This window comes from Acipenser ruthenus, chromosome 3 (genome assembly GCF_902713425.1).
Source record: "Acipenser ruthenus chromosome 3, fAciRut3.2 maternal haplotype, whole genome shotgun sequence".
In the NCBI taxonomy this organism is placed as follows: Eukaryota; Metazoa; Chordata; class Actinopteri; order Acipenseriformes; family Acipenseridae; genus Acipenser; species Acipenser ruthenus.
In genome coordinates, this window is record NC_081191.1 from 31,225,103 (window position 1) to 31,362,628 (window position 137,526).

The window sequence follows — 137,526 nt, forward strand, 5'->3', positions numbered from 1 at the left end:
CAATTAACCTCATTATTACAGTGGTTGTCAAGGCAAGGGCACAGTTCTTGAGGGTATCAAAATGTAGGTCACGGTGGACCACTTTTAGATAAGTTCCTTAAACACTGACATCTGATTTAGAGGGAATAACGTTTTGCTGAAGGTATGTTTTTGTAAAGCATTTCCTTTGATACTCGGTTCTACATGCTGTGGATGTAGATCATGGTGATGCTGGCACTGGTCACATCTGATTTATATAAATGGCAGGGACATGTATGTCACTGACATTTTATAATAGCAAATGGCTTGTTTCAGGGATGTGGGGGGAAGGGAGATACAAAAACCGTCTTTATGCAAGCACATGTATTATTAGCTTTTAAAAACACCACTTCACAGTCCCTGTTGTCTTGGATTAACATTTAAGCCTTTCTCAAAGTAGTTGTTTATAGTGTGTCAGTGCTGGATTGAGCTGAGATGTGACCTGGTATAAACTATGCACCAATTTCCACTTCTGTTGCCATGGTGTTTGTTAGTGTTGAAGGTGATTCCTGTAGATCAGGCTTCACAAACATGGTGTAGATAAGATATTTCCTGTAGATTGCCATGAGACACATGCTTGTCTGTCAATCCGTCCATTTTTCAAACACCTTAATTGCATTATAATCCTTGAAACAGACACATTGGTTGTTGGTTCTGTAGATGAACTGTAACCTCCTAATGCCAATGGTGCTGAAGACCAGTATTTCAACCTATTGATGAGGTCATCTGAGGAATGTGTTTTATAAGCCCCCCCTCTGGCAGCAGCAGGAGAAACTGTTGTCTGACACAAGACACTGCTGCAGTGCCTCTGCACTTGGATTGATAAATAACTCCAGCATTGCGTGGTTGCAGTGGAGAGCTGGCATCTTGGTTGGTGTCTTTGTACCTTAAAGACGTTTTATCATCACTTAAGGCTGTAAAAATCATTATAACACCATGTAACTAGTAATCCTAGCGCCAGGTTTAATAAAAACAAGATCAAAACAAAGCTCAAAATAAAAGTTTACCACACAAATAGCAAGAGCTAGTCCCACTAAAAGGCACGTCCCGTTCCAGGAACCTACTTCTCTATGCAAAATTTCTCTATACTGTTTGGGATGAACATCCCCTAAACTGACCTACTTCTGAGCTCCCGGAGTGCTAGCATTCTCACGGTGACGCCTGCCTCTTCAAACGGCCTCGGCTGAGCAATGCCTTCACGTGCACCGTCTTGAAGTAGAAGGGTTTCGTGTAGCAGACGCTCTCTTCCATGTAAACACAGCATGGCGATGCAGTCACCCCGAGCTGTGGCGCAGACGCCTTTTGAGCTCTCCTCAGCCTCCCCGGGCACATCCCCCAGCCAATCAGGACCTCCCGATCAACTCTGCACCAGACGAGCCTACATGCCCAATTAGTTGCTTAGCAACGCGTCTCCTGTTGCGTGTCCCAGATGCTTTCATAAAGGCACACATTCACTCGAGAACCAGCAAAAGGGTCTCCCTGTCACATATCCTCCCTCTCAGAATGGCACCAACTGTCTATTCGATACCTCCGGCTGGTTCCTCTTGTGTTTGGGGTTGGGTTCACGGTCATCTTTGGCGCTACCTCAAAGGGCCAGAGAAATGACGACATGGGACCCGGGCGATTATTTTAAATGTAGGCCCTATATATATTGTGCGAGACTTTATTCCCATGGATCTGCCTGCTTGAATGAGCTGCGCTGCAAAACAATTTACGCAGTAAATGTTTAGGACGAGCAAGTGTACTAAGTTAGTCTTATCTTCAGTACTCGGTTAATCCACTTGAACAGGATTGTCATGAATCTGATTTAGTATGCTGCGATCAGGATCTTGTTTAGTCTGATTTAACAGATGATCTACCTGTGATGATTAACTTCTGGTACGCTGCAATCAGGATTAGAAGGTGTACTAACTTTAGTCTAATCAAGTGGACTAAATCTGCTTAATCCACTAGTTAGACACATCAATTGGACTAAATTTGGTATGCTGCAATTGACCCCTGGTTTTTAGTCCTGTGCGAATCCTGGTTAAATATGAGTCTGGTCAACTGAGAATCTTGCTTTTGTAATGTCAGGCTATACTGCAATGTGGCTGTACTGTAGCTACCTACATGCCATTAAATGACCCTGATAGTTTAGTTGTGCTATTTTCCACACAGGCTGCAGGCAAAAGTCTTATCAGTTTTAACTACAGCATAGTAGAATTGATGTGGATTCCGCAGTAAGATGAATATAAAATGTGAGGTTGGTAAAAAAAATAAATAAATAAAAACAACTTACAAAGAAAGACATAATCAGAGCAGGACTTCTCCCTTGTGGCTGCAAGCTTTCTTCACTCTTGTAATGTTTTTATGTTACCACACATATACCCTCTATTTAAAACATTGCAGTGAACTAATGCTATGCTTTCCCAGTGGATTATTTATACCTATCCATGACTCTTTGGAATCCATTAAAGTACATAATAGGGGGGCTCCCAGGTGGCGCATCCAGTAAAAGCACTCGCTAGACTGCAGGATGCGCTCTATAGTCTGGACGTCGCGAGTTCGAGTCCAGGCTATTCCACAGCCGACCGTGGACGGGAGCTCCGAGGGGGCGGCGCGCAATTGGCCGAGCGTCGCCCGGGGGGAGGGAGGGTTAGGTCGACCAGGGTGTCCTTGGCTCACCGCGCACCACCGACCCCTGTAGTCTGGCCGGGCGCCTGCGGGCTTGCCTGTAAGCTGCCCAGAGCTGCGTTGTCCTCCGACGCTGTAGCTCTGAGGTGGCTGCACAGTGAGTTCGCAGTGTGTAAAGAAGCGGGCGGCTGACGGCACACGCTTCGGAGGACAGCATGTGTTCATCTTCGCCCCTCCCGAGTCAGCGCAGGGGTGGTAGCGGTGAGCTGAGCATAATAAAATAATTGGGCATTTCAAATTGGGGAGAAAATAATAAAAACGAATTGGCAAAGACTAAATTTATAAAAAAAAAAAAAAAAAAAGTACATAATAGGAAAAATGCTTCACTGGAAAATTCTTCTATATTTATTCATGTGATATTTATTTATTTATTTATGTATGTATGTATGTATGTATGTGTTTTATTAACATCTGGACATTAACATTATAAAACACCTGCCACCTGTTGCACACGCTTTTGTCTAAATGGGTCGTCTTGTGCCTGCAGTGGTATTCCTAACTGATAATATCTCTGAATCTCCCCGCAAAGGGTCAGTTTCTATTATGATGAACAAGGCAGTTGATCTGAAAAGACGGTACAAATTAAAGATGTTAATGGGTATTTTAATGGTGTTTCTCATTTTGTGTTGTCTAACTCCTGTAAATTGTTGATTGCAGGTTAAACAAAATATACCTAACATAAATGAAGATTTGCATATACAGTTGCAGACAAAAGTATTGGCATTCTATACTTAATAATAAAATAATTCAAGAAAGCATGTTAAATACAAGCATTTAGTGAACATTAGCCACTAATGTAATATGACAAAGATCAAAGTACACAATTTCTGGTAGTTAAACAAAAACATCTTTATACTTAAGCAATTTCAAATATTTGTTCATGACAAAAGTATTGGCACCTTTACATTAAAAGTCTGTACAAATGGAATATAACTAATTTAAAAATACATTAACTGATTGAAAACCTACAAAGTAATTAAGCTGCTTTATTACGTCAATAGCCAGAAAAAAGGTAATTGTTTCCAACATCTGTTGAAGAAGGAGATGATGGACTACACAGGAGATGATGTTTAAGACAAAGGACTTGGAATCGTGTTTGAAAATAGCCCTCGTAGCCAACTACAACAAAGGAAGTGGCTGAAGAACAGTGTCTGATAAATATAGAATACCAAAATCCACAATCAGAGCAGTGATGTACAAAAGAAGTACACAGCACAAATTCAGCTGAAACGGTTGAAAGAAATTGACGTCCAAAGAAAATGACTGGTTTAGCAGGTAGAAGAATGGGGTCTGAGCAGCTAAAATTAAGATTAACAGCTAAGTACTTACAGAAAGATTTAGAAATGTCAGGCATAATAGTGCATGAAATAACTACAAAGGCACGTGAACACAGGCATTGTTTATTATTAGTTTATTTAGCAGATGCCTTTATCCAAGGCGACTTACAGAGACTAGGGTGTGTGAACTATGCATCAGCTGCAGAGTCACTTACAATTACGTCTCACCCGAAAGACTGAGCACAAGGAGGTTAAGTGACTTGCTCAGGGTCACACAATGAGTGGGCTGAGGTGGGATTTGAACCGGGGACCTCCTCGTTACAAGCCCTTTTCTTTAACCACTGGACCACACAGCCTCCTACATTTTGTGTGCATGTAGACCTCACTGCAAACCTCTTTTAAAGACAATTCATAAAACAAACCGTCTAAGTTGCCAGGACAATTCTGTGGTCCAGAGACTAAAACAGAACTTTTCCCCAAAAATGGACCACAGTTTGTTTGGAGAAAATAAGGGAAAGCCTTCAATGAAGAAAACGTTGTACCTACAGTTAAACATGGAGGTGGTTTGATCATCATATGGTTGTTTTAGTAGTTCAGGGACTGGAGACATTCGTGTGATTGAAGATGTACAAAGTACAATGGTACCATCTGCTCGTAGGCTGATTGACAGACAGTTTATCTGCCAACACGATAAAGACCCAAATCATATCAACTGTGGAATTCTTGAAGAAAACGAAGATAAGTTCTGGAAAGGCTTTCGCAATCACCAGATCTCAATCCAATAGAAATGCTTTGGACTGATCTGAAGAAAAGACAGAATGGTCCCAGATTTCACCAACAAGCTGTAACATGCTGGTTAAAAGTTCTCATAAACATCTGAAACCTGTAATACAAGCAAAAGGAGGACACACGAAGCAGGGGTGCCAGTACTTTTGTCATGAACGAATACTTTAAAGGAAATAAGTGTGTTTATTTTATAAAAAAAATATGTGTAAAATTACTAGAAGTTGTGTATTTTGCATTTTTGTTTTTATTAAAAAAATGGTTAAAATGTACTAAATGCTTACTCTGTTACTGTGAATTATGGTATAATAAGCGTGGGGTGCCAATATTTTTGTCTGCGACTGTATGACGTCCAAAGAATCCTGACAATAACCAAAACAAACAAACAAAATATTTGCACAATATCTACATAAGTAGTTTTCATGACAAAAACGTTTAATCATATGCTGTTATAGATTTAAGAAGTATGCTTAAATACAACAAAATAGCAAGTTTGTCGGTAACATACACACTCACATACTATCAGTAGGATGAAGCAGGTGATCACTATATCAGCAGTATATACAGAATCATGTGGCACGTAGTGTAGCAATGACATACTTAATCACAATTTGACAAGTGATTCTACAGATATATGTAACAATGTAAGTGTGACATGCAGACAAGTGGAAATCCCAGAGTACCAGGGTCAACGCCATGTCAAAAGCAGACCATTTAGCAGATTTGCCACTAGATGGCACTGTCTTCATAAGCTGGCATGATGGTTGTAAGATTCTAAAGCTACCCTAAACCTTCCAGCTTTATAACAGCTTGTCTAGAAACAGTGGGGGGATACATACTGTAAAATATTGCAATAGCCTGGATAATAGCATTATATCTATTCACAATATAGTATTGTTTCCAATAATAAGCATGTGTTGCAGACTTTGTTGAGGAAAGCAAAGCAAGAATACTAGGGACACTGTATAATCCGATTTGAGATACTGAACTGTAGTTATACTGTACAGTAACATGAAGTTTATCAGCATGCAACCATATTGACTGTTTTTGAGGATTCCAGTAATTGCCTGGTGGTTAAAGGATGCTTTATCGCTGACCTTCCTTTTATGATGAGTTTCTTTTTTTATGTTAATTCAGCATATGCAAATATTTCAAATACAATACTTAAACTGCTGTATCCTGGTACCTGTACTGTAGCACCCAAAAGAAAAAAAATGAAAAAAAAACAGAAATGAATTATCTGTAATGACTAATGTACGTTGAACATATTTTATTCTTTTTAGATCATTATTGGTCCTAGGCTTTGCTTCCTGCCATTGCTGAGGAATAAGTAATAACAATAATTACTAGAAACCTGCTGCCTTAGAGATTTGTTTATATTGGAGGTTGACCTACTGCACACTAATTTAAGGATCCTTAAGCCCACCTACTTTGATTGTTACTAGTTTTACAATATTACTATAGTAAATTTGTTTTAATAACACTGTAAGAACATCTGCATGCATTACATTACTTCCACCATACTGTATTATTATTATTATTATTTATTTCTTAACAGACGCCCTTATCCAGGGCGACTTACAATTGTTACAAGATATCACATTATTTTTACATACAATTACCCATTTATACAGGTGGGTTTTTACTGGAGCAATCTAGGTAAAGTACCTTGCTCAATGGTACAGCAGCAATGTCCCCCACCTGGGATTGAACCAACAACCCTCTGGTCAAGAGTCCAGAGCCCTAACCACTACTCCACACTGCTGTGTGCATATACACACCTTCAGGGAATCCAAATTTTGTAATACTGTACGATAGAAGACCAGCTTTTACAGTCCAGTTCTAGCAGCGGGGTACTCTATATAGTCATTCTGCTCATTGGATAAAGGGTAGTTTGTGTTATTTGGAGGTATGAGTGCTTTCTAAAGAGGCCTTTCTTGTTATGACAGTGAGGCAGCTCTAGAAACAATATGCTGCAGTATTTCAGGCGGTGAGACAGGGATTCATAATGCCACTTTCTCATGCTGCCTGCCCTGCTCTAAAGTATGGTTTTCCATGCCTGATGGTTTTACAGTGGGAGATAAATTATTGAAGAGGCTTTTACGTTCCATTCAGTAACCCTAGCGTTTTGAAAGTGCCACAGTTTGTAAGCTTATCTGACTCGTGCATTTGAAAATGAAATAAGGTCCATCGATCTGCAGCACCACATCAGTGCATTTTGAATGCAGCTGACACCTTAGCCTTTTTTTTGTTATTTCATTTAATTTTTCTGCTCTTGTAAACAGCAGTTAAATGCCCCGGGTTGTTGGACAGTGAGATTAAACTAACCATGCAGTGCACCCTTATGATTACATGAAATTACTTTTGCTGGGAAAATTCCAATTTAAAACATGGATTGAAATGAGCTTCTACTAAATGTGTGTGTGTGTGTATATATATATATATATATATATATATATATATATATATATATATATATATTATACATTATCCAAAAACCACACTGAAAACTAAACAAAAAAAAAAACACAGAATTGTGAAACATTAATTGCAATGCAGAAACTTTTGTTTGGTTTTGCCATGGACAAGCACCTTAAATGCTTTTTTTATTATAAATGTTTAATATAACAATATAAAAGTCTAAAAATAAATAAATGATAGGAGTAGGTGAATTGACATTATCTATCTATCTCTATCGATCTGTATATCTAGCCCTTTCTTTATTGTTGTGGACTTGTACTCATAGTTAAACAACACTACAAAAGTACAAAAGCTAATAAAGGGTAGGAAGGTAACTATCTACAGTATGTCTAATGTAACTAAGTTAATTTTTTTTTTTTTTTTTTTCCACGAGTCTGTGGTCTGGATTCAGTCAATAACCTGGGAGGAAGGACAGTTTGCATTCACCAGTTTAGAGCCGATATTGCTGGCACTTCATTATTTTACTAACAAATCTCAAGGTAGTTGTGTAAAACAGGGCTGATTGCAGGGTACTGTACATGTCCAACTCGTATAAAGTAGTATAAACTGTTTTATTTCATTATGAACATATTGAGCACTTGAAATGCGTGTTTATGGCTGGCGAATAAGCAACTAGATTACTGATGCTCAGCACCATCTTAGTCCCCCTCAACCTAACCTACCAATTTACCTAGCTGAATTGTTAGAAGGTAAATCTATATAATAAATACAATATTCCAGTTTGGAGAGAGTCGGGATGCTATATATTGCTATAGCAAGGCAATCAATAAGGAATACAATAGTATTGTTTCTTTAGAAATATATAATATGTGCATGCAGGTCTTTTGTTAAGCATTGAAAAAAAAAAAATCTATGATCTATTTCTGTGTTTTTCCTTCACAGCCGTATTGTTTCTGGTCAATACGGACGTCGGTTTTTGCTGATTTATACCCAGTTTTTGTCTATTATTCAATATTTTCCCAGTACTATTTTCTAGGAAATACACAATATTTTGATTAAAATGCTGTTATTTTGACTCTGACATTGTAATAAGCAGCTCTACATTGTATATCCCAGGATACAGCAGACGTTTACATCAGATGATCAAATAACGTTCTCTGTCACTTCACAAACAGATTATCACCTGATTATGTTGGCCAATCAAAGTCTGATTATTGTGGCAATTGCTGGGTGTAGTAACTAGCTTGATCAAAAACTAAACTGAAATACTTACACGAAAATATAATATTTTTAGTGGATGAGGAATGGAGAGAAAATGTAAATCAGTTAATGAATATTCAAAAGAAAACAAATGTTTCAAACTATACAAAAAGCAAAAATAGCAGAAGTGGGTCAGATGAGGCAGAGGATGCATAGCGCTGCAAATACTGCTGCATTGAGGTACATGTTCGTGCTGACAATAAAAGAACATACAGAAGAACAAGCTACACATTAAACTAAAACAAGAAAGTGAACTGAGAGACAAGCAATCCATGTATGCTGCTTTTACACACACTTTAATAAAAAAAAGAAAGCACAGAATGACTGTGTTAATGAGTTTGTCAGAGCGCTGTGCTTTGCTGGACAGCCACTGTTTATTGCAGAGGTGTATGTATTGGTGACTTTGTGCGACAGTACTGTCTGTAGTAAAACACAGCCTAACACCGACAATCTTAATTGTAAATATTTGACAGAAAATGGTGATGCTTTTAATTTTCTTTTTCTTTTTGATTTCAAGGTGAATAAACCTGGCTTGTTCTGTGCTGATGTCATGTTCATACCTTTTGTAGATACTATTTCCATCAGCACAGCGATTGCCCAAACGTTCGCAAAGTACCAGCTAACTTGGGAAAATTTGGCTTCGACTTGCACAGATTCTGCTTCATCATACATGCCAGGGACATTATTAATCAGAAACCAGAACTGCTACTCATTATATTCCACATTTAAAGTGTGTATACTAAGATTTTTTCCCCTGATTTTTACCGATGTTTCATTTAAAAACAAATTTTTACCGATTTTATCCCTATTTTAATATATGTAAAATAAACTCAGAAAAATTCCCAGAATTTTTTTTTAAAGATAAAAACCAAAAACGTGGAACACTACCCATAAGTTAGTATTAAAGTATGTACAATATTTATTGAAAGAGTAAATTACTCAATGACCAAAAACCTTATCTGAAGCGCTGTGTGTGTGTGTGCATGTTTATAGATATAATTAGAATATGGTATTAAATGTAACCCTATGGGCTTATAAATTAACAAGCACTGTTTGTTTTGTTTTGTTTTTGTCTTTAATGGTCAGATATGAGACAAAAGCTATGGCATCACTACAGGAGAAGGAAGGGACCTTTTATTCTTTGCTTTGTGACGGGTGTGGTCACACCCAGCTCCCCTTGTATAGCAAGGCCCTGGCGTCAGTGACCACCCAGAATGCACAGAAAGTATTTTTCAGAGATTTTTACAGCATGCTTCATAAATTACTTAATGAACACGCCTAAAGCAAATATTGCAGCTTGTGTTGTTTTAAGTGGGGAATGACATCTCACGTTACAGCTTTTTATTTATTTTTTGTCCCAGATGTAAACCTGGAAAATCCTGCTAAAACCAGAATACAAAAGCCTGATGGGTTATCATCTCAAGCATTAGCCCCCCATGCCGATTCCAATTCGTGTCCCTGGAGTGCAGAAAATCAACACAGTATGGCACAGTGCTGGAGTGCAGTTGTTATTAATTGTAGTAAATGGAAACTGCAGCATTACATCTATAAACACTTTTTCAATTTCAAAAGCAGAAGGAAAAAAATATATATACTGGGCACAAAAAAAGACAGATTATTCAATGCCATCCGCAGTTTGAGAACTCGAGAGAATTGCTTTTAATAAAACAATTATTCGATTATGATGGTATGGTACATAGTCCTGGTATCTTCTCTGTGCCATGCACTAATAAATTAATAATGTATGAGTTTGTTAGCATCACAGTAGCTTACGTTCTAGGATCACTACTGTACAATACTTTATAAACCTGAGCAGTTTTATATAAAACACAAATATACACCAAACAGGACCTGTTAATTCTATAAGATGCAAGCGGACTGCCTGTTGCTAAAAGCGGATTGCCTTAGCTAAAAGAGCCTGGCAAGCGAGAGATGTCCTCGCGTTCTTTTCAACCTGCTTTTATCACAGTCCTCCTGCTTCTAGGCTGTGAGGTGAGCTAAAGGGAAGCATGTCTTGCTGGTGCAACTTACACAGCCCGGGCCAGCAGACTCAGAGGGGAGAGAGAAGACGCGACAGAGAGTAGGCAAGCGAGAGATGTCCTTGTGTTCATTTCAACCTGCGGGTTCCCTCGGGGAAGGGAGTAAAGGGGGGGAAGGCCACAGGGATGGAGTCTCGGCAAATCATTCTGTGAGCAACGTTGACCTCTGAGGATCTGACAAATTGAGGTGAAGCAGCTGATACACAAGGACACAATGACAACCGAGCATGCTCAGAGCGTGCAAGAGAGGTGAAGCAGCATAAAGAGGGGGGCCCTAGGTGCTCCGGTACACTGTCAACACACGACACAAGGGAGACTGGGAGTGAGATCTTGAGACGAAGGCTTGCCTTTCTCTCAGGAAGACTTGAATGTATTTTGGTGGCGCTGTGCAAGGAGCAAGGTTGCTCTTTCATTGTTCAGGCAGCCAGTGCAGTAAATCAGAGTGGCAGTGTACTGTGTATGTATGTAGTGTAAGCTTCAAGAGATTGCAGACCAGACCGGGAGCAGATGCTGTTGATTAATATGCTGTTCTGGTGAGTGTTTATTGTCATTTTTGGCTTCCTGCAGTGTGCAGCACATATGGTTTGGGGGAGATTCTGTTTTCATTGCCTCGTTTTATATTATTTGTACCTCTGAAATCGATATTGGGGACTGAAGAGATACATAAACAAAACTTTTGGAAAGGGCAAAGTTATAATCGTGTGGCTGTTCTTGGGTGTGTGAATCAGGGTTTACAGTAGTTGGCTTGAGTTTTTTATTAAAACGTGGAATATTAATGACAGAATTGGAAACATTTATAGTAAAAAGCTCTCACAGTGAACAATGGTTTTATACATGCATGGATTTTAAATGGTTCTTAAATAAGGTGTTAAAAATAATGTGTTTAAATCTAGAGCCATGCAGACCTCATTCAGAATAAGCATTTTCTTATTATTTTTTTTTATTTTTTACTACAGGTTTCGGTAAAAAAATAATAAACTGCAGGGATGTGCATTTTGGTACATATGTATGAACGTTTAAGTATATCATAGTTTAAACAATCTCTGTCTTCGTATAGCTATACATATGAATACAGACACACTTTTCTAAATTCAATGCTGAGAAGCAACAACTCTCAAAATCGTTCCTAAACTCACCATTGAGAGCTAATGACGCGCAGCGTTGACTCAACGCTGACTCAATGAACTCACCGACTCTCAAAACTCTTATTTTCTCTTTCAACAGAAAGATGACACCCACAACCGCGGTCAAGCTGCTATATAAAAATTATGAATGGGATTTCAATGTAGATACTGATACCGTAATCCGCCTTCAAAACGGCAATTGTTAATATACACACATTTTGATATAAATATATATATATATATATATATATATATATATATATATATATATATATATATATAAATAGTTATGTTTTTATGTATTGTATAACAAATAAAACGCAGCAAATATGACAACCTAACTACAACCTATATATATATATATATATATATATATATAGATATATATATATATATATATATATATATATATATATATATATATATATATATAGATATATATATATATATATATATATATATATTGTGACAACTCTGGCAATGTTGGACAGACTGTCAGTCTAATTCGGGACTTTTAGCCCTGTCCTGTAGTGTAAAAAAATTGATGTCAATCTCAGTATTGTCGTTTAAACAGGTCGGTGCCTTTTTATTCACAAAAAGTTTAACAAAACAACAAACAAAACAAAACAAAAGCCTAGCTCTTGTCTTGGAGTTACTAACTAAACGTTTCACTGTCTAACGACCGGGCAGCTAAGCTGCTTACCGGCTTCTTTAAAAACAAAACAAATTCTTATATGGATTTGTTAAATATAATGGTTACCTTATATACAGTTCCAGGAGGTCCTTTCAACACCTCAGCTTTTGTCTAGCACCCAACGAGTGAGACCTGAACAATATATATATATATATATATATATATATATATATATATATATATATATATATATATATATATATATATATATATTTATTTATACACACAGTGCCTTGCAAAAGTATTCAGACCCCTGACAAATTCTCTCATATTACTGATTTACAAATGGTACATTGAAATTTCATTCTGTTTGATATTTTATTTTAAAACACTGAAACTCAAAATCAATTATTGTAAGGTGACATTGGTTTTATTTTGGGAAATATTTTTAAGAAAAATAAAAAACTGAAATATCTTGCTTGCATAAGTATTCAACCCCTGTGCTGTGGAAGCTCCTAGTTTACACCGATGAAAGAAATTGCCCTAATGAGGACACAATTACTTTACCATTGGCCTCCACCTGTGAACCATTAAGGTTGGTGTCACATTTTCTGGATAAAAACCCCACTGTTGAAGTATCATTGGTCAGGCTGTGAATCTGAAGGAAAATGAAGACCAAAGAGCATTCTACAGAAGTTAGAGATAAAGTAATACAAATGCATAGATTAGGGAAAGGGTACAAAATAATATCCAAGTGTTTGGATATCCCAGTGAGCACAGTTGGATCAATAATCAGGAAGTGGAAGCTGCATCACACCACCCAGGCATTGCCAAGAAAAGGCCATCCCTCAAAACTCAGCGCTCAAACAAGAAGGAGACTTGTGAGAGAAGCCACAGAGAGGCCAACAATCACTTTGAAGGAGCTACAGAGTTCAGTGGCTGGGAGTGGAGTAATGGTGCACCAGTCAACCATATGAAACACTGGCCTGTATGGGAGGGTGGCAAGAAAGAAGCCTTTACTCAAAAAGTACCATCTGAAAGCACGTCTGGAGTTGCCAGAAAGCATGAGAGTGACCCAGCTGCGATGTGGGAAAAGGTTTTGTGGTCAGATGAGACCAAGATAGAGCTTTTTGGCCAAAACTCAAAGCGCTATGTGTGGCGCAAACCTAACACTGCCCATGCCTCAAGACACACCATCCCTACAGTGAAGTATGGTGGTGACAGCATCATGCTGTGGGGATGCTTCTCATCAGCAGGGACTGGGCATCTTGTTAAAACTGAAGGTAGCATGGATGGAGCAAAATACAGAGAAATACTGCAAGAGAACCTGCTTCAGTCCGCTAAAAAACTGAAGCTTGGGAGGAAATTCACCTTTCAGCAGGACAATGATCCCAAGCACAAGGCCAAAGCAACATTGGAGTGGCTCAAGAACAAAAAGGTGAATGTCCTACAGTGGCCCAGTCAAAGTCCTGATCTCAATCCCATTGAGAATCTGTGGCACTATTTGAAAATTGCGGTCCACAAGCGTCGTCCAACCAACCTGAACAACCTGGAGCAAATCTGCCAAGAAGAATGGGCCAAAATCACTCCGACCAAATATTGATTTGATGTAGATTTTTCTTCTGTTCACTCACTTTGCATTTTGTTAATTGATAAATATAAACTATTAACATGTCTATTTTTGAAGGCATTCTTACTTTACAGTATTTTTTCACACCTGCCTAAAACTTTTGCACAGTACTATATATATATATATATATATATATATATATATATATATATATATATATATATATATAAAATTAGGGCTGTCAAGCAATTAAAAAAATTTATCTTAGTTACTCTCGGTTTTAATCGCTTATTAAATTGTTACAATTACTACATCCATTGAATTTAAGTTTGTAATAATCGAAAAAAATGAAAAACAAAAAACTGCAGTAACCTGTTCTACCTGCGTCCTGGAGGCGCTGCGATCCCACGCAGGACACCACATGTGACAGGGTGGCTGAGTGGTGACGCCACGGCAGAAGCAGGCACGAAAACAAACACCAGGGACGTACTGCCGGTAAAGGCGCTTGCGCCGTTTTTATTAAACAAAATAACAAAAATAAATAAAAGGTTTTAACAAAAACACTGCTCACAGAGCAAAAGAAAATATTTAAACAAAAACAATTCTCGAACACAAAATAAATGCAACACAGGTCAGGCTGGGCAGATTGTCTTCACTGTGCCTATGTTCAATTTCTTTATCTTGTTTCTCCGTCACTCCTCTCGCTCACTCTCTCCTTCTGACACCCACCCTGAGTTGGAGAGCTGCAGGCTTTTTATAACAGGTGACCATCTCCCGATTAGCAACAAAATTAATCACTTAACCAATTCGGGAGATGGCAACCTTCTGCACGAGTTTAACCGCAGGCGCCTTGTCGGCCACAGGGGTCGCTGGTGCGTGGTGAAAAGTGGATTCCCCTGCCGAACTAAGCCTTTCCTACCCAGCCGGCGCTCTGCCAATTGTGCGCCGCCCCCTGTGAACCCCCGGTCACGGTCGGCAGTGGCATAGCCTGGATTCGAACCTGCAATCTCTAGGCTATAGGGCGCATCCTGCACTCCACACGGAGTGCCTTTACTGGATGCGCCATTCAGGAGCCCCATGAGCCAGCTTTACTAATTCCTCGTTTTTAAGTAGTGGTGTTCAGAATCTTTTGATATGGTTCAAATACATTTATATACTGTAGCCTCAGAATGTACAGAGAATGACTGTCCTCAGGATGGATAGTACATTGGTATGCGAGCATTGGCCTGTGATTGTTCTGTTAATATGTATGTGAAATACATTGCCTCTTTTGGCAAACATGTTAAGGTTTAGAAATATAAATTAAAACCTTTATTGAAACGTCTTTTTTGGGATCCTTGACTAAATTGCTGTGTGACCTTGAGCAAAATAGCCACAGTCAAATCTTGCTGTAAGATTGGATAGCAGACTTCACTAAAAAATAAGTTTTTATCAAGGTTAGGCCAAGCAAATGATCATTTAATTTCCTATAAAGTGTTATATAAGGTGCTGCAAAATATATGCAGATATACACCCCATGCCTGCTTTCTAGTCGCTCTAGTCGCTCTGACTTTGGGGTGAAAATCAGCTTGTCTTCTAGTCTTCTATATATTTTTAAAGTATAGCTAATCTTGATGTGAAATAATTTCCATCTGATACAAAATACCAGATTTTAATATATATATATATATATATATATATATATATATATATATATATATATATATATATATATATATATATATATATTCTAAAACTGTATGCCATTGTACTTCCAAAACAACTAAAATACTAAAATTGAGGCCAGGTTTACTAAGCTTGTGGTCCAAAAAGGAGTAAACTATAATGATATAGTTGCATGTAACATTCAAGATATATATATTTTTTTCAGAAAATGTCTTCTCTCTTTCTGTTCTGTAGGCGTCTGTAGCTTTGAAAATGAAAGCCCATCCCCTGGTGTTTGCCGTTTATCTGCTGTGATGCGAGGGTCCAGCTGCAGGATGAACATTGCTGCTGTGTTGAATGGGCTGCTGGTGTCCGTTCTGGCGGCAGTGCTGTGGAAGTATGCCAAGCTGCGAGAGCATGCCTATTCAGTGGAGGAGGAGCTGCTCCTGACACAGCAGTCCCAGGAGCTGTCTCAGGTCCGCATTGACTACCACACCGCCCTGCAGTCCCTCCAGGAGGAGGGAACCCGCATGGTGTGCACGGGCAAGATGCACACTGACCGTATCTGCCGCTTCAACTACCTCTGCTACTCCAACGAGGCTGAAGAGTTTGTCTTTTTCCACAGCAACTCCTCGGTCATGCTTCCCAACCTGGGATCCAGAAGGTTCCAGCCTGCCCTCCTCGACCTCTCCTCTGTAGAGGACCACAACACCCAATACTTTAACTTCCTGGAGCTGCCTGCGGCTGCCCTCAAGTTCATGCCCAAGCCCGTGTTTGTACCCGATGTGACTCTCATCCTGAACCGATTCAACCCAGACAACCTTATGCATATCTTTCATGATGACCTTCTCCCTATTTACTACACCATGCTGCAGTACCCCGATCTGGACCAGGATGCCCGCTTGGTCTTCATGGAAGGCTGGAATGAGGGTTTGCACTTTGACCTCTACCGTTTAATGAGCAACAAGCAGCCCCTCCTGAAAGAGCAACTGAAGAACTTTGGCAAGCTCCTGTGCTTCACCAAATCATATGTGGGGTTATCTAAAATGACCACCTGGTACCAGTATGGTTTTGTTCAACCCCAGGGCGCCAAAGCCAACATATTGGTGTCGAGTATGGAAATCAGACAGTTCACCAGGTTCCTGATGGAGAAACTCAACGTGAGTATGGAAGAAAGTTCTAGTGGTGATGAGTACATTGTAGTTTTCAGTCGTACAATAAATAGGCTGATTCTTAATGAAGCAGAGCTTATTTTAGCCCTAGCACAAGAGTTCCAGATGAAGACAGTCACTGTTTCTTTGGATGACCATTCCTTTGCAGATATCGTGCAGATCATCAGCAGGGCGTCAATGTTAGTCAGCATGCACGGGGCCCAACTTGTTACATCAGTCTTCCTGCCTAGAGGAGCTCTAGTTGTTGAGATTTTCCCATACGCTGTTAACCCAGACCACTACACCCCATACAAAACTCTGGCCTCTTTGCCTGGCATTGACCTGCAGTACGTGGCCTGGCAGAACACCAATGAGGAGAATACGATGGCCTTCCCGGATAGACCCTGGGATCAAGGTGGCATAGCCCATCTGGAGAAAGCAGAGCAGGAGCACATTATGAAAAGCAAGGAGGTCCCTCAGCACCTGTGTTGCCGCAACCCAGAATGGCTTTTCCGCATTTATCAGGACACAAAAGTGGACATCCCCTCGCTCATCGATGCCATTAGACAGACTGTTAAGACCAAGCCGAACCTGAAGAAAGCGAAGCCTGGAATTATCGTCCACCCTGGAAAAGTGAGGGATCCCAAATGCCAGGCATCCATCCAGGGCACCAATGAAGCCAGACTGACTGTTTCCTGGCAGATTCCCTGGAACCTGAAGTACCTGAAGGTCCGGGAAGTGAAATACGAGGTGTGGATACAAGAGCAAGGGGAGAACACATACATGCCTTATATCCTGCCACATCAGAACTACACCTTTTCAGAGAACATCAAGCCTTTCACCACGTACCTAGTATGGATACGTTGCTTTTTCAACAAAACCCTTCTGGGACCCTTTGCAGACGTGTTGGTCTGCAGAACGTAACTTTAATTACAGCTGCGGTCATGTAAGGGTTATATCGTGACTTGGTCCAGACAGCCATTACCTCGGAAAGGTTTGGAAGGGACTTGATTGAAAGCTATTTATGATTACTAAAGTATTGTAATTGGTCTCAAACCATTTGTTTTATGGATCAGACACCCCAGTACACATCGGACAGCTATCTGGTCGTTCACATCTGAACACCAGCAAGCAACATAGACAAAGATAAAAGTCAAATAAAGAATATAGTTATTGATATATATATATATATATATATATATATATATATATATATATATATATATATATATATATATATGATTTCTGTTTTCTGGTGCCCCTGTGATATGTTCATTAAGTGATACCAAGAAAAACATTCTAGAAAGAAAACAAATTGGACATGGTGTATGATTTGGTAGTTTTTCTCGTGAAAGTGCTACCAAATTGATCCTGAAGTATAAGTAAAAGATGATGTTTCATAAATATGATTTTCCTTCCTGGAAAGGGGTGTACAGTAATTCATATTTTAAAAATGCAAAGACGTGTATGTATGTTTGAATGGGTGTATGTTTGTAGGTGTAGGTGACTTGATTTACTATGTAACTATACTATAACCGTAACTATAAATTATATTTTGTAAAGCAGTTTGCAGTGCAGTAGGATTGTATATTTGGATTATAATGGGATTATGATTGTGTAGTGATTTATGTGTATGATTTTCTCATCATGGTGCCAACCCACAAACATATACTGTAAAGAGAAGGTGGGGGAACAAAATTAAAGAATGTAATGGAATTGTGTAATTTGTCTACCTTCTTTTGTTTCAGCAAATCATCTCTCGTCAGGTTTTAATACTACAGTAACCCAGTGTCCAGTATATTTGACATTGAGAAAATAGGCATTGAATAGGTATGGGAACATACCCAGGGCAGGAAAGGGTTAAAAGGCAAAACGGTAGAAGAAAACCCAGAAGTGTGTTCTTGAAAGCAGCAACAACTTGAGAAGTTAAGCAATACTCCTGCTTTACGCAGAATTCACTGCAGAGCAGGTGTTTCTGCAAACCTTGCTATTGTTATTCTAAAGAAAACAAACATGTGGTTGCGTCTTATTACAGAGTTGAGTGATGCTATTGTCTTTGACTACTACACTGAAGTTGAGAACATATCCTGGGAATTCTTAGAAAGATGCACAGTAGGCGTACTCACTCCTGTTATAAAAGCCTTGGTAGTGCTCACTGAAAATAGACTCTAGATTCAGAGAGTGCAGCACGTGTGAGCACACAAAGCAATGAGCAGCACACACCTTAAACCAGACACTTCTTTTGGTGGGTGCAATACAGATCCTGATAAAATCAGGGATACGATCTGGAGAGAGTAGAACATTGTACTTCAGCAAATGAAAGCTGATAAATGGCTTTTGAATAGCACTGCTTAAGTCATGAAGGTTCCCCTTATCATTTTGTTACAAGTTGAAATGGATAGTTTACACCTGTCTGTGAATATCCAGTTAGTTATTTATCCTGGCTCACCACTGCAACCCCCGAACTAACTCAGGAGAGACGAGGATCAGAACAGCCATATCAGAACTTACGGAGTCGGAGGACCATGCAGTTCACCGGTGTGCAGTGAACAAAGGACTCCCCTGCTGACCTAACCCCTACCCCGCCTGGGCACCGCTTGGCCAATTGTGCGCCGCCCCCTGGGAACTCCTGTCCACGGTCAGCGGCGGTGGCATAGATTGCCAAGATATAGGGTGCATCCTGCAGTCCGGGCGGAGTGCCTTTACCGGATGCCCACCCCCATGCTAAGTTAAGTTCCATTTTTACAATAACATTGCAAATATTTGAATAAATAACTTTGATGGTTCATTTAGGGATTTCAAAGGTATAGCAGATACGACCAAATGTCTACCCCCAAACTGAATTTTTTAAATTATTATTTAACCCCAAAATTGATGAAGAAATATACTGTAGCTATATAATTGTTGTATTTAAAATGAAACAATTTTCAAAAAACTGTACGTCCATCAAAAAAACTAAAAAAAAACAAAAAACTGTTATCAGGACTCTTACTTTGAATAAGGTATGGCATCCCAGTGTTTTAACTCTGGTTACAAACAGAATAGTTTGAGCATGTATACTTAGTATGCATTTCAGGGAAGAACTTTTTTTTTTTTTTAAATAAAGGAAGCAGATCATAATGTAATGAGCAATGTTGTGTGATGCACTGCTGTTGCAGATTCTGAGGTTGTAAAGCTCTACAATTAGGAATGTGGATGAGCCCAGCATGGTGATTTAAGATGCTTGCTTGTGGTGTGTAGGGTTCCCGGTTCATGCCCAACCTCTGCCCAGTTACATCAAAGATACGTCTCTTTTTGTACTTTATTTTTCTAACAATGCAACAGGAAACAGCAGCAGGGGACTATATCTGAATGTATCGCGCTAGTTCATGTTAGTTGTAATCAAATGGTTTTTAACCCTACCCTTTTAAAAACCCATTGCAGCTAAATGATCCTCTACCCTGGAAGAAAAAGCAGCTGTTCACAGCTAACATGCAGCAAAGGCTTGTCACACTTCATTAGCTGCACTGTCAAGCTATAGAGGACATGATGGCCAGTCTGACCATGAAACATTAAAGCCTGTCTTTGTAGGTTAATTCACAATGATGTCCATTGTAATCATCATCAACGTCATTAGCTGAAACACTATTCATAGTTTACTTCAGTATACTATTTGCAATACTATTGTAAACTTAAACATTTTGGCCACTTAACTCTTCTCCTGCACAGGTAAAATACATATCACAGAATTTTTTATACAGTAATTTTATTTGATGGTTTTGTCAATTTATGCAAACCAAGTAGCCAGGCCTGTGGTGATAAATTCACAAAATACACAATGTTCACAGTTCAATGTGTCTGTTGCCTGGTTACCAGCTTTCAGTGTGGTTTTTAAAAAGACTCTACATATGTAATTGCAAGGAGTCATGTAGATAAGTAAGTCTACCTGCAAGGAGTCATGGGCTTGAATGCATTTCTTTTTTAATGCAAGGCAATCTCTTTGCATTTTGCAAAGCAAGGTCGTCAAAAAAAATACACAAAACAAATCGTGGAGAGTGTAGAAGGAAGAAAGCACGACCAGCTTGAGACCTTCTCAGGTATTCTTCAATCCCCCCGGGATCCATAATCCTTTTCTGCAAGGTTAGTTGTGGAGATGCGATCCCTGCTGACAGCCCCAGCAGGGCTTGTGCCACAGTAATTAATGGCATGTATATTCCATTGTGGAGCCAGTGTTGGAGCGGTGTCAGCCTCTCTGCTAGCCATCATCAGCCTGCCCTCTGGAGCAAATCACATGCCTATCCTTTAGCAGCTTTGAGATGCCAAAATACAGCTCCTAAGGTGTAACCCATTGCACACCCGCAAGAAAATAACAGGAACATCTAATAGAATTGTTTAAACCCAATAACTTAACTACTGTTTGCAGAGTACAAAAATAATAATTGTGATCAGAGTTGATTTGAATACAGATACTGAGATTATGCAGTGTTTGAAATATATTAGATCTCTCTAGTTCTTACTAGTTTGCTTTCATTATACATCCAACCAACCAGACTAAGCTAGATAAGAATAAGAAACAAAGGTCAAGGGTATTTATGATGGGAAGTTTGTGACAAATGAAATATTTACTATGGAAGTTGCTTCACATTTAATGGAACTACCATAAGGTACGTTGTTTAGCATTATAATATGTGATAAATAGAGGATACTGATTGATTGTTTGTGTTATACAGTTTTTATTCGCTGCAGGAGGATGTCCCAGTAAACCACAAGGCCCTATAGGAGCGAGTGGTTTATGTAAGGACATCCTCCTAAGACAAATAAAAACCGTATACCACAGACGATCATTCAATATTCTGTTTATACCACAAGTATGAAATAGTATATATTTTTTATATTAAATCAATTAAATATTTACTTTCATTTTCAACAGACTGTGCTTTGACACAGATTAATTTCTAACCCTTTTTATGGCCTCTTCGCCGTAAGTGGAATAACGTAAATGTATCCCATGCTACAGTAGATATACTGTACCCACACGTGGTATAAATAGTAAAACATGATCGATTAAAGATAACGCTCACATTAGAAAAGTGATCGAAACAACTTCCATTATCAATATTTAATTTGCTGCTCTGTGGGTTGGACTAAGTTTGTCTTTTTTGTCTGCTGCAACTTTAAAAACTGAAACTGTAATATTTCATGAAAGCATGCAAGTATAGTATACCTTGTTACATTTATTATGGCTTGTATTGGCAACCAATGCATTCACTCACAAGGGCTCATTGGTATCCACAGCTGTTCAAATAGTCTGAAAATAAATTAATTTGTTTCCCATAGTTTTGCAATATCGAGGCAAGAAATGTTTTAACAATAAATACAGATGTTCACTAAAGAGCTTCCCCTTTCTTTATCTTACTTGCTGTTCCTTACTTTCAGTTATTTCTATTCAAATTTCACCGGTCTGGACGGACACCCCACTGCTTTACCATGGCAATGAGTAATTGGGAAATGGAGTGAGAGCATCAATCTCAGAGTTGGGAGTCCATATGATGCAGTATAATAGCAATTGCTGGCAATGTGAACCTGTATGTGGTTTAAAATTAAACACTACCTTCACTAAAAGCAGCAAAGAAAAAAGAAAAGCGAGTCAACGCATAATAAATTAGATCTTTAATCATTCCTGTTGGACTTGCGTGAAAAATGTGGAAAATAGATACAAATGACACTGAACGGTATTTACTGTGGGCAATATGAAGACGTTGCACATGTTAGAAGAGACACATGCGGCTGCTGACAGACTGTGACTAACAAAAATGAAGCTGGAGAAAGAAGTTAGAGAAAGAGTTGTATATTAACTATCCCTCTTTTTGGTCGTTACTGTTATCTCATTCTAACCTTAAAATACAGGTAAAATAAATTTTATTTGTAATAAATTAAAACTTTCCAATTATGTAGTGCATCCTCTTTAGCCCCTTATTTCACTGCTACGACACACATACTAACAACTTTTCACTCAATAAACTTCTTAACCCATGAGATGAGCCTGACTCATCTCCATCTGGCATTCTCTTGTGTCTGACTAGTATAATGTAGGTCACTGTGAAGCAATGAGGTGAGCTAACCCAGGTTGATTTTCCTCCCCACTCCTCAGAACCATCAAGTCCTCTATGAGGACGTGCCATAACAAGGTGAGCCACTGGGAGCCATATCATATTTTTCCGACTGTAATGGACAGTGTTGTGTGGTGCACTGCCGTTTACTGAGTGTGTTCGTCAATAACGAAAGCAGGAGAGCCAGGTTTTTTTCCCATAGTGGTTAAGACGCTCACTTACATGACCAGCCTCTGCCCTGTTGCATGACCAAGGGAGATTATTCTGACCCCCTCCATTACACTAACATAAAAAAGGGGGGAGTAACATCAATATTATTATAATTTATTTCAACTGACTGTGCTGGCAATCAAAGGGTCTCTGCTTTAAATTCCAACAGCTGACAGTCAAGTAAATATTAATTACACTATTTAATCATTCACTAATTGCAGAATGGGTGGCGATTTTGGGTGGCTAATGATTCGGGCAATATGGAAATTTAGAAGAACCAGTAAAAACAAAATGACCATGTGGCAGGGCAGAAAGCCCTGCATGTAAATAGGGGGCAGGGCAAAGCACCAGCACGGTACTTGTTTATTTGGTGTCAATGTTTGTGATTTTTTTTTGTGTGTAAACCTTTATTTGGCTCTGTGAGCAGTGTTTTTTGTACATTTTTTAATTTTTTTTTATTTTTGTTTCAATAAAAATGGCGCACCAGTGCTTTTTCACCCCGCAAGTACTTGTGTGTTTCTGTCAGCTGTCTGGTCTGGGGACGTCATCACTCAGCTATCCTGTCATAGACCATTATTAATTTTAATCTATATGCTGGTTTGCCACTGAAGATTACTTTTTACCCCAACAAAAATAGCAAGCAGCCCAATTTCCAGGGCAGTGGAAAGGGAATTGCAGTATTTTCTTGCCCTCGCACAAAAGCTAAAAGAGATAAACAGGACCAGGTCTTCACGTTTTCAAAAGATCAAAAAGCTACCCATCATCTTACTTTTAAGTCTTGCTTTTAAGAATAAGATTTGGTGCCGTGTGACAGTGAGTAGGGTTCAGGCTGCAATGTTTGAAGTCACGGACACATTTGATTGATTTTAAACATTGTGTTTCATTGTGGACATCAAGGTTCTTCTGCCTTATTACCGAATCTCACCTCTGCTCCTGTTTCTAACATCTTCAAAATGGTTGTAGCGAACAAAATAATGACATAAACCTTACCTGTCGATCACTTCCATTTGTTGTAGGTTTCAAATGTGTGGTTTTAAAGAATTAATTTTTATTTTAAAACCTGATATTTGGTCCTATTCTGAGCTAAACATGTGGCTGATTAATGACAGGAAAGTAGGTGTTCAAGAGGTGGGGACAACTTCACTCACCAGGTGAATGACCAAGGTGGTCCAAGAATACCCAAAAGAGAAGCTTTTACACATACATTTCTGTAAGCCATTGTAGTACAATTCATATGAATATAATTTGCTAAAAACATGTGTCAGCCATTGGTGGAGTTTCTGATGGGGTGGGAATGATGCTCTTTCCATTCAGATCAAAAAGAGCAGATTATATTTTCACAGCGAGGCCATGCCGACAGTACCTGGACAGGAGGGTTCTTCATTAATCATCACTAGAGAAAGTCCAGTGGGAGATTGTACTTCCCAAGGGTATTCTGCAGCGAGGTTGCTAGAAGGAAGCTCAAACTTTGAAAAAAGATTGTTCCTTGACTAGCCAAGCCTGCAAGTTCCAGGACATGCAATGTTGTCTGGAAAATAACATTTGAACTACGGCTCCTCGCTTAATGAAGGATTAGCGTGACTCTACTGTATCTGACTGCAATGAACCCAACTGTATACAAGCTAGTGCTTTATGAGCACCTTTTTTGAAAATGTGTATGGATTGAATTACTTCCAATTCTTCTAGCCCATGGCATCAGGGCCATCACACAAAAATACAAGACATGAAAAGTACTAAAAACGAACAACTATTATTAATCGCCATTGCACAAGAAAAACATTGATTTATCAAAACGTATCACAGCTAAACATCACACAGGACTGTCAGCAGAAAAACTAAATAGAAGAAATAAAATCACTAAACATTCTTACCTAGACTTGGCTTTTGAAAGAAATGCGTTAAGATTGTTTTCTTTGATTAATCGCTGAGAATGTACAGTACAGAGCCGTTTATTATATAATATACAGTACTGGACTACTCACTGTTCCAGGGTGTACTAACAAGAACAAAAAATGGGATCAGATCTGAATTCACTGGAACTGGATCATAAGAAGGTGTTACACTAAGCGGATCAGGATCAAGCTCCACTGATCCGTAATCTTGATCCAATTCTGGAGCTACATGCAGTGTAACTAGGGAAACTCACCAATGAGAAGCGAACATGTCTGTGTGGTGCAAAGTTTAAATACCGCAACTGTCAAATATGTATACAGCCTGAGATCACAGTAATGTTACCAAGAAATGGCAAATAAAAAAAAAAAAATATATATATATATATATATATATATATATATATATATATATGTCAATTATGCCACTCTTAAACATAAAAGTTATCAAATTCTTAAAAATAAATCTTTATATATATATTGTTTTTTAACTTTTTTTTTTCAAAAATGTACCTAGCCAATTTTAGTGATTTTGAATATGTGATTTCAAATATGTAACAAGGCTCCAACCGTCTGTATCCATCCAATATATGGACAGCTGGAACCTTCCTCGGCCAATCACATTGCTTGTTTCACATTCCATTGCCAGCCCTGGATTATTATTAATTGCATATTTAATTGATATAATTAGTGCATCCATCTCATTTAAGTTTGTTTTATTATTATTATTATTATTATTATTATTATTATTATTATTATTATTATTATTATTATTATTATCCAAAAAACAACCCAGCATAAAAACCCTGTTTTCCTATTTCTATACTGGAAGGCCAGGGTACACAAAACCAAGAGATAGAGCTTAATCTGCTTAAGCACAGTTCATCACCAGAGGCAAGTTCAGACAGATGCTCCATTCCCACAAATGAGATCACTTCCTCATCCAATAGAAAGATTCAACACCCTCTGGGTATTACAGGGATTGCATATGTCATCACATTTGACCCAAAGCATTCAACCACCTCTGCTGGTTTGTGTTGCTATAGGATCGTTTCATAGGGTGACTGATGACTCTATTTTCATCAGTATGGTTTGGGACCAATCATGTTTTTTAATCCCCCTATTTTGTAGATAAATTGCTACAATGGTCATATTGACTTGAATTATGTTTATGTGCATAATGCATAATGCTTGTTTTCTTTACCTAATAAAAAAGGTCCTTTGGTGTAAAAAAAAATCAGTTTTTACTATTACTGTGATGTTAGATACTTTTAGAATGACCTAGTTCACAACTCAACAGACTGCATGTATTTTCCACAGCATCTCCAGTGCACCATTATTACATTATTACAAGTCTGCTTGCCAACAGCTTCTTGGCCTTGATGAATAATTGTGTCAGCTGTTTAAAGAGCAGACATTATTACAAAAGCAGTAAGAAGTTAGTAATTAAGCACACCAAAATAATTGTTTATCCACAATCTTGAAATGATCACATCTAAATTGACATGTTTATATCATAAAAATCTATAAAGAGATATAAATCTATATAGTCAGCCATTATATTTGACAGACTTCTGTTGAATGTTTTTGGATTATATAAAACAACCACGTATAATTGTCTACAGTCCAACTTTTTTTAGGTTTAGACCTTGATGTTTTACAGTGATGTTATTTGGTTGTTTTGTATGGTTATGGTGCACACTTGAGTTGCTCCCTGTAGCCTTTAAAGATTGTGGTTCAACAGTGTGAAGAAAAACTATGTCGTCTTGAAGCCTTGCCTCAAACCGCAACAAACAGCTCTAAAGTATCTATGGCTATTATGAAAAACGTTGGGCTATGAGTTGTAACCCTGGGTCCCTGAAAAAGAAATGTCAACCATTACAAGTTTGGAAATTACCCTTGTGTCACATGACCTGAGCACATATTTAAAAAGCTGCCTGATAGGCCCGCTGTGACCACATATCTGTTGCATTCTGGGAACAAACCTTAGCCATTTGATTCAGAAATGGCAATGAAGGCCAGCTAGTGACCTCACAAAATTAATGGTTGACATTTCTTTTTCAGGGAATGAGGGTTACAACTCGTAACCTAACATTCCCTTTCAATCTCGAAATGTCAACCATTACGAGTTGGGAAATGTATACCCAAGCTGTCGCAGTGAGTCAAAGCAGCCACAAGCCTTGCCCTGGCGCGAGCCTAACTGGAGGGCTGCTGCGCAAGAGGACAAGCTGCCTCAAGGACTGGACCCCACAGAAGGTGCCACTGAACCAGCAACATTCAGTCGGTAAAATCTTATAAATGTATGTGGTGTGGCCCACGCCGTAGTGTTACATATGTCTGGCAGGGATGCCTCATGAAACACTGCCCAAGACGTCATAGTCCCTCTATCGAGTGTGCTGTAACATTACCCGGAAAGGGTGAGTTAGCCAGCTCGTAAGATAACTCGATCGTACCCACTATCCAATGCGACAACCGGTACTTGGAAAGTGCCTGACCCTGAGTACATGACCCATAACATACCAGTAACTGCCATGATTTGGATCTATCCATGTAACACCTCAGCACCCTGACAGGGCAGAGTGTGTTAAGTCTCTGATATGAGCAAAAGGGGTCTGATAGAATGCCTCCAATTCCACCAACAGGTGAAACTGCGAAACAACCTTTGGCAGGAAAGCTGGGTTAGTGTGCAAAGTAACCTTATCATGAACTGCACTGCCAAAAAATGAGCTCCAGGAGACTGTCACGGAGTGACCCTAAAATCCGTCTTCCCTTGTACAAGGTGCGAGCAGCTTTTTTGAGTGAAAGGTGTATGCGGCAGAGATGTCTGCTTCTTTGATAGAAACAGCTTAATTTATCTGAGGTTTGCCCACTGACGATGGGAATGAGAATGTAGAGATGGGAGCTAACAAGATTTAAGTTTTTGCAGGTACCAAGTAAAGATGTAAAACGCTGGATGCACAGGCCTGTTGTGGTGTTCGCAGAGCCACTTTGAGCTGAGCCAGGAGGAGAATTCGAATCTTGCTGGGAACAAACTGACTTATTAGATATGGATTGGATGCTATAGAATGAAATACATTGCTAATAGTAATGTTGTAGGGTTCTGTATTTTGTAACCTTTTGAATAAGTCTGTGTAAGGTCTGAAAAAGAGAGTTCCTGGTATCAAAAGGTCAGGCCGACCTGCTGAAAGTTCCAAACCTCCCTTATCAGGCAAAAGCATCTTTTTTAATTAGACTCAGAGCCTCAAAACATTCTGATCCAGCGAGAGCAGAATGGCAAACTATATGGAATAGGTTTAACTTGCCAGAAGCAATCGAACTAGGTTCGATTATAGTAAGAAAAAACAAAAGTATTTAAATAAATAAGAAACCTAATATAATAACATTAAGTAAATATATGAGCAGTCCTAAGTTTTAATATTCAAGGTTGCATTTGCTGCTAAGTCTGAGTCTATCAATGAAGTAAAATAAAATTACAATTTATAAGAGATTACTATATTGAAGTATCTGAATTAGAAATACATGTTATAAAATCATTTAAAGTTAAACTGTTATACAAGTAAAATAATTATTGTTGAAAGAACATATTAAAAGTTTATTATAACAGAAGAGTTGATCTGCTTGACATATGATGTATACAGTGCCTTGCGAAAGTATTCGGCCCCCTTGAACTTTGCGACCTTTTGCCACATTTCAGGCTTCAAACATAAAGATATGAAACTGTAATTTTTTGTGAAGAATCAACAACAAGTGGGACACAATCATGAAGTGGAACGAAATTTATTGGATATTTCAAACTTTTTTAACAAATAAAAAACTGAAAAATTGGGCGTGCAAAATTATTCAGCCCCTTTACTTTCAGTGCAGCAAACTCTCTCCAGAAGTTCAGTGAGGATCTCTGAATGATCCAATGTTGACCTAAATGACTAATGATGATAAATAGAATCCACCTGTGTGTAATCAAGTCTCCGTATAAATGCACCTGCACTGTGATAGTCTCAGAGGTCCGTTTAAAGCGCAGAGAGCATCATGAAGAACAAGGAACACACCAGGCAGGTCCGAGATACTGTTGTGGAGAAGTTTAAAGCCGGATTTGGATACAAAAAGATTTCCCAAGCTTTAAACATCCCAAGGAGCACTGTGCAAGCGATAATATTGAAATGGAAGGAGTATCAGACCACTGCAAATCTACCAAGACCTGGCCGTCCCTCTAAACTTTCAGCTCATACAAGGAGAAGACTGATCAGAGATGCAGCCAAGAGGCCCATGATCACTCTGGATGAACTGCAGAGATCTACAGCTGAGGTGGGAGACTCTGTCCATAGGACAACAATCAGTCGTATACTGCACAAATCTGGCCTTTATGGAAGAGTGGCAAGAAGAAAGCCATTTCTTAAAGATATCCATAAAAAGTGTCGTTTACAGTTTGCCACAAGCCACCTGGGAGACACACCAAACATGTGGAAGAAGGTGCTCTGGTCAGATGAAACCAAAATCGAACTTTTTGGCAACAATGCAAAACGTTATGTTTGGCGTAAAAGCAACACAGCTCATCACCCTGAACACACCATCCCCACTGTCAAACATGGTGGTGGCAGCATCATGGTTTGGGCCTGCTTTTCTTCAGCAGGGACAGGGAAGATGGTTAAAATTGATGGGAAGATGGATGGAGCCAAATACAGGACCATTCTGGAAGAAAACCTGATGGAGTCTGCAAAAGACCTGAGACTGGGACGGAGATTTGTCTTCCAACAAGACAATGATCCAAAACATAAAGCAAAATCTACAATGGAATGGTTCACAAATAAACATATCCAGGTGTTAGAATGGCCAAGTCAAAGTCCAGACCTGAATCCAATCGAGAATCTGTGGAAAGAACTGAAAACTGCTGTTCACAAATGCTCTCCATCCAACCTCACTGAGCTCGAGCTGTTTTGCAAGGAGGAATGGGCAAAAATGTCAGTCTCTCGATGTGCAAAACTGATAGAGACATACCCCAAGCGACTTACAGCTGTAATCGCAGCAAAAGGTGGCGCTACAAAGTATTAACTTAAGGGGGCTGAATAATTTTGCACGCCCAATTTTTCAGTTTTTTATTTGTTAAAAAAGTTTGAAATATCCAATAAATTTCGTTCCACTTCATGATTGTGTCCCACTTGTTGTTGATTCTTCACAAAAAATTACAGTTTCATATCTTTATGTTTGAAGCCTGAAATGTGGCAAAAGGTCGCAAAGTTCAAGGGGGCCGAATACTTTCGCAAGGCACTGTATATATATATATATATATATATATATATATATATATATATATATATATACTGTATATATATATATATATATATATATATATATATATATATATATATATATATATATTCCTATTAAATATCCTGTTAACACACAGCTGTATATGAAAGTAAACTAATCTGAAAAGGTGACATGATATGCTACTCAGAGGGGATATATTGTAGACCCAGGTTAATATAATCAAACAAAAAGTTGATTTCCATTACACGAGAGTAGATGTTAAAACTTCATGCTGATTTGAACTCGGCTCTCGCCAAGATAAGCACCAACTAAGACGTAGCTTTACAGTAAACTAATGTGATCCATATGTGTCTCCATCCATTTACGTTTCCTTCCATATGATGATGTAGATATCCTTCTGTCTGGTGTTAATGGCTGAAGTGTAATGCTGGCTCCAGGGATCAGCTTATTTTGCCTCCCTGGCGCATCAGCACACACAAAGGCTGCGATGCTGGCTCCGGGGATCAACCAAAGTGCGGCCTCCCCAGCGCATCAGCATGACAACCGTCTGGATTGAGCTAAGTAGGGTACATCTCTGGGGTTTTCAAGTGGGCACCTTCCATCCTCAGTGTTTCGTCGACTAGCCCACGACACCTCAAGAGGGCTCGACGGTGATTCTGGCGTCCCAGCATCACCCCCCTCCGTCCCCCACTCAACTCAGCCCAGCTTACTTACCTGTCCCCAGCCAGAATCTTTCCGTCTCAACCACAGCCAGTTGCTGCTCCTCTCTGCTGCTTCAGATAAGTTCTTCACTGTGCGACGCAACTCTTGGCCACTGAATCCGACGTCTCTGAGAAACCGGGTTGTAGAGTGTGCCACAAATCCTCGACAACCCACTTCCACTGGGTAAACCCGAACTCTCCATCCTCGCTGTTCCGCTTCAGTGGCTAGTTGAGCATACCGCAGTTTCTTCCTCTCATACGCCTCATCTACAGCATCCTCCCATGGCACTGTTAACTCTACCAGGTGAACAAGGCGTGCTGATCCAGACCACAAGACAATATCTGGTCGAAGGTTAGTGGTGGCAATCTCAGGTGGAAAAATAAGCCGTTGACCAACATCTGCCAGCATTTTCCAGTCTCTAGCAGCTTCCAGTTGTCCTGGGCGAGGATTGGTTTTAACACCTTTTCTTGGTGGTTGCTCTCCTGGGCGGAGGAATGTTGTCTTTTGTGTGCAATGTTTTGATGGAACAGGTGACAACTTATTGGTCATGTTACGCTTGTCTTCCAATGCTAAGGCCAAACATCGCAGCACCTGGTCATGGCGCCAAGTATATATATATATATATATATATATATATTATTAGTTTATTTAGCAGACGCGACTTACAGGCGACTTACAGAGACTAGGGTGTGTGAACTATGCATAGGCTGCAGAGTCACTTACAACTTCGTCTCACCCGAAAGACGGAGCACAAGGAGGTTAAGTGACTTGCTCAGGGTCACACAATGAGTCAGTGGCTGAGGTGGGATTTGAACCAGGGACCTCCTGGTTATAAGCTCTTTTCTTTAACCACTGGACCACACAGCCTCCATACTGTATATATATATATAGATCCAATGCGCTGGAACTGGTGCACCTGGCCCAGTGTACACCGAGGGTTTATTAAATTCTTTAAAAACTGGATTGGTTGGTAGCACAGACCACCATAAATCCCAAGTAATAAGCAATCTGAGCGATCCAGTGCTTTTACAGGTTTAACAGCATTAGTACTTCAGTACAGTAATACAAATATGGTTATCATATGCTTAGCCATCAGGCTATAAAATGCAAAAAGCTACAGCGCCCACTGCTAAATCCTACAACATACAATATATCACTATCTTAAGACTAGAACACAATTTCTATACCTTATAGCAATGCATCCAATATAAACAAGATACAAATTCAAATATATGCTTACCTTCCAGTATATGGAAGTGTATTGTAGGATATATGAAAAATAAGAACTGTCTTCAAAAGGCAGAGACGTCTGACTTTGACCAAACAGCAATCCGTTTTTCAGAGATCCTCAGAGCATGGACCACGTCAGCTTGCAAGATCAAGATCAATGGTGGTGATATGATATTTGAATACTCATCATAAAATCCATCCTTCCTCACTCTACGGGTCCAGGGTTCAATCTGAACCTACAGAAATTTGACAGTTTTGTTCAATCTCAGTATAAGTGTCTTCCAGGCACATACATTACCCTTATAAAAGTTTACCATAGTGAAAGCATGGTAAAGCATTGGTAAGTATTGTGAATTATGGTGAAGCATATTAACAAACCATGGTAAAGTATTGAAATGCATAGTATAACAATGGGAAAAGCATGGTAAACCTGCAAATATACCAGAAATACTGCGATAAACTTTTATGAAGGTAGGCAGCTTTAATCCAGTGTTGCTGCAGTTTCCTTCTGGGAAAAAAGTTAAGCTTGGGAAAGTTAAACCAACCCTAACCACAAAAAGACCATATAGTATTATTTGGGAGTATACTTTGAAGATTATTTGTAATGTAAACTAAATAATACAATGACTGCTCTTAAAACCCAGTTTGGAAATGTAGTGTGATGGATAATGAAGACACTGAATAGACACTCTATTATGTTCTTATGATCTTATGACACTGTCCATATAAACTATGATTTCGGGCAAACTGAGGACACCGTTTCTCAGGCATTTACACCTTCAATTAAAATTAAAAAATGAACCTAAACAAGTATGGGCAGAGATTGCTAAAAGGGATAGAAATAAGCTTGTATTCTTTGACTACAATTTCCTCTGTTTGAATACACATAGAGTTATGTATTACTCAGGCCTTCTATCTGCTGTTACAAGTTCAAGCACAGTATGGAAGCTGCAGTGACAGTCTGTGTTAATTAGAATAGTATTACAGCTGGGTAGTTTTACAGCTTGGTAGCCTTGGGAATTTGTTCAGCTTAATGTTCTGTAAAATGAGAATTATTTCCTCTGCCTTCAGTGTCATTATGGGAGACTCTGCTTTGAGCAAACTGAGGTATGATTTTATCAGGACTGGGATCTAGACAAGTTATTTCACAAAGCATAGTGCAAGAACAAGCATGAAATGGTGCAGACACTTCATGAGGTAGAGCACTCATACGTATATGTCAGGCATATTCTTATCTGGTTTGTGGTCTTCTCCAGATTAACTTGGGAGCCTTTGCACTCAGAGAGGAATACTGTGCATTCCATAGGTTGGTTGTTTTTTTTGTTTTTTTCCCCAATATGCCCTTTTACTTCATCTTCTGTATTTAGGCTTCCACAGACATTGAATCCATTGTGCTCCTAAGGAATTTCTGTTTCAAATAAAAAGTAAAATAGATAAAAAGGCAAACTTTTAAAACTAAAGAATACACATAAATCAATGTAATAAAAACACTGACTTTAATATTCTACTGTGTAGTTAAAGTATATATAACCGCTAGCAAACTATTATTATCCCTGTTAACCATTTCTGACAAAACAACTACAGCAATACAATATCATATATCTATCTATACAATGCCTCATGCATATTCCTTGTCAAGTTTTGTACAGATTTTGTTGTGACATTATGTAGTCATTATAGTCATTTGAAATGGGCCTTTGCATGGAGCATTCAGAACATGCACTTAAATAACCCAAAAGGTGCGAAGCTGTCATTTAAAAGCTGTTATGTGTGTAAATTGGCAACCAAGGTATTAAGATTTTAATTTGCAACAGAGATCTATGAATGAAATTGTTGAAACTTAAATGTTATAGTCAGCAGAGAGCCTGAGTTCAGGAAATGAAGCTGGGATTGGACAGCAGCCTACGAGCTGGTCCAAACCTCACAGGAACTGTAATGTTGATTTACTGCCTTAAGCCACTGCAGAATTCAACCAGAATTATCTAGGACTTTTTCAATGGCAATCAAATGCTGCAGCTTTGCAGGTAATTTCCTTATACATTGCCTAAATCCATTCACGGTTCATAACTAGCTACTGTTGGTTAAATAAGAACATAAGAAAGTTTACAAACGAGAGGAGGCCATTTGGCCCATCTTGCTCGTTTGGTTGTTAGTAGCTTATTGATCCCAGAATCTCATCAAGCAGCTTCTTGAAGGATCCCAGGGTGTCAGCTTCAACAACATTACAGGGGAGTTGATTCCAGACCCTCACAATTCTCTGTGTAAAAAAGTGCCTCTTATTTTCTGTTCTGAATGCCCCTTTATCTAATCTCCATTTGTGACCCCTTTCTTTTTTCAGGAAGAAAACGTCCCTTGGGTCGACATTGTCAATACCTTGAAATGTTAATTCTACCACATTATTATCTGCAATTTTGGGAAGGCTTTTAAAAGCAATTCATTGTGTGGTTTAGATGTTCCATTGGACCATGCTGTTCACTCAGCAGCAGTTTTCATCCATGGATATGATTAGTACATTTCTGGACTCCAAGAGGGCTCATTGCTTTAACACATACATTTTTCCATAAAAAGTAGGCACATTTATTAGCTTTAAAATTATGACCCTTTTTGTGCTCCTGTTTAATACATTACTTCACACTGTGCTGAAAAAGCCTTTCACAGTATTCACATTGGTGTTCTATCTTATTGAGACAGAGGGGCTCTATTAGGCTCGAGAGCAGAAGCTGTACTTCAATACAGATTCCATGGGCAAGCTTGTTAAGTCCCTCCTGCTAATCCATATATTTAATTCATGGCAAGAAGATGCTCCTGGAAGCATTGATGTTCCTGGAGGCACTTGGTTCTCAGCGATTCAAAGACGTGCTCATTAGTGGTGCGAGCTTCCCATACCTCCTTAGAACCTTGTTTTTCAATAGTACAGCAATATTACAATATCTTTCTTCAAGAGGCTTGTTGGGTAAATATCTAATATGTAGTTTGGCCAAATTAAAGCCCTGCATGTCTACCACAAGCACTGAATCATATCAGTGCTTTCATAGTATGCACACATTACCACAAGAAGATATTCTGTTTCTCATCACCATTGCTGTCAGTGTGTGTCTTGTGTTTTGACCAATAGTTTAAATAGCAAATACCAGCTTAAATTAGAGTCTGGTATCTGATAGTAATTCAAATGTGCTAATGCAAAAGTAAGTCTGTGTATGCCTGTAGCAGGGGGGTAGTAAGCCATGCTGTTTAAATGTATTTGTTTATTTTTAGAACGGGTTTTCCCCCTCTGCCCCCCTGTTATTATTATTATTATTATTATTATTATTATTATTATTATTATTATTATTATTGTCATTATGATTTAGTTGTATTTATATGACGGCGTAGCGCTGGGTGTTTTGTTGTTGTATTTATTTAAAAATGTATTTACGCCGTAGCCGTGTTTTGTTTTAAAAAACCTCGTGGGAATGCGTGACTGTCAGCTGGCGATTATTGAATTAGCTGGCAGTCACGCATAGTAATGCTACCTGTGCAGACTGCGGCCGTGGGGTAATGAGAGAATTGATAGCCAGTTAACCCCTTGGCCAGGATATAAAAGACCTGCTGTTTTAGCTGCAGGGTGGGTGTTAGAGAGGAGAGGAGAGAGCGAGGAGAGAGAAAACAAAACTAATATACAGTGACAGTGACAGCGACTGCCCAGCCTGACCTGACCTGTATAGTTTATTTATTACTTTGTGTTTGTGATTATTTTTGTTTACTGTTTTATTTTTGCTCTGTGAGCACAGTGTTTTTGTTTGAATATTTTATTTATTTTTGTTAATAAAAACGGCACGCTGTGTCTTTATTATTTGGAAACTGCAGTTTGGTGTCAGTATTATTAAGTTCCTGCTTCTGTCGCGATGTCACCGCCCAGCCATCCTGTCACAATGCCCCTTTTATTTGTGAGCTAAGCTGGGCATGATTGAGGAGCATGGAGTAGAGTGTAAGGGTCTATAATAAAATGGGACAGGATACTGGGGTCTCCAGCACATCATTCAGAGCACCTCCCAGATATCCTGTATGCAAAGCTGAGGTGCATGTTTATCTTCCAGCCCTTTCTGTTCCTTATGTTTCAGATGTACAATTAACTTCATAGAGGATAAATCAGGTTTGGTGTTTAAAGAGACACAGTAATTTGGTCTAAAAAATACACAACCATACACAGAGAACTAAGAGCAATGAGTATATGCTGAGACCAAGCAAGATCAAAATCTGTATTGTTTTTAGAGCGGATTAGTTGTGTGGTAATGACACTGAGTTGTCCTCTTTAATTCACTCTACAGGTGTGCTGTTGTGCCACTGAGAAAAGATTTGCACTCAGTATACACTCGGATTAACAAGATTCTACAAACAGAATTCTATATTTGGCTTTTTTGGATCAATATTGTTGAACACTACAAGAAGCAAGCAAGCAGGCCTATGTATACTGGCTTATTTAGACTCCTATTTTGAATAATGTTAAGATTAGTGCACTACAGATGAAATTAATGGTTTCAATTAATTTCCGTCAGGAGCTAACAATTTCATTTGGATAAAATAATAGCCAAAGTATTTGCCACGCGCAGTTTATTAGCATGATAAATACTACAGCAGTACAAACATTTTTCCTAGTGCCAGTGAAAGAGTACTAAGGTAAACAATCGTTTTTAACCTGGATTTCTTCAAACTAGAGCAGGGATCTCCAACCCTGGTCCTGCAGAGCCCCAAATCCTGCAGGTTTTCTAGGTGTCTTTACATCAATGGCTAAAGATCTGGAACACCTGTTAATCTTGACTAATTAAGCCAATAATTGGTGCAATTAAGTAATTGAGAGCTTGGTTAAAATGAAAACCAGAAGACCCTGTAGCTCTCCAGGACCAGGTTTGGAGACCCCTGCTTCAGAGGATCATTATTTCTTCAGATTCCCAGTATTCTTTGTTCACTTCAGCATTCCACCGCTAGTTCAATCACAGTCTACAGTGTATTCTGGAATACATGTAACACCTAATTAATGGTAAAGCTTTTCTGAACATCACAACATTTTGATGAATGTCCTGAAATGTTTTCGTTTAGGTTCAGATACAGCATAACCCTAGCTTGACTGCAATCTTGTGACTAGTTTTCAAGCACTAGGTTTGCCTGCAGGTTTTACTTTAACTACAGAGCAGAATATCGTACTGTATGATTTGGTTGGAATTTGGCATACTGAAAATTTCACAACCCGTATGTTTATGAGAAACATTTACCAGGCAATTGGAAGGATTACAATGTTACTATGATTGCGTTGCCTACTAACTAACAACTCGCTGACAGTCTTTAACTGTTAATTAAAACAAAAAACTGGAAACCTAACACACTTATTCAAACAGAATAACAAGTTAGCTTGCAAGTTAGAAAGCAGCAGTGAAACAAAAACATAGAATGACAGCATGCTGTACACCAGTGAGCCAGAGTGTATAGGCATTGTAGTGTGCATGGACAAACACATAGATCAATTCACAAATACGAAGTAAGGTTAGGGACAGAACAGGGAATACCTTCTAAGTGTTTAATGGTGATGTAACTTAAAAAAAAAAGAATGGTGAGTAAGTAGATTCAAGAAAATGTACAGAGTCCTTTTCTTCAATCAGTTGTTAGGTTTATTGAAATATGCAGGGAGTCTGGTCCCAGGTACAGGACAAACAGAATACTCGTTCTTACAATCTTTTGCATGACATTAAATACCCCTCTGTATAGATGGTCCACCTCCTCTTTCTCTGACACTTAACCAATAGAAAAGGTACAACACATTATCATGTTACCATATATTTCATTTAGTGTGAGTGTGTGTGTGTGGTGTGTGTGTGTCTGTGTGTGTAGTCTAGTGTGACGACCTCTGAACTCAGTGCATTCTCCAGACCCCTGGTGCCACAAAGGTCCATACATCTGGTTTTTGTCATCTTCCTTGTTCCTATCTCTCCGTTTTGCTTGAGACCCTTTGAGTCCAGTGGCATTATCTCTTATTCTCCCTGTGAACCTTTGGGTACAACGGCAGTCCCTGGGAGCCTTTTAGCTCCTTTATGCTTTGTATTCCCAAAAGTCTTAGAGCCTGGCCCCTTCTGGTCCACAGCATTGTTATCTTGTTAGCTTGCAGTCAATGTTGGACAAGAAGCTTGTAGACGCAAGGTCTCTTATCAATTGTTAGCAGTACATGCAATTTGAACCAAAGTCTGCTATCTGCAATATTAGTCTCTTTTCAGAAAAGAACACCAGTATAGCTCTGCCAGTCCACATGCGTAGCAAACTGCTAATCAATTCTCGATCCATGTTTTCCAACAAATGGAAAAAAAATAATAATTAAAGAAGGGAAATTTGTATATTAATGTTGCAAAATGAGAATGAAACTACTTACCGGTAATTTCCACTGTATTACCACAGCCAAGAGCTCATCTGCTGTCAATTTCAAACGTTATGTAGCAGATCAAGATTTTGTTTTTGCTTTTGTACAAGTTGTCCTTGATTTTGCAGTTCTGTTTTGTGGCGACTGTCAATTGCCAAGCACTAATATACAGGCATTAGGACAATGAAATACAACAAAAATCTGTCTGTTTTCATTTGGTAATCTGTCACACTGCTCTACTAAGCAGATGCATAATGTGCAGTGTGTCATGCATTTTATGCAACTGCTAACAAGGGGGTGTGCCTGAACCCGAGCCCCATGCCATGTGGGCAACCAGACTCCCTCTATCCTGCTATACAAACTAAATTTAAAAAAATGCAATAGAGTTCTTTTTTCCAAATCAATCTGGGAGAATTGGAAACTTTGGAATAAACACGCATTTTTGTAAGGAGTTGATACTTGAAGAAAGTTTTGCAGTTTCAATTTGGAATCAAATTATTATTATTATTATTATTATTATTATTATTATTATTATTATTATTATTATTATTATTATTATTAGGCTTCCAAGCTGGCTTGGGAAGTTGTTATTGTAAAAATTGTTTATTTTTTATTATTATTATTTTTTTTATTATTATTGTCGTTTTTCCTCCCAAAACTTTAAACTGCTCCTGTTTGCACGCGATGTAACCAATCAACATGAAACTTGGCAGGCATCATCCCGTGTAGATTACAGTTCAGATGCAAAAAAGATTGCACTCCTGCAACAACCAAGATGACGACCTGACGCATTTTTTGGAAAGACCTTGGGAACCGGTGAAGCGATGGATCTGAAACTTTGCATATGTCATCAGCAACCAAACCCACTTCAAGTTTACGAAGCAGAAGCTGCAATAAATTTTACTATAAAAATGGCGCTTTGCCAAAACGCGCCCAAACATTAAACTGCTTCTGTTTGCAAACCGTTTAACCAACTAACTCCTAACTTGGTAGGCGTCATTCTGGGGAAAATGGAATTCAAATAAGGACAAAAATGGTGTTATTTTGTAAAACAAGATGGCCGTCAGACCTACATTTTCTTCTTAAATTTAAAACCGCTTCACTTGAAACAATGGTTTATTTGATTAACTCCAAAGTTGACAAGCATCATCCCTGTATCAATACAATTGACTTTTTCAAAAATGATGTTTGTGCGTAAACCAATATGGCCACCTGACGCATTTCTTTAGAAACCTTTCAAAATCTTCGGTTAAATGTAAAACTAGCTTATAACTCCTTATAAAGTGCAGATAGGTTAATGGTTACTATGGAACACATGTAGGAAACCATATGTGTCCTGTCCAAAAATGACCTTGCCTGTGACCTTTGACATCTCTAAGGTCAAATGTAAAACTAGCGTATTACTCCTTACAGTGCACATAGGGTTATGGTTACTATACAACACATTTAGGAACCCATATTTGCTCTATTCAAAAATTACCTTGATCATGACCTTTGACCTCTCCTTAAGGTTAAATGTAAAATTAGCTTATAACTCCTTACAGTGTGTAGATAAGGTCATGGTTACGATGGTGTTTAAAGTTATAAAGCATCGTGAGATAATGAACTAATGCAGTATTTTGAATTGAAGCGGCTCCATAAAACTGATCTGTTGCTGACACTTGTGCTGCAATGCTACAGCACTGAGCTTGGAAGCCGTAAAACTGCCTGGCAGTTCTAGTTATTATTATTATTATTATTATTATTATTATTATTATTATTATTATCAATTCCCAAATCCTCGGATAAGCACAAGTCAAACTGAGTCAAACTGCTCACCCTCCACAATACCTTACAAGAATTATTGGTTTATTTCTACAGTATTTTATGCTTAAAATAATAATTTAAACAGCCAAATACACCAGGCCCCAGGTAAATATATCAAAGCTTCCTGATATTACTGGTTTTGTGTTTTTTTATATTCAGTGTTACTTAGTAATTTATACTATTTATCTACCTTGAAGGTTTCTCTTTTATTTTGCCATTGTGATTAAGTATTGCCGAGCTTTTTTCACACCACGACACAACACACTGGGTCTTTAACTTTCATTCAAAGAAAATGAAACAATTAATGTGATATTTCAAAGGTATTTTAAGGCAACATAACAGATGTTAACAAATCCCAGAATGATAGCTAAGGGCCTCAATTAAGGATGTAATTGCATGTCAAAGGAAAACAGAGATCTCTTAGCACTCCAAGTTGCCAATGTAGTCTAGGTAACGCCATTGCCCATAACAGCCAGACATGCAGTCAGGGTAGTGTACTGGGAACAAAACAGGAGGAACACAAATTGCAAAAAAAAGATACTTCCTAGTAACTCATATTAACAGGGGAATGAACTGTAGAATTTGGGAAAGCACTATAGAATAATTTCCACTGTCAAAAGTTTATTGTGATACAAAACAGTCGCTGCCTCTTAGACGGGCAAGTTTGTGTTAACGTGATTCACCCGCAGTAAGTGATGGATGGTATAAACTCCAACACAATAACCTGACATTCAAAATGTCCCCCAATCACCAGTACAGTAATCAAAACAAACGGTTAAAAATCTGTTAAAAATCTTTATTAAGACACATTACACTAATAAAAAAGATGTATTAAAACCAAGGAATGTAATAAAAAATATAGCAATCCGTCACATATCCGACTGCGATGGGACCAGAGTAACGGCGAATAAATGTAAAAAGGTGAATAATTGAATCCTGTTTCAAATGCCATTATACACAGCTGTAACAATTACTGTACTGCATTACTATTGTTTTGAGATTCAGCTTTTATTAGGGAGCGCCCCTAAATGACTAGTTTAGAAAGATACCGGGTATTAATGCTTGTGACAGAGTAGCCGTCTGCCGTGTGGGTGCGTGCATTCGCTGCTGAGTGACAGGCAGGAGATCGAGAAGGAGATTGAAGTTGATACACCCCGCAGGCGAACAGGATTTATTTACATATTGTAGCGCTGAGCTGCGGGGTTTCCAAGATATAATGAGACAGACAACAGTTGCGGTTCAAAGCAGTAGGAAACCGCTGTATTTATTATTTTTTTAGCTTTTAGTGAACAGTGGCTCTCATTCTTCTCCTCTTACTTGCTAACTCAACCTCTCTTTACTCTCTCTCAATTCTCCTGCCGCCAGATTCTGCTTCTCTCTTTCAAACTGTCATCTCCCAAGTCCCTCCCCATTCCTCAATCATTGGTCCAACACTCCCTATCTGTGACTAGTCGTGTCAGACCTGCTCCCACCCCCCTCAGTGACGCACTCACACACAGTCTTTCAGCTCTAAGTCACACAAGCACCAAAACGCACAGAGAACGCTAACAGATCTGAACGAGAATAACATAGTTTACAAACACACATTACTCCCATCCCCTTTCCCAGTCTCCTCCTCAACTAGAACCCCCTGCTTTTTGAAGCAACGTTGCATTGTTTGCTGACTGACAGAGTTCCAAGCATGCTTTAGCAAGCGCACAGCATCTAACAGACATTTTATTTACTCTGAATTTTCATGATCTTGCAGTCAGTGCTGTTTTTTCAAACTGTAAACCCAACACTGTGTACAGGGATTAAATAGCCAAGGTACAGTACAGGGGTAATCGCTCAGTAACGAGGTGCAAACAGCTGATTGATCGATCTGTTAAGCTTTTACTACAATAGTGCTGCCTTTTGTATTGAAATCTATGTGAATGGCAAGGTAACAAGGTGAAAACAGCTGATTGGTGGATTATTAAGAGCGATTACTACAGTATAAGCAGTGCGTTTGTTATTTAAATCTATGTGAATGGCACATAACGAGATCCAAACAGCTGAGTTTGCCCAAAACACGGTATAAACAATGCCTTTGTTATTGAAATCAATGGGAATGGCAAACGCTATTAGCCCGATATAAACAGCTGCCTGAAATAACCCTAGGCAGTGTAAGTGGTGGATACTGTATAAGTATATGAAAGCATTCTAAAGTGTTGTAAAGCTGATAAACCACGGCATACAAAGTTAGTTCGGTGAAAATCATGGTCAACTGTGCTCAAAGACCGTAAATGCATAGTATAAATATATAGCATGGTAACCTGCAAAATTACTTTTTTAAGAACTAACATATTTTTCAGAATTAGTAGCTTCAAACATTATTTTTGTTAGCCTTTTACATCTAACTGGTTATGGGTTTGGTTGCTCCAATATTAAATTATTATCTTTTTTCTCTCAATCTGGCTTTTCCTGGCTTTAAGTTGAGCCACAAGCTTGTCGGCAGTATTCTAAGGGACTGAAAAGCCTTTTTCTTTGACAATGTGACAGTTGAAAGGTTACAATGGCATATCATTTGAAAGGAAGGCTTTTTGTGCACGCACTTAGGATTCTCCAGACAAGCTCAAAGCCAGATTTAGAGAAAAAATGGCAATAACTCAATATTGGAGCAACAGTAGCAACTAAAATGGCGTTTGAAGCAATGAATGGAAATCACTTATGGAATAACTCTTTGCTCTAAGGCGGTATCAAGCAGGGTTGCAGTATGCTTATAGAGTACATTTTCCAGGATGCTCAGACCTGCTTTTAATAAAGTGTGGTGCCACTGTGCATCTTTGGCTGCTGTCCTGTGTAAACTTATGCAGTCCTTTAACCAGCTCTACACTCAGAGACTCGGCTTGAATGAATGCTAAACACATGGACAAGCCAAGTGGTGTAGGCACTCAATACTTCCAATACAAGATAATATTAGTGAATAAAATACCAGTAATCTACAAACTCATGTAGTTGTAATATTATGTACAATTCTGCACAATGAGGAAACATACACCGTCTTAAAGATACACAATCGTATAATTTGCCATGTTATTATTTATTTATTTCAAATTGATACAAATATTACAAAAAAAAAGTTTTTAGCGAAATGGACATTACATAGTAATAGACACAATTTACAAGCCATTTAAGATATGCTTCCCAAATATGAACCAGTCATAAGGATGTTGTCATGTTAGTACTTTTTTTCAAATGCATTACATTACATTTAAAAATATCATAAAATGTTAATAGGGCAGTCGAACATGTATGAGATATGAGAAAGCTATTAATATATATTTGGTGGAAGAAGTACAAAATTGTAATCTTAGTTTGCTACAACAAACCTACACAATAAAAAACAGGCCATTCCACCTACAATAACATGATCTTAGAAACTGGAAGTCTGTTATTTAACATTCTCACTGTGGTGTAACCTTTTTGTGCTGGTTGAAAAGCCAGCAAAAGTCCTTAAAATACACACACACCACTGGTGTATGTACATGCACTGCACATTTGTATGTTCTGCTTTTTAGGGATAGAAGCAGCAATTCTAATTAAGTTTCTTTTTCCCTTCCAGCAGGAATTAATTAGCCAGTGTGGCATCATAATAAACACATTTGGCCTGAAATGAGTACTAAGGTTATACAGTGCAAACTGCATCTCTTTAAATCTTTTAACCCAGACCAGCTTCAGGGCTCACACTACAGTCAACTACCAATACACATACAACAAGTTAAACAACATGTCAAAATTAGGAATACTTACACAGATGTTTATTTTCTTAAATTACCTTTTCGTTTATTTGCAGTCTGTGTTACATATACAGCCTCAAAGATAAGACTTGTGTGGTTCAAATAGTGATACTGGTAGAAAATACTAAGTGAGAACCACTAACAACTGCTATTACGATACGTCCTACAACAGTGAGGTATGAGTCCCTGCACTTTCTCATTTGATCCTTGACTGGAAGCAAGACCACAATAAGCTATTTGGGTGCACTCCACTGACTTTTCATCCATTAACATTTTTGTTTTCAATTAAAAAACAGTCAGCAATTTTTAAATATGCATTTGTCAAGTGAAATTAAAAAGTAATAACCTGCAAAACTGTAGTCATTTGGACAGATTGTTTTGTGATAAATGACCCTGTTGAACCAAACTAAAGACACGTTTGGTTTGATACAGTAAAACCTGTATCCTTCATCACCTGCTTTTACCACCCAGTACTTTCTAATTGTCTCTGTGGAGTTTTAACTTTTTATCCTGAATGTACTGGAGCAGAATCTTCCCTCTTCTCTCTATGTTGTGAATAAGTTGTTTCAACCCTGGAAGTCTGCCCTGGTTCTCCCAGAATTCCCTGTCTGTGTACAGGGACCGTAGAAGCATGATCTGTAGGCACCCTGACTTGAGAACAGATACGGCAGTCTCAGGAACCCTAGGGTCAAACAAAAAGACAACAAGATTAAAAAACAAAGTCTAGTTTGAGCAGCATGTTGGTTAACCCTTTGATTTACTTATACATCCCCCAGTGCCACAGCCTATAAGAGAAAATGAATTGAACTGAACCGGTATCTGTGAGTATTATTTTTCAACACTATCATGATATATTTTCTCTCAAAAACAAAAAAATATATAATAGCCACAAGTTATATAACAAAGTCATTCAGTAGATCAAGCACAAATCTAGGTCCCATTTGCTGCCTAGCAACCAGCTCTGAGCTAATTACAAATCCTCAGAATGCCTCAGCCCTTAATTTGATTAACAGCTTCAGCAAACATAAAAAAATTATATTCAATTTGTAAAAGTTAGCTTTCAGAGTCCTTTAGATGGCAGAGATATATCAGCAGAGTTGTTGTGAACTCAACAAGAACCGTAAGTGCTATGACCCTATCAGTCATCATAGATGTAGAGTACCACTAGAACCAGCCATGTTGAGTTGAATACGCAAGATATTTCAGTTTTTTTTATTTTTCTTAAAAATATTTCCCAACATAAAACCAATGTCACCTTACAATAATTGATTTTGAGTTTCAGTGTTTTAAAATAAAATATCAAACAGAACGAAATTTCAATGTACCATTTGTAATTCAGTAATATGAGAGAATTGGTCAGGGGTCTGAATACTTTTGCAAGGTACTGTATATATACATAAACTTTGGCGGGGTTTGTCAGAATTTCCCATAAATTTGCATGTTCCATTGACTTGCAATGTTGTGAAAGCGTGGAGAGTTTCATGATGCCACCTTGTGCGGTTAACGAGATCTGGATACCCGTTTTTTTGTAAAAGTTCCTTATACTTAACATGGGCTTTTTTGTTTTTTGCTCTCATGTACAGGCTACAGGGTACTGAATTTCTGCACCAAACCGAGTAAGGTACACGTGGTCTGTTCAGAGGTAGGGCCTTTCAAAGGTTTGGTGAAAAAATATGAAACGGTTATTAATAATAAAAAGATAACAGGCTAGCATCCAGGACTTTTTAAAATCTTCTCAGCAAGGAATCCCGCCCCTGAAGGAGTGTGCTTGTTACACGAGCCGTTTGCTGATTGGGTCAGCAAAACGGTGTGCAAGTGACATCAGGCAACTGTGGGATCTGTAGTTCAGGGGAAGCCTGTAAACATCTTTAAAACAATCTGCATGAAGCTTTTGTTTCTGTTCAATGAGAATTGATAATAAAAAATATTTATTTTGATTAGGAGGTATTACTGTCTCTCATTTTGTGAATTAAAATTCCAGATTAAAACACTGGGCTGCCTTTACTTGTAAGCCTGTGTTTTTGCATTCTTTTTGTCAGTTAAATCCTTTACATTTGAAAATGGTCTCATATTAGAAGAGTTAAGGAATATATATTTTTTCCCTCCGTTAGCAACACTGGTACCTCAGCAGAGTGTGTCATTTATAACAAATACAAAAAATAAAATGCAAGTTGCCCTCTTTTAATAGACACAATTTTTTGTGACATTTTCAACAGAGATGCAGAATCGCATTGTAAGTGCAGTGAGGATTACATTTAATAGACTCACTTTGCAACTGCTGTTTAACACCAAAAAAGCAGTAAAAAACACATTGCAACTGCAGTTTAACAGTAGCCTGTAATAGAATCACATTGTAACTACAGATTAACACGGTGCTGTAGCAATGGATATACATGTACACTTCCACACATACACACTCACTTCAGGCTTACAAAAATAGAATTATACACCACTTTCAACACCTCAATTTTTGTCTGCAAGGATAGGTCACATTTTTGTGTGAACACTAAAGCAACTTGAAATGCATCATAGGATCTGTAGTCCCCATACAGTACAGATGCTCTATTTTTCTTCCATGAGAGGGCTCCAAAATAATTCGCACTAACAGGAAATTTGTGTTAAGTGAATTTGTAATATAAGAAGTCATTTACAATAAGCGACTGCCAAATTGATGTGACCCTGTAAAAATTGATCTGAGGAAATTCATCTGAGGAAATTCATCTTTGTTTAAATGAGAATTCACTGTATGTTCTTCAATATAAATGCACTTTAATTTCCTTTGATTCATGCTCTACTGTTGTGTTTAATAGTGGATTCACTCCTGTTTGACTAAACACATTCAGCACCCTATCTCGTATTAATCCCACTTAAGACTAGAAATGACTGCAATTACAATCAACACATACACAACTGATTTATAGGCCCAAGGATTTTTTTGTGTTCTACGCAAAAATACCCTGGGATATGAATGATGAGCTTTGTCCCGGATTCATAGCAGTGTCACATGCTGTACTAGTGTTAAGGGAATTGTATTTACCTGCTCTCAGCCCAGTCTGAAGTTCTGCTCAGATGTGTTCTAAATACCATATTTTTAAGATTAATGCAAACAGTATTACCAGAGAGGTGGTTACTACATTCATGATAGCGGTAAATTGTTATTTTTTATTTTCAGTGCAGGTCAGAAGGCAGTGAGAAAGGCCTGGGAAAAGGCAAAAGTCAATGAGAAGAGGTCTTCATCTAACTGAGCAAAGAAAATTGTGGCCAAAGAAAAGGTGTGTAATTGATGTCTCTGAGAGAGTTCTGCATTCAGGTGACATCCAACAACTGTGATAAGACCTGCTGCTGTTCCAATTATCCGAACACACCACATCAAGCACCTGGGTACAACTCAATAGAACTTTTCACTAATTGGTCTCAAACTGCTATCAGTTCTATTTTTGTAAAGTTGATACGGTTCTGCAGCCTGAAGTGGGTGTGTATGTGTTGAAGTGTACATGTATATCCATTGCTACAGCACCGGTGGACCATAATGATGGATGTCTCTTGTGTCATCTGGAAAGAGTTGCATGTTCTATGTCTTACCTGATGACAGCAGTCTGCGGTTGCTTGTGTTGTCTGGTTCCTTTGGCTGCTTGGTGGTGGGAATTGCGGGTTAGGGTTAAAAACCCTAACGCCACATTTCCTTGCTTTTGTGGTGATGAGTTCAACCCTAACTGCTGCATTAAAGTAGTTTTTTGCAATGCAATGTATTGTTTTATTAAGCAGGTGATGAGGATCAAACTTTCCCAGTACTTACTCATCAATACCTTCCAACAGCCTGAAGTTGAGGTTGTCTTCAGGATGGTGAGGCCTGCCAGCATTGTCAATGAACACCAGTCGTGTGGGGTCCTCCTTCCTAACCTGGTTTCCAAAACAGCATTATATTTAAAGTATCTACAATGTACATTAAACAAACCTTATTTGTTTTTAGAAGTTTTTTTTTTTTTAAAACTGTATTAAAATTCTGTTAACAAATTGTCCACCAAATTTGAGTTACTGAAGTATAACTATGAAAATAGAACTGTTGATCCACATTGCATGCCAGCCACTCTCTCCCTTCTGTAGATCTGCCTTTTAGATTAAATCAATTTTGAAATTATTTCCTGTTCTGATAAAGGCAAACACAAGTAAACAATGTTCTTTGGTAGGAATGGCTTTTGTGTACCAAAAACAGCAAAATCAATATATATATATATATATATATATATATATATATATATATATATATATATACACAAGAACATGCATGACTGCTTGCTGATGTCACTTTGTTGGAACACAATGCAGGGCAGGTCAGTGGTGATTTTTTAAGACAGCTGTTTTCCAGAAACCTATTTATTTTGTATTTTTGTTTTTGAGTAGCTCAAAAACAAAAAGAAAATGCCTACAAATAGGACCCATATCTAACAGAAATCTTAGTTCACGGGGCGTGAGCTGGGGCATGTAAGGATAGGGCAGAGGAAGCAGAAAGGAGCAGTTAGTAGGACATGGTGCTGCCTAGAAAGGACCGGACTTAGGATAGAGGAGCGGGCAAAGCCCTGACTCTAGCAGCTGACCGACAGGCCCGGACTTGGAAACTAGGACAGAAAGTGGAAACGATGCCGCCACATCCCAGGGACAGAGGACCCAGCGACCGAAAACAGAATAGAAAAGTGGTCACTGACTGAGGGCGACAATGCCGACACATCCCAGGGGCTATAAGGACCCAGCGACAGAAAACACATACGAGTGTTATGACTCGAAGAGCCACCCCTCGGGAGAGGAAGTCAGTCCCAATAGACCAGGACACGAAAGGAGGTAGAGAGAGAGGGTACCCAGCATCTGAGACTTCTGTAAAGGGGCACTTGTTAAACCCCCTGATTGGCTGAGACTTCACACTGCCTGGGACCTGAAATAAGGACAAAGCATGGAGGATAGTATGGGACTCGAGCACTGAAAGCGGCCACATCCTGAAAGAAAGGCAGGATATATAAGAGAGTCTCAGGAGGTTAAGATAAGAGACAAACAAAAGATAGCACATGCCGACGCAAAACATAGACACAAGACCAGAAAGACAAATGGGACAAACAGAGGGATGGTTCGTGATTTTTAGTAGGGTATAACTATGTGTAGACCCGCTGCTCAGTGGAGAGGAAAAAAACCCTTGAGCCTGGTTAGGGAAAAACCTCTGGTGGCCCCCGCGCTCAGGAAGCCCCACTCTTGGCATACTAGCAATTTTACAATGGGCTGCAACTATGTCAGAGGAGAATGAATGAATATAAGAATCCACCGTGGAAGAGGACCAGCGCCCCATGTACGTGATCAGGCTGTGATTAATGTTGGCCCTCGCGGTGGAGGTGGCTGCACCTATAAGGAATGAATGGGGGTGTAGAGCTGAGGAGGGAGGCCTGCTTTGGAAACGAGGGTGGAGAGGTGGGTTGAGAACCAGTGAGGAGTGATGATACAGCGAGATGAATCAATGAACAGAGGGTCTGAGGGGGGTCAGGGTTTCCTGCTGGAAAGATTGAAGAGAAAGGGCAGATAGGGGACTCGATCCTTGACAGCTGCGCCCCATATTTTTTATTAAGTGGAGATTTATGTTAGCACTGGCTGCTGAAGTGGCTGCGACGATTCTAAATGAATGGGGTGTATAGAACTGTGGCAAAGGGCCTGCTCTGGAGATGAGAGTGCTTGAATGTGATGAAAACCGATGTTGGGATATGACTGGGGATTAGATAGTTGTAGGCTTAACTGGTGATGAAACTGCTGCAGCGAGAGAAGGAAGAAAGCTCAAGGATGAGAAAAATCTTCAGAACAGGTAGAAAAAATTCTCTAAATCATCTGAATCGGACGAGAAAGTGAGAAGACGAAGTTTAGACAAAGAGAGACAGTTTAAGCATGTTTTGATGGGGTCTGAGTGTTTGCTAGAAAACAAAACACTAGACAGCGAAGTTGCAAGTGATCAGGGCTTAAATAGAAAAATAGGTACTAATTGACAGGAAATTAGAGGTCCCCAGCTCTATGCCCCCCGAACTGTGCAAGCTAACATTTAAATATATTGCTAATGTTTCAATTACATTTCATATAAGCCCCATTGATAACCTGTGGTTTCTGATACTCAATCAATAATTAGTTTTCTGAATCTACTCTTAATTAGTTAATAAAATAACTTTCAACGACAAAATATGAACTTGTAACAGTACTGTGTATCAGTTGCCAATACTGTATATATTTTGACCCTGCTATATATAAAGTAATATATAGTATTATTCACGTGTCTTAATATCAGCAAATGACAGAGGCACATTGAATAGGCATGTTCAGTCCCTTTGTTGACTGGTTTATTCAGGTTTAACTTTTAGCATTTCCGTTTATATATTTCCATTTACATATAATATAAAGAAAAGGGTAAAGCAGGTACATAAAAATGTGAATAATTGTTAACAATTTTTGTTTTATATAAATCATTCAGCTGGATGGAAAAAGCTGTGCTGTAAACAAGCTGCTGTTATAAACAAGTTGTCTTTCAAAAGAAAAGTTCCGGAGGATGATGACTTCAGAATAGAATGTTCATTCCAAGAGGTTCCAAAGTCCCTCATTTGAAAAATATTGAGGCGATCCTCGGTTCCCGCAGGCAGGGTTTCTCACAGGCGGAGGAGGGACGCGAACCTGGGATCTCCTGCTCTGAAGTATAGCGCCGATACCGCTGTACAAAAGAGATGTCTCCCTTGCAGGGGCAGATATCAGGCTTATGTCTTCATATTTGATTGTGTCACTACCAGCCTTGACCCCTACCCCTGTGCACGCTACACTATTATTATTATTATTATTATTATTATTATTATTATTATTATTATTATTTAGCAGGTGCCTTTATCCTTTATCCCAGTGTAACTGATATTTCCCTATAAAATCCTGTGCTTAATCCTTAATTCTTAATTTTAATCTGATTAAAATAAATATAAATAAAGGAAAAAATACAAAAAGATATAAATAGGAATTTCTTTTTGCTTCCTGGCTGCATTGGTCCCAGAGCACAGCTTTTTCCATCCAGCTGAAGAAGGACGTAGTCTGGAACGTTCAGATTGAATAGATTTTTTTGATCAATTATTCACATTTTTCTTTTTTCTCTTTTTGATTTTGCTGTTTTTGGTACACAGCAGTACAGTTTATGATTTATGATGTAGGAAACCACAACATCCTAAAATATACTTATTATTGCCACAAATTTTCTTTGATAATTATTTGCAATGAGGTCCCTTGCGACAGCAGTAAACAGTGTTATATCGTATATACATTACCTGTAACTCATAAAGCTATGTTACAATAGAAACTACAAAAATCCAGGCAGGTACAATACAACACTTTTAATTAATGCATTTCTTGTGTTGCTCTCACCTTATGCACACACTCTCAGTGATGGAGCGTTTTTTGCTATGTGTCTTTAAGTCTCACTTTAACATACATTTTATTTATCTTGCATTTTCTTAGCCGCTTGTCCTTAATCTCTTACGGCTAGTTTTACAGAACCAGTTTAACACTAGTCTTGGATAACCTAGACTTACTTTAGATAATGCAGTCCAGGATCATTTAATCTCTTGCTTATTTTTTATAGTTGTATCTTTGTATTTGAATTTGCTCTTGTGCTGCTGTACCATGCCTTGAGATGGATCGCCATGAAATGGGCAAGAGAAATGTAATCTTGGTACTGTTGGTTACGGCTGGGACGTAAATCAGTTATCATTATGGATCATATTTTATTGATTAATTTGTACATCTATAATCATACTGGCTGATATTGGTTCTGCAATTTTCTTTATGGTTTAGTACTCTGACAGGTACCGCGATCACTAAAACAGACTCCACGTTTATTTATAAAATCATACCTATAATCAAAAACATAAAGCTCTATTTTCGTGCAACTGTGCCAAATGTGCTGTATACTTATTACATGAACATTTGCGACCAAAATATTTGGCAAATCACACCCATAAAACCTATTTTGCTGCAGAAATGTCGGCGACCTGTTGCAATATACAAAGTATCTATTTTTAGTGGAATTTGATATTCGTACCAAAAACACAGCTAGAAACAGGTCTCAAATAAAAAAAAATAAAACATTCACAAACATGAACCATTAAATATAGTCCCACACAACTGGGCTGATATACATGTAATTTACACAATGCTATTATCTGGCCTTCGGGAAGCTTTCTGATCATTTCTAAATGTCTGTGCTGCACTGTGCCACACTCTGTGACTAACCATGTTTGTCTTGCTTTACAACATGTCCCCATTTACCCTAGTCTGAAAAAGAGTACATTAACCAGCTGTGAGAACGGCTGAGCCATTCCCTTTCCACTAGATATAAAACATGTTCATATGTAGGTGGTCTGAGACACAGATTGCAGGTATGTCTAAACAGGACTTTACCCCAAGTATTAACATACCAAAATGTGCACCAGTACTTGTCCTTTTGGGTTTCTACACTTTTCGTGGAGCATTTCCTCTACACAGGATTCGGAGGGGTCAGGCTTGAATCCACAGCAGTAGCGGTCTAGACGATCATTGACCTACAGTACAGGGAACCAGAAGTGAATTACTTGGTATTTGTATTTGATAAGTCCCACTTTCTTGAAACTAACAAACCTGCTTGAAGTTTCTGACATTCTGACGTTGAATATACAGGTTCTAATTCTACCTTACATACTGATCATTGGGCTTTGATACCTCAGTTCTATGCTTATTATTTAAGCCACTTACAGGACCAGACAACCTGAGATAAAATGCACTTTTGCTGATGATGACTTTGTGTTGTATTTGTAAGATGTTTTGGAAAGCAGAACCACTGTAAGAAAAGTTAGCCAGTTTCAAAATGTTGCTGTGCAGCTAATAATATCATAATCACATGTGTTTAATAAACTCACCCTTACCACAGCCTACCATGACTTATATTCACAGTATCTACATGACATACAATACATATTGTACATACAGAATGGGCACCTCCATCTGGCCCCAGATTCTGATACTGTCAAAGTGCTAAAATATGTCATTAACCAAGTTTCATCACAACAGGAGAAATGGTTCTCTGTAAGTGTATCGATTGTGTGTAGTGTGTTGCTTATTATTAAAAGAGATGTCATCTTGTGCAGTTTGTTACTTGTTATGTAACAACAGCACTTTTATTTAACTTTATCAAACAATGGTGCAAACATCTTTAATCTGGCCCCTAAGCCCTTTGTAATAATCAGGATCTAAGACAAAATCTCAGCAGGCAGGTTCTCATAAAGCAAACTCTGCTACACAAAATATGTATATAATGTGAACCGTGGTTTCAGAGCCCTGGCTGCCTGAGGAATTCACACTCACACTACTAGATGAAATTCTATTTATCTGTTAGAAAGTGCTTTCGTTCAAGTTTCATAACTGCTTGAAAAATCTAGCATCAGTGCTCAAGTACAAGGTCTACCCAATGCAGTAACTGTGCTTGGTGGATAGACTGCTCCTTTAACCCTTTCCTCTTGAAATAATGAAATAAATAAATCTAACTGAATGGGCACAGATGTCTGCATGTACAAAAAACAAAAAACAAACAAAAAAAAAACCCTGGCTAAAAACCTGAATATAAGAGTTGATGAACGATCTGTTTTTTAAACAATTACAGAAGCCCCTTCCTTATGTGCATGGCCCCAAGTTACACTTATGTTTTATTCACAGTGATCCATTATATAGGGAAGTTATAACTGTATACATTCTGCTACTGCTGTTGAAAAAAACTCTCCTTACTGAAATGAGGGTCATCGCCAGTCAATATTTGTTTCGTGCATCATGAAAATCTAGCATCCTGCTGTTTTAAATTAAATCTCTTTGATATGAATGGTGGCTATATTAAGCAGTTGATGCAACAGCACTTATAGGTGTTGTAACAGTGCCCCTATAGCCACCGGTGGTAATCCTAGAACCTTGTTGCCTATTTTGTTCCAAGCAGTGTAGTATTGATTTGGAGTGAATGCTCCACCCCTCCCCACCACAGCAGCAGAGAGTGACTTCATAACCTCTCTGTATAGTCCAGCTTGGGCAGCATCCCATTATTTTTCTCACACCTGTGGAATATACTGCTTAACTGTAAACCTGGCATACAAATCATTTTCATAGGAATACATCACACTTTCCAGAAACATTCTCCTGGTTTAGCTACCAAACAAATGTGTTCGTTCTTAGAAACGTACAAACACAACAACGTATTTTTCATTTAGCATACAAGCTCCTGAGGCAGGTACCAGCGAGCCTTGTGTAATCTGTCAGACTTGTAGTGTCAAGTGTCAAACAACATTTTTGATGGTTATAATAAAAAGCAACCACATATTTACATCGCTGCTGAAAATAACCAAAGCACACACAGGGACTGATTTGTCTTAACTGCAACGTCTGGCACTGTGCTGCTGTTACAGCGTGTGCCTCGTTTCAAAACGTGAATAAGGAAACAATCCCTACCAAAGATATCTTTGTGTGATGGGGTGAGTTGACAGGGTCTCACATTACCTTGGCAAGGCCTTGCCGTGGCAGTGCCAAGCTCGTACAATGGGAAGAATCAGTATGCATGTGGTGGGGAGACGGTCCCGATCGACTTAACTGGAGGGAAGCCTATGCCAAGTTGCCCATTGTAAATAGTGTGATAGTAAATGTGCAGTTAATTCTTTAATTAAATATGGTTGCCAGGCTTGTGAATATGTTGGAATCAGTCAAAATCCAAATGCATATTCCAACATTTATGATAGAGCGCTGAGCTGTGGTATCAGACAGGCACCTGATCTGAGTTTTGTAAGCAAGCAGAGGGAGAGTTGCTTGTCATAGGATTGTAACCAACATGCAGAAATAAGTGTCTGGTAGTGTATAGAGAGTTGATACTCTCATTTTTCAAACTTCAGTGAAAGGGCTGAAGCTGTCATGCTGATACAAGTGTTAAATAAACTGCAGGAACAGAAATGCGTAAAGAGGGCTGAAGCTTATCTACAGTAAACTAAAGCAGTTTGACCCAGACTCATTAAACCTTTTCTTAGGCTTGCTAGTCTTGTATGGAAGTTTTGTTGCAGAATAACACTTTACATTCAGCATTTAGGGAAAGGTTTTTAGTTCATCTCACAATGTGTGTCTGTTTACCTCTACCCCATGCACACCATTTAAGTATTGTAATGAGGTATACATCCGTATGTGATGATCGTCAATGTATTATATGAAATGTACACTGATTTTAGTTGAACCTCCATTAAATAAAAATATGAATTACTTATTTTGCTTTTAACTTTCTAAAATCTATACATCATGAAAATAATAGAGGTAGAGAATCTCATATCATGTGTCTATGGCAAGTACAAAGTGTTTTATGTTTGGTTTATCGTACTTGAAAACCATACCATAGGATTAGGGAGGAATTTACTTTTTGTTTCTTCACAACTCTTAGGAGGCAAACCAGTGAAATTTCACTTTAAATCTTTCTCTCTGTGCTGTTTCTATGGAAAAATAACAGTTAAAATAACTCTTCGGTTGTCAATAATGCCATCATTAGTTCTTACTGCATTGAAATGTCCAACTGTAACTGTTATGCTTTTTTCCCCTTGCTTCACATGTTTCAACACTTCATTTAGAGATTAACAGGCGATGCCGGTTAAAAGAAGGCAGGTGCATTATTACAGCTTGAATGGTCCACTAAAAATGTTCTACTCGCTCCAAGAGAGGATAATTAAACGGTATAACAGCAAGTCACTTTTGTTCAGTTTCATTGACATATCAGTAATAACATGTATACAGTACTCTCTCCCTCAGTAACGCTATCTTTCTATATTTCTGTTGAGCGGTAGTAATGTAAGGGTGTAGCATATAAAATTAGAAAGACTATTTCACACAAAGAAAAATGGTGAATTTGAATAATGTCAGCGAATGAGATTTGTAGCGGAGCGAGCAAGCATATAAATGAGCGGAGTAGAAGTTTATGGGGTGAAAAAATTGAGACAAAAGTGTGAGCAAAGTGGCAAATATCACTGCTAAGCAGAGAAATAAAAAATATCCAAAGGGGGCATTTCATGAAAGTGGTGGCATGATGTTTTGTACAGCATGTAATGTTCCTGTGGATTACAATCGAAAAGCAAACTGTGACAAACATACTGAAAGCGCTTTACATAAACGGAAGCTACAAGCCGTTGAATCTGTAGTAGGAAAGACAGCTAAAATACAAAAAACAGTGAGTGAGCTATTTTCTGTAAAGACAGAAGAACAAATACATCAGAGAACAGAAGTTTACTGACTTACAGAGGCTTACATGCTGTTTCAGAATCGAGGGAAACTTTTTAACTGTACATTTTGTACTCTAAAGTAACATTTAAACTTGTCAGTAGTCAAAAGCAATAGTCTTTATATTATTGGTTTTGGTGTACTATTTAAAAGCCCTTGTGTATGTTGATGTAGCTAAAACTACATTATTTGGTGACCTTTCCGTGAATTCTTATTTTAACACTAAATTTAGTTTTACAATTTAGGCTATTCTAACTGATTAACTGATTAATCCTTATTTTACATGAACTACATTGTATCCAAAGGGAACATACCTGCAGCAGGAAATCAAAGAAGGCAAGCTTGCCCCACTCGGAGTGTCGGACACCCACACAAGGTACTGAAGACTCCAGGGAAGACTCTTTCACACCACACCTCTGCTTGAGCACAGCTTGATACTGCAGCCAAGTGAGCGGGAAGGAGTTCTGGTCACTATTATCATCGGATAAATGCTGAATGTCCGGGTCCCACCAGACCATGGGCCTGGCTGGACCTCTCGTAAACTTGTATGGGAGAATTTCGCTGTGGAATTTCCTTGTCACGGATGGCAGGCTCCTGTTCAGCCCCAGAACTCTGTCCAAGTGGAAGGCGAAGACTTCAAACCAGTCCTCTGGACGCTTGATCAGAGCACAGAGGCCATCCTGGCAGCGGCGTTCTAGGTCTTCAGGCTCAGGGGAAGTGCTCCGGCTAAGGCCCACCTTCATTACTTGTCCATGGGATGGCACCCTTGCTTTACTGATAACCACACCATCTGCAAGTAGCTTCATCTTTCTTACATCTTCTGGACTGAACCACGGTGGTGGCTGTTCTCCAAACCTGACACTCCCTTTCAGATCTTGTGGGAACTGGTCTTCTGCAAGCTTTCCACACAAAGCAAACTTTGTCTGTCTAGCAGCCTCTGATGCAGCTCTGGATCCGTCCTTCCACTGACCTAGCAAAGGGAGCCTCTTCCTATCCAAAGATGTTGAAGGTCTGGGTTCTCTTTCATGTTTTCTAATATCTTTAGCAGGCAGCTTTGCTCCAGCTGCCAGAGGGACTACAAACCTCTTTGCACCACCAGTGATGCCCTGCGCATCTGGTTTGTATTTGCTCTGTAACGGCTCTCCAATGTTAGTTTGGTTCTTTGCAGTGAATATTAGTTTAAGCTTCAGTGAACTTTGCAAGCCCCCACCAATTGGAGGCATCTGAATGGACACTATGTCCTTCTTGTCACCTTCCTTCCTTTGTAATTGGCGGTTACTGGGTATGCCCCCTGCATCCAGTGCAGATAGATGGAGATGCCTTTCTTCTCTGGCCTTTGAAGTATATACCTGAGTTTTCCTTTTTGCTTTTGAGGTAGTTTTTGAGGTGTTCCTCAAAAGCCCTCTGGGGTGAGCCCTCTGGTCATTCTTTGGCTTGTGCTCCAGTTTCTCGTCAATAAAGTACTTTATCGGCTCTTCCCTCATTCCAAGTGTCCAGTCTCCATGGATGGGAGTGATGACAGCTCGTTTCCTCTCGTTTCCCATGCGCCTGATGGAGTCTTCACGTGGCTCCAACTCCTGCAGACTGTAGTAGGCAGGAGGAAAGGACGGAAAGCTATTTATCATCATCACAGACAGAGCAAAGAGGAAGCTGACAGCAATCACAGGTCTCCTCTTGCAACGCATCTTCAAACACAGTGTTGCGGTCTACAGAGGAGAGAGAGAGAGAGAGAGAGAGAGAGAGAGAGAGAGAGAGAGAGAGAGAGAGAGAGAGAGAGAGAGAGAGAATAATAAAACAACTGTAGAGAAAGAAAGCAGGCAACTACAGAACTCACACCATTATAGGCTGTCTGGCTGGAGAGTTTTAGAGAAGTTATAACACAATTATTGTTAAAATATGCATTTCTTGGCCAGCTTTGAACATTTGGTTTATTTCCATTTAGAAATCCTGTCACAGCCATTCTTAAAAAAAGACTGGATTATGAAATGAAGGGAAAAACACAATACCATGCCCTCAAGCAAGTCTGGGGCATGTCGAGTTTGCTACTCAGACTCTTTTCTCTTCTCCCATTTTAACAATAAAGAATATATCACAGCACAGCATTTACTCTAGTCTTTAATTAACTTATTAAAAAAGGGAAAAAACATACAAAACTAGAACAACACAAATAAGTAATATAATTCAGGGCTTTTTTTTCCCAATGTGTAATATTAACATAGAAAAAAGAATTAGACTGGATTAGACTCTGTAGTTGTTGTTTTTTTTATTTTATTGAGTTTACAAACAACTTGAGTTAAGAACATAAGAACATAAGAAAGTTTACAAACGAGAGGAGGCCATTCAGCCCATCTTGTTCGTTTGGTTGTTAGTAGCTTATTGATCCCAGAATCTCATCAAGCAGCTTCTTGAAGGATCCCAGCGTGTCAGCTTCAACAACATTACTGGGGAGTTGGTTCCAGACCCTCACAATTCTCTGATTTAAAAAAGTGCCTCCTATTTTCTGTTCTGAATGCCTCTTTATCTAATCTCCATTTGTGACCCCTGGTCCTTCTTTCTTTTTTCAGGTCAAAGAAGTCCCCTGGGTTGACATTGTCTATACCTAGTTTGGGAGGATGGACAAACCCCCACACATTTATCACTTTATCTAATTGAATCATATCATCTAATGAATCCAAATTGAATAATGATTGCTAGTTTACTCACCCTTCCTTTTGCAAGCCACCACCCGCCCCCATCCCTACTTTAAATTTCTAAGTATAGTTCTATGGGGGTTGGGGGGGGTGGGCTGCCTCGTCCAACGGCCAGGTTGGTGTTATGCCAAATTGTTCATTTGCTTCACATAACTCATCAATAAAGTTTGTTTATTTAATCATTGCGTCATGGCGTTTGTCCTAAACTACCGAAAAAATATTAGTAGTATGAATTTGTTGTGCAAAACCTCTTACTGCTGCAAGTAGTTGCAGGACCACGCCTATTGTCTATTTTGAGGTAATGCAAAGAAGGTTGTGTCCTTTCAGCATAAACTACATAAAACCTATGAACTAAAGATTAGATATATAGGTACAGTAATTCATTGCGTATTCGACTGCAGTGGGACCAGAGTAAGGGCCTGTGACAGGCTGGCTGCAGGGAGGAACTCAGACCAGAGAGAGAATCACACAGACAGACGGTGATGATGACAGAAACTGAGTGCGATGGTTGCACTCAGCGTTTAATAACAAATAAATAAAAAGGTTTAACAAACAGAACACAGGACACGGCACTTCACGCCAAAATAAAGAGACAAACAAAACAGACTATACAGTAAACAGACACACAAACAAACACGGTGAGTTTTAAATAAACAAGTATCGTGCTGGTCCTACCAGCACGTAATAGCAATTGATATTTAAACTAACTTTTATTTCTCCTTCTCTCTCACCCGTTCTCCACTCTCGAACACCCAACCCCGAGAGAATGAAAATGTGTCTATATATACTGTTGTGCTGGGATTCAATTACTAATTAATTATTCACTTGAATCCCAGCACGTGAATGAATTACGTGCAACCCCGTGCTCACATATTACATACTTTAAATGCACGTGAAGTGATTTGTGCCATCCTCGTGCCTAAATACAAATCTACATTTTTAAATCACACGTGAAACACAGACCTGTTTATATCCCGTGTACCAATGACTATACACCAACATTAACACACGCAACATACAACACATAACACACAAATGCACACAGGGGCGGGGCACATTGCCACAGGGCCGATATGTAAAAAAGCAGATAAATTGATCCTGTTTTAAATACCATTATACACAGCTGTAACAATTACTATAGTCACCGTTTATTGTTTTGAGATTCAGCTTTTATTAGGGAGCTCCCCTAAACCCCTTGTTTAGAAAGATATAGGGTATTAATGCTTGTCATAGAGTAGCCATCTGCCGTGTGGGTGCATGCATTCGCTACACAGATTGAGACGCAGGTTGAAGTTGATACGCCCTTCAGGCGAACAGAATTTATTACACTACCAGCAATGGCAGTGCATGGAGCACATACAACACAGTGTATGAAAACTTTGATAGGATCTACAATATATGAACTAATCTCTGTTCAATAATAAATTAATATTGCTGAAGAGGTTGATCACGGTTAGGGCGGATATGTGACGGGTGGATTCCGTGACGGGTGGATAGGGCAGCAGTGTGGAGTAGTGGTTAGGGCTCTAGACTCTTGACCGGAGGGTCGTGGGTTCAATCCCAGGTGGGGACACTGCTGCTGTACCCTTGAGCAAGGTACTTTACCTAGATTGCTCCAGTAAAAACCCAACTGTATAAATGGGTAATTGTATGTAAAAATAATGTGATATCTTGTAACAATGTAAGTCGCCCTGGATAAGAGCGTCTGCGATGAAATAAATAATAATAATATGGGACAGATTACTGTAGACATATCAATAAATTATGCATGGTACACAGACACCGGAGCTTTCATTCAATGTATGATCACAAGACTGCAGTAAAAAGGAACCATTGAAATAAAATTGTTTTCCTGTTTTTTACCAACAGCTCTTGTGGTTACTTGCAAATAGACATTTGAATTTTGAAGATTACGGATGATAGAAGGCACTGGGCTTCCTCAACGTTTGTCATGTGCATAATTCACGCTTGCCCAATACTAGCACTTACCTACCCTCAATGATGTGCTCTTTGTTCATTTTTTATTTTATTTTTTTATAAATTTAGTCGTTGCCAATTATTTTTTTATTATTTTCTCCCAATTTGGAATGGCCAATTATTTTATTATGCTCAGCTCACCGCTACCACCCCTGCGCTGACTCGGGAGGGCGAAGACGAACACACACTGTCCTCCAAAGCGTGTGCCGTCAGCCGACCGTTTTTTTTCACACTGCGGACTCACCATGCAGCCACCCAAGAGCTACAGCGTCGGAGAACAACGCAGCTCTCGGGCAGCTTACAGGCAAGTCCGCAGGCGCCCGGCCAGACTATAGGGGTCGCTGGTGCGTGGTGAGCCGAGGACACCCTGGCCGACCTAACCCTCCCTCCCCCCGGGCGATGCTCAGCCAATTGGGCACCGCCCCCTGGGAGCTCCCGTCCTCGGTCGGCAAAGGAATAGCCTGGACTCTAACTCGCGACGTCCAGACCATAGGGCACATCCTGCACTCTACGCAAGTGCTTTTACTGGACGCGTCACTCGGGAGCCCACCTTTGTTCATTTTTATGAGCCTGAGGAGTTGTTGGCTTTATGAGTCCAGAGGCTCATTAACCAGGCTTTGTTGTTGATGTCTTATGGCTGGTTTCATAGACCCTGATGCGCACTAATGTTGGATTACCTTACTGAAAATAACTTTAGGTTGTCCAAGATTATTGCTAATCAGGGTTTGTGAAACTAGCCGTAAGTGAATCAATAAATACACCACACCCTGTTTTAACGGTTATATTAACATATTGCTTTGTTATCTATAAGGCTGGGGAAACTATTTTTCCATTTTATTTGTATTTACTTTTGTATCCTTTCTGCTTGTATTGTTTTACGGTGATGTTTACAGTGAACACTAATATGACTGGCAGTGGGTGGGTAGATTCTGGAAGTTCCTCATGTTATGATTAGCTGTGACTCATGAGTTGCACCCAATCAGAGGGCTGCATGGGACCCAGTTCCAATGCACTGTACAGGCAGAAGAGGTTCATATTAAACCTTGGATGTGATCAAGTGATACTCCACTAGCAGCAAGAAAACAATGAAATAACCAGCCAGGTATATATAACATGTCAGAAAACATATTACAACTGGCATAAATCTTGTGATTAACCTTGTCTATTAAAACTTATTTTTTCCCAATCTCTCTCGGTGTCTATCTGATTTACTTTAGCAGGGTTTTATGTGTCAGGCAATTCAAAAGAACAGCTTTTTGTTTTTCAAAAGCTATGAGAGGAGTTTCACTGAGTCGACACATTTACGGCTTTTGCAGATCTTTTTCTAAAAGGATTCAATTATACTCCTGAGAAAATGCCTCGCTTTCATTTTTGAAGATCTTCAGTGCATTTCTGAAAACCAGCCTCTCTCGTCTCAAATGCTATGTCAACAGGGATTCCTGCCACCTGCGCTACACCACTGAGCTGGAAATTCTCGGGCCAAAACCAGTCTTCTTTATATGATGGAAGAATCCATTAAGCTTTCTGTTGGAAGGGCTGTATTGAATCAACTGCAGTCAATCCTGGCTTTGTTCTGTAGTTTATCTTCTTTTTATCATGTTGCAGCACCTGGTTTTATACATTGAAACTTAAAGAGCACATGCTAAAGCCCTTTGAATGTTTGTTTGAACTCTTTCAGTATCCTTATATAAATAGTACCCTGGGATAACTAATGAAATACTTTCAATGTATTTTACTGACGCAACAAATAACAACAGGAATAGATTAGTTTATTAGTTTATTAGATTAGTTTACTGGTCTACTGTTTTGAATAGTTATCTTTCCCAGTACTAAAGAGTTTTGCAGTTCTATTCCTAGACCCGTATAAAGCTGTGCAGTGTTAAAATAGTTGTACAAATTATAGTGTCCTTATATTATTTTCAAATTACCAGAGATTTGCTTTTTCAACAGTGGCATTTTGCTTTTTCAACTCAGCTTTAAATTCTTTAAACAATGCTCTGTTGTTGGAAGCATGGAATTCTGGTCTGGACAGCAGGTTTGAATACCCCAAGGCTTTGGACCTTGGGGTAAATTCAATTTAACCTCTTACGCCCTCCTGTCCCGCGGACGGAACATGGTACTGCAATTACACATTATATTTCATAAATCATTTTTAATATTATTACAAAAGCAAAAGAGAAAAAAAAGCTGATTCAATATCAAAATCGTTGTTTTCCTACCGTCAAACAGCGAAGGAATTTTTCGAATCCGTCATTTCACCGCTGAGATATCCCCTTGGCAATGTGACTTGTATCACATGCTTCTAAAACAGCTGCAATCGACTAGCTGTGCGTTTTGCTGCTCTGGTCTTACAGCTGTCTGATGATGGTGAAACCTCCCTGATTACGTTGTAGGGGAGGTCACAAGCTGTCCAATGATACCTTGACTTTGTTTGTAGCCCAATCCATTACAGAGTAATCGATCTGCGCAGTAAACATACCCCTATCTATTGCAACCGAGTGCGCAGCGTTGCGCACAACGGATCACGGTTTTATAACATTTTCTGATCATTTTTCAATTTATAAAATTTGTAAAATCGAACAAAATGTCGAGCAGTGTTCTAAAGCATCCTAAACAAAGTAGATTCAGTCTTTCTGAAGTTTTGGAAGAGATGGATAGGAGTGAAAGTGATTGCGAAAATTATCAACTTCCTGGTTTGGAGAGTGCTGATTCAGTGTCTGAAGCAGCATTGAAGATGGATTGGATCCTCTTCAGGATTTGTAAGTATAATGGATCCACACTACATATTATTATTATTATTATTATTATTATTATGCATAATTTTCAATATGCATTTTTTACTGTAAGTATGTTATTAGAAAATGCAACCAATAATTTTTTAGCAACACCATGTCTCAACTGTGCTGTGCTGCTCTATACAGTCTCTGATCTTTACATGCAATAAAAGTTGCAAGAAATAATTGTTGCTTCCTGGCCGGTTTTATTATTTTCTCATTGATGTTCACTGATTTATTGCATGAGAGTGTTTAGCAAACTTTTTTTTATATATATAATTACATGATTACAAGGCGTGGTGTAGGGTTTCTTATCCTTTCAAGATAAGCTGTCTGCCTCCCCCAACAGTCACTCACACAGTTCCTTTGTTTGCCACATGTCAATCAAAGTAAAGATGAAAGGAACTGAGGTGTTTTTAGTCTGGCAGCTTGATTTGAGAGCAGCCAAGTTCTCTGCAATCTCATTATTATTAGTATTATTATTGTAGACATTTGGCAGACACCTTTATCCAATAATCAATGTTCACCTCTCAGCAGTGCAAATACTGTGCTTGAATCTGTTGCTCATTGATACTGATAATGGAAATGTTATTCTAATTTTCAATTCATTTCACTTTTTATTTTCAGTGAGGACACTGAAGAAAACCCTCCCCCCTCAACAAGTGAGAGTTTTGATGTTTCTCAGCAGAAAAGGCATACTCATCATGCATACTCATCATGGATACATTTCGGGCACCCCAAAGCTCTCCAAAAAGGCCACCTTTTGAATGAAATATTGGACAAAAAAAAAAGGGGGGGGATTACAAAATCTAATTCATGTGGCAATGGATAGCATGTGAGGTGCCAGAAGTTCACATCCCTTTTAGAACTTGCTCAAGAAACTAGTGTATCACTGGACATAAAGATTTACACAATGTTCATTTTTGGAGAGGTTTGGAGAGGTTTGGGGACCCTTTGTAAAAACTCCTGTAGAATCTGATCCCTTTATTCAAATAGTTCCAAATTTTTACCCAGTATAGTAGACATGTTTGTGAAGCACTGGAAAAAAATCTGGCTCTTTTCATATGCTACAAGTTGAAAAAATGACTATAGAACATAAAAAAATGAAAAGCGTTTGTTGTTTTTTTATGTATTTTCTCTGGATATCTCCTTCCAGTGTGGTACTGAGTAAGACTTTTATCACACCTGAGGTTTTATTCTTGATGCCCAAGGGGTTACCTTGAATTCAAGCCCTGAACCATGCCTGTGCTGTCTATACTTTGGAAGATATTGTGATTTATTTAAGGGCACAGCCCCCCAGGCGGAAATTGTCTGTGAGGGGCTGGGGTTTTAACAGGTTAAAGTACAAACATCCAGGAAACAGGAAAATTACTGCAATATCACTTTTCTTTTGATTTTTAGTGAATGATAAAGATAAAGATAAGCACAGAGATAAAGATAAACTCTCATTTCAAACTGTTAATAAAACAAAGCTAGAATTTTACATACACTTCATTTAATTGGCATGGTAAATGGTCATTTGGAAGGTGCTTAACTAAAGTCATATTAATTAATGAACATTTATGGAAATGTCATCTTCAGAAAAGTTGTGGACAAGACAAGGCTGTGCCACACTGGCTGTGGATGTGTGAATGTGAAACCTTACATTCTGCCTTGGCCCTTCCTTACCCTTTAGCAATGGTGACCCCACTTACCTACAGTATGGATGAGACATCTTAAAATGTTTTAATTAAATTTGAGTTACCCAAATGTAAACAAACCACCCAACCAGCTATGACATCCCATATTGTCTTTGCATATCTTAAATACAAAGAAAACTTAATTCAAGTAACCTCAAAATCTCCCAATGCAATGCAACGACATCCCCCAATTTTGTATATAATAATAATAATAATAATAATAATAATAATAATAATAATAACCTTAGTTGTTTGGCAGAGTGTTACCTAGCTGGCCAAATACAGAAAGAAATTTAAAATAAGTCATGTTTTTTAATTGTCAGTATATCTCAATTTAGTGCCCTCAAATGTGTGAAAATGCTGAGCACATCTTCAGAGAAGGCCCCTATCCAGATGTTAAAAAATCAACAGCACGATGAGGCTACATGGTAAGATGTGGTATTGAAACTGCTTAATAACACACAACAGAATGATGCAAATGTATCCACATTACACTTGTTTCAATTAAGGATTAAGTTTGATTTAATAGAGTCATAGAACATGGAAATAACATGGGTCACAGAGCAGCTCTTTAATTGAGTCCGCTCCTGCTAACATATATAACGTATAGAACTGAAACTGAAGAAGTTTGCTGCTAACCCATCACTCACTGTGTCACAGAGCACATGCCTTTGACAGACTGTCGACTAGATTTGCTGATTGACTCAAGTGTCACACAAGAAGATGGGCTGTCAGCTACAGTAGCATCCATACTTGACAAGCAAGGTGTCAAAGTGCTGCAGCTGCCAACAGCACGTAAAGCAGTGCGCTTCAGGAATATATATATATATATTGTGGCTGTGTGGTCCAGTGGTTAAAGAAAAGGGCTTGTAACCAGAAGGTCCCCGGTTCAAATCCCGGTTCAGCCACTGACTCATTGTGTGACCCTGAGCAAGTCACTTAACCTCCTTGTGCTCCGTCTTTCGGGTGAGACGTAATTGTAAGTGACTCTGCAGCTGATGCATAGTTCACACACCCGAGTCTCTGCAAGTCGCCTTGGATAAAGGCGTCTGCTAAATAAACAAATAATAATAATCTAAAAACATACAAGTGAAGATACAATGAAACCATATGAAATAACGGTTTTAGGGTATCATGTTTAATCCGTTTTATAACACAAAAATGAATTCTTATGTTTCAAGTACTTTGCTTCCTCGCCAGCTTGAGTCAAGAAAGAATTTCCTTCTCATCTCTCATTTTCTCAGAATGTGGTGTAGGAGTGGAATTTATTCCAGAAAATGACACCAACAATGGTAAATTACTCTTACTGAGCCATGAAGGAGACGTGGCTGAGCTGTTTAGACGTTTGCATTAAGTGAATGTGAAAAAGTGGGGTAAAAGGATAATGATCCATTTTTCACTTGTTTACGTACTTGTCAACATTTAGTTTCAAATGGCATTCTCACTTTATCTAAACAAGCAATAATTTAAAATCATGCTTAATTTAAACTTCATTAACATGTTTATGTAATGGCCTGTTATTCATGAACAGCTGTAAACCTTAAAAAACATAACCAACAAACTGTCTGTTAATCTGTTATTGACTCTCTTAAGAAGGGAATTCCCTCCTGACCTCTTTCTCCTTTTACTATGGGTTAAAGAAATGTACTTCCCTCTTTAAAGCAATTTGTCCCCTGGAGTATGTTTACTGTTTCTCATGCTAAATGTAGAATTTCTCTTTTAGCATAATACATTTGTGGAAACCACAAGTGAGGTTCCTCTATTAAACACACACCATTTAAAAACATTCCAATGCCTTCTTCACACTGCTACAAAATGTCTTTCAAATTACAGAATGTGGTATACCTCCAGTCCTTCCCATAGTTAAAGTTGTAGTCTCAGGTAGTTTTTTTCAGAAGGTTGTTTCCACTACAAGTCCTTCCCAAATAAACTTCTCGACAATAAAGGTAATGATAATGCATGGTTCTGTGCTAAAAGGAACTTGTTTATCAGTGAATGGTTCCACATGTTTCTCCCAGCTTCAGTCAAAAAGCTTGCAGATAATGTTCATGGCCTTCTGCCATGGATAATAACTTTCCTCTCAGAGTGATTTATATTATTATTTGTTTATTTAGCAGACGCCTTTATCCAAGGCGACTTACAGAGACTCGGGTGTGTGAACTATGCATCAGCTGCAGAGTCACTTACAACTACGTCTCACCCGAAAGACGGAGCACAAGGAGGTTAAATGACTTGCTCAGGGTCACACAATGAGTCAGTGGCTGAACCGGGGACCTTCTGGTTACAAGCCCTTTTCTTTAACCACTGGACCACACAGCCTTAATATATTGGGTGGGGGAAAATAATTTTCTAAACAATAAATGTATTACAATGTCCAGATCTGTGGGTAATAGTTTATAGGGTTTCTGTAAATATATATATATATTTTTTCAGTTTGTGACAGAGAAGGAAACCCGCTCTGTTTGGAGAGTCACTTCATTACTGACACCACTCACCTCCTGACAAATGAAAAGATAATACATTTTAGCAATGGGAAAACACTACAAGGTTCAACATAAGTACTCTTTAGGTTGATATCTTCACGTTTTGGATTTTCTCTCCATATCCTTATTTCTATCCATTCTCCAGAAAATATCTAAACTGTCTTATTTATACAGTTTGCATTACTTCGCATTTCCTTTTTTTTCCCCATATGACACTAAATTAAAATGAAAAGGCCAAAGAAGACTACACGCTCTGTTTTAGTAAGCTGCTTCTCATTGTCTTCTTGAAATTTTCTGTGATTAGTCTTATCTATCATCAAACAAATACTTTGTTTTTAACACTAGGAGACCAGGTAGTGCTTTTTTGTTTTACTGTTGACTGGTGTGGTCGATTGTTTCTTGCCACTTGCCCACAGATCAGATTGTGATCCTTAGGTTTGCACTTCAAGGCTATGCAGTATGTACCATTTTGAGCGGTGTGAGAGTTCCACCCAGCTTTATGCACTCATACACTGTTACTGTTGCATGAGCAACAAAACAATACAAACTTCCGTCTCTTGGACTGTTCTGAGTATAAATAACTAGGCTGGAGGAGCGGTTTCTTTTTTAAAATGTGTTTTGAAATGGACTGACTGTTTCCACAGCACTGGACTGCTACAGTATGTAAGGTAGGGTCAGTGTTGCTAGAGGCACACATATGTTCTCATCTCAGTGATGTGGAGTAACATTCCATTGCCATCCTGGGGAGAGCTGGGAATGTTGGATCGAATTACTCTGAGATCTGATCTCATATGGAATTCAATGCCTGAAGTCTTAAAAGTTCTCTCCACTTTTGCTTTTTAACCTCAGAATAAGGGTGCAGCTGTGCATAAATAATATCCAGTGTGAACCAGCCTTGATGACACTGCTAGGTTTTGTAGGGTTACGAATGAGGCAGATGTATTAATATGGAACATTGCTGATGAACTGATAAATAAAGCTTATCATATTGTCTAAATGAGGCCCCGGTACCCCAGCACAAAATAAAACAACCCAGATCATTTCAGCGCGAGAAAAGTGCTGATATGTTTTACACTGTATATGACCAGTACCTTATGTTTAGATACACCGCGGCCTTCTGTTGCTGCTGGGTGGCTTTTTGGCACGGATCCAAAAAACAGCGTTATTGCTGTCAGGGCTGTTTATTTTGGAAAGACACCTGCTTGAAAAACATGTGCTTGAAAAGTTTTACCAGCCTGACCTACTAAGTTTAACAACAAAAACGCACATTTTAACCTCACACAACGCAACAGACAAGGTTTGTTATCGAAGGATTATCTCAAACTTTTTTAAAGCATCCAATCGCTCATTCGACGTTTAACAGTACATTTGAACGCTTTAAATATAACTTATTTAACTTATTTTTTTGGCTTTTTTGTTAATGTATAAACACCGGCTTCTTTGACCTCTTCCAGGGAGCTAATCCATACATATATTATGTATCACCATACATAATGTTTGAGTAAATGGCACTCGCTACTTGGTAAATCAACTGCTGTTACATAGATTTCTGTACCCCATAGCATTCGATTCGGTACCCCCGCATGATTCCATGCCTGTGCAGATGCAGTTTTTCAAAGCTGGACGTGGATGCGCGATATTCCTGTGCCCGAGCCCCGCTGTGTTCTCAAGCACTGCCGATTGAGTTCTGCTGCAGTTTGCAACAAATATTGAAAACAAGACCAAACTAATTCTGTTGCAAAATAAAACAGCACATTTTTAACACAACTGATTTTCAACAGTACGCTCAGCCTCCTGCGTTGCTCAATACACGAAACCCTTGATTAAAAGAAACCTTTTAAACACATTTTAATTTTATTACATGTAAATACTGTTCGGCAAGATCAAGCGTTCACGTATAAGGATATTGATATAGGCAGGCGTCAACCAAATTACATAGCCCAACTGATATTTTCATAACAGTTAGCACTGTACAACAAAATAGAACAATAGAGTTATGCACATGTATGTCTGTCGAACGATGAGGGTGGAGAAGGTAGACGTTTTTTTTAGTAGTGTTTAACTTTTTTTAATCACCTGTTGTTGATTCAGTGCACTCAATTCTAGCCTCTGGACCAGCAGTGCTGTGCTACGCTGTATTCACTCAGAAGTGGTGAGAAGGTTCAAGATCTGACACCTTTTTTTTTTTTTTTTTACTGAACCAGCACCATAGATCAAGTGTTGTTAGTGCTAAGATTGGCTATTTCCTTTTAAGTAGATTTCTTAACGCATGTGTAGTTAATAACAGTATTTACTGAAAAATTAAAATGTAACATACCATTTCGATTCACTGCAGAAAGATGTGATATTGTAGTTCAAGCAACTTTCAAAGATAAGCAAAATACTGTAGTTCGTTCCGCAGACGCCGCGTACTAGGCATCACTGTCTAAATCGTTTATTCCGCATCTCCACCACCACTTAGTTCCTCCACTAAATACATTTCTGTCTTTTTAGTCTATTTATTACAGGGACCTCGTGTCCATTCACTGAATATAAAATGTTGCATTGGCATTTCTTCACGATTTGCTAACTCCGCCTTTCTTAACCCATGCTGAACTTGTCAAGACAACGCATGCATTATTAATGAACTAATCCTGCTGTAGCTGGGTTTAGCCTCAGCGAGGTTGATTTCGACGTTCGCGTGCTTTCTTCCAAATGCCACACCACAACAGTGCTTTTGGCTTTTTGTGGAAGCGCAAGCAGCAGTAAAATCATTCAAAACATATGCCCATCCCAAGAGAGGCACACTCGTATGAAGAGGGCTCTTTCACAATAAAAGCCCTCCCTTCTATGTACTCTGAAACCTGAACACTTCAAAGTCAAGTGAAATGTCTGGTAAAATACAGATAAAAAAACAAACAAACAAACAAAAAAAAAACATTTCTGAAGTTGTAGAAAAATGTTGCTCTGTGGATTAGCTTTTAAATTGTTCTTTTAACATGTTTTAATTAGCTCTAATTGCTACCTCTCTAAGTCCAGTGGCATCCCTTCCTTGATGTTGGATGGCAAGCTGTGACTAATTCTTGCTCCCCACCCCCAGGTATCTCTCTTTTTTTTTAATTAGATGCCTACATGGCCTTGAATGACTTACATATTTTCACATGTATTAATAGTGACCTAAACCAATTCTAATAATAACAAAAAACTGAAATTGAGCTTTGTATTTTAGTGATGGCACAATTTCCACTGGGCAGTTTTCTCAGTGCTAGTGCATAGCTGATCTATGAGCTATCTGGTTAAAATCCAGGGATGTTGATCTTTCCTTGTGTCCCACATTGACCATTTCATTGGCTTTTGCTCTCCAAAGTTCAAATTTGTCTTGGGCTGGTTCACCTCCCTGCGCCACAGCAACCCCTGTTGGTCAGGTGCCAGGCACAGCACCAGTCAGACTGGGCCTTGTCTTCAGGGTTCAGCTTGGCAATATCTGCTATTTAGGTGAAACAACAGGGACAGAGGTTGTGTGTTGAGGCAACAATCAACATAGGGGTTTAAATAACTGGGCACCATAAATTAAAAACAAATAGACTGTAGGAATGAAACTATCCAGAGTTCAAATACAACTTGTTTTTATTGAGAAACATTTGGAAAGTAAGTTGCTTGAGGAAGACCTAAATGAAAGTGTTAATTAACCAGACTTACTAGCAGGGGATTTTGATAACTTGGATAGGGGGAGATTTATCTTCAAATTGTTCAGATCAGAAGTCAGACAAGTTTCTTTTCAGTACATGAAATGTATAAATATATGTGAATGTGTAAGTCTGATTTAGGTGTTTAAAAATCAAGTTTGCATTCGGTGTGGCTTTTACTAGCTGCCCAAAGCCATGGTTAGGTGACAAAGAGAACTGTAACTTTTAAAACTCTTCTGCATGTTAGCTTTAGTGAAGTCCAAGTTCAGCATCTTGAAGAAACTATGTAATTTAAGAAGAAAATAAATAAATGAATATAAACGAACAAAAGTTTTAAATGATTAAAAAAAAAAATTATTTCAGGATGTTTTGGACAAAAGCCCTTCTGCAGCTGTGTAGAAAGAAAAGTAAACACATTGCAGTAAACTTGTTATATATATACAGTACATTACAGTATGAAATAAGGTTTATTAGAGGTTTGCTGATTCTGTTACTCATACCATAAGCAGATACAAATTAAAATAAAACAATATTTTAGTTTGTAGCATTTACGCATTTACCGTGCTCCAAGGCTAAATGTTAATTTACAACTGAAGCTAACATCTCAACCATTCAGCTGAAAAGGTAGAAATACACCTCCCTTAAAATGATTTATAGTTAATTTAATATGTCTTGAGGTTACGAAAAAAAAAAATGTTTTGCTGTGAAACGGACATGTGTAGTTCAATGTAAGAGTAGTCAGGGAACCTCCTGTGCAATTTGCCAGTTTGTAAATAAGCTTTAAATTTATATGAGACCTCAAGACAAGATATTTAGGTTAGGTCTGTCTTGCTGTAGAATTAAGGGTGACACAAATAAGCAAGACACAGTTTGCTGATTAACCCCAAAAGTGAAACTTTTAAGAAATTAGGATCTTGGGAAGGAGACTAAGTCACCTATTATTGTAGATCCCAAACTTACTCATTTTTCTATAAAAAAAGGAATAGAAACTGCAAAAGAAATAGCTGAAAACTGACCCCTTATTCCCCTGACATCTGTCAACACCATCTCATTTTATTTTTTTAGCCAATAATGTTAAAACAAGCTGTTTATGACTAAATAGAACCTCCCTTTGTCCCCCTGTAACCTTGGCTGCTTTGGCAGAGATACTAATTGTACGCTGTCGCCGTGGCAGCCAGCTCTGGGTGTCTATCTCCTGCCCCAATAGGAACAATTTATAAAACAGTATACCGTGGAGGCCTGGGCTGGCTGTCTGTCAGAACCACAAAGCAAAGTGGAATCTGTACAGCAACACCTTCAGCAGCCAGAGGGCTTTGGCCCACTAGAGTCTAAGGGGATTCTTGTTGAATGAATCTTTCAAGGTCTGCTAGAGTTTTTCTTCAGTGTACTTCACTACTCAGTGCTGACAGTCTCGCTCTGAACCAGGTAGGGCAGACTGCTTGGCGAGAGGCAGGCCTTGTCTCCAGATTGGAGCAAAAAGCTTCTATTGTAGCTTGTAAGAATATAGTGATTTAGTTTCTCTTAAATCCCTCACTATGCCTGTAATATTTATATCTTCTGCTTGTTTTATATGCTTAAGTCTTTTATTTATTTGTTTGTTTTCAATAGTTCATTGTCCCATATAGTCTTTCATTTTATTTACAATATTGAACAAAATCTCAAGGCGATAAGTTGATTCAACATTTTGTTAATTATGTTGTGTACAATATGCACCACTTTCCAAGTTTTCACTGCCCAGCATCTTCATCTGTAACTTGTAGTGTTAGCTATCAGATCTTACAAATGCACAGTATCAATTTAGAGATGTAATACTTTTGAATACCGGTAGTCTTTTATATACTATTATATTTTTATAGACTATTCAAAAGTATATATATATATATATATATATATATATATATATATATATATATATACACACACACACACAGTATATTACATTTTCTTTACTATTTTATGACATTTGAAGTCTATTTATGTTTGGGTTTGTTCATTGTTCCCCCGCTGACTTTCAGCTAAATTCAGCTCGAAAGTAATGGGGGGGGGCTACGACCTTTCAAAGCTGTCTGGAAGGAAAGGAAGAAAACCTAGTTTAATAGGCATTCTTGTACTTTGTATCACAATTGTTTCAGAGAGATAACATTGTTCTCATTATGGATGACTTGTCAAACATAGATAACCAGAAATGACATGGTGCAAGGTACCCAGTCTTTCGGAAACGATTCAAAATATGTAATTCTTAAAGCTGTGAACTTGTTCTAATGTTGTGATACAAAGAAAACTATTATCACAAACCTTGTCTGTAAAATGAAACCTTTTTTTTTTTTTTAATTTTCCAAGATCATAACCAGCTTGTTTGGCCAAGCCCTTGTGTCCGCACACTTTCCATTTCCTTTGATAGTCTATGTGGCAATATGTTTATAATCTGATAGATTTCTCTTTTTATATAAATGTTCATTACGTTAAATCTGGGTAGCCAGAACCCAGGTCGGAACCTGGGTAGGAGCACCAGTTTGAAAGGGGCTATAGCCATCATTCACCACTAAAGAGCACTGACTAGCATTGAGTGAAAAATCTGATATGCATTGCAAGTTCCTCCTGTATTCTCCAGAGATGAACAGATATGAAACAAGGATACAGAAGGAAAGTGTTTCAGAAAACATGTCCATTAGCAGTCCATATTTCCAGTTCAGTAGTTAAGATGCACTAGGTTTAATGTTCTAAAACCACTATCATTTCTTACAGTGCACAGCTGTCACTTTATATTGTTTTATTCAACAAAAATGAATATTCCCATATGGTTTCATTCATAGAATATGGTTATTTCTAAGTAACTACCCCCAACACCAAAGAATGATGCACTTTGTATAGTTAGCAGTTTGTAAGGAATCTTAAACCAATGTTGTTGCAAAAAAAAAAAAAAATGCTCTTGCCTGGTTCTCCTCCCACCTCTCAGATCACACATACTAGATGTCCTGGCGTGGCTCCCCGTCTCTTGCTCTTTTGACAGGTGTCCCACCCAAGGCTGTCCTGGGACCCCTCCTGTTTTCTCTATACACCCACTCCCTGGGTCCCCTCATCTCCTCCCATGGCTTTTCGTATCATTTCTACGCTGATGATGCCCAGATCTTCCTCCCCTTCCGACTCCTCCTGTATCTCTGTCTCTCAGCCATCTCCTCCTGGATGCACTTGCATCATCTCAAACTCAACCTCTCCAAATCAGTCCTTTTCTTCCCCTACCGCTGATCTCCCAATCTCTATTCCTCTTGAATCTGCCACCCTCTGTCATTTTTATGACAATAGCATAAGTATATAGATTTATTTAGCAGAATATTTAGTTTTCAGCTTCATGTGGGAAATAAGTTAAGTGGTAGAGCAGCATATAAACAGTAATTAGTCTACCAAATTTTATAATGGTTTTGTTGTAGTACAGTACCAGGTGGCACTCACCCTCACAACTTAACTCATTTATATCTATGTGTTCTCTTCCAGTCCTAAGCCACCATTTAGACTGTTACCGAGTCACTATATTTATCCTGTTTACAACACAAATCTTGCAATATCATTTGACTCCATTACTTTTATAAGGTTTTTGTAACTTTTTTTTTTTTTTTTTAAATGGCTTACTCAACTCCAAAATCACCAACTGTCCAGTATAGGCAAAATGTTCAATTGCCTTTATACCATTAACTTATGTTGCTTACCACAGCTTTTTCTATATATATATATATATATATATATATATATATATATATATATATTTTTTTTTTTTTACACTGTCGATTATACAAAAGGAACGCACTTTACAAGAGAACATTTTTTTAACCAATACTTTATTGTCAATATAACAGGTTGTTATGCTTTGATAGCCTCTTTTTGGAGCTTCTTTACTTCATGCTTGATGATCTTGTTCCTCTGTAAAAAAAAAAAAATAGAAATGTTGTTAATTAGCAACAATAGTATTTCTGATTTAGCACATTTCAAATCAACACACCCTTGTGGTTTGCAAAACAAAGCATTTTTGCGTCTTGGATCAATCAATAAAGTACTCAATTCATCCTCTTGGTAATACAACCCCACCCCGAATTATTTTGAAAAAAGGAAACATACCATTTTCTTGGCCTTCATAACCTTGTAACGTTCGAAGTCTGTCATTTTGGCCCTCTGCAATAATAAAAAGTTACATTTTAAAGCTGTGTTATAAATCTTCAGACCTACTGAAAATCAAAGATAGACGCAAAAGTATATAGGTTTTGCTATACTCGGCTAAGCAATATATTTTTCCTATTGAGAAATGTACAGAATATAAACAGTTACAATCGTTCTCATAGTGCACCAGAAAAAGATCATGTAAAAAATACATCAGGACTAGGGCTGCTACGATTACACTGAAAATCGGCTTTTCAATTGATTCCATTCCTCATTATATAAATCAATATAAATACGGGATAATCAATTTAATTACATTTTTGTAACACGCACAGTTAATAATATTTAAATTTATCAACGCACTTAACACCCTGACCTTGCTATGTACAGTATTTCTACCAGACAAGCAGTGGGTGTGGTCTTTTTTTCCTGCTCGTGTTAACTAGCATCTGATTTGCTGGTCCCACCTACCAGCGAATCAGTTTTAAAAATGCTTTGTAAGTACGCGCCTCTGTGTGTTCGATGTAAACAAAAAAAAGCACTCCTCCTTGAATCCAGAGCAGGACAACAGGCTTGTATTCCTAGCAAACAGACTGTAAATAAATTGTGCACATTGAAGAAAACTGACTGTACAGTTTGCACTTTGGAGTTTCAAAATGAACTGTTCGATGATTAATATTTAACAATATTCAATAACGTTAAAAAAATAAATAAAACAATCGGTGATGTTAAACGTAATTTTGGAGTAACAATCAGCTTGACCTATAGCGGGTATGCATGTTGTGGTAAGTAAATCAATTTATTATTATTATTAAAGATGAAGACGATGAAGGCAGGGATTTCGGCATTGTGTGTTTCACATATCCAATGCATGATGTTGCAGCTGTCACTGAATAAAAAAAAAAAAGACGCTTTTCATAAACTTGTGTCTAGTTTATATAGGTTACATTCCAAAGTACTATAATCTGTTTGGAATAAATATTTTTGTAACACCCCTGTAGCATTTTAAAACTTGCTTCAGGCTTGTTGTGAATGTTGTGTTTTTTTTCCCTCTCTCCTGACGCTACTAAGGTATAATTACCCCTCGTATTCAATTGTTGTGCACAAGCTTTTACTTAACAGCAATGATATTAAAATAATAATGTCGCGGGGAGAGGAATGGAGCGAAAATGTATGCGGGCGGTACAATCATCTTCAACTTACTCAAATGATTATATTTTGTGTGCCCTAATCGATTGCTATTTTGAGGCTTAACTGACAGCCCTAATCGGGACCAGAAATTGGATTGAATTAAAAGCATCTTCCCACTGCCAGATAGCAGTTTGAGACCGAGTTGTACCCAGGTGCTTGATGGGGTGTGTTCAGATAATGGGAACAGCAGTCACAGAGGTCTGACCACAGTTGCCCGATGACACCTGAATGCAAAACTCTGAGACACCAATTACACACCTTTTCTTTGGCCAAGATTTTCTTTGCCCAGTTGGATGAAGACCACTTCTCATTGACTTCTGCCTTTTCCCAGGCCTTTCTCACTGCCTTCTGACCTGCACTGAAAAACCACCAGAAAAAAACAACAATTTAAAATCAAAGTAAAAATGACTAAAGGGGCACTTACCATTATCATGAAAGTAGTAACAAACTCTCTTGTAATACTGTTCGCATTAAATCTTAAATATGGTATTTAGAACACATCTGAGTAGAACTTCAGACTGGGCTGAGAACTGGTAAATACAATTCCCTTAACACTAATACAGCATGTGACACTGCTATGAATCCGGGACAATGCTCATCATTCATATCCTAGGTTATTTTTGCGTAGAACACAAAAAAATCCTTGGGCCTAGAAATCAGTTGTGTATGTGCCCATTGTAATTGCAGTAATGTCTAGTTTTAAGTGGGATTGATACAAGATATGGTGCTGAATGTGCTTAGTCAAACAGGAGTGAATCCCTAGCGTTGCAAGCACAATAGGTCCAAGAACAGATACAAAGTGCTAACATACATTGAAAAAATAAATAAATCAACTGCACTATTAAATACAACAGTACATCATTAATCAAAGGAAATTAAAGTGCATTTATACTGAAGAATATACAGTGAATTCTCATTTAAACAAACAGACAAATTTCCTGATAGTATGAATTTTTACAAGGTGTGAGGGTGTGCCGAGTGGCTGATGTTAAACAGGGAGGACGCACAACCATAAATTCAGTTAAAAGAAACAAACACTATTTGTGAACAAAAGTAAACTTGTTCTTTCAACAAATAACTATTTACACTGAACCTGGATCCAAAAAAAAAAGCCATATACACAATCCTTCTCTACCTAGGCTACCACAGAGGTCAGTAACCTCCAGCTCACACACTGAGCTCCTCATACTGACCTCTTATACCTTCACAGGTAGATCCTTCCCCCAGCAAAACCATTACTGGGCAAATACCCATAAGAATTAAAGACATTAATCCAGATGATAATAATAATAATAATAATAATAATAATAATAATAATAATAATAATAATAATAATACTCAAAAAGAATGCTTCACTATACATTCATTTCACTATAAACTCAATCTTACCCTTATTAAATTTACCAATATTAAAATAGGGTTAAGCAAGATTAAACATCCCCTCTATGGAAAAGGAAAAGAACAGCCCATGTCAGCACAGGCCTCAGGCGCACACTCCCTTTCCACACAGACAACAGCCTGCCACAGAGAACAAGCAGACATGCATTACCTGCTCTTCTTAAATCTAATGGTAAGCACCATGTCTATAACTAATTAACAATCTTAAAACTCACAACCGATTTATAAGCATTTTCATTAGCATAGAATATTTAAAAGATACGAGTGTGCACCCCGCTACCCAAAATGATACACCGCACTCAAAAAAAACCCCAAGAAATGTATCTATTAAAATACAGATTTCATTCTTATGCCATTCCCTGACTCCTGACAAGCAGACACAGATTGAATAAACATTAATTTATGGGGTAATTATCTGTCCATTTACAAAAGGAAAGTTAATCTGTCTTTAGTATACTTTAAAAGTTCATTTATAGCCGTAGTCTCAATAAAACACACAGTACTTTTAAATGTATGATACTTTTCATAGTTCTGTAATTGAAATTTGATTTCAGGGTTAACTTCAATAAAAAAAAAACTGAGTATGTATTTGGCTTTAGATTCCTGATAATACAAATTACTGATAAAACAATTTTAGACTCTGAAAACATCAGTACACAGCATCATCTTACCACTATATATAAATTGCAGGATGAGAAAGATTCTGTATCAAAACAATGGACATTTGAAGTGTCAAATCTTAAGTGCCTCAAGATGCTTACCTGTGTGGGACCTTAATAACGAAGTCAGTAAGCTGCATGCACTTGAAGGGCATGGCCTGTCTCTTTACACCAGAGCAGGGGCCATCTATCAGAGCCTGCAATGCACACAGAGAATTTGATTAAATAGTCAATTTTATTATTATCAAAGTACTAACATTGTGACTAGAGATTTAAGTTATCATTTCTATACAGATTATATTAAAATGTGGTGTTCTTGATTACACCAATTACAAAACTAAGCAAACTGCAAAGGCAGCACACAAAACGTGATATTTTCAATACATAACGACCTCAAATCCATACTTCACAATGTGTGTTTATAAACATTAACACTAGACAGGTTTGCCACCACTTACCCTGTTTTGGTCAATAACGTCAATGATGGCTACCAGCTTGCCAGCGTGTGGGCCAAATGAAACGTAGGCAACGCGGCCAATCTCGACGTAACGTTTGAACACCTGCAATTTTTATTAAAAAAAAAAATCTTATTTTCAAAGAAACGGAATTGTTTGATCCTCTGACAACACTAAACGTTATAAATAAAGAAATATATGCAACGACACATTGAGTACCATTTTAAATGTAGGCCTATTTCCCCACTGGCTTTGCGTAATCTCTCAACACCAGATATCATGTGTGAACGGGTTGTTGCTTAAAATGTACTTGGGCAGGAATTACAATTTAGAAAACATAGCGACAGTTAAAGAAACATGGGACTGGGCATATAAAGTTGAAAAGGGTAATTTTAGAACATAATTAATATAATGTTTGCCAGTATGTCACTATGTAACACATCTATTCAAGTGGAAACGGCATAGCAAGAACTTGGGAAGTTGTAGTCCCATCATGTTGTTCCCATTGATACAATCAAAGCGGCATTATGATGATCACTACCGGTAGTTGCTATGCATATGTACCACAAATAAACTAGTGCTTATTTATCTTAAATACTAGTACCCGTACTCAACATTAAACACCTACTGGAAGCAACCATCAGTACCTAACAGGTATCGTGTTAAGACACGCTATTTCAACCACGCGTTTACAAAATACACATATGACAGTACAAAGAGGTTAACGTTAGAATATTAGTTCTATCCTAGTACTTTTTAAAAAAAATTACGCATTGACATAAGACCAGCGTATGTATTTAACTTTTCTTTTATTAACGTTTTCAAAATAACATTACGGGGTTGAAGCAAATAACGACATAGGTTTGTGTTTTATATATCTTAGGACATTGTTTATTCATATAATTCAACTAAACAACATGAAGAAAAACTATAAATGTGTTTCCAGTGGATGCCCGGCCTAACTCGCCTCCCAAGAGCCACACACCACGTTTAGAAAGGCCGCCTAGATCAACTTAATAAGGTTAAAATACTAATTGTGAATTGTTTCTTTTCTACCCAGTTTTTTTTATATGTTATTCCCCACATGTTCCCACTGTACCCGATAACACTTCTGATTCACAAACACTGCTAATATTAACTTTATTTTGTATTTCAACCCCGATAGCTCACTTCATGCTCTCACCATGATGGCTGTCCGCAAGCAGAAAGGACTGCAACGCTTCCGTTTCTCGAAGATACCTCTTCCGCTCGTAAAGAACTGCCCACCACGCAAGTGCAAAAGGGATGTTTTGCAAGGACGTCACTGAGGGTTAACGCTACGTTCTCTTTGATGCGGGGCATAGTGACGCCTGTTTGCAGCCAAGAAACAGCGCCCCGACGCATGCAATGATTCTCAACAGTGCATTGAAAAATCACTGTGGCACAGTTCCTTAGGTTTTACTGCCACCTAGTGGCTTTCAAATTTTTTAACACACCATTGCACATTTTAGAATAGTTGTTTCCCATAAGCATTTAATTGTAAAACAAATGTAGATTTTCTTTAATCCAAAACGTCCAAAATACTAGGTTCAGATACAGATCTAAAATACGGGGAACAGTGCCACCAAGAAAAACACAGACAATATACATATAACATCAATGAGATTTTTTTTATTTGACAGCACGTTTAAAGAAGAAGCAACACATTGCTCAATATCTAAGTGGTCAATACAGATTTTCCATTAACAGGTCATCATAATTAAGACACTGTTTTACTTGAGAAAGAGCTTAGTGCATCTAGTAAAGGTACGGTCACGTTAACCAGGAGTAATAGAGGATACTAATACTACTACTATGGCTCCACCAAGAAGAGAAACCTCCTGGTGAATCTGCTACAAGACCAGGAAGCGCAAGATCACCGGGGAGGGTCTCTTTGATTGCGTGTTCAGGACCCTGGTCCGGTCGAGTGTTGCTTCAGAGCACGTCAACACAGAGTCCAGAGGCAACATGACAGCTTTTGTTGACCAGTGGGCTTAAGTGGCATGCTCTGTACCATTTATTTTGGTTCACTAATACATTTGAACATTTAATTTATCGTTTTATCGTTTTATCATTTGTTTAGGGGGTGCTAAAATGAATTTTTTCATCAGATGTCACATCAGCCACACCACCTTGAGTAAGCCTAATCTTGTCTGATCTCAGAAGCTAAGCAAGGTTGGGCACTTTCTTTTGTTTCTTTTAATTTTACTTTTAATCACAAAACTGTTTTCGTTTTTGCTTTAAACATTGTTTTGTTTTAATCCCCTGCTTCTGCCCTGTGCAGAGTGGGGGAAGGGCAGACACATTGTTCTGCCCTGTTTTTTCTTTGTTCTTTTAGTTGAAGGGTTTTTTTTTGTAATTCATTTTTAAAAAATACCTTTAACTTTGTTTTGTATTTTCATTGTTTTTTTCTTTATTAAGGAAAAAAAACAAAACCTTTGAGTTAGTTTTGTTTTGTGTGCCCCTGCATTATTGGACTGCAGGTGGTTTTGTTTTGCAAAGATGCCAAGGGTTGGCTTTCCTTAAGAGTGAGATTTACAGCCCCAAAAAGTGAGATTCAAGGTCAAAGAGTGAGACTTTCCAGGTGTGGTGTTAGGTCATTGCTCATATTTGGTCCTTTGTGACATCCAATAGTCCAGGTTTTTAATCCAACCAGAATAGTTTGTTTTAAAATGTACACTGCTTAATATCGCATATGAAACACTTAAATGTCCTAATTCATACTAGTCTAGGGCATGTGCGAATTATATATGCAATACAAACCAGTGGATTTTAATAACAAGAATTATTTGCTGGTTGGAACAAAAACCTGGATGATTTGAGATCCCTGAGGACCAGAGTAAATAACCCTTGGTTTAAGCATACAGTCAGTGGACAGAACAAGAGAAATATTCAAAAATAAACTGTTTTTATATAAACCTAACACAAAATAAAACTGTTTTATCAATACAACAATATGTTTATTTTGCATATCACCTTGTCATAGTGATAATTGTATTGAAAAACACTTTACAGTACAAATATTATTTGGTATATTACTGTATATTATTGCTCATATTACCCGCTAAATTTCGATCAAGTCCTGCTTGTTTTTTGGGCAAACTCATACTTTTTTTGACAGTCAGGTGTTCACGCACCAAAAAAAACCTGTGTAGCCTCCTCTCTCCTCTTGCGTGTGTATAGAACACCTGTAGTCTCCATGGTTACCACAGTACACAAGCTTGGAAAGCGGCTTTCCATGCTCTAAGTCCCGTGCCCGAGGCCCCGGATGTACTGTTGTCTCTTGCAGCCCCTACAAAAAATATTTTAAATCTTTATATATTTACTCAAAATGGCTACGGGTACCTTATACAGGCAAACCGGATTTGACATTGACCCGAGTTACAAACATTAGCGTCTTATTCAACTTTCTTGTTAATCACGGATTTAACTGCAATTAATTGACACCACTAACATTTACTCAAAATGGGTGAGATAATCTTAAGAAAGCGTGTGAGAGTGAGATAGCATGCTAATGCGTGAGTCTCACACCCAATGTGTAAGACTTGACATATTTGATTTTGTGTTGTGTGTACCCCTGCCCTGGTGTTTTTTACAGTGCAGGTGTGTGTGTGTGTGTGTGTGTGTGTGTGTGTGTGTGTGTGTGTATTTAGTTTGTTTATAAATAATTATTTCTAAAAATAAATAAATAAATACTTTTTTGTCTTTGTCTTTTCTTTGTGTGTGCCCCTACACTGCTGATAATTTGCAGTGTAGGTGGATGTTTGTCTTGTGTTGTGTGAGTGTATCCCTGCCCTGTGAATTTTTGTCAGTGCAGGGATGTGTCTGTGTGTTTGTTTATTTATTGAAAATAAATAAATACATAAATAAATAAATAAATCAAAGAAAATGAGCGGGCAAGCTCCACAAAGTCCAAAAAAGTGGGCACTGGTGGCGGCAAGCAGAGCAGCCTCCCCCTTCAAGAACATCATCAGAAAGCACAGGGTCAGGTGCCTCCTGAGAGACACCCTCTCAATAGAGGCCTTTGTCAAGGCCATGGCAAAGGTGGTGGGGCCAACGGCCATCGTGGCAGCCTCCAAAATGTACGGGAAGGCCGTGTTCTTCCTAAAATCGGAGGCCGCCGTGAACATGTCTATCGAGAGGGGTCTTACCATCGGGGGGATGTTCGTTCCCATTTAACCCCTCGTGGGGCTGGGCAGCAGGGTCATCCTGTCGAACATGCCACCGTTCATACAGGATACCCTGCTTAAACCCCACCAGCAAGCCCTGGGGGAGTTAAAGACTGCAATTCACCCCATCCCCTTGGGCTGCAAAGACCAGCCCCTCCGTCATGTCCTCTCTTTCTGCCACCAGGTGACCATCCACCTGGCGGGTCAGGAAGTGGTGGAGGAGGAGGTGTGGTGCTACCACTGCAAAGAGCTGGGGCACCAGAAAAATAGGTGCCCTAAGCTCAAGGTCCCCGAGGTGGCCGGATCCTCTTCGCCTCCTGACAGTGCGCAGTGGGAGAAGGCTGCCGAGTGGACCACTCCCCTTAGGAGGAAAAAGAAGGAAGCCAAGTCCACCGGGGGGGCCAAGCAGGGGTCCTGCCGCAGTGGAGGTCACTGAGGGGGCCAGGAGGGGCCCCCAAAAGAACAACTGCCTCAGGTTCCACCCCCTACCGCCGGCGACGTTGGTCTTGACCCCGGTGTTGCCAAGGAGGGGATGGAAGAAACAATTCCTGAGGCAGGCTGACAACGTGGAGCCCATGCAAGCGACCTCCACTGAGGTACAGGAAGGAGGGGAAGAACCCAAGAGGGCACAAGAAGATAGTGCCCTCGAAGTAGAACCCCTCCCCGTAAAACAAACAGACCAGGAAACCGGTCCTCAGCCCACCAGTGACGGGCCGGAAGGAGGGGAAGAAACCAAGGGTGCACAAGGTAGTGCTTTCGGGGGAGATCCCCTCCCCCTGGAACAAAAGGACCAGAAAACTGGTCCCCAGCCCACCGCTGAGGGTCCGGTTCTGGTCAAGGTCACTGAAGGGATGCAGGAGGAGCCACTGAAAGAGCAACCGCCTCAGGCTTCCCCCTGTGGTGGCGACAAGGGTCCCGGACCTAGTGCTGTCGCTGAGGGGGAAATGGCAACATCGCTTGAGGCAGTCCCGGGGTCCGCAGCGATGGCAGAGCCTGGTCCAGTGACCACCACAGAGGGAGGGGAAGAACCCGAGCGGATAGATCCCCTCCCTCTGAGGACTGAGGACGGGCCTGAGACCGTTCTTCGGTCCTGCAAAAAGGGGCCCAAACTGGGGATGGAACCATCTGGCTCGGCAGCGTACAATCGAGGGTGCAGACGGTTCCCACAGTTCCCACGACGGTCCCTCCACCGGCCTCTCCCGCCGTGTCCCCTGGGGGTGGGGTGCAGGGAGGACCGGTGAGACTCAAAATAAGGCACAACATGCTTACGCAACAACGTGAGTGCGTTGTGCTTTACCATCGTGAGGGGGCGATGGAGAGCTGGGAGGGAGGAAGACACCACATCCACGTGCAGCATGGATTCGGGGAGGCTGTCTTTCCCAGACATCCCTGTGTTCTTGGAGGTCACTATCCACCACAGGGACAAGGTACAGCTGGCCCTGGACAGATGGGGGGATTTCCAGAAGATCAGGATCTCCCGTGAGCTAATCCTGACAGAAGATCATGTATCACATCGGTACTGTGAACGTCAACAGTTGCAGGACCATTTCCGCAGGGCCCAGGTAATCTGAAAAAAGGAGGTTACTGTGTGCTTCCTGCAGGAAACCCTCACAACTCCAGAGGCTGAAGCCAACTCGCTGCTGAATCATCTTGTGGGGTGGTGACGCTCTTCTCTGTGTCCTTTCTTCCCATGGTACTCGATGTAGTCAATGTCGTGCCAGGCCGTCTGTTACACCACTGGATCCAGGAAGGAGACAGTATCGTTAACCTCTTGAACGTGTACACTCCGTCCTTAGGTCTGCCGAGAGTCCAATTCTTTCGCCGGATGTTGACCTACATGAGCAACATCAACGCCGACGTGTCCATGGTCCTCGGGGGTGACTTCAACTGCACCCTCGAGGCCGCAGACAGGGTGGGGCAAGAACCCTACCCTCTCTTGTCGGCAGCTCTGAGGGAGCTGATCGCTCGACTCTCTCTGGTCAACATCTGGAGATGGCAACACCCGGGCGCCTCGGCCTTCACCTTCACCAGGGTGAGGGAGGGGTGGGTGTCTCAGTCCTGGATTGACAGGTTCTGCGTTTCACGGAACCACGCATATTGAGTTCGCTCCTCTGACATAAGGCCAGCGCTGTTCACTGATCACAACCTGGTGGCCGTGACGGTCGCCCTGTTGTCAGCTAGGCACGGTGCTACCTACTGGCACCTTAACAACGCCTTGTTGGAGGACGAGCTCTTTCCGGGACTTTTGGATCTCGCTTCCCCACATGGCATCAGTGGTGGGACGTGGGGAAAGCGCAGATCAAGATCCTCTGTCAGGAGTCCTCGCTGCTCCCGAGTCAGTGCGGGGGTGGTAGCGGTGAGCTTAGCCTAAAAAATAATTGGATATGCCAAATTGGGAGAAAATAATGAAATAATTGGCGATTACTAAATTAAAAAAAATAATAATTATTATATTGTTTTGTAAGACAAAGTTAATACATTCATTTAGTACATTTTACCTTGAACACAGAATATATCTTTAAGCAACAAAATAAACACACTTTATGGAAAACTGGTATTGATTTCCCCTTATAACAATTTACTGTGGTATGCAGTGTAAAAGCATAGTGTATATACTGCATAATAATGCATACAGAAAAATATTGTATACTGGCAATGGGCTTTGGTTTTGCCCAGCGCCATAACTAAGCATTTAGCTACCGGGGCATGCAAATATACATATATATATATATATATATATATATATATAAATTGCATGGACCTCCGGAATGAAGCAACCGGAGGTGGATGGAAAGACTCAATATTGCAGCTACCGGGGCATGCAAGACTCCATATCGTAGATACCGGGGCATGCAATTATATATATATATATATATATATATATATATATATATATATATATATATATATATATATATAATTGTTATTTTTTTCTTTTTTTTTTTTTTTTTTTTGGATGTTAGGAGTTAGGATGGTATTTACTCGCGCATAGTTTTGTATGTTATTTCCGAATCTCTCCTTTGACATGTCTGAAGGGGACACTGTATTACTTAAAACGTGAATTAACGTATTAAAACGTGTTAACTGTGAGCAGTTACCTTGGGATTACACACCAGGTTCAGACGCATTGATTGGACTAATGTATCCGCAGGCGACCTAAGACTCACCGTTTCAACGGTGTCAGTAGTGCTCAACAGAAAATAATGCATACAGAAAAATATTGTATACTGGCCATGGGCTTTGGTTTTGCCCAGCGCCATAACTAAGCATTTAGCTACCGGGGCATGCAAATATATATATATATATATATATATATATATATATATATATATATATATATATATATATATAAATTGCATGGACCTCCGGAATGAAGCAACCGGAGGTGGATGGAAAGACTCAATATTGCAGCTACCGGGGCATGCAAGACTCCATATCGTAGATACCGGGGCATGCAATTATATATATATATATATATATATATATATATATATATATATATATATATATATAATTGTTATTTTTTTCTTTTTTTTTTTTTTTTTTTTGGATGTTAGGAGTTAGGATGGTATTTACTCGCGCATAGTTTTGTATGTTATTTCCGAATCTCTCCTTTGACATGTCTGAAGGGGACACTGTATTACTTAAAACGTGAATTAACGTATTAAAACGTGTTAACTGTGAGCAGTTACCTTGGGATTACACACCAGGTTCAGACGCATTGATTGGACTAATGTATCCGCAGGCGACCTAAGACTCACCGTTTCAACGGTGTCAGTAGTGCTCAACAGAAAATAATGCATACAGAAAAATATTGTATACTGGCCATGGGCTTTGGTTTTGCCCAGCGCCATAACTAAGCATTTAGCTACCGGGGCATGCAAATATATATATATATATATATATATATATATATATATATATATATATATATATATATATATATATATATATATATATATAAATTGCATGGACCTCCGGAATGAAGCAACCGGAGGTGGATGGAAAGACTCAATATTGCAGCTACCGGGGCATGCAAGACTCCATATCGTAGATACCGGGGCATGCAATTATATATATATATATATATATATATATATATATATATAATTGTTATTTTTTTCTTTTTTTTTTTTTTTTTTTTGGATGTTAGGAGTTAGGATGGTATTTACTCGCGCATAGTTTTGTATGTTATTTCCGAATTTCTCCTTTAACATGTCTGAAGGGGACACTGTATTACTTAAAACGTGAATTAACGTATTAAAACGTGTTAACTGTGAGCAGTTACCTTGGGATTACACACCAGGTTCAGACGCATTGATTGGACTAATGTATCCGCAGGCGACCTAAGACTCACCGTTTCAACGGTGTCAGTAGTGCTCAACAGAAAATAATGCATACAGAAAAATATTGTATACTGGCCATGGGCTTTGGTTTTGCCCAGCGCCGTAACTAAGCATTTAGCTACCGGGGCATGCAAATATATATATATATATATATATATATATATATATATATATATATATATATATAGCATGGACCTCCGGAATGAAGCAACCGGAGGTGGATGGAAAGACTCAATTTTGCAGCTACCGGGGCATGCAAGACTCCATATCGTAGATACCGGGGCATGCAATTATATATATATATATATATATATATATATATATATATATATATATATATATATATATAATTGCATGCCCCGGTATATATATATATATATATATATATATATATATATATATATATATATATATATATATATATAAATATAAATTGCATGGACCTCCGGAATTAAGCAAGTGTAGTAAAACATAATGGCAGTAGAGGACAGGCAAGTATGTTAAGTGACAAAAACAAAACATGGTTGACCATGCAAAGAAAATGGTAGTATAAACATGGACAAAGAATGGCAAATTTAAATTCAGTTACAACTTCATTGGTTTTCTTTTTTTATTGAAAAATGTATTTAACATAGGGCAAGCATATGTAAAACAAAAATACTAATATCAGTATGTGTATTTCTAGACCACAGTAGGATATGTACTAATTATTGTTTTCTTTTAATTTAACAAACTCTTTGAGCTAATATATATATATATATATATATATATATATATATATATATATATATATATATATATATATATATATATATAATCAAATAATTAAATATATTTGTGTACCTTAAACTGTCCTAAAATAAATGGTTGCCTTCATAACAGATTTAGAAAATTCAGTTAAACCTGCCTATCTCTGATAGGCCATGCAAGGAGCAAGTAACCATGCTGCACAGCAAAGGGCTTGCAAATATCAAGCATGACTATAGTCCATGCCCAGAACTATGGGATTATTTACACATTTCCAATTTAGGAAAAACAAAATCAGTGAAACATAACACATCATTTAGAACACTAACGTTGTAGTTGTGTATACTTGTTTAATAGCCCATTTCAGTGCATACCATCTGTAATGGGCAGAAAAGTGATGCCCTCGAGTTTCAAGGGGGTTCACAAGACCATTAGGTATTTTTTGGCTTCTGCTAAAAACATCACTTATAGTTGTCTGGTTTTATCTGTATACAATTCTAGATAAAAAAAAATAAAACTAAATGTAACGGCTTTGTAAGAAAGAAAAATCCCAACAGAGTAATGATACTGAAAGAAACCAATCTTCATGCTTTGGTGTCATCAGTCATACCTAGAAGTTGTTAACTTCTAATAAAATGAATCAATAAAAAACAATAAAAAAACAATAAAACATCAGCTCATGTAACAAATAATAATTACATTAATAAAATATCCTTTAATATTACACTTCTTCAAATGCAACAGTTTCTTTGGTTAAGCTACCGAATGGTAGGCACCAAGCAGCCAATATCCAGCTCCTCCGGTGGACTGGGAAGCTGAGCTTGTATCCAAAGGCCTCGGATGGAACCATCTTCAATTTTAAGAGGCTTTACATCCTTCCTTCCAGCACGGCAGCCTCCTTCCTCAAATGTCTGTTTGAAAAACCCTGTGTTACGTCGTGAAGTCAGACCTGTGACAATTAACATGACCGCACAACTGATATGACCAGAAACATGAGGCTGAGAATGGCCAGCATGGTGAACATGAAGAGGAGGCCCGCAAAGACAGAGCTGGTCATGGGCAGTTTGACAAGATCAGCCTCAGCCGGGATCATGTTAGTGAGATTCAGCATGTAGCCAAGGGACCAAGATATGCTGCTGTTGTCAACCTGCAAGGAACAACAAAACAAGGCATTTTCAGAGAACTTGACACATCCCGTGCACACCGGTGACGACACACCGAGGATGCAGATTTTAGGGTGCATAAAGGTTGTGGTCAGGGGTTGGGATTATCGTATAGCATGTCATTTTGACCATGCTTAGTTTTAACAAAAGTCTTTACCCCCGCACAAAAAAAAGTTGTTCTGCACCTTTAAAACACTGGGAAAGAATCAATAAGTTACCAAAAAATAAAATATAACATATAACATTTAAATCTGCAATAACCTGTTCATGACTGGAGAATTTCACTCTTGGGAAGAGTGAGACCCCTAGCAGCAGAAACTGGCAACTGCTCGACGCGATGGTGATAGTAAGGGTAGGACAATCAATTCCATGGTTCAATCGTGCTGTCCCATGATTCAATGCGCGTATCACTACAGGCACTATTATTGGAGGGCAAAGCCTTGGACAGACAGCAAAAGAAACTGACTTTCCTACAATTTCTAATTTTCTAAGATTATTTATTACCAAAATTGCATAGGAAAGTATTGCAAGCCAGAACGAGAAGATCTCGTAAATCCTTGCTGCCTTAATTAATTAGACAGAACAAACAACAAGTGGTGTCTGCTTTCTTAATCGGCAGCATAGTAGTAAGATTGCGACGGCAACGCCCAGGTGAGTTTACCTGAAATTTATATAGCATACGAGGAAGTGATCTAATGAGAGAGCAATGACTCCATAAGCCCTCCTCCAAATTTCAGCCTAGGCTTCTAAGATATATACTGTAGTTGAAATGAATGGTAGAGTATGAGAAGCTCACCTCTCTTTGGAAACTGATCTGCATCCAGGACTGCGCATTAAATTTGTACCCGTTCACAAGCAGGCTGTAGATGTAGTTTGCTGAGAAACAGTAAGATTTCAGGTAGATTCTTTTCACAGACGAATGCATTTCTTGAAGCTGAGAAAAATAATTTAAAAAAATGAAATGGTTATTAACTGTAGCTTTTTTTTACCCTGGATTGATTAAAAAAAAAAAACAGTTGATTAAAAACAAGTGTGGACATTGTGATAAACTACAACTGCTGCAATACAGTATAATAAAAGTTGGTTTTGCAAGTGACAGCACAGTTTCAAGATGTATATCATTGCTTTATTTTAAGAACATCTGGCTTATAAACAATGTAGCTCCTATATTGTAATGGAATGGCTAACTATGGAAGTCCCCACAAGCCATTTTATGTATTTATTTATTATAACTTAATCTCTGCATATTATAACTCCAAAGCCCCTTTCACACACAAATGCCGCTACTGAGCTGTCTCAGAGACGTTAAAAAAATTATTTAAAATACCCATTCACACAGCACAAAATTGCGCAATCTATGTGGTATAATACCATCATAACCCTTTCACACAGCCAAAGGGATCATGTGAGTACAGCTTTCAAACCTGTCAGTCAACAGATAGTTTTCATGGCAACACCATCCCTTCTATTTGTGAATTCACCTCCTCATCAGCCTGTAAAGGTAATAATTCCTTAACTTGTTCCAGAATTATTACAATTACTGCCTCATTCATGATCAGTCATTGTATTGGAAAAAAATTAAAGCGTGTAACACCAATGACAAAAATACCCAACACGTCCGGTATACAGTCATGTGGGATGTTGACTTTCAATCCATGCCCACTATAGCGCTTCAGTGCTGGCATAGCCTTTCACACAGGAGTTAAGACGGTTCTCTTTTAATTAGAAGATGACCAACAACAATACTTTTGAGATATGCCTACTACAGGGTCAGGTATTTACAGAGTTACCGATATGCTCCTCCGGGGAGTGATGTCCTCGGTCCCGCCTACCGAAGGAATAAGTAGTCACTCCGTGGAGATCACTTTCTCTTTTGCTTCTCACACTCCGGTAGGTAAGGCTGGTATAAGTAACCTCTCCAGGTGTGTGATTGATTCTTTGTAATATAGCTCTCACTTTGAGTATTCTGTTAGTTCCCCTGCAATTTATTGCTGGAAGTCAGCTTGCCACTTCCCTGGAATCGGAAACTCAGCTTCTGAGGAATGAGCTTGAAACGCTGCGCAACTGTGCTCCGTATTAAAAAAAAAACAAAGAATCTTTCTTTCAACAGCCTACATCGCTTGGCGACTGTAGTCTGCTTTTTCTAACATACAGCACCTGCTGTCTGTGTTTTTTCCTCTGCTTTTTGCAGCTAAAAAAAAATATATATATATAATAAAGGGAGAAAAGAGAGACGTATTCCTCCACCGGGACCCGGCTCTGCCACAGCCGCTGCTGAGTCGATGCCGCTGGGCTGACGTGGCCCGCCCACTCCGTGTGTGCGGCCTAAAAAAAAGAAAAACAGCTTCTGCTGTGTGTGAGCGTGTGTGTCTGTCTGTTCTTTCACTGCCTTGCAGTTTAAAAAAAAAAAAAAAAAAAGCAACATGTACTTCCTCCACTGGGTTTGATTCAGCCCACTGTAGAGTAGACTCCACGCATACATTGACCCACCCACCTCGGTGCGTTGGGTCTCAAAAAAAAATAATCTCTCTCTTTTTCTTTCTTTCTCTGTACACTGCCTGAAGGCTGTGCTCCACTCCGCTGAAAGCCACGCACTGCCTCGGAGCCTCAGTACCTTGGCGCTTGGGCACTCCGCACTTTGGTGCCCTCGGTACCTCAGGACCTTGGTGCATCTGTGCTTAGGCACCCTTAGTGCTCAGACGCTCCATGCATCGGTGCTTTGTCCTGGCACATCGAGACGTCGCACCCCTGTGTGCATTTCTGGGTTGTATGTTGCGTGTGGTGTGTGTTCGGTGAGTGGAGAATGAGTGTGAAGAAGGAGAAACTAAAAAGTAAATAACAATTGCTATCGCGTGCTGGTAGGACCAGCACGATACTTGTTTATTTATATAGACTCACCGTGTTTGTTTGTGTGTCTGTCCGTGCACCGTTTGTTAAGTGTTAGTCCGTTTTGTTTGTCTATTCATTTTGGCGTAAAGTGCAGTGTCCTGTGTTTTGTTAAAACCTTTTTATTTATAATAAACCGGCGCAAGCAAGCGTCTTCATCATTTAATTTCATCTGTCCTGTGTGTTATTCATTTCCTGGATCTGACGGCACCACTCAGCCAGCCGTGTGACATCCACCCTTGCACGTCCTGCGTAGGGATGCTTCCCCCACAGGACAAACACCTCTTATGTGTCAGGTGCCTGGGAATGCAGCACACCTCCTCCACCCTAAGAGATGAGACTTTCTGCTCAATCTAAGCAGCATCCCAGCCTTAAACCCTGCGCAGGAGGCTTGCTTCCTCAGCCTGCTCAGCTGAGTCCTCTGCAGCACTGGGAGCCCATCCTCCCATCCTATACAGACTACTGCAGACCAAATATGGTAAACTTATCATTGGCTCAAAGGAAAGTAATTATGCAGTACTAAATAATATTGTATGTAAGATTATTCATTATAGTAATGTTGTTCATAGTAATATAACACTATTATTCTGAAACACAGCACCTGATTTTTTTCTCTTTATGACTCATTTGTTAATGCAGTGTTGTGTTCTCTTATGACTGGAAGTTTGATTAAATAGCATTGTAATGCAGGAACATAATGTGGGTCTTTTTTGACTGAACAATCCCTATAGTAAACATTAAATAACATGAAGGTTTTAAAAGGTTTATAACAAGTACTCACTTTAGGCCATTCCAGGGAACAGAAGGACCATGTGCTTGAGTTGAAGTTGTCAAGCTGGAATGATCCCATTAAGTTTAAAGCCGCAGTGGTATAATAGAACCCAGAATAGGCCTGCAATTGGGGGGAACAAAATATATTAAATAAAATTTGGACAGCTTTTTACTCTAAATCGTCAACAGCATTTTATTTATTTTTTTGCTGAAAAGATAAAAAACACAAATTACAAATCTAAAAGTAATAAGGAACATCCAGAGACTATTTAAAAATGGTCAAAATAGTGCATACGAATGGCATGAAAATCTGTGACAGTGACTAAGCAAACAACGCCTTACTTTTAAAATGGTACCTAAGATATAATGAATATCTATACAATATCTTTATTAATTTTAACTCAGGCTTTCTTTAAGGACCGTTTGATAATCCATTTTAGAAACATTTGTGAATGGTATCATGAATACCAAATGTAATCAATAAAAACACATTTTAGAAAATGTCTTTAATGTGTAATGGGAATATGTATTGCTGATTGATAGGCTTAACTGTACTGTCTGGGTGGCAGGCTTACCACAAACTTTCCAGTGATGTCTGGTTGATAGACCCCATCAAACGAGCAGTTTGGTTCCCCTGGACAGGCAGTGAAGTTGAATATGGAGAGAACTTCTTTCCTGCAGAGAGCTGGATCTCCGGTTCCCAGGATGGTGAGACGCTGATTGGGGTTGTAATCAGCAGGCCTCTGTGCCGCAGTGCACTGGCTTCCAAATATATACTTGGCATTCACTGTGGTGTTGTAATATTGAGGGTAACATGGGTTTTCTGTGTAGGATTTGCCAGAAGACCTCTGCGGGAAAGAAAGTATAGTAATCTATAAAGTAGCCGTTATTTATAACTTTTATAAATAGAGGTGCTTCTGCTGGAATGTCATGTGGCATTCAGGAAGAATGTAATGTGACATGACAGCATTTATTTCCGCAGTTGTCGCCTGTAACTACACATGAAGCAAAGTCGTTTGCACACAGTTATACAAATATCATGGATAAAGAGAATAATTCCAACACAATACAATAGCACCTGTATGAGCTGTTATTTTTAGACTACAGTAGTCTAACCTCTTCGGCCAGCGAGCATGATGATTCAGATGAGGATAGCCATCAGTTAGTTTTTAGCAGCAGTCAGTGGATAAACCCACCCACAATTCTCTGTGATTGGTTGCAAATATGAACGTTGACTGTTCAGTAATTCTCCAGATTTGCACAGTGCTGTACAGCCGATTTTTAATGCTACTGGTCGTTCAACCTTATATAGTCACGTGTTGTACTGTAATAAGTTAGATATGGTAGAAACACTGCAGCCTGCATGAAAATACAATGTTCTGTAATTTTTGTTACCAGTGTAATGATACTCAATCTCTGCATTGAGATGCCACAGAACATACCTGGACGAGTGCTGCAAGTAGTCGCTTCTCTGCTTCATCTCTGCCATAGCACTGAAAGCTGTGAGTGTACACTTGATACTCGTATCCGTACATCACCACTGCTATGGTACTGTTTGGCTTGCTGTCCTGTTCGGGAGAGAAGGCTATCTGTGTGGATGCTCCACCTAGGTCTAGAGAGCCCGTGGTCTCTGCCCTGTGAGGTCGAACCCAAGAATTCCAGAGATTTTTCTGTAGAACAGGAAGATGAATCACTTACAAGAGGTACCTTCATGGATCTACCTTGTACTGCTTCCTTGGTACTGCACCAACTCTATTTCCAGAAGCTGTTGTTTAGAAAAGGGCAGCCAGGGGGTGGGATTCTGTCTTAACAAAGCCACAGTAAGAAGCTGGAGCAGTGTATATTTTCAACATACCTCCACGAAATTGCCCATTAGGTAGTTGGCAGTAATCCATCCATAAATTCCCTCTTCCTGGCCAGTAATTATTGAAACCCCTTTAAAATCAAAGGGCCAGGACTGGAGGTATTGCTGCATAGTCGAGAGGATCGAAGAGGCTGCAGTTTCATTTTTAGACCTGGTCATTTGGAAAAGAAACTTAGCAAAATGTTGGACACTGGTGCATTCTAGAATCTATCAGGAAAATTACATTGTGTTCAGAGGCCAGATGACCACAACGGATGGCTTGTGTCACAAGTGAAGTGAGTCTGAGGCACTCAAGTTTAGCCCTCAGTCGATGGTTGTCCATATTATTATTATTATTATTATTATTATTATTATTATTATTATTATTTATTTATTTATTTATTTCTTAGCAGACGCCCTTATCCAGGGCGACTTACAATTGTTACAGGTTATCACATTATTTTTACATACAATTACCCATTTATGTAGTTGGGTTTTTTACTGGAGCAATCTAGGTGAAGTACCTTGCTCAAGGGTATAGCAGCAGTGTCCCCCACCTGGGATTGAACCAACGACCCTCCGGTCAAGAGTCCAGAGCCCTAACCACTACTCCACACTGCTGCCCATATATTAAACTCATAGCACAATTCCGCACGTTAAGGTTCACTTAGGGCAATTATTGCTAATATTTTCTGGTGCAGCTCACATTGCACTGTGTTTGGCTGTTGCTGGCGCTCATGCCAAAAAATAGAAAAGTTTACCAAGATATCTTTACTACAATACAACACTGTTATTACTGTTTTGTAAACAAAATAGGTAACTTCATGTATTGTATCCGATATGGAATCTTAGTGCACAGTCTTGAGTTTACAGATGAATAACATTTAAGGCATATAAGACTGAATTAAAATCCACAACTGCCATTGTTTTTATATGAATTCAACTACAACTCAGTGCTGGAATGAAGTTTGTTTTAAAACGTGTTGCCAGTTAAAATATAAGTCAGATAAAAAAAATTAAAAAAAACATACAGTGTTTAAGGCCTTGATAGGTACTTCAAATTAAAAAGTAGTTTACCTTAGCAATCTCATCCCAGCTGTTGCTCCTAGATAGGTGGGTGTTCCATTATACTGGACAGTTGGGATAATGCTCTTAGTTTTGTTCATGCAGTCATTAAATGAATTCCATGTCTTCTCATCCTGTTTAGTATCAAGGCCAAAGCTTGAGATTCCAGGACCTAGAATGTGGTAAGTGTACATGTTTATATTTCAAAGTATATTTGTAGGATTTGAACACAAATAAAATCACTTGGGCACTCAGCAGAGATGGTAGAGTAAATGTATTAACACTCCTTAAGGCCCCAGTGAGTGCAAGTGGCCGTTCTGGCTACTGTACCAAAGTTCAGTGCCATGTGAAAAAATAAAATCTCTCCACAATGTCTGTTTAGTCAAGTGACTTAATTAACTACACTGCATAACAACACAGATAAAAAACCAAATACTGGAAATTCACAAAACACAGCCTTGGTAAATGCGTTTGCGTCTGTTTTACACTAGTATTGTATTGATGCAACGATTCATAAAGTATTACGACATCGGTAAGTGCATTATAGTCCTATGGATTTATTGACATCTAATGAATTATGAATATGACTTTAGGAGCTTAAGGTTTGGTATATACAAACAAACTCCTTCTAAATAGACCACTCATGTCAACAGAAACATAGAAGAGATTTACTATGACAATGAATTGTTTACAGGGATAGAAAAAATAAACTCCCACATGGCAGCAATGATATTCATCTTACAGTATAGTGAAACTAGGCAAGGTACTTACTATATTGTTTACTTGTTAAGCCTATAAAGTGCATGTTATTACAAACCCTGCTCTTGTTAAATATTCATGAAAATGAAATATGTGTCCTAAGAACTGCTTAATAATTAATACCATGTACGTATCTTACCTTGAACATCACACCTCAGGGTCTGATTCACCACTCCTGTGTTGTTTTCCTTTTCCGCTGGCCATTGGTAAACATACACTGTAGTCCGTGAGGAGCCAGCATCAAGGACGATCCCATACTAGAAAAGAGCAAATTCATTGATTCCATGTTAAAGCTGCAGTGTACCAACAGTCATGATGATTTTTACACTTAAATACTGCAGTAAAAATACACAGTATTTAGTATGTAGTAATATCTAAGTAATATCTATGTAGTTTGAAAACCAGTTACAGCATAGGCTGGGGAGCCTTTTAAATAAGGCTGCAACAACAGGCCTTCTTAGGAAGTAGTAAAAATAATAATAATTCAAATGTACATGCATTTACATGCAGTATGCAAGCAAGCACTGACATTTAATTAAACAAAATAGATCAAATATATGTTATAGGGACATATTGTAGTGAGAATCAAGCATGACCCATTATCTTTTATACGCACACAGTATTTAGTAATATCTTAGTTGTTTGCACACCTAGTAGTCTAGTTGATATCGATGTTTGTTCATCATAGGCCGGGGAGCCCTTTAAATATGACTTCATAGGAGGTTCAGAGTAGTAACAATAATAATAATAATTCATATCTACAGAGCACATTTCATGCAAATGTGTTTTTTATTAAGTGTTGACATTTAATAAAAAAAAAAGATAAAAGAGAGATTATAGGGGGATACTGTAGAGGCCTGTTAGTTCAAAGCAAGAATATACAGAAACAGACAGATGGTAATGGGAGATTAATAAGTGAGAAGTGATTTTAGAAGTGAAAAAGCCCCACCTCTCTGACATTTTGATGCCTTACCTTCAAGCCTGGCGACACATAGCTTTTCTTATGGATCTGAATAACAGCCACTGTAACGATGACAGCCAGGCTGGCCAACAGAAAGAAGAAAGCAATGGCAGCTGCTAGTTTTGATACCATTTTCTCCAACCTGTGTCAATAAAACAGAACAGCATTGTGTTTATAGGCAGGCAGGAAATTAAAAACAGATTGCCCTGCGGCAGATGTTTATAAGGATCTTATGCAGTGTTTCTCAATGGGGGCGTTCTGAAGCCAAAGGGGGGCGTTTACATCCAAGAGGGCGGGAGCGTTTTAGCTGAAAAAGGGAGGGTTGTGTTTTCTTATTTAAAATTAAGGAAACGTTTATTTCAAAATGATGATTTACTACTTAAAATACAATGTTTCAGTGATGTACTCACTGACTTGTGCACTATAAGATTGTGTAAACATCAAGTCAGAAACGTTTGTTGCTGCGCAGCAACGTCACGGCCATTTGTGCTATCCGGTTTGTCATGCAAATGTAATATGGTCCAATCAGAACAAAGCAGCCGTTCCATTTATGCCTGTTGCCATGTTAAGTTACACATCTGAATTTCACAGGTTATTATTATTGTTATCTAGTGATGTGCATTTGAGGAGATTTTTGGAATCGGTTCCGAACCAGGTATTTCAATTCTGGTTCCGAAATTATTTGGAAAAACATGTGTGAGCAGAAGTTCCGACAATATTGTGCAATCTATGAAATCGCCCTGTATAATTAAAGTTAACAAAATAATCAGTAATCTCCCATTTGCACTGTAACAGTTTTACTACTACAGCGAAAGCCATTGTGTGCTTGTATATGAACCATGTTAATTGCAAATTTAACCACACGGTATGTACAAACAGATCAATGTATGTTAGGATCCCAAGCCGAAATACGACCCCATCGGCTTGGGGTTAAAAATGACTTTTTTAGATAGCTGAAATCGTGTAGTGTTCGGCATGTGGTTGTCTTGCGGATGATCCCCTCGAGGTGCAGAAGATTAACTTAAACCAAAGCGTTTTCATCACTTCATGTAAAAGTGAGACTAAATTATTCTCCAGGCAAATACATAAATAAAAAAAAATTAAAACCCCTGTGTAACGGCGGGGGGGGGGGGTTGATCTGTGCTGACTATCTGGCGCATGCGTGGTACTGCAAGAAGGGGACAGCAGCCTCGTAGATCCGCCTGTCAGTCATGGCAGTGACACAGAGAGGTGGGGAAGAGGGTGTGTTGGCTTTTCCTCTCTCTGAGTGGCTGAGAGGCGGGCCTTGGGGGATTGCTTGGCCCATAAGTACTGTGCTTGGTTATGCATTCGCGTAGCCGTGATTGGGAATACACAGAGACGCTGACTGAGAATGCCAGTGTAAACATAGACCAGGAAAGAATGCCAGTGGTTGGAGCGAGCGACCAAAACAGGCAAGCGTGGCTGAGGAAGATAGCCCGCCTTAAACAAGTAAACAAAGAATTTAAATAAATAATTACGTACCCATGGGGACGTGTGTAGGTCTACAGGGAACTCTGGCCACCCCAGTGTATAGGGAATAGCTGAGCGTAGGTCGGAGACCCGAGCTGACCGTCTTAGCGGCAGTGGGGGCACTGCGTAAGCAGCACCTTTATTTTGTAGTTTTATTTTCCCTTTTTCTTTCGCCTTTGGTTTTCATTATTATTTTTGAGCACCTGTGAGTGCGCCTGCAATTACCTGTATTGGTATTACTGTGGACCTGATTACCGTTGACAGACAACAGCGCCCTCTGCGGGCTAAAAATAAAATAATAAAACTGGGCATCTGTGCAGTGTTTCAAATAAAACCTTCTGTCTCCCGTGTGTGTAGGTGAATTGCTCACCACCCTTCCACACCGTTATTGCTGTAATAAATATTTTGCAGACCTTTTTTGTGAACGTATCAATTATAGTTATCAAATATATTTTTGACAGAAATTAATATTTTAATAAAAACATAATAATACTCACTGCAACCGGATCCCTGATATTTGTATCCAGTTCGTCGGTTCCAAAGCAGGAACTGGGTACCCGATTTCAAAGGAACCAGTTCGCTTATCCACAGCATGGCGCAAGCAAAGAAGATATGTTAGCAATATTCCATAATAGTACAAATTTTATGCATGTATCTACATGCTGATTATACCAGTGACTGGGGTTTAATTATTTTGTTTTATGAATTATTTATCTGTAATTTTTGGAACTAGTGGAATTAAATGTAATTAATAATTGATGTTAATTAAACGGCATTGTTAATCGGCAATAATTCTTAATTATTATTATTTTTTTCTGTGGCAGTGGGGCGATGACTAAGCTCAGCTGATCCTTAGGGGGAGTTGTTACGAAAAAGGTTGAGAAAAACTGTTCTAATGTAAACCTACCTGGGCCTTTGACTGTTATTAAAGGTATATTTCAATAACAAAATGGTATTGAGTGATTTGGCAAGAATTCCAGAGTTTCTTCACCAGAACAACATTTCTTTCATCTAAATGAAATACAAGAAATGACGAGATCTAGAAACTGAAAATTTGAATTGTATATCTCCTAAGATTTAATTTGTATCCCCTTTCTAAACTCCATGAATTCATCCATAACTGTAAAACAGTCAATGGTAAAATAGTACTTATTATTATTTGTTTATTTAGCAGATGCCTTTATCCAAGGCGACTTACAGAGACTAGGGTGTGTGAGCTATGCATCAGCAGTAGAGTCACTTACAACTACGTCTCACCCGAAAGACGGAGCACAAGGAGGTTAAGTGACTTGCTCAGGGTCACACAATGAGTCACAGTGGTTAAAGAATATACCGGATGCGGATTTCTCAGTGCCTTCAATTGAATGTATTTTTTAGGTATTTTTTTTGGTATTACTATAATTGCATGAACTTTCTAAAATGTGTTTCCCAACAAAAAGTTCAATACATTTTCCTTTAAAATGCACAGTGTCCTTTCTTTGCCTGTACAGCAAAAGTAGTACAGAATATTCTACCCATCCCTGTTGTTGCAAGTGCTTTCACATTTCCAGAGTAATAAAGGATAGGTGCTTCTTTCTGATACTTTGACCATCTATTTTGTCTTTTGTAGTGTGACCCTAGTTGAGCCCCTGCATTTCACAGTGAGGTGATCATCCCATTGAAAACATGGTGATGTTACCCTCAAGTTGATCGCCTTGTTTATAACACAAATATAATGCATAGAGTATGTCAGCAGTAAATGTACACCTTAATTTAGAATGACAAATAGAATAATTACACTCACAGTGCATAGACTAATTCTATGCCAGAAGAAGACACGCTTTTGTCATAAAGATTGAGATTTACAGGGAGTATGGCCATCTCAAATTACCTGGGAAATTCAGCCCCAATACTTCAAAAGTTAAAATATATTAAGGTGTATCAATCACAATATATAGCAACTCTGGTAAAGTAAAGCAGTTTATTGAATACAGAATAGTTAGATTAATAACAAAGTGATTCAGTTATGCAGTTCATAGTTACAGAATGGGATTTGATTTGATGTAGAAACTTGGTGTATTTCGGGGGGTTGGAGCTGGGGCTCCTCCCTTGTGTCATCCCGTAAAAATACCTGTCAGTCACTCTTTAATTACCGGTCAGTCACCCTATTTAAACCATAGCCAGCTTCCTAATTCTTGTATTGCTTTTCAGTTTGTGGTTACCACGTAGACTTGCAAACCCAATCTTTTTTTTTTTTTTTTATAAATTTAGTCGTTGCCAATTATTTTTTTATTATTTTCTCCCAATTTAGAATGGTGCTACCACCCGTGCGCTGACTCGGGAGGGCGAAGACGAACACACGCTGTCCCCCGAAGCGTGTGCTGTCAGCCGACCGCTTTTTTTAACACTGCAGTGATGCAGTGACCATGCAGTCACCCAAGAGCTACCGCATAGGAGGACAACACAGCTCTCGGGCAGCTTACAGACAAGCCTGCAGGCGCCCGGCCAGACTACAGGGGTCGCTGGCGCGTGGTGAGCTGAGGACACCCTGGCCGACCTAACCCTCCCTCCCCCTGGGTGACGCTCGGCCAATTGTGCACCGCCCCCTTGGAGCTCCCGTCCATGGTCGGCTGTGGATTAGCCTGGACTCAAACCGGCGACGTCCAGACTATAGAGCGCATCCTGCACTCCACACGGAGTGCCTATACCGGATGCGCCACTCGGGAGCCCCTCAGACCTAATCTGAAAACAAAAAAAAATGTTTTCAGTCTGTTTAAAATCACTACGAACCCAAGGCAACTTTCGTTTTCACCTGACTCGGATGATGATTTTTTCTCTCCTTCTGGCTGTCTTCCTTCAAAATCCACCGAAAAAACTTTCAAAGAAATCCACCCATCCTGCTTCTCCTCCATCTGACAATGCTGCTGAGGATTTCCATCAAACTTCCGCCAATCCTGCTGCTTCAACCTCTGTTTATCCAGCTGTGCCCGCTGCCATTCCTCTTCCCTGCTCTAAATGCATCAAACCTCAGGATGATTCTCCAGAGCAACCTTTTTACAAGGATATCCCATCGACAAACTCGTGAAAGCTCTTTTCAAAAAATGATTGCCAATTGAAGCAGGGAGCAATAGGGCTGCTTTATTTGTTTCATATTGCAATTCCATACCTGTTTTTTCCCCTCAAAAGTCACTGCAGAGATCCAAACTTGTCAGTTCTTGCTCTGCCTCTGCTGCTGTGCAAGCTTCACTCACCTCTGATTCAGCGACTACAACCTCTCAATTTTCAATTTCAGCTGATCCTTCCTCCGATTCACATTATTAGATTTTTAATGATATCAAGCAACTCATTAATCCTCTTTCCACCTCAATTTCTACAATATCTGATCACCTGGGTGAGCTAGACACTCGCTTGGAACCAGCAGCCATTACTCCCTCATCAGTGGCAACAGCAACAGCGCTCGTCTCTCCCGCTGCTTCAGCCACGGCCACACCTACTCTCGAGTTGTCAGTTCTTAACCTTAAGATCAAGAACCTCCTCTGCTTCAGGTGTTCATCACCACTCTCTCTCTCCTCAACTGAGTCGTAATATTATTGATGGTAAAGACATGATTTGGTCTCTTTTTTTTATAAATTTAGTCGTTGCCAATTATTTTTTTATTATTTTCTCCCCAATTTGAAATGCCCAACTATTTTTAGGCTCAGCTCACTGCTAACACCCCTGCACTGACTCGGGAGGGGCGAAGATGAACACACGCTGTCCTCTGAAGCGTGTGCCGTCAGCCGCCCGCTTCTTTACATTCTGCAGACTCACCGTGCAGCCGCCTCAGAGCTACAGCATCGGAGGACAATGCAGCTCTGGGCAGCTTACAGGAAAGCCCACAGGCGCCCTGCCAGACTACAGGGGTCGCTGGTGCGTGGTGAGCCGAGGACACCCTGGCCGACCTAGGCCTCCCTCCCCCAGACGACGCTCGGCCAATTGAGTGCCGCCCCCTGGGAGCTCCCGTCCACGGTCGGCTGTGGAATAGCCTGGATTCGAACTCGCGACATCCAGGCTATAGAGCGCATCCTGCACTCTAGCGCGTGCTTTTACTGGATGCGCCACTCGGGAGCCCCCTGGTCTCTATTTTTATTGCAACCTCAGAATTTCTGTACCACAGGGTAGTTGACTGTGGAGATCTGTCTGTTACTCTAAAATCTCGGGATCCTCGCCTGTGAAAAAAAAGTACTCTTGGAGAATTCGTGCTTGCATTTTCTGTTTTTTGTCCTTTGTGAAGTTTATGCTCACCAATGTCAAGAACTGGACTGAACTGGATGTTTATTTAACATTGTCAATCTCTTGGTCAGATATGGCGGTACCATTTTTTATGAATATCATAAAGCTTTTTCAGCCAAAGCAGCTTCTCGGTTAGCATTGGATAATACACTGATTGACTGGCCTCAACACGATCCTGATCTCTTTAACAGATTCTTGAGTGGTCTCCGTGCTAACGCTTGTGGAGTTTGTGCTTCCACCGCCCATTCTATATCTCTGTGTGCAAAAGCAGCCTCTTCTTCAGCCTCCTCATCAGCCTCAAATTATTCTTCCCCTGCTCTCGACAGCATTCTTTTTTTTAGGAATCGCGCGTCTGCAGTTTCTCCTATTCATTCTTCAGCTCTGCCTGATTATTAAACAAGCAAAGATTCTCAAGGAAGACCCATCAAATATTCTGGTGACAGACAGCTGTGCATTAATTTCAATTCCTCATTCTGCATTTCCAAAGGATGCCATTTTTTTTAGTTTAGTTTCTGTGGCGATGCTCATTCACGTTCCACCTGCTCGCATTCATCTAAATGACATTCATCATTACTAATCGTCTCAACCCCCATCAGCATCTTGGCTTTATCAGATGCTCTTCAATATCACCCCAATCATTTATGTTAATTATCTAATTTCTGGCCTTACTAATAGTTTTTCTACTGGTTTCAAATGGTATTTGTTGGAAGAGGCATGTAGGGAGAATAAATCAACAAATGCTTTATCTGCATAAAAGAAATACTGTTAATACAATCATATAAACATTGGATATAAGAAAGCAAAGACGCGCAGGTCACAGCATGAACCAATGTGTATGCTTGTATCACAATACAGATGTCATGTGGAGTCAATTCAATGAAGTGACTGACGATTCAAACAAAAACATTACATTACATACTATGAATATATTAGCATTTCCACCCCCATTTCTTCCAATCAGTATGGATCCACTCTACTATCGCACACCTTCAACACATCTCCTGGTAAGGGGGGGAACTCGCCTAAATCTATAACATTCTATAGTGAATCACATTTAGCATTTTATCTTATCCTAATACCCAATTTCTATTGCTATTTGAATTTGTTTCAAACTTGTTCTTTGTTTGCGGTGATCTCTTTTCACACTGTACTCAATTTTCCACTCCTCCACACATCTTGATTAGACAACTGCTTACTTTGGCTCTCTGCCCAGACGCCAAGATACGAGAGACTGCAAATGTCTTGCTTAGCTAGTTACATGTGCTTTAAGCTGTATCAAAATATAAAAATATAAAGACTCATACAAATATGAAAACTTTAACATAGAAGTAAAGAAACTTATTATCAAATACATAATTAATAATTTGTGCAGGATGTCATCTCCTGCAGGCAATTTTACTTTGCCACTAAATTAACTTTTGGATGCCGCAGCAGCCCTAAGATCTTTGATTGACTCTCCAAAGCCTCTGCTGGATTCTACTTAATATTAATCACATCCCCTTTCTGCTGCACTCATTGAATGACTTTCTCCTTATATCTCCTCCATCAGAAGCACTCTTAGAAATCAGGTCTCTCTTCTTAGCAGTCGGCGTCCCCCTCTCAGAGGAGAAAACTTTGGTCCAGTTCACTCTCTTGAGTTCCTAGGAATAACTTTGGATACTATCCAATTTGAAGCCCGACTGCCTCCCGATAAACTGGAATGCATTCGCGCTCTCACTCAAACCTTTGAGAGCAACCATTACATTTCTAAACTGAACCTTCTTTCGCTCCTGGGACATTTTAATTTTGCAATTCACATCATTCCTTAAGGTAGGGCATTTCTTGCTCTCTCTACAACAGCTAAAAACCTCAACTCTCACATTAATATTACAGCTGAAGCCCGTAAAGACATTACAATGTGGTCCTCTCTCCTACAGCATCGAACAGCCTTTCTCTGTTTTATGATTACTTCATTTCTGCCCTCCACAACCGCGCACTCCATACGGATACTTCTTCTATCGGCTTTGGTGGAATTTTGTCTAATCAATGGTTCTCAGATGTCTGGCCTTCAGAAATCAATTTTCATCTTAAATCCACAGCCTTACTTGAAGTATTCCCTATTGATGAACGCAGCCTATCTATGGGGCCCATGTTGGCAGAAAAAATCTATCTTAATATTTTGTGATACAATCTACTGTTCATATTATTAATAAAGGCTGTTCCTCTTCCCCTGTAAGTATGCAACTTCTTCGGCGACTAGTCTGGATTTCAGTTATCAATAATTTTATTGTGAAAGCCCAACACCTTCCATGTATCAATAATAACACTGCTGATGCTCTTTCTAGTTTACAGATCACTCAATTCAGATGTCCGGTTCCCTCAGCTCAACCTTTCCCTCTACCCATTCTTCTATTCAGTGAACTGGTTTTCAACTAAATTCATACATTTGCAATCTTCTGTCTTCAGCTCAAGAGTATAAGGTGATGCCCTTGCTCCTTCTAACGGCTCCTCTTATTCAACTGGCTGGTCCACTTTCCCAACCTTCTGCAAGCAACATCACATCTCGTCTTCTCCCTTCAACCAGGATTTCATTCTTTATTTTCTCGTTCATGCAAAAGACAAGCTGCATCTCTCCCTGGGAACTATCAAATCTTATCTAGCTGGAATTTAATATCATTATCACCTATCGTGCACTTCCTGTCCTCCTCTCCCATCTACGCCTGCTAATCGCATTTCTAAAGCTAGTCTTCCTCCCCAATTGTATTCTCCCATTAATTCCACATAGGTGCAGCAACATCAGCAGCCAAAGTTAAAATCAACCAGTCCTTAATTTAAAAAATGGCGTGTTGGTCTTCCTCTGCAGTAGAATCTTACATTCGCTCTTCTCTCCTTGATATTATTTCCGCTCAACAAAGTTTTGCTAGCATGCCCGGAGTGGGGGCCATCTCTCCGCCAGGACCACCAGAGGTTTAGTCTCACAATAGGGGGGGGGGGGGGTTGTCCTCTTTGCCGAGTGGTTAGATTAGTTTTAATAAAATAATAATAAAATGAAACACTAACTATCATTTCTAACTAACATTTTTCTCTCTTCTTTGCATTGGTGGCACAGTTGCGGGGAGTTCTTTGCGCCCTTTGAGAGGAAGGTTCCCGGTGGTCAGATGGGACCCCCAGCCAAAAACTTTAACTACATTTCGTTTTCCATTCTCCTGCTTAAATCTATTCATTTGCACCAATGCCAGTCTCCACCTTTCGGAGAGCTAAGCTTGCTCCCAACTTTCGAGCTAGTCATTAACGCAACTTATCAAAGGTGGCCTCGGAGAGTCAGCCGAGTCCTCTCCCAATTAACAGCAATGTGGAGTAGTGGTTAGGGCTCTGGACTCTTGACCGGAGGGTTGTGGGTTCAATCCCAGGTGGGGGACTGCTGCTGTACCCTTGAGCAAGGTACTTTACCTAGATTGCTCCAGTAAAAACCCAACTGTATAAATGGGTAATTGTATATAAAAATAATGTGATATCGTATAACAATTGTAAGTCGCCCTGGATAAGGGCGTCTGCTAAGAAATAAAAAATAATAATAATAATAATTAGATGTTTGATTAAGCCAGGGAGACCTCAGTTCATCCTCTATCCTTCTTTAGTTTCCCCTGGGGGAAGTTTCTCACTTTCTGGCCTTGGAGGTCCAGTTCGGACTCACCTCAATGAGGACGGTTCTCTGTGTAGTCAAGGGGAAACCCCTATTCTATTGCTAACGTTACAAGCACTTAATCTTTATTCTAGTAGTCCCTTAATGCAGGCCTGGCTCCTGCCTCGTGAAGTTTGGATAAAAATTGTGAAACCGCATGAAATTAGCATGATGGTGCCGTTATCAAGCAATATATCCATTATGTATTTTATCTACATCTTAGTGATGAGCTAGTTTTAATTGTTATGATTATTAGCTTACAACATCAGAGCACTTTGTCAACATTTAAATGGGTTAACGTGTTAGGACAAGTTAAAGGAAGCCAAGATTCCCAGAGTCTTTGACTAGGGTCTGGGTTTAGGTTTGAAATAGGGGCAATGGTGTGGTATGGATAGTTTGCCTCAACTGTATGACATTCCTACAGCTATGAAGGTCCAAAATATGGAACACATAGACAACACATGCAAATGTGGTACAAAACATAAAGATGATAAGAAACACTATAATGTTTCTTAAAATAAGGAACAGGTGGCAACATTTTGCCTCTACAAATTATTCAGCTGAGAGGGGAAAACTAATATAAAGGCCAAAACCTCTCCCCTTCAAGGTGTTATTTATTTATTTTAAAGATGTGTCTAAAAGTGCAATATATTACAAATAAAGATGATTTTAGGAGTAGCTTTGTTTTTCAGCCATTCTGGACAAATATCAAACACCTCAAAATGAAAACAATAATATTTTTTGGCTGTTTCAATTTTCTTTTAAAATTTTGTTTAAATTTGTTTTTGAAAAATAAAATATTGGGAATGATCGCAAATTTTTGCCTTTTGAATAGTGTGACGAAGTGCCCGCCCCTGTGTGTATTTTGTGTATTATGTGTTGTATGTTGCATGCGTGTGTTAATGTTGGTGTATAGTCATTGGTACACGGGATATAAATGGGTGTGTGCAGCACGAGTATTTAAATTGTATAATTATATTTAGGCACTGGATTGCACTTCACGTGCATTTGAAGTATAGTATGTGAGCACGGGGTTGCACAGAATTAATTCACGTGCTGGGATTCAAGTGAATAATTAATTAGTAATTGAATCCCAGCACAACAGTATATATAGATGCACATTTCTTTCACTCGGGGTTGTGTGTTCGGTGAGTGGAGAACGGGATTGGAGACGGAGGTAATTGTAAGCGTAAAATAAGAAAAATAGAAGCTCACTGTGTTTGTCTGTGTAGTACGTTTTGTTTGTCTGTTTATTTTGCCTCAAGTGCCGTGTCCTGTTTTTGTGTTTAAAACCTTTTATTTTCTGTTCTGTTTATTTATTAAATGCTGAGCGAAAGCATTCACTCAGCTCCACCAACCTCTCGTTTTGTTTATTTATTTCCTGGCTCTGGTCTGACGCCACCCACTCCGGACGTCTTTGTGACAATAGTCATCAGAAAGTTTTGTTTAGAAAAAGAAAACGTCCTTAATGCCCATCAATCTCAAATCTGACGTTGATTGGCTTAGCGTCACACAGCAACACACTCACAATACAGCCTTAGATGATGACATTAATGTGAAAAAAAAAGCTCAACTAATTGCCATATTATAAATTATTTTTCCTTTCACAATGAAAAATCTGCTTGGCAATCAAACTGAATTATACAATGTAGGAACCAAACCTCTGGGGTAATAACTTTTACAAACCTACAATTTCCTGCATTCTGGGATGTTCCTTTTGTTATCAAACTGGGTAACAACTGTAAAAATCTAATTTGAACCTATAATTATAACTCAGATGCCACTAGCTGCTGTAGGACTGAAGATACACCCATCAGACAAAGATATAGTTAAAAATACTGGTACATTAAACTGTAGTTACAATGTTGTTACACTTTCGTTTTATTATGTAAAACATGTACTTTTAACAAAACTTCATTGGGAAAAATCACAGAGTTGTTGCGTTAAGTGATATGAGTAATTAGAGTAAATTATAACTGAAGAAAAACTATGTGAAGTACACCAAGAATTTACGGTACATCCAGTTATATTGTCTAATTTGTATTATTTCACATCTGAGTAAATCAAGTCCACACCCGGCAGTCCCAACCAAGTCATATATCTAGTTAGTGATGCTGGCACACCGTGCTGGATAGCTATTCAGAAATTCTAGGTTCAGGTACAGGCTTAATGAATGCATCTAGCTAAAGCCATTCATAAATATTAGCTAACGCCAGTTAGGCTGGGCCAAATGATCTCAATAATGTCTGAGCTTTATTAATTATGAATACAGATCATGTGTCAATAGTTATAAAAAAAAAATGAAACAGCCTCTTACATACATAGCTCCTACTTGAAATCAGCCAGTTAATAAACATTCTTATTTCCACAGTAATTTGCAAATCTGTCTTGTAGCGTATGAATATAAACCATTTTTTAATGATTGGTGGTGACATTACATTTGTTATTCAGTAAAACTATATTTTCAATAAAATATAGGTATTATTGTAATAAAATATGCATAATACGTTTAGATAACGCTGTCAGCTAACAATTCTGTAAAAATTGTACACTGCAAATATTACTTTCATTCTAGTAAACATCCCCTTTTTATTTTTGTGATATTCTCAGACATTCAATTATGTCACATTTACTGCATGTTTTAGTTAATATGGTGATTATTTTCCTGTAATCAAATGATTACTGTCTTTTAATTATTCTAGACTATATTTAACCCTTTACAGAGTATATTTTTTAGCAACAGCAATGACTATGAGCTATTTAATTCAAGCTGTTCTTGAATAAAATAACCAAAATCACAAAAGGGTCCATTTACCTTCTATGTACTGCAAGCTCCTGAGCTTCTTGTTTTTGCTGTGGCGTTTACAACAAGTAAAGCAATAGTTCCCTGTTCAGAGTAAAGGTGAGGTATTAAGGGATTTCCCGGTGCAGATCTCTCCTGCTCAGATGATGCTGGTATGTAGAGATGATCCCTTCCTCGAGTTAAGAACTCTATATGTATCAGAGCTCCTCCCATATCCATTGTGCTACCCAAAGGAATCAGTCCAGGGTTATGATTGGTGAATAAAGGGTGATGATGATGCATGCTCTAATCCATAATTACCTATTTTAACTTCTAGTCTCAGAGTGTGTTTGCTCTAATAGGGTTATCTCGTGTTCATCGGCAGAGACCAAGCCTATCTGCATTTTGCTTTCTGTGGGTCTCATGTTAATATGAGGTTATGCAAATAATGAAAGTAATGCATTTATTCATTTCAGAATGTAAAGAGTGCTCTCTTGAAATGATCATATTTGGTTCTTCTACAGGAGGTTAAGAAAGTGTTTTGCTTGCTTGCCTTGCTTTGCTGGATGACTTTTTCCCTTCTTAATTTAACTTGTGTCTTCAGCCAGGGGCCAAGCATGTACCTAGCTGCAGAACATGTCACTCAACAGGGGGAGCAGTTGATTGGTTAATGGCAGGAAAGAAGGTTCTGAAGGGGTGGGGTCAATTTCACTCACCAGGTGAAATGACCAAGGAAGTGCAATCCAAAAACAAGATTACAGACAGATTTTTTTTAGCCTGTTTATATATATATATATATATATATATATATATATATATATATATATATATATATATACCAGATATTCTGATTTAAAATGAAAATATGTGCATATATACTGTAGTGAGTGCTACTATAAGACTGGTAAGATTTTCGTAATTATTTTCTTAGCAGCAACCACTTGAAAGCATAAGGACCTGGTTGAATCAAGGTTCTGGAAATTCCTATTGGGGAACATTTTCTACAGCTCATTCTCCCTGAGGTCAGCTGTGTGACACTGGTTCCAACAGGATACAGTACATCTAATGCTGAGGTAAGGTCTTTCTATGCAACATGTCCTTAACCTCTAACCAGGTCCTTAAGTACTAAATGGTTAAATTATCCCTATTAAAACTACAGTGGAATGGTTTTCCATGACCGGAGTTGGCTTCCTCTTTTCTAGACAAAGGGCCTAGCATCTGGATAGTTAATAAACAGGATATCTGAGAATCTAGTGAGAAGGCAAATTCTCTGAAAGGAATAAAAGCATTTTAATATAATTAATATAAAACAAGCTAGAAACAACAAAGTAGCAGCTATGAGCAGATACTGAATAATTCCTTGCTGTTTTATATTGTTAAAATTGTTTCATTCCTTTCTGAAAATTTGCCCATAATCTATGTTTGGCAGGATAAAGTATATTTCTAGTGTGTTTCTTTCACCAGCATGTGGTGCCAACCCAGGAAATGGTAGTGTACTTTTCTATGTATAATGTATTTAATGAAATTATTCTTCTATATCAGCTTTGTGGACTAGAAGCCTAGTAAGGACGTGTCAGGAAGGTGAGTGTTGTGTGGAAAAATAACAATAAATTCCAAAACTGGTCGGCTTTATTTGATATAATTGCCGATGGGTTGCAGTCCCAGCAATCAAAACAACAACAGGGGTGAGTGCTCCAGGGGTGAGCTCCAGGGTTGAGGGCTCCAGGGGTGAGGGCTCCATGGGTGATGGCTCCAGGGGTGAGGGCTCCAGGGGCGAGTGCTCCAGGGGTGAGGGCTCCAGGGGTGAGAGCTCCAGGGGTGAGGGCTGGCTCAGCGGCTTCAGCTTACGAATGAATCCTCCTCTGCTACAATGACTGACACAAAAACAAAACAGCAGCGCTCTGGCTGAATTAGCATTCAACGTAAGAGGCTGTACTCACGTAGCTGAGTCCCCTTTGTACTGCCAAACTTCTCTCTGAGATCAGAGCGGCGCCATGCTCTCTCCAATCGCCGCACTCCACCCAGCTGATCGCAATAGAGTTGTTTAGCAGTCATACAGCTGCAGACTTTTCCCAAGATGGCCGACTTCCAGTTCCTTCCTACCATTGAGTCAACCCATCCCTGAGAAGGTGTACCACCAACCTTACCTAGCGGCCTTACTGGTTGGGAGGTAGATTTGCAGCTCAGATTCCTTCTCTCCCATTCACAGGACGATTTAACAAATAGCTGTTTTTATTTTCAAGACGGTGTGTATACATGAATTGTGGCTGTTAGAACACAGTGATGGGCTCTGAGAGAACGGGGAATTAGAGGCAACAGGTTTTATCAGATCATTAGGTTCAATGTAGAGGGAATATGTGATTTGTTTTATAGGATAAAATATTGTATTTTCAATTGAATGATAATGATTTGTGTGTGAACAATGATGTTGTGTACATTATATAAGCAATATAGAACACTGGGATGTACATTATAGTGTGATATTGATTTGTTAGGTGGAGTGATTTGTTTCTACTGCAGCAGGTGAGCAGGTTGCTGACAGTAGTTCCGGGGCTATGCTCAATTTGCTGTACGTGATTGCCATTTCATATATCCTGTCATCCAATCAGAGAGCAGGATTTCTCTCCATTGTGATTGAATTTACAGTAGAATGTTTCAAGCCACTTCAGATAGACACTGGAAGTTGGAAGGTTCATCATCCTGATTAACTTGTCCTGCCTTTTGCTTGCTATCAGTTATTTAGTGATTTACAGAACTGTTTTGTGGAACATCTCCAAACTGGCCTTTTGTAAAATGCAGCTCTGGATGTTCAATATGATTTGAGAAAGCATCTTTGAGAAACATCAAATGGTCACATAAGAGCTGTTGTTCTTATGGGAGCTTAGTTCATTACTGCTTCCTCTGTTCCTGCACTGTGGAACTTTTCTTCTTTCATGAATCTCAAACTTTATTCATAAAAATAGCCCTATGTAGCAGGGCAGTAGTAAGCCCTGCTTATTGATATATGTTTGTTCGTTTTATTTTAAGAACGGTGTTTCCCCCTTCGCCCCTGTGTTAGTTTGTATTTGTTTTATGATTTATTTATTGCGTTATAGGACGGCGAGGCGCCGTGTGTTATTATTTCTGTATTGTTTTATTTGTATTTATGTATTGTCGGCGTAGCCGTGTTTTTGTTTTATATTTTGTTTAGCGTGGATGGGTAGTCCCATCCACAGTTTAAAAAAACTTGTGCAGAAGGTGAACCATCTCCCGAATTAATTACGGGATTAATTTTGTTGCTAATTGGGAGATGGTTCACCTTAATAAAAGCCTGCAGCTCTCGGCACTCGGGGTGGGGTGTTCGAGAGGAGGAACGAGAGTGCGAGCGAGAGGAAACGAAAAGAAAGAAAAAAAAAGACAACAGATCAGTGAAGGCTGTTGCCCAGCCTGACCGTGCATTTTGTGTTCGAGATTTGTTTTATTTAAACCTTTTATTTTGCTCTGCGAGCACAGTGTTTTTGTTTGAATATTTTATTTATTTTTGCTACCTTTAAATAAAACGGCAAAACCGCCTTTTTGTTTTAAACTGCAGTGATTGTAGTTCCTGCTTCTGCCGTGACGTAACCACCCAGCCACCCTGTCACACCCTATTTTAAAGGGAATGTTTCTAGAAGTAAATTAAGTTCCACCATGAACATAGGGTTACCATATGGCTCCAGATTAACCGGACGCTTTGAGACAGACCGGTTTTTCAAAATTCCTATTAAACTGAAAGTAATTCACATATAAATGAGCTCCACCTTTGCTGAGATTAATCCTGCTGTGGTGGAATTGCTTGGGTGCAGCAAACAAGTCACACTGATCAGCTGCTTCTGATCAGATCTTAATGAACGAATAGCTAATCTATCGATAGAGCAACAAGATGCTTTGATTGTATTTGCAGAATAATATGGGCTATTGAATTTTAACAAACAGAAAAAAATAGCGACTGGCTGCAATTCACTCTTAGTATAATACAATTATTTAACGCGCATGCAGGTATTTAAGCACCATTATTAATTGTAGCTAAGGATGGTTCATTTACACATTCATTTATTTCAATTTAGGGGCAAGTTTGAAATCCCGTTCTGTCTCACAGCGTCTGGTTAATCTGGAGCCACATGGTAACCCTAATGAACAATACTTGAACTGCTCATTCCCGAAAATGATGTGTTGCTAGTTTAAAATCATTACAATTATTTTATTTATCTCTGTAAATGGTCTTTTTCCAGTTTATAATCTGGAAAGGGGAGATTCTCTTTCCAGAACAAAACACATACTGATTCATCTACTGTACCTGTGGAATTAACATAGAGATGAGTGATGTCGACTCTTTTCCTGAAGATCGCACAATTATGTTATTTTTATTTATTTTTTAAATTATTGACTGAAGTTGATTTTTATAATGTTTTATAATGGTTACATTACAATAAAACCTGATCTTCAAATGTGAATGCTTCAGATTTTAAACCATTAAATTGTGCTGCCAGCTCAGCAGTAACACTCCATTAACCTTCTTTATACTCTGATTTCTAAGCTTTTACTGAAATCTGTGACACAATGTTGTCAGTGTGTGCAAGGCATTATTGTTTTAAAGAAACCACAGAAGAAAAATGCTTTTAGTAACGGCTTACATGCTGTGCTGTGGCAAGCCAAGATCAATTCATTACAAGTAAGTGAAATAATGGCTCCATTCCGAGTGATTAGATTTATTTTTTTATATATCCGTTTCATTCTGTAACTAAGAACGTAGACAAATTCGCTATCAAAACCCATAATTCAGATTTAATTATCTTGTGATAAAACAATATAATTGAAAAGTAAAGCACAAATCAAAATGTGTATTTATCTAGAAAGGTATCCTTAACCCTCCTTTACTCCCATTTTAGTATTGGCCTGACAGCCAATCAGCTCATCGGCAGGAAATTGTGTAGACTGGGCCTTATTTACATAACATTATTAGGAGGCAGTGTGGTCCAGTGGTTAAAGGCTAGGGCTTGTAACCAGAAAGTCACCGATTCAAATCCCACCTCTGCCAGTGTCAGTCAGCAGTTCGAATCCCTCCTCTGCTACTGACTGACTCACTGTGTGACCCTGAGAAAGTCACTTAACTTCCTTGTGCTCCTTCCTGCGGATGAGATATTGAATCAATGTCCTATTGTAAGTGACTGCACATAATGCACAGTTCACAGCCTACCTCTGTAAAGTGCTTTGTGATGGTGGGCCACTATGAAAGGTGCTATATAAAAATAAAGATATTATTATTATTATTTACGGAATTTAATTACTATATAAGGTCAACCCTCCTATTATGAGGTCATCATGCATTTGCATCTTTCACATGTCCCCATATAAAAACTATAAGAGTTTTATTTTGTATCCATCCCCATATGAGGTTGCCATACATGAAAGGGTTAACTACACTTTAGTATACTTTTATCACAATTTACTGCAGTAAACTTTATAAGGGTAAAAGTTATGAATTTTATTTTAAATAACTAAGAATCTAATTACTCTACATAACCGTTCATATAACCTTTCATATATCTATTTGTTTATTGCAATGGGCTGCATTTCTTTATTTGCAATAGCTTCAATATTTTTATAACCTTGCTTATAAAACAACTAAACTATAAAGCACTATCATGTTATGAGTCAAATGGCAATAATTTTGTGTATTTTGAGGATGGCTGTTTGAGGTCGAAACATGTTCAATTTTACTTTCAATCACCATAATCAATGAATAAAGAATACAAAATAAACAGATAAAGACATTCTGGCATCATCTTTAAGTTTGATCATGAGTGCGGTCATTCGAAATGCTAACAGTTTATTTATTACTGTGAGAGCAATGCACCTGATTTGTGGAACTTGAGAAGAGGTTTAAGTTAAGTGCAAGGGTGCTGTATATATGGAAATAATTTGGTGTTAACCAATTCCAATAAGGTGTTACTGTAAATTCACAGGGGTTATCAGTAACATATGATATAGGTGTTTCATTGATTGATCTCCTGATGACACTGATATCTCAGGCCTACCCACACTCACACACATATACACATTATTTCTGACCTAACTACAATGTTCCAGTTACTTAACTCTCTTCATCCAGCTCTACTTGTCGGCTCTCCTCCAACTTCTTAACTCGTTTTTGGCAACTTTGCTATGTCCAAAAAAAAAAAACATGTTTCCACATCCCACATACAGCAAAAATCACTGTAGGGCACCACAGTGTTGCCAAAACCCCTAGGGGAACTACATTTATTTTGGTAGTAGTATAGAACTTTTGATACTTAACCCTTATCTACTATGTTCTGTGGCTTTTTTCTTAACATTATTATTGTCGAGATGAGTCTTCATCTCTACATTACAAGGGCACACTGTAAAATGATTTTTATTTGTTTCTTTTTTTCTGTATGTAATTTCACCCCCAATAGTTAATATAGCTTATGAAATAGTTTCCTAAATCTTACATTCACTATGTAGTCCTCAAAGTTTTGAAAAGAAATATGTTATAGCAAACAAAAAATATACCTATTAAGTTAAAGAAGACCTTCTTCACTGTCAGTAACCAACTAGCTACATCCTGTAACGACTGGCATGCTTTGCAGCGTGAGTTGAAAAATCATAGGGAGTGCAAATTTAACAGATTACAGAAAGTATGGCCTGCAAACTGAGAATGGTACCAGTTTTTACACTTTGATAAAATGTACAAGTAACAGAACAGATACACTGTTGTTGAACTAAACAAATGGCTTAGGTTTTTTTTATGATTACTCTTCTGGTAAAGAATCTTAAAAGCATATGTTCAGAAAAGGAGGTCACTTTCCACAAGATTTCAGACATAGAAAGACAATTGTTATTTTACAAAAACCTTACATACGTGTCTTATTCGTATGGAATCCTTGACTCCACCCTTGGTCTCTCCCTTTTTAATCCCACAAATAGGAATAGCTGTTTTAGTTAATCTTGTGAGCTAATTATTCACTTTGTAAGACTTTGATAAGGAACAACTATCACTTTGAAATGATATAATTTCCTAAAGTTCTTTAAAAGTAGACAAGCTTAGTGAGCTTTTAAAATTGTATGATGGTGTGACAGGATGGTGCAAGGGATGAGGCCCAGAGAAAGACTGCAGTTCAAACAAAATACTTTTAATAAATGAGACACAAAATAAATAGGCACAAGGGCCAAACAAAAAGGTTCTTAAACACAAAGTAAAACTTACAAAAAAATAAGGCTTCCAGGCTTAGCTTTGCCTTCACTGGATTGCAAAATGAACAAAACCCCAGCACACAAAGAAAACCAACCTTGCTTCCTCAGCTCCCTCTCCCTACTGAGGTGCTGAGGCCTCCTTTTATGTCAGGTGGCTGGGTTGATTGATAATTGCACCCACCTGATGCAATAAACCTGGGCAGGGAGGAGAATTTAACCCCATCCCTGCCAATATTTACAAGGGCAGAGCCCTGCTCTGCCACAGATGGCTAGGGTTCAAAGATGGGTAATGTACAATAAAACATAAGAAAAGTTTGTTTACGAGAAAATGTAATTGGGCCCATCAAGGCTAGTCCCTTGTAGCACACTATTCTCCCCTACTGGAGGGAACTAATTTAAAAGCACAGAATCTAGTCTTTTTTAATGTTCCCAGTGCTTTAGATTCTACTAATTCACCTGGTACGGTATTCCATGCATTAATAACTCTATGCATAAAAAAGTGCTTCCTACTTTCTGTCTAAACTTATTTTTATCAGCTTCCATTTATGCCCTCTTGTTCTTCTCTGTGCTAAATTTGAATGAGTGTCTTGGGTTAACTTTATCTGCACCATTTATGAAACCTAATAGTTTAAGGATGCCCTTCATACTTCCTTTGGAATTATCCCTTGTAGTGGACTGTAAAGTGCCTGGGCACTCAAAATAACATATTCTTTATTGACTCTGATTTAAATTAAAGCCAATGGAGATACCAGAGTTGCCCTGGAAATATTAGTACAAAGCACTGGGCACTGGGTGGTTAGCGCTTTGCTTTATTATCATAGTGTGATATCTGTCTAATCTTCCCAACCGACTCTGAATGCCCACACATGTCATAATATATGAGTATATGTGGCAAAGTGGTTTGCAGTGTGCAGGTGTAGTGGTGATGTGATTAGGACACATAAGACAGACAACAAAGTTCACAATCCAAACAGGTTTTATTTGTAATCCTGGTCTGGCAACCACAAAGAATAATCCCAGTCAATACACAGCATTGTGTATTGAACTGTTCCAAAAACACAATGGGTTGCAGTCCCGAAATAATAAAGACATAGTTTGTAATGAATAAACAGTTGTACGCACACAAAGACACACATTCACAAGTCCAGAGTGATTAGTGTTGTGCTTGTGGTGATTTACAATTTATTTGTGAACAATGGTGAAGTGTTGTCTGGTTTTGTGCTGGCCTGTAGCAACAGCTCCGGATTGTCTTAGCCATCTAATAAATAACAAACAGTACAATTAGATGATACAAACAAACAAAACACTCACCGTTATTTTACACTCAGTCCTTCAGTGGTTCTCTCTTAAACATTACAAAGGAACAGATCACCTACCCACGTCCCCTATTTCTACCTTCAGTCACGCCCCCCTTGGTTAGCGTGTGCAACCGTTTCTCCTCCAATCCGCGGTTGCCACATCGCTTTCCCTCTGGAGCAATGACTTTATGTTCTGCAGCTGTGCTTCCTTTCTAGATGGCCAACTTCCACCTAACCCTGGGAATGAATTGTCAGGCCATCCTGTCTAGGGCACTCTGTTCCCGTTACAGTGCAACCTCACAGGTCGGGAGGGAGATTTATCACCAAGAATCATTCTGTCTCTGTTTAATATGATCATTTTTAATACAACTTTTTTTAGTTTTACTTTGTGTTCTTTTCTTGTTTAATTAACAGCAACATCAAAACACAGTGGGAGGTATTTTTAAAGCGCTTGCTTCAGTTTACCCAGTTTTACTGCTGGGGATGGGGTATGGTACAAAAATAACACGAGTGAGTGCCAAATGACTTCAGATAGAACGGAAAACCTAAAATCAAACTGAATTACACTCCTGATACATCAAACACAGGAACGAAACAGGTATTTTTAGCAGCTGGATATGTGATTCGATAGCCATTAGTCTGAAAGAGCCGGAAAGAGCCCCTGATAATTTGATTTGGTGCTAGTTTGAGACATGGAGGCTGTCTAAGCCTCCAGAAACGGCCTTATATGATTTTAAACATCACAAATGCAATTTCACAGTTGTCTGTATCTGGTTCCCATACAACTCTCTATATTTGTATTTTCACTTTTGAATTTCAGGGATTCAGCTTACAATAGTATTATGTGAATTGCCTCCTTTTTTTCCATTGCATATGATATATACACAGCATAAAAGGTACAATGCTCTGAGTCACGTAATAAGAAATACATCCAGGTAGACACACACACACACACACACACACACACATATATATATATATATATATATATATATATATATATATATATATATATATAAATATCACTTTAGCATTTTTTATTTACATTAAGTTAAATATAAATAGAATTACCTCAAAGTAAAATGCAACATTAACATTTTTATAAACCTGCCTAGTAGTCTATTAAACCTTACATAGCTTCAATAAAAATGGCAGGAAAAACAAACAAATGTATGTTTTATAAACAGAGCATATATATTATAAATGTAATTAAATAAGAATTGTAAACAGAACTTCATTGTTTAAACTATTGTGGCAAAGTGCCCGCCCCTGTGTGTATTTTGTGTGTTATGTGTTGTATGTATGGTGCGTATGTTAATGTTGGTGTATAGATTGGTACACGGGATATAAACGGGTCTGTGTTTCACGTGTATTTAAAAAGTGTAGATTTGTATTTAGGCACGAGGAGGGCACAAATCACTTCACGTGCTGGTTAAATGTAATATGTGAGCACGGGGTTGCACAGAATTAATTCACGTGCTGGGATTCAAGTGAATAATTAATTAGTAATTGAATCCCAGCACAACAGTATATATAGACGCACATTTCTTGCAGTCGGGGTTGGGTGTTCAGGGCGAAAGAACGGGAGAGAGAGAGAGAGGAGGTAAAATAATAATAACAAGAATAATAAGTAGTGTTTCTCACCGTGTTTGTTCGTCCCTGTTTGTTAGTGTCTGTCCGTTTTGTTTGTCTCTTTATTTTGGCTACCAGTGCCGTGCCCTGTTTTGTTTTGTGTTAAAACCTTTTATTTGTTAATAAACGCTGAGTGCAGCCATTGCACTCAGCTCATCACAACCCCAAGTCTCTCTGTATTCCTTCCTGCTTCTGGTCTGACGCCACCCACTCTGGCCGTCTTTGTGACACGTGGTGTCTTCGTGGGATAGCTGCGCCTCCAAGCGTCAGACCAGGAGGGGTCTGGATTAAAAAAAAATAAATAAAAAAAAAATAAATAAATAAATAAAAAAAATAAAGGATTACAAATATTGTTTTGGGGGAAAAAAAATAAAATAAAAAAAAATTAAAAAGTCAATGGCAGAAGACGCCATCAAACTGCGGGGCTGGTTCCTGGAGAATGCTGGGCTGGAGGCCCAGTCTCTGCCCATAGTCGTCCGGGCCCTGTGGATGATGGACAGTGAGAGATGGGAGGCCTATCAGCAGGAACACACCCCAAACACTTTGGAGGAAGGTGTGGAGTTTCTCCTCAGCTACCTGGAGGCAACGATAAATGGAACAGCAGCCCAGGTAGCAGGACCACCAGCAGAGGAGTACCTGCTGTCCCCATCTCCACCAGCAGAGGGTGAATGCCTGCTGGTTTTGCCTTCACAGCCCAAGCGGGAGGCAGAGACAGATAAAGAGGTGAAGGACAGGGAGGAGGAGTGCCGCCTAAGGGCCAGGCATCCACGGCGATGTAACAAGCCATCGCCGGGGTGCCTTCTCTGCGACCAGGATCACCTGTTCGCCCACTGTCCCTTCCGCAGTTATGGGGAGGAGCCTGAGCGTCCACAGCCCAAGCGGGAGGAGCCTGAGCGTCCACAGCCCGAGCGGGAGGAGCCTGAGCGTCCACAGCCCAAATGGGAGGAGCCTGAGCGTCCACAGCCCAAATGGGAGGAGCCTGAGCGTCCACAGCCCAAATGGGAGGAGCCTGAGCGTCCACAGCCCAAACGGGAGGAGCCTGAGCGTCCACAGCCCAAGCGGAAGGAGCCTGAACGTCCTACGCCTGAGTGGAAGGAGCCCGAACGTCCTACGCCTGAGTGGGAGGAGCCTGAACGTCCTACGCCTGAGTGGGAGGAGCCCGAACGTCCTACGCCTGAGTGGGAGGAGCCCGAACGTCCTACGCCTGAGTGGGAGGAGCCCGAACGTCCTACGCCTGAGTGGGGGGAGCCCGAGCATCCACAGCCCAAGAGGGGGGAGTCGGTGCGTCCACAGCCCAAAAGGGAGGAGTCGGTGCGTCCACAGCCCAAAAGGGAGGAGTCGGTGCGTCCACAGCCCAAAAGGGAGGAGTCGGTGCGTCCACAGCCCAAAGGGAGGCAAGTCGGGGCTTCCACAGCTCTGGGACCCAAGCCACCAGCAGAGGGAAAATGCCTGCTGGTTCAGCCCCAAGAGCCGGAAGGGGAGGAGTTACAGGCCCAACCCCCTGAAAATTTTTTGGGGGGAGAGGGGCAGGAGGCTGGTGTCCCCCAGTAGCCTCTATTCATGCTGCTGAAGGCAGCACGGCGCGCACCAGCCCAGCCGCCACAGCGGAGGGAGCCAGCGCCGCCAGGAGCAGAGGAGCTGCCTCTGCCTCCGCCACCTCCACCGGCAGGAACAGAGCAGCAGGAGCTGCCTCTGTCTCCGCCACCTCCACCGGAAGGAGCAGAGGAGCAGGAGCTGCCTCTGCCTCCGCCACCTCCACCGCTTCCTCCACTAGGAGCAGAGGAGCAGGAGCTGCCTCTGCCTCCACCACCGCCAGGAGCAGAGGAGCAGGAGCTGCCTCTGCCTCCGCCACCACCACCGCCAGGAGCAGAGCAGCAGGAGCTGCCTCTGCCTCCACCATTTTCACCGGCAGGAGCAGAGGAGCAGGAGCTGCCTCTGCCTCCACCACCGCCCGGAGCAGAGGAGCAGGAGCTGCCTCTGCTGCCCGTACCTCCACAGGGAGTACGGTGGCCGGAGCCCCAGAAAGGGGAGCTGCCGGCCACGAAGAAGGGGGACGAGGTCTGGAGACCACTTTCCCCAGCAGCAGTTTCGCTGCAGGAGTTCTTGTGGCCGGAGCCCCACAGGAGGGAGCTGCCGGCTACGAAGAAGGGGGAGGTCGGGGGACCACCTGCCCCCGCAGCTTTTTCGCTGCAGGACGGGACCAGCATGCTGTCAGCCGTGCCACTACCGGCAGGGGAGCTGACAGCATTTCCAGCCATGGGCCCACTGAAGCCTCCCTTCCCAGCCCGAGACTTTGGCCTGGACTGCTGGGTATTTAAGGGGGGAGGTGGCCGTTGAGGCCATGTGTGCTTTGCACAGGGGGGGGTATATGTGGCAAAGTGCCCGCCCCTGTGTGTATTTTGTGTGTTATGTGTTGTATGTATGGTGCGTATGTTAATGTTGGTGTATAGATTGGTACACGGGATATAAACGGGTCTGTGTTTCACGTGTATTTAAAAAGTGTAGATTTGTATTTAGGCACGAGGAGGGCACAAATCACTTCACGTGCTGGTTAAATGTAATATGTGAGCACGGGGTTGCACAGAATTAATTCACGTGCTGGGATTCAAGTGAATAATTAATTAGTAATTGAATCCCAGCACAACAGTATATATAGACGCACATTTCTTGCAGTCGGGGTTGGGTGTTCAGGGCGAAAGAACGGGAGAGAGAGAGGAGGTAAAATAATAATAACAAGAATAATAAGTAGTGTTTCTCACCGTGTTTGTTCGTCCCTGTTTGTTAGTGTCTGTCCGTTTTGTTTGTCTCTTTATTTTGGCTACCAGTGCCGTGCCCTGTTTTGTTTTGTGTTAAAACCTTTTATTTGTTAATAAACGCTGAGTGCAGCCATTGCACTCAGCTCATCACAACCCCAAGTCTCTCTGTATTCCTTCCTGCTTCTGGTCTGACGCCACCCACTCTGGCCGTCTTTGTGACACTATGCATTGTAAAATATATTTACTTATCTAAAGCCATCTGTGTCATGAAATAAGTACATTCTTTACATTTTGTGCATTATAAGTCAGATATGCCAAAAGATAAGTTGTTTATTTATGCTTAAGTTTACAAACGAATTACTATACAGCTAAGCTACACCCATCTATTATATTGTTTGTATTTAAGTGGGAGTGCAAACTGGGATACAAAACATACTGCAAGTCTAAAATACAACATGACAACAGATAGGCCAAATGACAAAATGAAAGGGCTAGTCCCTTTTTCACTGAGCTTCCCCTGTTTTTTTGTGGTAATCCACATTGTTTTTCCATAGGATGACTACTACGGTATTCAGTAGTAATTTACAACATTGATATTATTTGTGGTAAAACAATAAAAGGTGTGTTTTCCAATGACTGTACAACTAAGGAAGCAGCTATGAACAGCCCCTGTGATACAGAAGACACCTTTTCTTTAATTAATGCTGCGCTTTGCACTAGAAGACACCAGAACATAGAACAAAAGAAAAGAACAAACAGCTTTTCACTCCCAGCTTTACTTGGGATAAAGAGCTATGGTGTAATTATAGGAAACCCTGCCATTACACTGTGAATAGTATGTAGGTCCACTATGTGTAGCCAGGACAGCTACATTGATTTGATGTAGTGAATGTGCAAGATGATTAAATTGTTCTATTTAGAGGAATATGTAACTAAATCTGCAGTGTTGGTAATCACGACTGAACCTGATTTGCAACAGGGAAATGTGCATTTTAGTTAACAGAATGCATGTCAGGAATGTAATCATGTGGGGAATAGCTCATTTAAACACTTTTTTATGTAACCTCTTGTATTTGTGTAAATATGAGAGGTCAGTATTAAGTACATCTGTCCAAAAATATATCAGCCACATTACCATAAACAGTCCAGTCATATAAAGACGTGATTTCTACGAAAGGGGCCAAGTTAGATACAAAAAAGGCCCAATTAAGCAAGACACAAGGACCTACTATTTTTATTGCAGTAGGAACGAGTGTCAACATAAATAAACAAAGGGTCCATTAGGGTAACATAGCAACAGCAGCCTGTCACAAGCTGAATGACAGGTTTAATTAAAAAGTCAGACCTTGGAAGCAGCACATAACTGCTTTAAAAAAAAAAAATCCAGCACCAGGAAAAGCTATAATTAAAGACCGCAACAAGTGTAGTGAACTTCGACTTTACCTACTCGGAAGCCAAATACCTCTTAGTACACGCCCCTTAATAAGGAAGTGATTCAGAGACTATTAGCATATTGTAGTGAGCCAGGGTGCACCCCCTATAATGCCAGAAGCTAAAAAAGTAGGGCTGAATAGCTGCTCTCCACAATCAGGCACTAGTTTCCAGCTTTTCCACATAGGCCTTCACACAGCTTGAGGTGCATATCAACTCAATATTAGTCAAATCTGGGAGGGGACCCTCAACCTGGTTTGTTGTTTTAAGCCCATAAGAGAATAAAAGTGCTGTGTGGAGTTGCTTGGTCTGGACTGTGATGCACATCTATAAACATCTATTTTCGTTTTTAGATTTGTGGCTATAATTTTATAACTATAAAGGTTAAAGGTACATGTCATACATGAAATTAATGTGCACACACTACACTTTCATAAAAAACAGTGAAATAGTCTGAAACTCACCCTGTTCAATACAGATAACAAAAACCACAGAATTTATTTTTTGTATATTGTAGTGACCCGGGCACCGTTCCGTGTCTGCTGGACTTTTATGTTGTCCCTTTTGTTTGTCTGGTCTGTCTTGTCCAGTGTACTTGTTACATGTATTGTAAGGGTGAGAACAGGGATAGATCCGATTGGTCAGTCTGGGTGTAATGTGCGGGAGCAACGGGTGGGGTATAAGTACCGCCTGCGCGGGAGAGTGTTGGGGAGAAAGCTGAATGAAAGAGAGTGGGAGGGTTCAGGCGCGGAGCGAAGCCTAGCCGTGGAGCCCTGGGGAAAGATGGCCTGTGAGATGGAGCCTGTGTAAGAGAATGGAGCCTGGGGAGAGACATAGAGCGAGAGATAGAGGGTGGGGGTTCAGGCGCGGAGCGGAGCCTAGCCCTGAGCCCTGGGGAAAGAAGGCCTGTGATGGGGCCTGTACGAGAGAACAGAGCCTGGAGAGAGATATAGAGCGAGAGATAGAGGGTGGGGGTTCAGGCGCGGAGCGGAGCCTAGCCCTGAGCCCTGGGGAAAGAAGGCCAGTGAGATACGGCTATATATATATATATATATATATATATATATATATATATATATATCGGAAAATAGGTCCTTGTGCCTTCAATGTCACCATTTCTCTTATTTTGTAAAGATTTTGTGTGAAAATGTTTTTTTTACTGCACTGAGGTAGGTCTGTCTTCAGTGCATTCAAGGCTATCTCTTAATATGGTCTTCTACCAGAAATACACAAGTAGGACCTTGTTTTAAAGGACTGAATCTCCTCTCTCCAAGTGCCTGAGTAAAAAGATTTAAATGGCCAGGTCAACGGCAGGATATTTAACATTGGGCGGACCCTAAGTTAACTTATGAAACTTAAATACTTGATTTACAGCTTTCCCGTCATGACGATGGGAGAACCGCAAAGGAAATGACTGCACTAATGGCAGTTGCCTAATGATGATAAGTGAGGCATTTGCATTCCCCTAAACTGATCAATCATATGAAGCTGACCGGGAAACCAGACTCCATACTTGTATTGATCATATTCTAAAGCAATATTGGTCACTATTCACAAAACCTGTTTTAAAGTATATGTTGATAGGTATAAAAGTTTAATGTTTTGTGCACATTTAAACTTTTCCCTGTCCGTTTAAATATTAACTGTCTATGATTTTATGTAGCCTACACTTTATGCTACAAAAATAGTTTTACATAATGGTTTATTGTTTTGTGTGAATATTTTCTATTAATATAAATTACAAAACAAAACCATGTGCACACTTGCAGTCTACATATAAACAATAACTTAATACCTTTTTTTATTTATTAGCTACCTGTAAGCTATTGATGCTTTACGGATTCGGCAAATTGTAAAAGAGAAAGGCTGATGTGACATTGCCAGCATGTTACCTGCGCTGGCTGTAAAAGTATTGATGGTCTTGAAGGACAAACATTTTTATGTTAACATTTATACAGTATAGAGAAAAAGAGTATCACACTCCAATTGCACTCCAAAATATCTTTAATTCTAGGTCAGTAATACATTATATTGGGGTATTCTGGGTATGGACAAGTCTAGAACAGGACATGTTTATTATAGTCCAATCAGTAGACCATATAACATACCTGTTATCATTGTTGTCTCTGCAGCATAGGCGAATATCTAATGTTGTAAAATGGTAACTTACTTAAGAAATATAATATTGTGGCGTGTACAGGTGCACTATGCAAATAGAAAAGGGGTAATAAAAAGGTTAAGGGGGGCTGTTATAAATGTGGGGAGAGGAGATCGCAGGTTCGAGTCCAGGCTATGTCACAGCTGACCGTGACCGAGAGTTCCTAGGGGGCGGTGCACAATTGGCTGAGCGCTGCCCGGGTAGGGAGGGCTTAGGTCGGCAGGGGAATCCACGGCTCACCGCGCATCAGCGACCCCTGTGGCCGATAGGGCGCCTGTGGCTCTGCAGCAGAGCCGCCAGATCTGTGTTGTCCTCCGGCACTATAGGTCTGGTGGCATTGCTGTGGATCTGCAGTGCGAAAAATGTGGGGAGAGACCAGGGGTGGGGATAGGATGGGGGTGTATGCTCATGTAAACATATGGGACACAGGGTAGTGATGGTTTGGGGGCGAGGGCTGGTGGTTACCGTGAGAGGGGGCGATTCCCTGTAATGACCTCCTCTGCTTTTACAGTGCTCAAGCAGACACACTTTGGGCTCTGCAGCATTCATTGAGTGTCAGTTGTCCTTTCTTTCTCTGTTACCAATCACATCAGTATGATCGCTTCCAGGGAGTCCTTCTAAGGGCTATCCATTACTCCTGTCTCATCACAATATATACAGTAATAAAATAAAAAAAATTGCGTTGAAAGAGCAGATTGTTTTAATATTCAAACTGAAGCCCAAAAGAGTTGCAACACATTGGAGGGTAAAATTGCACACAATGATGACAAACCTTTTTTGTGAAACTTTTAAGTCCTATAAATATTCAATTTAAGGCCTGTTTTATAAACCTTCTCTTAGGTTAATCAGTGATTTGTAAAAAGAGAATAAGCTTATAACCCTCTATAAAACCGTTGTAAAAGGTTACATGAACTGCAAACGTGATGTAATTAATTAAAAAGGGCTTTAAAAAAAACAGTCCCTACAAAAGGTTTTTTTTTAGAAACATACCCCATTATTTTTCAAAAATATTTTTTACAGCATTGGGATTTCTTAGTTATATTTATATTTCATTTAGAATGGGTCTCTTTTTTATTATTATTTATTTCTTAGCAGACGCTCTTATCCAGGGCGACTTACAATTGTTACAAGACATCACATTATTTTTACATACAATTACATTATTTTTTACACATTATTTTTACATACAATTACCCATTTATACAGTTGGGTTTTTACTGGAGCAATCTAGGTAAGGTTGCTTGCTTAAGGGTACAGCAGCAGTGTCCCCCACCTGGGATTGAACCCACAACCCTCCAGTCAAGAGTCCAGCCCTAACCACAACTCCACACTGCTGCCCTGTTTCTTTATGTCTCATGACAGGTAAAAGGATAAGAGAATACCAAAATCAATATTGACTCCAAATATGGGATCTCAGTAGACTGGATTAGTCTAACCAGAGATAATATGTTCTTGAGTGAGCTCATTTGTGTTATTAATGCACTACAAACATCAATATTTTTATTTAGTTAAGGCAGACTTATTGATGATAAATACACCATTTAGTTGAGATACAATTTTAATGCAAAATGCATCAAGGGTTTGCCCAAGGAAGTATATTGTTATTTATGTGTGAAATTTGGTCTGTTTAAAATATATATTGAAATAATTTGATTTGTGAACAATTAGCACTTCATAATTCGATCAGTTTTGAATGCCTTTAATGCCATATCAGTATGAAACACTCAGTACGTTTACATGACAAAGCGTTTTCCGAAAACTAATGTTTTCGGAAAACTGAATAAGAAAACTGTTTTTCTTAAAATGTCACTTTTCTGTGTTTACATGATTATTGATAGAAAATCTAATTAGAATTCAACTATATACATGGATTGAAGTTTTCGGAAGACTCAAGATATAGTGATATACTAATATAGCAGTGTGGAGTAGTGGTTAGGGCTCTGGACTCTTGACCGGAGGGTCATGGGTTCAATCCCCGGTGGGGACACTGCTGCTGTACCCTTGAGCAAGGTACTTTACCTAGATTGCTCCAGTAAAAACCCAACTGTATAAATGGGTAATTGTATGTAAAAATAATGTCACATCTTGTAAGTCGCCCTGGATAAGGGCGTCTGCTAAGAAATAAATTATTATTATAGTGCTTTATCGAAGTGTCAGGTCTTAAATTCAAAGATTACTATCCTATACCTCTATTCGTATTCCCCACAATGTGCAATCAGCCTTTCCAACAGCTCATCCTGTTCTATATTACCAGTTTCTTTTGCAGACATTACTTTAAATTATCACGTCATTTTAAAGCTGGAAAACATTTGCTGCTTCAGTATGGGCTATTAATAAATACATACAGACTTTAACAAATGTATTACTTTATCCCTAAATAGACAAATGGATGCATGCAGACGACTACAGATTATTATTATTTTCTCTGTTTTTTAAAACCACGTGCAGGAATGAAGGTCAAAGTTTGCACATGTGCAGTACGCTATCGGAATAAGTTTTCCAAAAAGTGTGTTTACATGATATACATTTTGTTAGTTTTCTGAATTTTATCGGAAATTTCTAGGTGCTGTTTTCCGAAAACTGACTTTCGGAATATTCCGATACATTTTCCGAAAACTGTGTTCACATGACTTGGTTTTCTGAAAAATATCAGAATTCTTATGCTCATGTAAACGCACTGAATGTTTACACAATTTCAGTACATTACATTTCTGGAATAGATACACAGAAACAGAATTGCATCCCTTATCTAGCACTTAAAAACCTTTTACACGAAACACACACTAACATTAACTGGATATTTCTTCATTAATGGATTCAGCAATAATTGTAAGAAGATTCTCTTTCAACAGAACAGCATCTTGCATTTGTCAGGAGACCCCTTTGAAAATGTGATCTGCTGGTTCAAGAGTTAAACCACACAAAATGGAACCTGTTGCTTTGTTTCAAAAAGCCAAGGCTCTTGATAGCTGTCATTTTGTTTTCTCTTTGACCCAGACATATCCCCTCAACTCAACACCACACAACCAACATGACAGTAAACATAGACACAATGAAGGGTTATTACCTTTGTATACTGGTAAGTTAGTGATCAGCAGATGTGTCAGCTACGCGAAGCGCACAGCGTGTGGTTTTCACTAACTCTACTGTGCAGAATAAATCTTTTTTTTTCTATGTGTAAATATCGGGACTTTCTTCCTCTGCATCAGGACATGTATCTATTAAGGAAAAATAGGATCACATTCTTCGTATAATTGTATACACAGTAATCAGTCGGCTGGCAACTGGTTAATTACTTGATGTGTATATCTGACAAATGATATAGGATGCCAATAACTGGATTAATGCGGGGTATAAGAAGTTAGTATTGGTTTTGGATCATTCAATAGACCCATAACCAACGTCCTTGAAATTCTTATTTTTATAATCAAATAGCTCAGGATGTTGAGGAACTTCAGCTATCAGTAGCTCCTCCATGCTGATGGATATTCGAGTTCATCAACACATGACGTATCCCACACCATGGACCTGATTGGTTAGACCCAGATTTGCTGCTGCAGGAAAATGTCTGAGAAGCAAAATATCACTCGCCGGGCGATATTTTGACGTTCTAAAATTCTGCCGCTGCAACACTTTTCCGCAACGTCATTTTTTTGTCAATGTGTGTTCACTTTAATTGAAATAAAAGGTGAGCGATATGTGCCGCATTTTGTCGCTCCCCGCTAGCGGTGCCGCGCCGCTCATGTGTGTTCTAGGCTTAAGGTTGGTAGTACGCTTCCCCATAGGTATTAAGATTGAGGACTTGAATCTGGTTATATGTCAATTAGCTGATGATACCAGGGCTATAAAGAACATTTCTGTATTTTTGGAAGCTTCAGGTTTAAAATTAAATGTTAAGAAATGTGAGCTTTTAGCTATTCATGGTTCCCCATTAAAAGTAATTTGTGGTATTGAAATTAAAGATACAGTTAAATACCTTGGGATTCTAGTTCGTAAACAGTGTAGCAATTCTCATAATTTTCAAAATAAATTTAAAAAAAGCCAAATGTGTTTTTGAGAAGAGATCTGTCTATTTACGGTAGGATACTCCTCTCAAAAGCAGAAGGCATTTCTAGAATTGTATACCTGGCTCGCTCTCTCCCTGTGACTCCCCAGTTTTGTAAATCTGTAGACAGTCTGCTATTTAAGTTTATATGGCGTAATAAAACTGAATATATAAATAGAAATTTGCTTTGTAGGAAATTGAATGAAGGAGGTCTAAATGCAATATCTTTCTCTTCCATCAATAATACTTAAAAAATAATTTAAAAAATGTTGTGGGATAAAAGTTCCATCTGGTTTATGATTCCTACCTTAATGTTTAAAAAATGTGGTGGTTTAGAATTTCTGTTAAAGTGTGATTTTGATATTAGAAAACTTCCCTTGAAATTATCTGATTTTCATGCACAGGCACTGGTTTCATGGAAAATCTTTTTCAAACATAACTTTTCACCCCACAAATACTTGGGAACAGATTTTGGGACCTCTAAACTGGTCCTTTTCCTGGCTAATACCTTACAGATTTGCTATTAATAATAAGGTAAAATAAATTCATTTTAAAATACTCCATAGGTATTATCATTGTTTCATTTGTCATAAAGAATATTATCTTTGGTTATGAAGAAAATGTCAGTTAGCTATCCAGTTTTGTTAACTGTATTATTTTATTGGGAAAGTTTAATATCCATAAATCAAAATTTACAAACAATAACCCTTCTTTTAGGCTTTTCAAACAAGACCTAGACAACTTTAAGAATATTCTGGATTGTTCTTTAAATCCCCAAATTACTTACATCCGATCTTTGTTCTAATTTAAACCTAACATGTATATGTACATAATTTTCCTTTTTGTTCTGTACCTCTTGTTCTGTTTAATTGTTGTATATTAGAACAATTGTTTTTTTGCAATAATAATAATATTTTTAAAAAAAAATCATTGCCTGTGCTGTAGCGTCACCAGTATGCTAGGATGGTGCTGATGTCACTTCCTACATATAGACCCGTTGCCCAGGGTGACAGTTCTAAACAGTACCCTCATGGCGCCCTGTCTAGATGGGTCAAGTTTTTCCTTGTGTCTTTATTCTGTTGGGGAATGTAAAATAGGCTACATTTCAATAAAGTGATTGCGTTTACAATCTGGGGTGCTACACTGTAGCATTTCGTGGTGCTGTTTTTAAATAGTGAATGAAAATCAACCTTAAAAACCAACCTCTCAAAAATCATGTTGAAAGTTAATGGCGGCTGACAGCCCTCACCATAGAATAGAGGGTGTAGCTACAATCACATCATGTGACCTACCACACAATGCAATTGGATACCAAAAAGAAACAGTTTCAGTTATGAATTCTGCCAAAAAAAAAATTAGAACAATAAATAAAATGAATAAATAATACATACAATTAACCATTTATACAGGTGTTTTTTTACTGGAGCAATCTAGGTAAAGTACCTTGCTCAAAGGTACAGCAGCAGTGTCCCCAACCTGGGATTGAACACACGACCCTCCGGGCAAGAGTCCAGAGCCCTAACCACTACTCCACACTGCTGCCCAAGTTGACAAAGTTGGCTTATCTGACAAAAAATTTAACATTTTGAAAATGAATTGCAATTGATTCTGTTGCAAAGAAATTTAGGAGCATAATAATTAGTGTTTTGCATTTTCAGTTTTTATCTTTAAAAAAAAAATTCCGAGAATTTTTCTGAATTTACTTCGAAACATTTGTTTTCTTTTGAATATTCATAAACTGATTTATGTTTTCTCCCCATTCCTCATCCACTAAAAATATTATGTTTTCGTGTAAATATTTCAATTTATTTTTTGATCAAGCTAGTAGTTACTACACCCAGCAATTGCAACAATAATCAGACTTTGATTGGCCAACATAATCAGGTGATAATGTGTTTGTGAAGTGACAGAGAACCACAGTTGAACATCTAAACATCTAAACATCTGCTGTATCCTAGGATACAGTGTAGGGCTGCTTATTACAATGGCAGAGTCAAAATAAAACAGCATTTTAATCAACTTATTGTGTATTTCGTAGACAATAGTGCCAGGATAATATTGAATAATAGACAAAAACTGGATATAAATCAGTAAAAACCGACGTCCAGTTAAAAAAAAAAATCCTGCAATTTTGATAAAATTCAGAATGAACCGGAAATGCGGAACACTAATAATAATATATGTCTTCAAAAAAAAAGAGAGATTGATTCAGAAAATCTAAGAAAGTGGTTGCAACGACAGGATACAATGACTTCATGATGTGAAAGATATATTCTGTTAATTGGGACGACAAAAACGAATAATATGTTGGTTGTGGTGTAACTTACCACTTAATGGATGCTTTATATTTTCAAGTGCAAAGCATAGATGTAAGCTTCCTCATAGCAAATGACTGACAGTTATTGACAATCAACTTTGCATCCCAACAAATGGCCGAGTTATCCCTTGAGAAAAGGTACTTCAATTCCATTTTTTTCCAGTAATGGCTTTTAAATTACTCAATCCAATATAATGATGATCCTTGGTGCCTTTTAGAATTTGACTTTAGGGTGAAAATAAACAAGGGAATTGCCTCTGTACCAAGTAAAACTGACAAAACTAGTATGAATCTAAGATGAAAAGATGAAATCTTATACATTACTTATTTTACATAGAAATGCACCCGCTTTTTAGTCCTTTCAACTGTCAGCCCCACCTCAGTGTCTATGTATTGTATGTAAAGTAGGTAGTAAGTTTAGAAATCACAGTGTAGGATACTCAAGCTCAAAGGAAGCTTAAAACCAGGTAAAAGCAGATTTAATAACTCAATCTGGGAGCAACAGAACCCAGAACTGATTGCAAAACCATACAATAGTAAATTAAATAGAAGTAATCAAAACATGTATGGAAATGGAGACAAAACCCAACTTTTCACAATTGTCTAATGTTACTGTGGCAGGCACGGTGTTAATGTCTCTGCCGAAAATCACAGGTGTGGCCACTATCCAGTTAGTGCGAGTTGATGCTAATTGGGGAGTGGCAACCTGCATAATAACAGCCAGGAATCCACTGTCTAAGAGAGGAGTAGGTGAGTGTTTGGTGTTCTGTGAACAGTATTGCTAGGACAGATAAATGTATGTTCAATGAAGTCCATATATATATTTTAAAACTGCAGTGCTGCTCCAAACCTCCCAAGCGCATCCCACTACTATCACCATATGTAGCAGGGTTGTGGCAAGATCGAGACTCAGAGGCAAGAAAGCTGCTGTTTAAGCACTAAAGAGCACATTTACTAAACAAAACAGGACACAAACAAAATGGCACAAGGGCCAAAACAAAGGTTTAACAAAACAGAAACACGATGTCAGGCTGGGCATTCGCCTTCACTGAACATCTATCTATCTATCTATCTATCTATCTATCTATCTATCTATCTATCTATCTATCTATCTATCTACCTATCTATTCGTGCTGTCTGTTTGTCGAGGTGTCTGTTGGGAGTGCTTGCAGCGTGTGGAGCTCAGAGTGAGTGAGGGGTTTTTTTCCCCGTTGTTTTTGTTCATTTCTTTTTTCACTTTTCATCCTTTTTTTTATGTTATAGGTTTAAAAAATAAAAGAAGGGAAAATAGTTGGGTCTTATCGGCCGTGATGGCCAAAGTCGGGGGAATCCCGAGGGGATCAGTTCCCAATTTTGAACATATGACACGGAGAAATGGCATAAAAATTGTAGTGGATGTGTCTGTCCCGGTTGAGAAATGTGTGGTAGAACTTGGAAAAGTAATTGGGTGTGAGAATATCAAGTCGGCGTCACGGATGAATAAGGTTGTAGTTGTATTTTTGAGCAATGAATTAATAGTTTCCGAAATGGTTCAGCAAGGGCTGGTTATTGACGGAGTGTTAGTGTCTGTTCTGCCTCTTGCGGCTCCCGCTAGGAAAATAACAATTTCCAATATTCCGCCTTTTCTGAAAAATGAACTTGTAGTGAGAGAGCTAAGTCGTCATGGTCAATTAATGTCAGGCGTTACAATGATTCCTCTGGGTTGTAAGGCCCCTGAGTTAAAGCATGTAGTTTCTTTCAGGAGACAGGTATATATGCTGCTGAATGACCCGACTGGAGAGCTGAATGTAGCTTTTAGGTTTCGGGTGGAGGGTAGCGATTATGTAGTGTTTGCTTCTTCTGATACAATGAAATGTTTTAAATGTGGCCGTAAAGGGCATATTGCAAAGAACTGTAAGAGGACTGAAGGAGAAACTGAAAGTGAGGGGGAAGAAGTCACTGAGGTGAGAGAGAGCGTAGCTGAGCTGGGGAGCCAGGCTGAGGGACCTTCGGATCGCAGCACTGCGGAGAGTACTAGAACGGAGAGAGAGACTGAAAAAGTCAACCCGGGTGTGGTTGAGTCTGGTATGGTAGATGGGGAAAGTGAGTTGCAGGAATCGTCTAAAACACCTGTGGTGGGGGTGGTAGTTGACGGACAGGGTGGTGAGGGGAGAGAACAGATTGAGGAAAGCTTTGCACAGAATAAAGGTATAGTTTTAGTGTTAGAGAAGGAGAGGGAAGTGGGTGAGTTTAAACTCCCCAAAGGGAAAAGAAAGGCTAAAATTAGGCATAGTTTTGTAGCAAAACGCAGCCTTGTTTCTGAGGATGGAGTCGACCAGGCTGATGGATTAGTGAGTGAGTTATCTGAGAGAGTGGATTGCGCTCAAATGCATTGCGCAACAGGCAGTGGTGGCGATTTTAGTGAGGACGGGGGTAGTGATACTGACTCATCGGTTAGCTCTGATCTCTCGGCTAGTCAGCAAGCGAGAGGGGGGTATAGTGCTGAAAGCATACGGGCATTTTTAAGTGCTATTAAAGGGAAAAGAGGGATTGAAGTTATTGATCACTTCCCTGATTTAAAATTGTTTTTAAATTCGGCACAACAAATTAGACGTAATGCAGCTGTATTGGGAATGGAGCAAAGGGAAAGAGATCAGTTAAAAAATATAATAAGTAAAGTTCGTGCCTCTCTAAAAAAGTCATAATGGATAAGTCTACACAAGCATTTTTTCTTTTTCATGTCTACATTTTTATTAGTGTGTGTATTTTTCCTTTAAATTCTATAATGCATACTCTTAATATAGGAACTTTAAATGTTAATGGGGGTAGAGATTGTGCAAAGAGAGCAGCTCTGTTTGAATATTTAACCCAAAAGAGAGTTAACGTTGCCATGCTCCAGGAGACCCATACAGATGATAATAATAAATCTGAGTGGATTCAGGATTGGGAAGGGGAGGTTATTTTTAGTCATGGAACGAATTTTAGTGCTGGAGTTGCCATATTATTTGCGAAGGGGTTTAAGTATGACTCTATCAATGTAAGTGAGATCATTAAAGGACGCTTGTTAAAAGTGCAGGTTTCGGTAGAAGGTAAGAAGTTAGTATTTGTTAATATTTATGCACCAAATGATGGGAGAGAGAGGGTGCTGTTTTTTCAGACTCTCAATGGAGTTATTGCCCAGAGTCAGACTGAAGAAGTGGTTTTATTAGCTGGTGATTTTAACTGCACAGTTGACGACAAGCTAGACAGAAATGGTCCAGAGCCTCATCCCAGGTCAGTTAAGGAGCTGGTCACTGTTTTAGCAGCGCAGGATATGGAGGATGTGTGGAGAGTAATGAATCCTGATGTGAAGCAGTATACCTGGGCTAAGGGGAGTGATGGGAATATATGTTTAGCTCGATTAGATACGTTTTATGTTTTTAAGCATCAATTAAATTGTTATTCTAAATGTACTATTCACCCCACAGGTCTATCTGATCATAGTTTGGTCAGTTTGAATATGATTATCCCTATTGCACGTGTTTATTCGTCTTATTGGCATTTTAATACTAAACTTTTAAAAGACAGTCATTTTTTAAAATGTTTCAAATTCTTTTGGGAACGGTGGAGGAGGCAGAAAAAGGCATTTTTATCAATAAGGCAATGGTGGGATGTGAGTAAAATTCAGACCCGACTGTTTTGTCAGCAGTACACTATGAATGCTACAAAGAGCACTAGTGAGGTGATGAGAGAGCTGGAGGAGGAGATTACTGAACTCCATAATGCACTGGAGACCACATACAGTGACAGGCTCTATGCAGATCTGAAGCTCAAAAAGAGGAGTTTGGCTGAGTTGTTGGACTCACAGGTACAGGGAGCATTGGTACGTTCAAGGTTTTTAAAGCTTTCCCAGATGGATGCTCCAACTCAATACTTTTTTGCATTGGAAAAGAAAGTGGTTCAGAGTAAAGCAATACACTGTCTTAGAACAGTGAATGGTCAGTTGTTGTGTGAGCCTGAGGCTATTAGGGAACACACTGTGGGTTTCTTTTCACAACTGTACACGGCAGAGGCTGTGGATGGATCTGAGGGAGCCAAGCAGTTCCTCCAGGGGCTAACGCAGGTTCCAGAAGGCGAGAAGGAGAAGCTGGAGAGTGCACTGACGTTGCAGGAACTTTCTAAAGCTCTGGAAGGGCTCAACACGGATAAAACACCCGGAATTGATGGAATACCTGTTGAGTTTTATAAAACTTTCTGGTCTGAGTTGGGAGGTGACCTTTTGGAAGTGATGGAGGAATGCATTGTGGAAAATGAACTGCCACTGAGCTGCCGGCGCGCAGTACTGACTCTGCTGCCTAAGAAAGGGGACTTGTGTTTTATTAAGAACTGGAGGCCCGTAAGTATTCTTTGCACTGACTATAAAATCTTGTC

At 39.1% G+C, this 137,526-nt stretch overlaps 4 protein-coding genes across 5 annotated transcripts in view; 1 reads left to right on the forward strand and 3 right to left on the reverse strand.

Moving 5' to 3' along the window:
- The window catches only part of LOC117394291 (protein O-linked-mannose beta-1,4-N-acetylglucosaminyltransferase 2-like), a 25,999-nt gene extending 7,585 nt beyond the window's left edge, over positions 1-18,414 (forward strand). Inside the window, exons 1-2 of one of the 2 annotated variants that reach the window (XM_033992411.3) lie at positions 10,455-11,004; positions 15,699-18,414. In XM_033992411.3, coding sequence (XP_033848302.1) covers positions 15,758-17,518 — 1,761 coding nt within the window. In that variant the 5' untranslated portion in view covers positions 10,455-11,004; positions 15,699-15,757 and the 3' untranslated portion in view covers positions 17,519-18,414. Of the gene's footprint in view, positions 1-10,454; positions 11,005-15,698 lie in introns of those variants that run through there. The other variant, XM_059012773.1, reaches the window with a different exon arrangement.
- A 24,798-nt stretch (positions 18,415-43,212) lies between these two features.
- LOC117435748 (Golgi-associated kinase 1A-like) lies at positions 43,213-70,560 on the reverse strand. Its single transcript, XM_059012774.1, has 5 exons — positions 70,155-70,560; positions 56,549-57,940; positions 52,394-52,516; positions 47,722-47,825; positions 43,213-44,607 (listed from the first exon to the last, which is right to left on the reverse strand). Exons 1-5 carry the CDS (start codon positions 70,155-70,157, stop codon positions 44,403-44,405), a joined length of 1,827 nt encoding a protein of 608 aa, XP_058868757.1. The 5' UTR covers positions 70,158-70,560; the 3' UTR covers positions 43,213-44,402.
- A 4,756-nt stretch (positions 70,561-75,316) lies between these two features.
- Positions 75,317-80,656, reverse strand: LOC117394207 (large ribosomal subunit protein eL14-like). The gene is made up of 6 exons (XM_033992285.2): positions 80,538-80,656; positions 79,358-79,459; positions 79,002-79,096; positions 77,101-77,200; positions 75,613-75,666; positions 75,317-75,417 (listed from the first exon to the last, which is right to left on the reverse strand). The coding sequence occupies exons 1-6, from the start codon at positions 80,538-80,540 to the stop codon at positions 75,358-75,360; spliced, it is 414 nt and encodes a 137-aa protein (XP_033848176.1). The 5' UTR covers positions 80,541-80,656; the 3' UTR covers positions 75,317-75,357.
- Positions 80,657-88,730: 8,074 nt separating this feature from the next.
- LOC117394970 (ectonucleoside triphosphate diphosphohydrolase 3-like) lies at positions 88,731-110,435 on the reverse strand. The gene is made up of 11 exons (XM_059012775.1): positions 110,301-110,435; positions 100,071-100,153; positions 98,095-98,224; positions 97,261-97,378; positions 96,375-96,534; positions 95,310-95,469; positions 94,897-95,124; positions 94,030-94,302; positions 93,465-93,575; positions 90,594-90,731; positions 88,731-89,781 (listed from the first exon to the last, which is right to left on the reverse strand). Exons 3-11 carry the CDS (start codon positions 98,212-98,214, stop codon positions 89,593-89,595), a joined length of 1,497 nt encoding a protein of 498 aa, XP_058868758.1. The 5' UTR covers positions 98,215-98,224; positions 100,071-100,153; positions 110,301-110,435; the 3' UTR covers positions 88,731-89,592.
- Between the last annotated feature and the right edge of the window lie 27,091 nt (positions 110,436-137,526).

Coding starts and splice junctions, on each gene's coding strand:
- LOC117435748 (XM_059012774.1), bottom strand. Junction 52,517..56,548: donor TCTTTGATTTCCTGCTGCAG/GTATGTTCCCTT, acceptor CCTGTACTGTAG/GTCAATGATCGTCTAGACCG. Junction 47,826..52,393: donor AAGTACTGGTGCACATTTTG/GTATGTTAATAC, acceptor TTTGGAAACCAG/GTTAGGAAGGAGGACCCCAC.
- LOC117394207 (XM_033992285.2), bottom strand. Junction 79,097..79,357: donor ACGTTATTGACCAAAACAGG/GTAAGTGGTGGC, acceptor TGTGCATTGCAG/GCTCTGATAGATGGCCCCTG. Junction 77,201..79,001: donor GTTATTAAGGTCCCACACAG/GTAAGCATCTTG, acceptor GTGGTTTTTCAG/TGCAGGTCAGAAGGCAGTGA.
- LOC117394970 (XM_059012775.1), bottom strand. CDS start 98,214: ATGGTATCAAAACTAGCAGCTGCCATTGCTTTCTTCTTTCTGTTGGCC. Junction 96,535..97,260: donor CCTGAGGTGTGATGTTCAAG/GTAAGATACGTA, acceptor ACCACATTCTAG/GTCCTGGAATCTCAAGCTTT. Junction 95,125..95,309: donor TAATGGGCAATTTCGTGGAG/GTATGTTGAAAA, acceptor CCTGTTCTACAG/AAAAATCTCTGGAATTCTTG.